General features: G+C 40.3%; 2 protein-coding genes across 2 annotated transcripts; both read left to right on the top strand.

The window, feature by feature from the left end:
- The first annotated feature begins 81185 nt into the window (after nt 1-81185).
- On the top strand, nt 81186-106358 carry LOC136879299 (uncharacterized). The gene is made up of 3 exons (XM_067153120.2): nt 81186-81583; nt 98606-98938; nt 106299-106358. Exons 1-3 carry the CDS (start codon nt 81539-81541, stop codon nt 106356-106358), a joined length of 438 nt encoding a protein of 145 aa, XP_067009221.1. The 5' UTR covers nt 81186-81538.
- Nucleotides 106185-121054, top strand: LOC136878796 (facilitated trehalose transporter Tret1). The gene is made up of 8 exons (XM_067152274.2): nt 106185-106663; nt 109496-109615; nt 111791-111914; nt 112027-112200; nt 112368-112502; nt 112922-113163; nt 118569-118881; nt 119321-121054. Exons 1-8 carry the CDS (start codon nt 106508-106510, stop codon nt 119596-119598), a joined length of 1542 nt encoding a protein of 513 aa, XP_067008375.2. The 5' UTR covers nt 106185-106507; the 3' UTR covers nt 119599-121054.
- The last annotated feature ends 23125 nt before the right edge of the window (nt 121055-144179 follow it).

Below are 144179 nucleotides of genomic sequence, written 5' to 3'. Positions count from 1 at the left end.
ACGTCTGGTCACTCTACTCCCAATACAGTAGTTGGCTGAAAATCAGATAAAAGTATCTTTTACATGAGTCTTTAGTTGAAGTTTGTCTTGTAATATGCACAGCACCTTATCTTGCTCGTACCTTGTCTAGGAGTATTGTCCATTTCAGCCAGTAAAGTTTATCAACATTGGACTCACCTTGAAGCTTTTGTCCCCATGGCACTTGATACAGGCACGAGACCTGTCGGGTTGTTTACTTCGCTTGCTCGTGAATGAGTACAAAAATAGAGCGCATTTTCCCAGACAAAAGAGGCAACGACACGCTAATTCACAGAAAAGAAATCTCTCTTCATGAATGAATAACTGAACATACACCAAGTCATCATCAAAGCCATTCATTGCGGAAGGCTGATTACTATGTTACTGCAGTCACGTTTCTACTGGCAGATTATCATACAATTCGTCCAGAAAAACCTCAACATATTATACCAATAAAACATTTCATTTTTAAGGTTTGGATGTAAATTCATACAATTCTCACCTTCGCTACCATAGATATGGTAAACAAAACTAGTAGTTACCCGGGGTCTTCAACCGCCAAAGACTTTAATATTACTTATCCAACCGCAAGGTATAATGTTGATCATTAATGAACGGCCAATAAAATACGTAATAAAGACATCATTTTAGAATTAAGAAACGAAAAGGAATGCAAAACTCTTTTACAGATGGCGGTGGTGATGATTACTGTTTTAAGAGGAAGTGCAACAACACAAACATCCTCTATTAACAAGAATAGGAGAAAAAATAGAAGAGATCCGACACTTCGAAGAATGAAGGTATCGGCAAAAGAAAGACAAGGGCCACAAAGGCCTCGAGACCTAATATCGCTAGGGACGGAAAAGAACAAAAGTTGACTAGGGGAAGTTGGATAGGATAGATGGAAGTGAGGAAAATGGCACAGGTAAATGGGAAGCAATGCTAGAACTCAGCTAAGAGCCCCGTGGTCATTACCCCAGGTTTAAATATAAACACCAGTAACCCCACTACACTCTCTAAAGTCAACATTACCATTTTTATAAGGATGCATTTTTCGTGAAAGATCTACCTGAAAAAGATCTTTCAAGAACATTTTCAACCACACGCTCGCACATACTTCCAAATTTATATTCATGGCAGTGACTACACCATCATAACTTAATCTGTAGCAGATTTTAAACAATGTACTTACAGTTTCATCCGGTGAAGCTTTGTGATAGTACAGTCATGGTTTTCAGAAAAATACACTGGGACTAACTATTTGTTTTTACTTAAAAAGCCTAATCTAAACTAATCAGCAAAATTTAACTGGTATTTTACCGTCGTTGAAGTTTTATAGTTTCACTCGCATACTGAGTGTGCGTGCATCAACGATAAACGAGAGAAAATATTTGTCACGACGTATAACACACGTTATATTCATGAAGAATGGCACAGAACTCGCGAAACCTTCACCTATAATCCAAGAGGAACACTACAAAACTTCACTATATACGACCATCACAGACAACCAAATACAAAATTGTTTTACTTCGCGCTTAACTCTGTATTCATGCCGGGCAATCGAAATATTTTTCTGCAGCTATCGGAACACAAACTCTACAAGTGCCATCAATAAATTGCTCGAAAAACTGTATACATGCCAAAACCCAAAACTAAAATATATTCTTCTATATTACAATTGATTTCATATACCGGCTCTATTTTTATTAGCAAGACGATATGTGCAAGTGGGTACCTATACTGTTAAGATGTTGATATTTTTCTAGTGTGTGGCGCTGAAGACTTCGAGTGTCAAGTATTAAAACTAACACCCCTCAGCTAAGCTAGCTGGCCTGTTGCCGTAAAATGCTGTCGGGAGAGGGGCACAGCTCCGCCTCGAGGAAGCTTCAGGTGCATAAATCACGCCGGCAAGGAAACCCAGCTCGCTGGAGAAGCTGAACTGCGGTAGTGCGAACGGATTGCCGAGAGAGCTGCACTTGGCTTGACTTAGATGTTCGCAATTTTTTAAACATTATAAAAAGCGTTCTAAGGAATAATTAGTAAATGTTAATACAAAGTTGGGGATTAGTGCACGCCACTGCGTGGTCACTAAACCACGCTTCCAAGTTAAGAGCCGCTGTGACCCTTGTAGTTGCCTCTTACGCCAGGCAGGGAATACTGTGGATGTTATTCTACCACCCCGAGCCAGAGGAGGAAAACCATGGTACATACGACCGAAGCAAGTAATCCACATATTAAACTAATCATTCCATAATTATTCATGGAATTGAGGTTAATTTTCTGAAGAATGGTTTGCGAAAGGCATCGTTTTACAGTGGAATTAACAAAGAAAGAAGAATTCATAACTATAATGCAGGATTGAAGCAAGTAAGCTGAACATTTTTGGTACAATTAGCTTAACTTCGCACCGACAAAGATGGGTCTTATGGCGACGATGGGATAGGAAAGGCCTTCGAGTTGGAAGGAAGCGGCCGTGGCCTTGATTAAGGTACAGCTCCAGCATTTGTCTGGTGTGAAAATGGGAAACCACGGAAAACCATCTTCAGGGTTGCCGACAGTGGGGCTCGAACCCACAATCTTCCGGATGTAAGCTCACAGCTGCACGACGCTAACCGCACGGCCAACTCGCCCGGTAAATCGTCAAGAGGTTTGGACATTCTCTCATAGATGTCACTGCTAAAAAACTATGATCATGCACCCTGGTGCGAAGTGAAAGAACTTTTGATTTGAAGAAGTTTTGTATTCATAAACTTTTTTACTAAATGATGCTCATTTATTTTTGGGTTGGCAATATTTATTTTTTTCTTTCCGCCAGTTTTGGATCTAGCCAATCCCAAATTTCTGTAATTAATTTTCTACCAATCGCCATCTTCTTCGATTTTGAGTGTAACTTTGAAACTGTCCAATAAAACTGAGAGGGTGTGGCTGGTTTATTCGTGAAACGTCTCGAACTTTCCCCGAGGGTTTATAAACTGCGGATTTTCTCGTCTCTTGGCCAATTGATAGTCATCTGAACTAGTGTGTGTGTCAAGCAATTCGTCCGGCAATAATTCTGATTGGCAGCCTTCACTTTCACTTGACTTCGCACGCTCAATCGCTTTACATAACCGCTGCACGCAGACAGGTTCGAACACACAGTCTGTTAATAAACACGACGACTGTCCCTTGGTTCAACTCTAGAGAAGTCCGTCGCTCATACAGTCATTTCACGCGGTCAGTCCACATAGTTAACTACTTAACACTGCCACCTAAGCAGCGGTGACATTCCACACATTGACTCCACGTCGACACACACACGCGCGCGCGTGATTACTCTACGGCAGTATAGCTCTCCGAACTTACAAAAGACGTTTCGGAGTGCGGTCGGAATGAGAACATTGTACTTACGCCTTCCAGAAGGTCTACGTGAACGAGACGAAGAAAACAACCGAGGGGAGAGGTCGTCACTATGCCCTCCGGTAGGGAGCTCCCAGCTGACCCACTAGTTTCTTCCAGGAAATACCGCAAGGGGCTACTGACAGAGGGCTGCCACATAACACTGTAGTTGGAACAGCCTCACAAAATTAATTTGGCCTGAAACCGTACCACTCAATTAAAAGCTTTCCAGTCTTCATTTCCCATCTGACCTGCACGGTCTACAGAAATCTGGCGAGGTAACAAAGTGTTTTTGCCGCGTTAATTGGGGCTGTAATGACTGTGCAGATCTCGCAGGGTGTGTTTACATTGTGTGGTGGACCAGCAGATGCCAGACCTAGACTGTGTCGATGTAAAACCAGAACCAAAACTCGCAGTGTAAAGTGTGATGGCTACTTGGGCCTCTCCAGGGAAAACAACTGTTATAAAATGTTTCGTACCACATAAATGACCTGCTAGAAACTAATTACCGAGCTCGATAGCTGGAGTCGCTTAAGTGCGGCCAGTATCCAGTATTCGGGAGATAGGTGGTTCGAATCCCACTGTCGGCAGCCCTGAAGATGGTTTTCCGTGGTTTCCCATTTTCACACCAGGCAAATGCTGGGGCTGTACCTTAATTAAGGCCACGGCCGCTTCCTTCCCAGTCCTAGCCCTTTCCGTCCCATCGTCGCCATAAGACCTATCTGTGTCGGTGCGACGTAAAGCCAATAGCAAAAAAAAAAAAAAAAAAAATTAAATGGAACACCTGAATGATTTTTAAAAATATAACGTTCTCTGATTAGGATGACAGTTGTTAGCAGTGTAATTTGCTGACGTTGTTTGGTATTCCCCTTCCAACTAATTAATTAATTCAGTATTTTTAAAAAACTCCTTTTTAATGGACTATTTAAAATGATCTCTTCCATTTCTTGGAAGATATTCCCTGAAAGGAGCAGTTGATAAAACCATTAAAAAACAGAAGAATTGTGTAAAATGAAAGAAAGAAAGAAAGAAAGAAAGAAAGAAAGAAAGAAAGAAAGAAAGAAAGAAAGAAAGAGAATTACATATAGTTTTTGTTTCAACCTGGCTCACCTTGGGACGTTCTATTGACTAAAGAATTTGCACAAAACTACGCATTAAACATTGTAGGTCATCCTCTTCATTCGAACCATTCCTTTATGTAACTGTTCGCTAACAAATGGCGGATTAGATCTACCAGCTGTAATCCGCAGTGCGCGCGTCTCATTGCCAGTATGAATACATGACAACTTGACGTCAAAGATCAATCATCTGTTGACGACAGTGGTTACAATGACATAATGACTGAGCGGCAAGCAACTCAACATTACCACTAAAAGGTTTCGTTCAGCACGCCGAACACAGACACCAGAATTAATGCACATTGTCTGAGATCTACAGGACGTACGCACCAATACAATTAACGTAGCTATCCGTGACAAAGAAACGTGCTTTATCAAGGACAACGTTTATAATCAATTTAGGAAAGGACAGAAGAACACCCAGCCGTTGTTTTACCGGTTTTAACCCTGACCAGTGACGTCTTGGGAGCAATAGCCCCAATTTGTTGAGAATATGTAAATATACTATGTCAAAGAAGTGAGAAACTAACTTATGAAGACTTGTACGGGCCGTAAAAGCATCAATCTAAACAACTGAATGAACTTTATTGCCACACCTTTCCAAACCGGCCTTCGAGCTGCACTCAGCATACAACATTATTATTATTATTATTATTATTATTATTATTATTATTATTATTATTATTATTATTATTATTATTATCTGCCTCTGTGGTGTAGTGGTTAGTGTGATTAGCTACCACTCCCGGAGGCCCGGGTTCGATTCCCGGCTCTGCCACGAAGTTGAAAAGTGGTAAGAGGGCTGGAACGGAGTCCAGTCAGTCTCGGGAGGTCAACTGAGTAGAGAGGGGGAGGGGCGGGTCGATTCCTTCCTCAACCATCCTCGAAGTGTTTTTCCACGGTTTCCCACTTCTCCTCCAGGCAAATGCCGGAATAGTACCTAACTTAATACCACGGCCGCTTCCTTCCCTATCCCTTCCAATCTTCCCATCCCCAGCAACAAGGCTCCTGTTCAACATAGTAGGTAAGGCCGACGTGGGCGAGTTACTGGTCCTCCTCCCGAGTTGTACCCCTCCGACGCAAAGTGTAACCCTCCAGGACACTGCCTTTTAGGCGGTAGTGGTAAGATCGCTCACTGAGTCACAGGGAAAACCAACCCTGGAGGGTAAACGTATTAAAGAATTATTATCATTATTATTATTATTATTATTATTAAATGCCAAACGACCGGGCGAGTTGGCCGTGCGTGTAGAGGCGCGCGGCTGTGAGCTTGCATCCGGGAGATAGTAGGTTCGAATCCCACTATCGGCAGCCCTGAAAATGGTTTTCCGTGGTTTCCCATTTTCACACCAGGCAAATGCTGGGGCTGTACCTTAATTAAGGCCACGGCCGCTTCCTTCCAACTCCTAAGCCTTTCCTATCCCATCGTCGCCATAAGACCTATCTGTGTCGGTGCGACGTAAAGCCCCTAGCAAAATAAATAAATAAATAAATAAATAAATGCCAAACGATCATTGAACAACACTGTTTGTATCTGTTCTCGTAATTATTATGTTATTAGTTTGATGCTGCTCTAACTTCTTTTACGGTTTCCGGAGACGCCGAGGTGTCGAAACATTTGTCCCAAATGGATCCGAATCCGGAATAATTCGGACCAAAAGAGAGCTCGCCTTAGATTAGTACAAATTATTTGAATGACTCAAGGACGCAGGCGTATCTAAACTTCAAGTACCACTGGATGAGCTGGTATCAAACCCGTCAACTTGGGCTCAAGAAGTCAGTGTTGTAAAATGTGAACGAATTAGCCCTTTTTCCTTTTCTGAGGGTACAAAGTGAGTTGGCTGCGCGGTTCGAACCGTGAAATTATTAGCTTACATTAGAGATATGCTAAGTTTGAACCCTAATGTCGGCAGCTCTAAAGATTGTTTTTCAGTGATTTCCCATTTTCACATCAGGCACATTAATAAGGGAAAGTATCTTATCGTTTCTATGTCGGCACGACGTAAAACCAATATTAGTATAATATTTTTCATTAATCAGCATACAGGCTTTCACTGAATTACACTGGCATATTTTGTTTGTAAAATGCCAAGAGTTTTTAGCTTTGAGGATTAATTCTTGACGAAATACTCCCTTGGAGTGAACAGGTGCAAGCGATTTGCAACCAGCTATTGGCGTCCCTAATAGATTGAAATACAAACTAACACATTATTAAAGAGTACTTATGAAGATATTTTTCAAAGTCATAAATGATACATATTTGGGCACTTTGTAGTAAAGACCCTTTTCAGACTGGAAATTCTGCACAGAAGAGCATTAAAATTATTCTTTAAGCTAACTACAATGACGCCAACAACTCATCCATATACTGTAAACATTGAAATATTCTTGAGGGTTTACGTCAAAAAGCGACAGCTATAAATTAAGAAATAATTTGCTCCTTTCCAATATTGTATATGTGAGAAATTGTGGCCTTCACTCATACAATAACAGAGCTAGGCTACTAATACAATTTACATAGATTTAATTAACTCAATATGGCAGCAACTCCATATGGCATTACTCTGTAAACGAGTATTAACTCACTTCCTGATGATGATGATGATGATGGTTGTTGTTTAAAGGGGCCTAACATCTAGGTCATCGGCCCCTAATGGTACGAAATGAGACGAAATGGAATGACAAATTAAAAGTCCAAAATCCTCCACGAAACTAACTCACTTCCTGAACATATTCAGCTGGCCGTTTCATTTTCTGTAATAAAACACAAACTTATAAACCATTTTCATAAGATGCTATGAATATATTTGTTCCCTTAACTCTGCAACTTGTATACGATAAATTTATTGCATCCCTATAATGTGTATAATTTCTGTTGTACTTCCTTTTAAAACATCAGTTTGCTTAAGATACTCTGACAATATCTCTGTTATCTTTTAATTCCGCTACTTGTATATCGGAAATGTATTGTATGACACCCAGCTCAGGCGCCATTTATGGAATAAATAAATAAATAAATAAATAAATAAATAAATAAATAAATAAATAAATAAATAAATAAATAAATAAATAAATAAATAAATAGTTCCGAAGATGGCAGTTCGCTCTCAAGGACATCTTTTATTTTCCTCTGATGAAATAAAAATCAGAACAAAAGAAAGCTTACCTCGAATCAATACAAATAATACAAATGAGTCACCGAATTAAACTAGCTGACCTTGAAAAAGAAATGGGCTTCAGCAAGTGCGAAGTTCATGGTCGAACTTGGCAGGAGGGTAAACTCAATGCGCATCAAGCAAGTGCCTGATGGGAATGACTCAATGTTCCATTCAACAATGATAGATTACCGTACATGGAAAGTGTCTGGTACATTCACAACTACAACACAAACCTGCCTTAAGACAAGGACATCAATCTTGCTTAAACTATTGACAGCAGTGAATGGTCACCTCGAAACTAACATGCTTCAGAAGGATAGCGGTAAATGCATTCCATGTCTCACCATAATGCAGGCAAGGTCTGAGGATGGATAGGAAGTTGAAGAAAGAGTCACGTAGAGAACTAATCCGCATGATTTAATACGCTGCAGTGGTCATAATCTAACCTTGAATTACAGAAACTAAATTCGCGTAACATTTGTATGCAGATTCTTTGAAAGTTGTTTCATAACGATCTACAGTACATTTCTATAATATTGTGCTGGTATGTGAACTTCATCATTTCATCTGTCTTTTTACCTGCCATGTGTTTTAATGCTGAAAACAGTTCTTAGCAGACAAAGCAGGGGTCTATATACTACGAAAAACGTAAAATTTAACAATGCCCTCAATTGTGCCGAAAGTTAAAGAGCTAAAGGGCCCAGAAGGGTTTCAAATTTTGAGTCTTGCATAGCTAAATGCAGTTCCGGAAAAACAGTCTAAAATCGCTTGTTTCCTTATTCGTTTTCTTTTTTATTCAAATCCTAACCAAATAAACTTATTTACATAATTCTTTCTGTAATGTGTTCCATTGTTCAGTACTTTCACGCGCTTTTTTTATTTTTTGAAAAATTTCCACACCGAATGTACTTATAAGGGCTTAAGTGAAACTCTGCATTGACTCACATTAGCGCTCGTAGTGGTGAGTAAGTCAAACAATGCATTGACTCACATTAGCGCTCGTAGTGGCAGAACAATACAAACTGCTAATCTAATAGATCGGATAAAGATAATTAAGAAAAGGATTGCAATTTTTGGGAAACAATAAAGAATATATTATCATAATTTATAATATTTTATTTACCCAAAATTCGTAGCTCATATTCCTAGGATGTTTTCAACTTTGAGTTGCTTGACTGAAGGGCCTAAAACTATGGATATTTTCGCCATATTAATATATTCATATATTTTATATGAATTAGGTGATTAGATTACATAAAATTAGATTATAGTTTAGATATAGTACCGCCACGTTCATTATAGTTTATACAGCCTAACGTACACTATGTCCAAAAGTTAAGCATAATCATGAAACGAGGCCATACCGCCTGATAGGAATGTCAGACGGATTGCTGAACAAACGGAAGCTGAATCACACACCATATGTCACATAACTTGTCCAAAACAAAAAAAACAAAAAACAGTGTAGAAAGGTTCTGATAGCTAAGGTACACCTTTGACAACAACTAAGAAAACTTGGCAATGTTTTCCACAACAAAATATGCTGTTATTAGGGTGTATGGTTACCTCTAACGGCCACATACGCTTCGCAGCGACATGGCATGCTCTATCAGATGGTCCAAGAGCTCTTGTGGCAGTCGATCCCATTCCTCCGAAAGGGCAATGCGAAGATCATGGAGGGTCCTTGGTGGAGGCTGACGCGATGCTATTCGCCTGCCCAATGCATCCCAGGCATGTTCTAAAGGATTCAGATCCGCAGACCTCGCTGGCCAGTCCATGCGATGAATGTCTTTTCCAGCCAGAAATTCATCCACCAGAGCAGCGCAGTGCGATCGGGCATTATCGTACATTAAGAGGAAGTCTGGAACAACCGCACCTCTGAAGAGTCGAACATGTGGTTTCAGCACTTCATCCCGGTATCTCCGAGCGTTAACAGTGTTCCTCGGACCACCCATGGAGATGTACAGTTCCGTAAGGCCATTAAACATGATGCTGCTCCACACCATGACGCCACCACCACTGGTCCCGTTCCACGATGTCCCTGTGGTTGTATCGGCTACCCGGTTCTCTCTAGATTAATGTGCGACGGGAATCGTTCTGCAAACTGAAGCGGGATTCATCTATGAAGAGCACATGCCTCCATTCGTTCATGGTCCAGTTTCGATGTTGACGGCTCCACAGTAAACGGGCCCGTCTCTGTGCTGGAGTGAGCGGGACGCACCGCTGGACGTCGGGCAAACAGCCCTGCTGTTCTGAGCCACCGGTACACAGTTTGCCGGGAAATGGTAACCCCTGAGACGGCTGCAAGCTCCGCCGACAATTGTCTTGCAGGTGCACTCCGATTTCGTCGGGTGGTTAAGGTCAGATATCGGTCCTGCTGTGGGGTGGTTACCCTTGGTCGACGTGGTACTGGCCTAAGAGTAATATCTCCTGTGTCTCGAAATCGTCTCCAAAACCTGGAAATGACACTTGTGGCACATTCAAAGATACGGCGATTTCGGTCTGTGTCTGGCCTGCTTCCAGGCGGCCAAGTATTCTACCCTGCAAAACGGGGTCCAAATGGCGTCGTTGTGCCATTATGTTGTTACGTTGACAACGAGGCTACACTCCGCATACTATAACAGGGCAAACACGGCTGAGGGAATATAGGGTGCAGGCACTGGCTGTTTACCTTGCGGTAGTCAAAGCAGGGAACACTCCTTTCCTATACAGAGCGAACAGGTAAGGTTGGTAGGTGCATATGTCGTGCGATTTGCGGTCTATTTCCTGTTGCCCTGCTTACTCGTAACTTATGCTTAACTTTTGGACACTAGTGTAGTTGCCACTGTAATTGAGACACGAAGTCTTGTACTGTGAAATAAATAAATAAATAAATAAATAAATAAATAAATAAATAAATAAATAAATAAATAAATAAATAAATAAATAAATAAATAAATAAATAAATAAATAAATAATTTATACAGGTTGAACCCGAACTCCACCGACAAACTTTCAGGTCGTTCAGGTGTACCTTCTGAGTATATTGGTGTAATGGACCCGTGGTCTCCGGGGCACAATACAAAGTAATTGCATTTCGTTTTGTTTGTTTCCCCAGGTAGCCTTTGTGCCTGTATTGCATTGAAAATAATAAGCGCTAGTTCTTGACAAACGCCGGTGTGCCGGAATTTTGTCTCTCAGGAGTTTTTTAACGTGCCAAAAGGCAGCAATGCCGTGATCATGGTGGTCGACATTTTGAACGATATCTGTAAAGAAACAGTTCTGCATTTCTTACGTATTGTACAGTACACTGACAGAACAGATTCAATACACCATGATAAAAGTCGTCTAAGGGTTTTTGTATCACTTGTGTTTCGTGTTGTACGTTTTGGTTATTAAATACTATAGGCCAGGGCCTCTCAAACGCCCAAAATCTCACGCGTGCAAATCGAGGTGCAAGAGCTCCGTGCACTGTGCATCGGTCCCGCTCGGCTCGGCTCGGACCAAATCTTCGTCTCTGGGCTACTCGGCTAAGCTCGCCTCGGATTTGGAGCGCTGCGGAGCAAGTGGGAAGAGGAAGACAGGGGGAGCGAGCGAGACAGGAGTGGGGAAAGAGAGAGACAGCGCTATTGCTCCAAATCGAGGAGTGGGGGTCTGCACTGTGGTCAACCAAGCGATGTCGTCTTTTGCACCGTGCACAGTGCATGCACCAGGCGCATGCACCCTGAGAGGCCCTGCTATAGGCTTTTGCACAGCAACAAGTATGATTGGGATAACAAACCGAATACATCGTAATTACATTACTATTGTGCAAACTCCGCCTTCACCCTGTCTACACAACGACATACAAGAGACCTGATAAATTGTGTCGTTATAAACAAGTGCCGTTGATATTTATGCTATCAGTCGAGTGAAGTGAAAAATATATGGACTTAAACATAATTAGCATTATTCGAACTGCATGTATTTACTTTTAAACTCTCACACTAAAGTGCAAAATTGAAGTACATATACATCATATATAGTATTAAATTTCACAAAATAATTTTAATTTGTACAATTAAACTAACAAAAGTACACTGTGAACAGTACTCACCACGCTAATTCATTTACTACTACTATTAATAATAATAATAATAATAATAATAATAATAATGTCATTTGTACCTGTTTTTGCAGCTTATCCAATAAATACACACTTACAAAATCATAATGTGCGTCACAATCCCAATGCACCTTCCCTTAGCTTTGTAGAACAAGTTCACAACTCCGATAACTTCCAAAACATCACTCATGTCGGAAAAGACTTTTCTTCTGCTCCTCTCCATGGCCACTATCCTCATTATTCTCCACTTATGCCTGTTGCGCATTATCTTTTCTTTTTTTTTCGATTCAATACGTCACAAGAAAAAATGGTCAAATCTTGTCACTGTTCAACAATACTGAAGGTTAAGCAAGATTTGAAAAGATTCGGCAAGGTCTGATAGCATTTTTATTTAACATGGAGGAAAGGGAAATAGCAGTTGTGCTTCTTGGACTAGCACTAGGATAAATTCTTAAAAATAAGAGAATAGAAACGCGCAACCATATTTTACATGCGGAAAATATTAATGTAATCATCTTCAACATAATTTTTGCAATGTATTTACTGCCATGAAATAATTCGCAGAGGTTACGTTGTATTGCATTTACTCGCATTAATTGAATAAAAATTCTAGCAGTGCAATGGAAATTCGTATCTTATTACATGAAAACATAGTATATATGAATAGAATAACAATAATAATAATAATAATAATAATAATAATAATAATAATAATAATAATAATAATAATAATAATAATAATTGTTACTGGGAGACCCGTGGACCAGCAGAGGTGAAATAAGGTGCCGGGGTGAATGGGTCTAACTACAATGTCCAGAACAAAATTTAAAATTCAAACTGAAGGTTATATTTTTTTTTTTTTAAACTTTAACAACCTTTCACTTAGTGAGATAACAATGACAGTTCAGGTACAAGACTTAGGAAAAATCCAAGATTTCGGAACTTTAACATACTTGGGCTAACAACCCCTAGTTTTACAAATTTTTTGAGCTCTTCATTTGAATTTACAAAGGGCACAAGTTTACACAAGGGCAGAAATCCCTCAATACATGGAGCGCTTGCTCCCAACTCACAATATCAAGCCTCCCAGAGGCACTTTTACAACACAAGAAAAGAGCTGACGTGCTCTCAGTTTTTCAAGCCTATTCAAGGCGATATCAGAAAATTACAAGCATTTGCCATCAAGGCACAACTTACAAATTTGAAACAGGGGTATCTAGTACCCAACCTATTGGGCCGTAGCGGAAAAGAACAGGTTAAGTAAATGGCCCGAAACACAAATTGAATGGAGGTGTGTACTTGCACTCCTAAATATGCATTCTAAAAACCTAAGGGGCACTAGGCCGATGAAACAGGGGCCATTCCCAAACTATGGAGGTGACTCGTATACGAAAGAAAATTTAAGACATTACGGAAAGGAAGAAAACCAGTCACAAAACGTAGTCACCTCAAACCAATATGAAGGGGAGCTCGAGAGGGTACATCACTCTCTATCCCCGATTTACAGTTAAAGTTTTATGAAGTTATTACAAAAGCCGGCAGAAGTTACATTTACAGAAAAGTAGGTTACATAATTAAGGTTTCGGACCTCTCCCTCGGGTTAAACTGCAGAGCTAGCAAGAAATAAAGATGTTAAGTGGCCATTACCTTACTGAAGAACTGCTGCCTGATGAAAGAGGCGCCTCCCGCCTCCTGCTTGGCACACACACACACACGCCAAGTTAGATGACGATTAAATGGCCAAGAGACGTGAAAATCCGCAGTTTATAAACCCTCGGGGAAATTTCGAGACCTTTCATGAATAAACCAGCCATACCCTCTCACTTTATTGGTTAATATCAAAAGTGACACTCAGAATCGAGGAAGAAGCCTGTGATAGGCGGAAAATTAATTGCAGGAATTCATGATTGGCTAAATCCAAAACAGGCGGAAAGAAAAGATCACTATTGCCAACCCCCAAAAAATGAATATAATTTATTGAAAAAAGAACTTAGGAATTCAAAACTTCTTCAAATTAAAGTTCTTCCACTTCGCACCAGAGTGCATGATCCTAGTTTTTTTAGCAGTGACTTCTGTTGAAGAAAGTCCCCACTTCTTGATAAATGGTAAACAAAATACGCAGAATTTCATACAGTACATAATATAATTTCGTGTGGCTATTTCTAGCCGAGTGCAGCCCTTGTACGGCAGACCCTCCGATGAGGGTGGGCGGCATCTGCCATGCGTAGCTAACTGCGTGTTATTGTGGTGGAGGATAGTGTTATATGTGGTGTGTGAGTTGCAGGGATGTTGGGGACAGGACAAATACCCAGCCCCCGGGCCATTGGAATTAACCAATGAAGGTTAAAATCCCCGACCCGACCGGGAATCGAACCCGGGACCCTTTGAACAGAAGGCCAGTACGCTGGCCATTCAGCCAACGAGTCGGACATACAGTACATGAAACTTCAAAATAACATTTCATTAGATTTCCGTAGTGACATCTTCTGAGTAACGGTTTAGGTAGGTGTAGTTTCCAATTCAAGATTTCTCCAGAAGAGGAGTCCTTTTAGGCGCAAGGTTTAAATGTGCGGCATAGAGGCGTACCTCCCGGCACAACAACAACAACAACAACAACAACAACAACAACAACAATAATAATAATAATAATAATAATAATAATAAAATATAATATAATAATAATTGTACCGGGCGGTACACCTCTACTCTGTTTATTTAAAAGTTGCGCCAGTTGAAACTCCTCTTCTGGAGGAAGTCTGAACTTTATCTACACTATTAATCTACTAATTTCTCAGAAGATGTCACTACCTGGAAATTTTTGAGTTTGTGAACTGTGTCATTTTTGATGTGTTTTTGTCTCGCTTGAAGTAAGAAGTGTGAACTTTCTCTTCTAGAGGACACTACTGAAGAATTACAATAGTGCAACCTAGTGCGAAATCAAAGAACTATTTTGTTGAAGAAATTTTTATTTCAAATGTTTGTTCCTTGCTAAATTTCTTTCTGTTATTGTTTAAGTTGGCTGTATACCCCTCTTTTTCCCCTTAGTTTGGATCTAGCCAATCCCGAATTTCTTTAATTAATTTTCCACCAATAATGTGTTTCTTCTTCCTCTATGTAGGGGTTTCTTTTCCCTAGCCAATAAAATTTTGTGGGAGGGTGTTTTCTTTCCCCTAACGCCTAGAATCTTCCGTGAGAGGATATAAACTGCTGATTTTGGGGTCTCCGGGCCACTTCTGTTCCATCTTTCAGTGTATTAAGTACATAGCAGGAGGCGGGGAGCGCCTCTTTCCTCGGCGGCGGTCAACAATAAGGTAATGGCCGATTAATAAATTCTTTCTTTTCTTGCTCAGCAGTTTAACTTTCGGGGCGGGTTCTAAGCGTTCAACCATGTAACCTTTTCCTAAAATGTAAAAACAACTGGTATCTATTCTATTTTAAAACGACATATCGGGATAGAGAGTGCTTAACCCTCTCGAGCTCCCACTCACATCGTCTTAAGGTGAACTTATTTTCTCAACCAATTCTTCCGTAATGTAATGTAAATTGCTATTAAGTCACCTCTGTAGTATGGGATTAGCCCTTGTAATAACGGCCTAGTGCCAAAGTAGGTTTTAAAAAATCAAAGTGTATCAGGAGTGCGGTTAGCCTCCTCTCAAATTGTTATTTTAGAGGTCATGTAATCAACCTCCTTTTCATGTAATAGACCTCAGTAGGTTGGGTATTTTACCCCTGTGAATACGTCCTTAGAGGACAGCTTGAAGGTAGAGTTTGGTGTGGCCTTTGAGAGGCTTAAATTTTAAGAGCGGATCGCTCTTTTGAAAATGGAGTGTCATATGCCTCGTGGAGGCTTTTCTGTGTAATTCGGAGCCAGGGGCTCCTAGGGATGAATGGGGTTTTCTGCCCCTCTGTTAAAACTTGTGTTTGTGGTAAAACTGAGCTGATCGCTGAAGTCAGGGCGTGAAGCCCCAAAACCTGTAAATATTGTAACTCCCCTTGTTTTGCTACATTGTACCTGCCATGTCTGTTATTGCTTTGTTTTTGAAAAGAAAATATAACCTCGTTAAATTTTAAATTAATTTTACATGCACTATAATTTCGTAGCTTGAAACCCATTCACACCCGCACCTTCTTTTACGCATAACTACCGCTAAAACACGGTAACAATAATAATAATAACAATAATAATATTATTATTTTATTATTATTCTTTGGTCGATTAGAACAGGTTCCAATTCACTTTCAAGATTTTTAAAGGCTTCCCAAGCATTGTAAGTGATTTGACAAGTAAACTTGTGAAGTATTGAAAATTCTTGTGAAATCTTGTGAAATCATGAATTTGACAAATATTTGACCGCCTTAGAGGTAGAGAATGAACAATTCACGGTTGGGGCACAGAATAAAGGGATGAACTTCAATTGCCTTGCCTTTGCAGCAGAGGTGAAAGAAGGTGCCGGGGTGAATGGGTCTAACTACAAAATCAAAGTTAATCTAAAACTGTAACAAAGGTTATAGTTTTTCATTTAAAAAAACAAAAACAACAAGTAACAATGTGACAGGTACCAGTAGCAATAAACAAGTCTTAGGAAAGACAAGATTGGTGGTATAAACAGATCTTGGGCTTCAAGCCCTCACTTCACAATTCTTGAGCTACACCCTCAACTTTACAAAGATCACAACTTTACTTAAGGGCAGAAATCCCCTAATACATGGAATCCTTGCTCCAGCAATTACAACATCCGGTCTCCCAGAGGCACTTTTACAACACTAGAAAAAGAGCTAACGTGCTCTCAGTTCTAAGGCCTACTCAAGGCAATATCAGAAAATTACAATTACTTGCCATCAAGGCACAACTAACAAAATTTGAAACAGGGATATCTAGTACCCAACCTATTGAGCCGTAGTAGAAAAGAACAGGTAAAGTAAATGGCCCAAAACACAAACAGAATGGAGGCGCATATCTGCATTCCAAGACATGACGTCTGAAAACCTAAGGGACACTAGTCCGATGAAACAGGGGCTATTCCCAAACAATGGAGGTGACTCGTATAAGAATAATTTAAGACTTTACGGAAAGGAAGAAAACCAGTTACAAAACGTAGTCACCTCAAACCAATATCAAGGGAAGCTCGAGAGGGTACGTCACTCTCTATCCCCGAATTACAGTTGGAGATTTTATGAAATTTTTACATTAGCCGGCAGAATTTACATTTTAGAGAAGTTGGTTATATAGTTAAGTTTTCGGACCTTTCCCTCAGGTTAAACTGCGGAGCTAGCAAAAAAGTAAGATGTTAGATGGCCATTACCTTGTTGAAGAACTGCTGCCTGATGAAACAGGCGCCCCCCGCCTCCTGCTTGACACACACACTAAGTTAGATGACGATAAATTGGCCAAGAGACGTAAAAATCCTCAGTTTATAAACCCTCGGAGAAAGTTCGAGACCTTTCATGAATAATCAAGACACACTCATAGGGTTTTATTGGTCAAATTTAAAAGTGACACTCAGAATCGAACAAGAAATACGGGATTGGTTGGAAATTAATTACAAAATTTAGGGATTGGCTGGATTCAAAACTGGCGGAAAGAAAAGATCAATATTGCCAACCAAAAAATGAATGAACGAAATTTAGTAAAGAAGAAACTTATGAATACAAGACTTCTTTAAATCAAAGTTCATCCACTTCGCACCAGGGTGCATGATCATAATTTTTGAGCAGTGACATCTGTTGAAGAAAGTTCAAACTTCTTGATAAAGGGCTAGCAAAACAAGTAGAAATTCACACAGTACTAGAAACTTCACAATAACAAATTTACGTCAAATTACTGTAGTGACATCTTCTGAGTAAAAGTTTAAGAAAGTCTAGTTTCAAGTTCACTGTTCCTCCCGTAGAGGAGACGCAACATTTAAATGCGCGGCGTTGGGGTGTACCTCTTTGTACAATTATCATATGCAAAGATTGTCATAAATCGAACCTTGTACGGTAATAAACATAAAAACTGTTCACTTTCTTGAGATATTTCTCTTGCACTCTCTTCTTACGCTGCCGTATTATTATTCATTTTATCGTAGAACTCTACGGAGTCCAGTGAATATAGACAGGGATGAGCCTCATACTGAACAATTAACATCCCTTGGTCATGAAGACGAAGCTAGTTTTGTTGTTTTGATTCCCGTTCCCGGCAATCCCAGCATGCCTAGCGCGCACCGTTAATATTCGAATTCCATTGGCCAATTCTGTCAAAGACTTGGCAATTCTTTGGTCGATTAGAACATGTTCTAACATTCACTTTCAAGATTTTTAAAGATTTCCGAAGTATTGCAAGTTATTTTACAAGTAAATTTGTGAAGTACTGAAAATTCTTGTGAAGTCTTGCGAAGTCTTGAATTTGACAAACATCATCCGTGTGCCTCTGCTGTGACCAGCCATCTTTTATTGTTGTATACATTTCATAGTTTCATTGATTTAAAATAGCACAGTCCATTTTTCGCAGCAACTCAGATACGGCAACTGCAGACTATCATGACTATAACCAGCTACCGTGACATTTATTTCTTCAGATGAATTTTTAAATGGGAGAAATCACGATCCAAACTGAGGTTTAAAATGACTTTTTATACGAGGTAGACGCATTATATGTTTGTCGTACTGGGTGATTTATCCGTCGCGGGACCGCTCCACGGGCAGTTGACAGAGTTCTGCAGTTGTCGACTTACCCATCTCATATATATGTATGTATGTATGTATGTATGTATGTATGTTGGGTATTCAACTCGAAGGCTGGTTGGATCCTCAACAGGTTCACCATTAGCTGTCATAGATGGCCTAGGTGTCACTGAAGAGATGTACTAGGGAAATGAGAAGTGAGGTAGTTTCCCGTTGCTTTCCTCACCGAGCCAAAAGTTGCTATTGCACATCAGTCTGCCAAGCCCACTGAAATGCCTGCACCAACCGACCCTATGAGCGACATTTTCACACCATTCATAGCAGGGACTGGCTGCATAAGGAATGACATTACTAGCGCCACTCATACCTCAGCCACTTTCATATTGTCAAAGCCACGGAAGAGACTGAGACAGCTCAATGAAAGTAACAATTTTATTCTAGCCCATACCAGAAGACATAGCGCACTGTAAACACTAGATCTTGCCAGCAATCGTTCCACGCATAAAGACGGCCGGAGAAGTGGGGGGAGGAGGGCAGTATGAGTTTAACTCTAGGAATCGGCGCACGTGTTATTGTGTTCATTAGGTGACAGTATATTAATTAAGTTAATATGGCTCAATTTAGGTATCCTATTCCCCAAAAAGTATTTATTTACGAATCGTACGTCCGTACAGAATCGGCTCGTACAGAGATAGTTTCAAGATAGCTGATTTCAACTTGCAAGTCGAAGTTCGATTTACAGGTTGGTATATCAATTTCCTGAAACGGGAAGTATTTGTGATATAGAGCGTGCACACCCTCGTACAGACTCTCAAAAGAAAGTGTAGATAACATAAATTACTCTACAAAATCACTTCGACGTCTTTCTCACCAAATGGGAATTTCTTGTTCCTTTGTTCGAACGGCTACAAAGTTATGGAAGTTATCTCTTTGATTGAAAAGGGTGAGTATATTCAGACTTTTAAGTGCTTCAGTGTATAATAATAATATATATATTATTATTATTATTATTATTATTATTATTATTATTATTATTATTATTATTATTATTATTATTATTATTATTATTATTATTATTATTATTCCGAGGTATCTGTGGAACAGCAGAGGTGAAAGAATGTGCCGGGGTGAAGGGGTCTAACTTCAAAATCAAAGTTAATTTAAAACTGTAACAAAGGTTATATTTTTTCTCTCTTTTAAAAGAAACAACAAGTAACACGGTACCAGTAACAAAAATATAAGTATAGGAAAGACAAGATTAGTGGTATAAACAGAATTTGGGCTTCAAGCCCTAACTTTACATTTCCTGAGCTCTCAGCTCACACAACACATATTTACCAAAGGGCAGAAATCCCCTCTATACGTGGAGCATTTACTCCCAACTTTTAATATCAAGCCTCTCTGAGGCACTCTTTACCACAAATAAAAGAGCTGACCCGCTCTCAATTTTCTGAGCCTATTAAAGGCCACAACAGACTTTACCATTAACTGCCCTCAAGGCACACTTACAAGGAAACAGGGGTATCTTGTACCCAACCTACTGGGCCTTAGCAGAAAAGAACAGGTTAAGTAAATGGCCCAAAATACAAAGATGAATGGAGGCGTGTACTTGCACTCCTATATGAAACTTCTTAAAACCTAAGAGGCACTAGGTTGATGAAACAGGGGCTATTCCCAAACTATAGAGGTGACTCGTATAAGAAAAATTCTAAGGTATTACAGAAGGGAAGAAAACCAGTTACAAAACGTAGTCACCTCAAACCAATATGAAGGGGAGCTTGAGAGGGTAAAGCACTCTCTATCCCCGAATTGCAGTTACAGATTTAATGAAGTTTTTACATCAAACGGCAAAAATTACATGTCGAAAAGATAGTTTACATTGTAAAGGGATTCGGACCTTTCCCGAGGGTTAAACTGCTGATCCTTCAAGAAATAAAGATGTTAAACGGCCATTACCTTACTGAAGAGCTGCTGCCTGATGAAAGAGGCGCTTCCCGCCTCCTGCTACATGTCCATACACTAGGTTAGATGTTGATGAAGTGGCCGAGAGACAAGAAAATCAGCAGTTTTTATACCCTCGGGGAAAATTCGAGACCTTTCATGAATAAAACAGCCACACCCACTCAATTTTATTGGTCAGTGTATACATTACACTCAGAATCGAAGAAGAAAGACATGATTGGTCAAAAATTAATTACAGAAATTCTGGATTGGTTCAATTGAAAACTGGCGGAAAGAAAAGATTAATACTGCCAACCCACAAATGAATGAACGAAATTTAGTAAAGAGACAACTTATGAATACAAAATTTCTTCAAAAAGGTTCCTTCACTTCGCACCAGTGTGCATGATCATAGTTTTTTAGTAGAGACATCTATAAGAGAATGTCCACACTTCTTGATCAACGGAAAACAAAACAAGTTGAAATCCACACAGTATTGACAACTTCGTAATCATAAAATTTACGGTAGTGACATCTTCTGAGAAACTTATAAGTTGATTCAGTTTTTAAAGTTCAGAGTTTCTCCTGTAGAGGAGGATTAATTGGCGCAAGATTTAAAACTGCGGCGTAGGGGTGTACCGCCCGGTACAATAATAATAACTTATAAGGCAATCACAGCTGCGGACTTTCTGATGATTCCTGTTCACGCCGGTTACCAGCAAGATCTATCCAGCCGTTACGCGTGGAGCTGTCGCAGAATACCGGCTCGGGCGGTATAACAGGTGTGTCAAGGACGCTGGCTACCACCAGAGGGTTGCGGCGTTCACGACAAACGCCTGCTGATGGATGACACACACTACACTGGGTTAGTGTGCTTAGTTGAATAAATGATTTCCCCCTGAAAATAAAATTATGAATGCGTATAAAAATAGGTGATTTTATGTTCTTGTAGAAAGAGAGATGTGTCGGTTTCGCGGTGTAGGAATAGCCCGCCTACCTCTCACCCGGAGGCCCTGCGTTCGATTACGTCCAGGTCGGGAATTTTTACCTGAATCTGACGGCTGGTTCGAGATTCACTCAGGCAACATGATTACAAATGAAGAGCTATCGGACGGTGAGATAGCGGCCCCTGTCTAGAAACCCAAGAATAATGGCCGAGAAGACTCGTTGCGCTGACCACACACCATCTCGTAATCTGAAGGTCTTCCAGCTGAGCAGCGGTCGCTTGGTAGGCCAAGGCCTATCATAGCTGAAGCGCCATACGGCTCGGTTTGGTTTTGAAACGGCTTTTGCTTGTCAGTCATTCGCCCTGTTTCATAAAACTAACTAATAATATTAGCTAATAATATTAGAACTCATAAAAATAATTATTAGTTAACCAAATTCTGTTTCATAAAGATTTACACATGCCTAATAAAATATCTTCACTAATAATATTAGTTCATTAGTCAGCTGATACAAATGGAGGTTAGAATCGGTCTGTTGCATATGTTCTTGGTTTGGGTTTGTTCCTAGCAGTAGGCTAATGCTTGACTACAACCGACTATTAATCCACGTGTTCAAAAGGCTCACTTGATATTTTCGTTGTTGTGACTTCAATACATATGAAAATGGATAAAAGAAATGAAAATAATGTGAGAGAAGAAAATTTCTTTGCGGAAAGTGATTGAGCTAAAGCGTCAACTATTCGCAGCCTTTTGCACACTATAACTCTCCTTGTTCCTTTTACTTTTTTAAAAAAATTCATGTGCTCTTAAAAATCTCTCTTGAGATGGACTAGCAAAATCTTTGTTTACTACCCCTGTTGGTGGGGGCGGTAGAATAACAGCCACGATATCCCCTGCCTGTCGTAAGAGGCGACTAAAAGGGGTCCCAGGGCTCTCAACTTGGGAGCGTGTGTTGGTGAGATGAGTCCTGTCATTGCTTCAACTTACTTCTGCCAGGCTCATTTTCATCTACCCTTCTGACCACCCTTGTTCAACTCTTGTTCTTTTCCGACCCTGACAGTATTAGGTTGCGAGGCCGAGAGTGTCTTTCATTTTCACGCCCTTCTCTTTCTTTAGCCGATACCTTCATTTTTCAAAATGTCGGATCCTTTCCATTTTTCTACCTGATTAGTGTTATTATAGATGATGGTTGCCTAGCTGTAGCCTACTTCCTCTGAAAACAATAATCATCACCAGCATCATCTTGGTTTACTGGTGATATAAGCCAAGATTTTAAAAGATACTTGAAGTGTCCGAGCAGAACTGCACTAGAGAAACACAATGATACTATGTATCACTACCAACCGGTGGAGTGCAATGCGAAGCTGCTATTTTAAGGTTATGTTTCATTCCTTACAGTGGAACGTTCTATTACCTACCAATCCTATCAAGCAAATACTCAAAGTTATGTAATCTAACCTAAATCTCCCATTGTACCGCTATTCATATGTTTGTTACATGTCAGTACAGGCTGTTTTTGACGTAACATTTATTGAACGGTGAATACCTACACTCGTTCCTTATCACTATTTGAATCAGAGTCGACCATTTCAGTGATCTTCATGATTTTATGCCAAATATTAAAATACCGCTCACTTTGGTTTCACTAATAATATTAATTATGAGTCAAAATACATTCATGGAAATACTCCTAAAAATATGCGTAACTTTTATTAGTCATGTTGTCTATGAAACAATTTACTAACATTATTAGGAACATCTACTAATAATTTTGACTCATAAACTAATAACTAATATTATTAACTAATAATTTTATGAAACATAATACTAATATTATTAGTTGATATTACTGGTTTCTTGCTAATAATATTAGTGAAAGATGTTTTATGAAACAGGGCCATTAGCATGGCAGTATACAAGCGAAATTTTAGTCCGCCTCCGTAGCGTAACTGTTAGTGTTATAAGCTGCCGTCCTCGGGGGCCCGGGTTCGATTCCCGGTACTGCCAGAAATATAAGAATGGCAGGAGGGCTGGTATGTGGTTAAAATGGTACATACAGCTCACCTCCAATGGGGGTGTGCCTGAAAAGAGCTCCACCACCTCGGGATGAGGACACGAGTTTACTTTAGCGAAATTTTAAATAATATATTGTAGTTTTAATATAATTTCAGTAGTAAATACTCCATACTCCATTGCATTTGTGCTTTTAAAATATAATTTCATATATCAACTTAATTGCACTTTCAGCTTTGTCAATCTAGGCAACGTCTGACTATGAAGAAAGCAGAATAAAGAGTATTCAAAACACATTTTAAAACTCCACAAATAAATGCTTTAATTTACACTGCAGAAGAACTTTAAATTGACTACCCTAATACTGTAATTCGATGTTTCCAAATTTGCGAGCACCAAATGACAGCTTCGGAGCGACAAGTTAACTTCAGATGAATCGAATAATGATTTATCTTGGATTGTTCTTCATGTCGATCAAAAAGGATTACTTTATAGGCAATGGATTGGAGAATCAACGCAACATTCAACCCATATGAATGAGGGTATTTCTACAAGTTTCAGACATCAGAATCTTTACCAGGCTACGGTCATATTGCTATTTGCTTTACGTCGCACCGACACAGATATGTTTTACGGCGACTATGGGATAGGAAAGGCCTAGGAATTGGAAGGGAGCGGCCGTGGCCTTACTTAGGGTACAGCTCCGGGATTTGTCTGGTGTGAAAATGGGAAACCACGGAAAACCATCTTCAGGGCTGCCGTCAGTGGGGCTCGAACTCCTATCTCCCGATTACTGGATACTGGCCGCACTTAAGCGACTGCAGCTACTGAGCTCGGTAACGGCCATATTGAGACTGACACACAAGGAGATGGATAACTGGGGTGATCACGCCTGGGTACTATTAAGCGAGAGGAAACTGTTCGATAACAAGTTTAAAATATGATCGCACTGGGCCATTCCAGGAACTTGTTTGTTTACGCCCGGTATTCTGTCATCCGTCCGCCTCTGTGGTCTGGTGATAGTGTGATTAGCTGCCACACATGGAGGTCCGGGTTCGATCCCCGGCTCTGCCACGAAAATTGAAAAGTTGTGCGAGGACTGGAACACAGTCCACTCAGCCTGGGGAGGTCAACTGAGTAGAGGGGGTTCCATTCTTGCCTCAGCCATCCTCGAAGTGGTTTTCCGTGGTTTCACACTTCTTCTCCAAGCAAATGCCGGGATGGTACCTAATTTGAGGTAACGGCCGCTTCCTTCCCCCTTCCTTGCCTATCCCTTACAATCTTCCCATCCCCCACAAGACCCCCGTTCAGCATGGCAGGCAAGGCCACCTGGGCGAGGTACTGGTCCTCCTGCCTAGTTGTATCCCGACCAGATGTCTCACGCTTCAGGACACTGCCCTTGAGAGGCGGTGAGATCCCTCGCTGAGTCCAGGGAAAAATCCACCCTGGAGTGTAAATAAATAAATAAATAAATAAATAAATAAATAAATAAATACATACATAAATAAAATTATGTCTTTCGCATCTCTTGCCACATACTGTACCACGCTAAATCTATGACTGCCTAGCTAGTCACCCAGTCAATCCTTGGTGATAGAGTGGTTCCTTTCGCTCTAACATTCTCTGAATTTATTTTTATTGTATTGTTCAGTTATGCATTTTTACGTAGTTTACTTTACCGTAGCGTAATTTATTGTATAGTCTTTAACCCTTTGAACCCCAAGAGTAAAAATAACTTTAATAAACTTCGTATTTGTGCTGTTCTATACTAATTAGTCACATTCAAAGGCATTTTTGCCATTTTCAAAAAAATTCCCTCCTAGACTTGGATATTTGAACATGTTGCTTCAGAGCTACATTGGGGCTCAGTGGTAATTCGAAGACAAAATAAACTGAAAATTTAAATTTTCTACTCTACTTTATTAAGACATTACACAGTACTAGAAACATTACAGTATCATAATTAAGACATTACACAGTACAAGAAACATTAAAATATCATAATAACATGTTTTAGAACACTGGATGATGGGAGAAACGTCACATTACTTTAACAACTTTCCTTTACAAGCACTATCATTCCAGTAACAAATACAATACACAAGTAAGGCCTACGTGGTATGGAACAGAGTGAAGCAATTTTTTTGCTACCTGTTAAGTCATCAGCCCAGAGGCTGGTTGGATCCTCAAACAGCACCACCAAAGGCTATGCAGCTATAGGAAAACCACAAAAACCAATGACGAGGTGTGAGGGAGTTTGCCATTGCTGCAGTTAGGCACAAGTTTACATTACATTTTGCACATACTGCTTGAGTGAGTCCACCTGGGGAAAATTTGCATCTAGCTTTACCAGAGTATCCCGGTCAGTGTTCAGACCCCTCGTACCGAATGTCATCATTTGGGCGGACTGCAAATGTTCGCCTTTTAGTGGGTTCTTTGAGTGCTTCACTGGAGCGACGTTTTGTACCTTTCCCCTGACCTGATCTCGTAAGCGCACTTGTAATATTTGCCTGGAATTTTGCCATCGAATATTGACATTTGTTACATCGTTGAGCCTGATGTCTACGGTACAACCACCATCCATTCATAACGGCAACACTAATACAGCAGTATATAATTCTAGTGTACCACTTCACTGATCTCAAATCAATTCTGTACAATTCCTGTTTTTGTGATGCATTCCACCTCTTACATTTCCCTCCTGGATCAATTGCAGCATAAGCTGATATAAAATTCACTGCTTTTCTGTCATACCATCTTATAAGTGCCACATAACTGTCCTTTTCCACACGCCAGTCGTAGCTGCCTCTTCCAGAGCGTTTTAATTCAGCTTCAGACTTCAGGGGACACTTGCCCATGCTGTCATTCCGTATTGTGCCCACACAGAATAATCCCCTTTCTTTCAGTGCAATGAAGAGAAGAAAACCATTTTTTTTGTTCAGGAAGCTCATTTGTGAAAGCCACAATTATGCTTGACGAATTACGGCTGTTTCATCTTCTGAGTCCTCAAAATCTGACAGTCTATTTCAGAATTCCATCTGATAACTGTTGAAGAATACCAAGAAGGTCCTTTTCATTCCTTATTTGTGTTGGTTTCATCTTGGCTATTGGAATAAAACAAGTATAAAATGGAATTACAATCCGGTTGGTAAAAGTTAGGTTAGAATGATTTGTTTATACTTAACCCCAATGTAGCTTGAGAGCAACACCATTTTCTAATCAGACATATTCACTAGCTATCATACATATTCCAGTTTATCATGGTACATAATCTTACAACAGTACATTAAGTTGACAAATACACTAATATAAAAAGTTAACTCACCATTGATTGTTCTGAAACGTGATTTTGTAACACTGGCGGTACTAGATCACAGCCAGCTGATTCACTTCACATACTAAACACACACACTGCCACCTAGATCAGTGTTGTAAGTGGCATCTGTAGTCATTTTTTGAAAAAGCACACATGTAGCTTCATGGCAACAATGGGGTTGAAGGGACCAGTCTAAATAAAAACTGGTGAGGTGTCCTTGAAATACACGTTGCTTAGAAGCAACACTGGTAGCGAAAGGGTTAATGGAAGACACAAATCTTCCCTAAAATTCATCTTGTCCTGTTGGTAATGTGAGATTCATGTGATACAGGTCCACTAGCGTGCCTACTGCTCATTCCACTGTTATCTATACACGGCGACAAACCAATGCAAGTGCCACCTCGACCAAGTACAATCGTATTTTGAATAAGTAATATCAGTAATTACTTGGATCTAAGATTTTGGCAAATGTCCCCAGACGGAAGTGAGCGTGCAAGGAGTATATCGTCGTTGAGCCTCGAAATTCCTCTATGTGACAATGTTCAGAGGAGAAATACTGACCTGCAGCACATGTATCATTTAGAACGAAAATTCGTTGATATAATTCAAGCAATATTGAACCTTAGATGACAGAACCTTTCTGGTCAGAGTTGTAAGCTGAAATATTATCATTAGACCCCCGGATTTTTATACAAAAGTAGGTTATAATGCAAACTAATTTGGTTGTTAGGATGCGTAGTCTAGACCGCTCCTCTGTAATGTAGTGAGAGTAACATACATTCCAGGGGTTCCGATCTGGCGAAGCCACTAAGGTCTATGCAAAACTCGTAACACAACCGTTGTGCAGATTAGCCTATACTTGTTACCCGCTTTAGTAAGTTTGCATTCTACCCTATTACTGCATAACAATCCGAGCTCTAATTATCATACATCAGTTTTTCTGGACGCAACGACGATATCAAAAATCATGTGAATAACCAGCCTTATTATATCTGCAGAAATCATCGTGGTCCAGGACAGAAGCACTCCAATCTGGGTTCCTGTACTTATCGTACAGAGTTCGACTGTGTAAAACGAGGAACTTGCTGACACTTTCATCCAGTCTGGGTCATCTTTTCAAGTCCGGAATGTCTTCTCCAACACAACACAGCACACTCACAGAGCTGTTCTTTTCACTTAAGCGCTGCAGCTTCCATCTATCGTCATGTCCGAGTGCCGTGCTTTCACTTCCGCAAAGACGACACGAATCTCCTAAAACTTCTGTTCCTTCCAACGGAAAGTTCCACTCGTTCTCTTTCTACGTGTGAATTCCATTACGTGCCAACATATACAATGCAATATGTTAAATTACAACTTCAGGAAACGGATCCTTTGTTTGCTAATCAATCAGAATTATGCACAAAGTTCCCAATGTTGGTCGATTAATAATATGATTCGCTACCGTACACAGAAATTTCAACGTGCAAGAAATACACAATGAAGAAGAATTCTCTTTCATCCTCCTGTTCACGATATCAATTTTTTAAATCTCAGAGCTAATCAAATACAGAAAAATAGCAAAACTAAACGGGCCTAGAACAGATCCCTGAAGAACACTTGTGACAATCAGATATTTCATAACAACGCACTTAGCGGTAGCTGTCGACTTTCCTATGTGCCACGTACTGTTAAACGAGAGTTTTAGGGCCGTTATATTATGTCAATTATTAATATTTTCTTTGGACTATACGGACATTCAGGCTTGCGTACTTTTAATTCATGAATAAACCCATACAGCAACTAAAGCTTCAGTGGTAACTTTTGAAGTGCACTGGCTGTTACCACGGGGTCCTGGTTTTGAAATAGGAGGCTATCTCAGCACTTCCCTAACATGAAAATATCATAATGAAGTAATTTGTCTTTATTTTACGCTTTAAGCAAGGGGAGAGTCATAAAACCAATGCCTATTGAGATGCAGTAATAGCATACCAGGCAAATTGTTTTCTGAGAACTTAGAATAGTGCCATCAGAGTTAGAACTTAAGATGGATGAAAATTAGGATGTAGTAAGACCACATTATAATCCAATTAATAATAAATGATTTTAAACCGAGGTCGATAGCTGCAGTCGCTTAAGTGCGGCCAGTATCCAGTAATCGGGAGATAGTGGGTTCGAACCCCACTGTCGGCAGCCCTGAAGATGGCCTTCCGTGGTTTCCCATTTTTACACCAGGCAAATGCCGGGGCTGTACCTTAATTAAGGCCACGGCCGCTTCCTTCCAATTCCTAGGCCTTTCCTATCCCATCGTGGCCACAAGACATATCTGTGTCGGTGCGAGACGTAAAGCAAATAGCAAAAAAATATCAAAAAAATGTTTTAAAAAAGAGGAATACAACTGTTTATATTTTGTCAATATACAGGAAGATGCAGAGAAAAATAGAATGGATAATCATGATGATTTGGATTTTCTTTTTGCTACTTGCTTTATGTCGCACCGACACAGATAGGTCTTATGTCGACGATGGGACAGGAAAGGGCTAGGAGTGGGAAGGAAGCGGCCCTGGCCTTAATTAAGGTACAGCCCCAGCATTTGCCTGGTGTGAAGATGGGAAACCACGGAAAACCATGTTCAGGGCTGCCGACAGTGGGGTACGAACCTGATGATTTGGAATAACTGAATATGTATTTCTATAGATGATGAGGCTAAAGGGGGAGGTGATTATGGGTTGTGATATAGACTGGTGTCTAGAAACTTACGCTTCAAGTATTGGACCCCATACACTATAGAAAACGACTGCATACTGATGACAGTTTGAGAGAGTCATCGGATAATCACTCCCACCTTTCAGGCACCAGTCTCGGACAAGTCGCGCTTGCTCTTCAGCAGACACGCGACTGCTGTAAGGCGGGTGATCCATTTAAGACCCCTGTGAAAACTGTGACGACAGTACACTTGTTGCATTGGCAGCGTGTTGACGTACGTTAACGTGAAATATAAGCACACTTCGCGACACTTTTTCCGGTCAAGGCACCTTCTTTGCACAAGAATTGAATCATGCCACGTTGTATTAGTATAGCCGTAACTGTAAAACACAAATGCTGTTTCAACTTTTTGCTCTACTCAGCGGAAGCGTGTGTCAGACTAACTACGTTCTGAGATGTTACTACAAACACCAACCATGCAATGTTGCCACCTCTTGGTTATCCCGTCGAGTATTTGCAAGGCTGCCAAATATATCTAGTAGAATATATCTTGTACAATCTGATCTTAGTTCAAAGTGCTTTCAAAGTTCATGTAATTATTCACCATTATTACCCATAGTTCATTTTGATAATTTACTTAAGGGTATTTGCAGGCGTGACATGAATTAAATCTAAATAAACAAGTAATTAGTTGAAGTTTTTTTTGATGGCACGTAACCCTAGTCACAGGATATCCAGTTTAACGTGGAATCCGAACCAAAGGAACATAACTTATGTCAAATACCCCACATACAATGGCCGGGATATGAATGACATATCACACCGGACAGAAAATTTGAAACAAGTATGTAAATTTCACGATAGCCAAGACGATAATTCCATAGGAAATCTACGAAGAGAGATAAATCTAACACAAACCCTATTGCAGCCTGTCTCAGGAACTTCCGATACGTATTCTCCGAAGTTAGCTGATAAAGGTGAAGCTCTAATAACACAGTGAGTTTGCAGAAGCGATGCAGTGATTTAAAAATAAAATAAAATAGTTAAAAGGCAAAATTGTTCTCACGTAGTGCAGAGTTTAGGCTAACGCTGTCGTAAGGGATCGAAATCTAAGTGGACTAGGAACTATCTTATTCATAAACTGAAAGAAGAAGGATCAGGCCACGCTGATAAGACTTGTCCGAGTAGTGAGGATGGTGATAATGTTAACAGATTTTTTTCCTTTTGTTAGTGGTTTAACGTCGCACAAACTCACTGAAGGTTTTTGGCGATGTATGGATAGGAAAGGGTTAGTTACTTATTGGGAAGAAAGCGGCCGTGACCTCAATTAAGGTACAGTCTGGTGAAAATGGTAAACCACGGAAAACCATGGAGTTCGAACCCACTATTTTCCGTATGCAAGCTCACAGATGCGCGCTCCTAACCGCACGGCCAGCTCGCTTCCTTTATTATTCCTTGTTAATCTATCTTATGTATCATATGTTTTTTCTGATTAAAATATAAGATTTAGTTGAAAGAAAATACGGTTCATGTTTTACTGTTGGGATAAGGAAATCCTCGTATTCCCTAACATTTTAGTGATTGAATGGAATCTCGGTGTAATAAAAAATAAGTGAATAAATAAATTATTATTAACGATTAAAAGTAATATAAATAATTAATGAAAACAGTCTTTATCAGTATAAATATTCATTGAACAATACGCCTGCGTTAAAAATTTCAGATCTCTGCGTGTCGTAGACTTGCCTGGGAATCGCACACATACACACAAACACTTCCGGATATTACGGACTGAATGTGGCTCTTCGTGTCTGGGACCGAAAATGACTTCCTACACCATGGACTTAAAATAGCTCCTTGACTTGTATTACCTATCTCATGTTCGTTGTCTAGTGACAGTGAACCTATTTAATCTTGGTGGCAGCACGTTGGATTGTCATATCCCTACACACGTTTACCAACGGCTTTTTGTTCATAACTCACCAACGAAAGCGACAAAGAAAAATCCGGCTTCGAGGTGCATTCGTGCCCCCTTCCATCTACCTGTGTTCAAAATGTCAGATCTCTGCGTGGCATAGATTCGGCTGGGCATCGTGCACACAGACAGACAGACAGACAGACAGACAGACAGACAGACAGACAGACAGACAGACAGACAGACAGACAGACAGACAGACACTTCCTTTTATTATTATAGATTACAAATGCAAGTATATTAATAATAATAATAATAATAATAATAATAATAATAATAAAGGGTTCGTTCAGTTCACATCTTTTTGAAAGGTGTTCGCGAGAAGAAAAAGTCTGGGAACCACTGCGACTGTACAGTAGAACAATATCCCTCTATGCGGATGGTTATGTGAGACTAGGTATTGTCATAGATCAGCCGAGCTTCGCGTCCTTATTATCACTTCTTTTACTTCATTACATTTACTTACTTTACTGAATTCTGGTTGTTTTCTCCTTGTTACTCTCTGTCTTACTTACGTAAACATACTTGTTGTTGTTGTTGTTGTTGTTTTTGTTGAAAGAGGCTTAACATCTATATCATTGACCAAAGGAAAACTTCCCTATAGTTATCAAAGTTCTTCACGTCCAATGTTTTTCTAACTTCGTTCAAAATGCTCGCAGGCTTAACACGCTAAATGACGTAACATGTTATGAAAATGAACATCGAAGCAAATATCACGTTTCTGATTCGTTCGTGCCAGATTAAAAAAGCCAAAGTCATCTCCGTAGCGGCCATGAAGGTCATTGGAGTAGTGGAAGGTAAAGGCTTCCATTATTCACAACCTTAGTACCAAATGGGATAGAGTAGTTAGCCCTATGCCCATATTCCTCTTCTTCCAGGAATTAAACTATAATTACTCATTTCTGATGCAGGCCGAATGAACATCAATGTCACATACCTCTCTAGACGTTTCTTGACGACGAATCAAAATCATATCCTTACAGGGGAACCGAGTATGTCTTCAGCGTGTCTGATGGGCAGATCATGCTTTCCAGATTACAGTAGACATTTTTTCTTCCTTATTTCGATGTGGGCCACTATGGATCGCGGAATAACAACTTTAGCATATTGGATTTACCTTCATCTTCCTCCAGCGGCTATGATGTTCCGCCAGTATTCCTTCATTCGCTTACTTGTTTCCTTTCTTCTTTCGAAAATACCACCATTGCAGGTTTCCTTCCAACTTCCTCTTGGAAATACTTGAAATCTGATACATTTTTTCTGAACCTGCTTCGATCATGAACACTTCCTGTCTAATGCCCAATTTCTCCATATTCTTATAGCTTTTGGCGAGTCATCCGGGAATAATCTATTTCCTCCTCAAGATGGGTTAGAATCTATCGCGTGAGCATTTCTTCCTGAGGATATGTCCATAAAACTGGACTCGTCTCTTTCTCAACGATTCCACAATTCCTCACGTTTCCTTGTATAATTCACTGTTTAGTCTGAATCCCCGTTGTCCATAAACATATGTAGATTCCTCAAAACATTTCTTTTCTTGTTTTCCAAGTTGCTCTAGCAATCTTTTGCTGGCTAGGCCCATAGTGTCAGCGGACTACCGCACAAAGCTTATATTTTAATAAGCACGTTATAATGTTTTACAGTATAATACTGAGCAATAACGAATCACTAATGTCGGCCATCACATATTCATTGCTGCGACTATGACGTACTTGGACACCCCTGCTTTCCAGTAAGAGTAGGACGTAGGGAACTAAAGAAAAGGAAGACGTCGTTATTTACCAATACTTAACTACTCACTTAGCCATACCACTCTGCAAGCAAGACCTGTTCGTGGAATACTGATGAGCAGGCTTAAACGAACCTTGCAGAAGAAACAGCTCCACGACACATTCTTTTCAAAACACGGATATAGCGGATTTCTATCTCTACTGATGGTCGAAAGTTTCGGAGAGAAATCTGCAATGGCTATTAAATGACCTAAGTTATCGCTTGTATCATATTCATTACAATTTCGAATCTCTTCTTCAGAACTGTCTTCAGAACAGCCTTAGTCCTATCCCTGTAACTACTTTGAAGTAAGAATTCATTCTACCATCAATTCTCACTGCAGTCTAATTGTCAGCATAAATGCTTAACATATTCCTTCCCGAGATATACAAAACATAAGCATGACTGTCTATTCCACTCGTAGCATTTTTAATTACTTGACGCACACTGTAACGCCAGTCCTGAAACTGCACTGACTTTCATTCAATTTCCCCTTCATCATTTTCTCAAAAGCCTATGAACACCTTATCTGGTTACTAACCAGAGAAATACTCCAATAGTTCTTACAATCTTTTCTGTCTCTCTGCTTATAGATTGGTGCGATTACTGCCTTTATCCAACAAGAAAGTGTTTGAAACTAACAAAATTGAATTAAATGTAACCAGGTTTCCTCAATGCTTAATTCAGTACAGCCTGCCAAGAATTCTCACAAAGAATCAGAACAACATTAATAATAACAGCAGCAAAAGGAGGTTATGACAATAAGAAAGAGATAACATAATTAAATGCAAATTAATTCACGAATTCCTTTCCTTTACCAACAGAGAATACATTCTTTCTTCTCATAGTGATTTACTATGATGTCAAGAAAATATGTGAGAATCAGACCTTGCATTGAATGTAAATGAACGAAATGGCGCAATAAAAGATTTAAAGAGAACAATTTTTACTCCAAGCAAGACAAACAATTATGATATTTACCATCATGACCTGCCTGCTGTCATTTTTTGATGGATACAGTACTTTTGCATCCATCTCTTGACACAGGCCTGAGTAAAGTGTAGGTTCCACCAAAGTCCCAGTCAACATCCATGGCTGTGACAATATGGAAGTTGCTGGGGTATGCGTAGTGCTGAGTAATGACATTCAAGCATGACTAGTGCATCTGACTGTTATGAAAGGTGCTGCTCATAGGGTCAGTCGTGCTGCATTAGTACTTTCTGACCCAGTGAGGAAAGTAATGGCAAACTACCTCACTCCTCATCCTGCCTAGTACGCCTCATTTTGGTGCTGCCATTGGTTTTTGGGGTTTCCTTATAACCGCATAACCTTTGGTGGTGCTATTTTAGGATCCAACCAGCCTCTGGGCTGATGACCTAACAGACAGACCATCATGACAGAGAAAATGTTTGCACAGCCACTCCCGTGGAAAAGGACGCACTCATCCAACGTCAGACACATATCAAACCTATTCCTATGATAGATTAAACAGAATTTAAAAATGGTCCGAATTCAATCTTACTGTTGAAGTATAGGCGCCATTAGGACTCTGCATGAAGAGATCTAACATTTTGTCAGCAATTATAGTGCAAAACGGTTCCCTAAGGAACAGTTTGTTTCCAAGATATATCGCTAAAACTTGTCATACCAACTTGGAGAATGTTAAGAATCAGGAAGGCTGTGACTGAGGGAGAGAGATAAAACGAGATCTTGCTATATTATATTACCGCAGTATTTTGCAGTGAACCTCCATGCCTTGATAGCGGACCAAGTGTGTGTCTGTTTTTGTTTTGTCTTTTGCTTAACCTATCCATGTTCCTTGTTAAAAGCATTTAAGATAGACTCGCACTCGTCACCAGTGTACGGTCCTCAAATTGAAGCGGAGTTAATTCTGTATGGATTGTACTTGGTTACTGCGGAAAGTAAAGAAAGAGCGAGAGCGTGAGTGGGCGCCGTGAATCATACACGAATAGAGTATTATTCGATAAATATTTAAGTTGGTCGGAACATGTCACAAAAATTTGTCAAAGAGTATTCTACTCATTACATTCTGCAAAAAGGATCAGGGACTTCCTTCCAAGAAACACAAGAAAATTATTAGTACAGAGTCTAATATTTCCAATATTTGACTACGGATATGTAGTTTATAATAGTATGAGCAAAACACTTTCATGTCGACTACAGCGAGCCTACAATGCTTGTGCCCGATTCGTATTAAATATCCCAATCCAAATTCATATCAGCCCTTTCCTCTCTCAGCTGTCGTGGCTAAGATTGACTGAACGACGTAAATACCACGTTGTTTCTCTTCTCCACAGTTTTCTGCAAACAAACAAACCAGACTATCTTAGAACAGACTTTAAATACCTCTCCCCTTCCGATAGAGCTCCCTCAAGGTCATCCACACGTTCCCTCTTGTCCATTCCCATTTGCCACAGTAACTCGTACAACAACTCATTCATACCTGCTACCATACGTTCCTGGAACTCAATCCCAGCTGAAATTAGAGGCATAGGCAATCCGAAGTTATTTAAAAGGAAATGTTTAATGTGGTACACAAATATGTAAAAAGTAGATTTTACTAACGTAAGAATTTAATAATTAGCTCTTAATTATCAATAAGGATACAAAATTATAGAGGTTAAGTAAATTAATTTTAGTGATTTGTAGAAATATATGTAAAAATGATTTTATGTACATTATTCTGTAAATTGTATAAAGCTGTTGTATAATATGGTTTGGCATAATAGCAGGCTTCATAGCCTGAGCCCCGCCATATAAGAAAGGCAATAAACTAAACTAAACTAAACTAAACTAGAGTATATGTCACTGTTCCTGAATTATATGGTGGAGCTTCCTCCATTTTGTGGCCTATTTTATTCGTTCAAAGTAAGCACATCAAACTTCAACCCAAAAAAGTATACACTAAAACGCAGAAAAACATTATTTACGCAAAAAAGCAATACTTTCTTGGAAATTGTTCGAGTTACGAGGAAAATCCACAAAAGCCTTTTTCTGGCAAATATAATTTTAAGTGCACCTGTTCTGCTGCAGTGTTTAATAGGACTAAACATTCAGACAGGCAGCTTACTCACTTTTAACGGACCCAGGCGTACGTTTTCCTCCGACTTGCTTCACATTTTCGTTCACTACATGGCCTCGCTTAAAAAATAGTGTGATAATGAAACACAGGAAAACACAATTTTCTGTAATCATATTAGAATTGCAAAGAAAATGCTCACAAACTTTTTTCTAGGAAATCGAATTTTAAGTACACTCGCCGACTCAATTATTTAGTATATTTTCCAATGATTTGCTGAACAGTTTATTTCTGTACGGTATTACACATGTAATTAAATTTGTTCCAAATAGTGAAGTCATCTGTGGTGTAGTGGTTAGTATGATTAGCTGCCACCCCCGCAGGCCTGGGTTCGATTCCCGGCTCTGCCACGGAATTTGAAAAAGTGGTAAGAGGGCTGGAACGGGGTCCACTCAGCCTCGGGAGGTCTGAGTAGAGGGGGGTTCGATTCCCTCCTCAGCCATCCTAGAAGTGGTTTTCCGTGGTTTTTCACTTCTCTCCCAGGCAAATGCAAGAATGGTACCTAACTTCAGGCCACGGCCGCTTCCTTCCCTCTTCCTTGTATATTCCTTCCAATCTTCCCATCCCCACACAAGGCCCCTGTTCAGCATAGCAGGTGAGGCCGCCTGGGCGAGGTACTAGTCCTCCTCCCCAGTTGTATCCAACGAACCAAAGTCTCATGCTCCAGGACACTGCCCTTGAGGCGGTAGAAGAATAAAATAACAAAAATTAATAATGTTTATAGTTCAACGTCCAGTCCACTTATCCAATCAAGGCTCGATGGAGTAGCACTGAAAGATTCACTCTGATCACCCAGGTAAGCTCTCAATTTGCACTCCACGACGATATGTCGGATGGTTTTGTTCGGTGCTCCACAATCAGAGTATGGGCCCGACTGCTTACCCCATTTGTGCCAGTTGTATATAGATACTCCGTGTGCTAGGCTGAGTAGCTCAGCGGTAGAGCGCTGGCCTTCCGAACCCATCGTGGCAGGTTCGATAGGCCTACTGGCTCAGTCCGGTGGTAACAGAATGTGTTCAAATAAGTCAGCCTCGAACCGGTAAAATAAAAATTCTGGCACCTCGGCGTCTCCGAAAACCATAAAAATGTTTTTTTTTTGCTAGTTGCTTTACGTCGCACCGACACAGATAGGTCTTGTGGCGACGATGGGACAGGGAAGGGCTAGGAGTGGGAAGGAAGCGGCCGTGGCCTTAATTAAGGTACAGCCCCAGATTTGCCTGGTGTGAAAATGGGAAACCACGGAAAACCATTTTCAGGGCTGCGGACAGTGGGGTTCGAACCTACTATCTCCCTAATACTGGATACTGGCCGCACTTAAGCGACTGCAGCTATCGAGCTCGGTCCATAAAAATGTACTTAGGGGAACGTAAAATAAACGCCATTTTTATTCGTACTCATGTCCTGTTCTGATGAAATTGAGACGGTGTCCAGACATTTGCCGTCACCACATCACGGACAGTTGCGGTCACTGAGATGTGTTTGTGCCCGGGTGGTGTCGGCCAAGATGCGAGAGGTATCTGCCTCCGGAGAAGTGCGGTCATCACTCTAGTCGACCAAAATATCGCGTGTACTCGAGTTTGGAGATTGTTTATGAAATAACCAATAGGCTTATAGAAAATCCAATGACACCACCACGTTCCTAGTTTCATTTCACGTTGGATCGTGCAGGTTTGGAATGTGTAATTTATGCACTCCGAGAAAGTGAAAAAAAAAAAAAGAACACCTTGACGCAAGTGAATAAAGCCTGCCATACTTGCACGCGATACTACGAGAGAGCAGTGCATGCGACGATCCAACGAGCAGCGCTGCGGACACACCAATAACCACGTTATCAGCCGTGGAACGTTGCAAGCTACGCAACAGTTTGCCACCGACAGAGCCAGTGGCAGCTATACTGAAATTCAACTCAAGAGCTTAAGAAAAGTATCCTTCCGCACGTGAGCACGGCCCCAGTTCCCCCTTCCCGTCTCCGTTCTCCACCTCCGCCACAACCAGTTTATTATTAACGCCGTGCGTCCATCTGACAAGTACAGTACTTCATCCTGAAATAGTGAAGCATCAAACGAAATCACCTCCTTTCACATAGCTGTACTTTGATTACGTACCATACCTATTTATTCCTTTATTGACCATGCAAAACCTACAGATTACTGACGAATACCGAGGAAAGAGAAGCAAGGTTTATTCTTATTTCATAATGCAATTTGTGCGAGGCACATGGAAACTTACAACATAAGCATACGATTCCGCTCTCGTGCAACGACTGTCAGTGGCAGTTTCTCACAGTTAAAATAAAAAAGCTGAAAAACCCATCCGTGAGTGGGACTGCAAAATACAAGGCTTCCAGGAATGTTGTAAATTTTGTAGTCTCGTCATTCGGAAGGTAAAAACGAACTCATGATCCTCTCATGACAACATTTCTGCAGGTAGAGTGCGGTTACGAATATAAAGTAAAGTACACATTATTATTATTATTATATTATTATTATTATTATTATTATTATTATTATTATTATTATTATTATTATTATTATTATTATTATTATCGAATACGCCAAGGATCCTATTCGCATACCGTGTTAAGGCCCTTCCTGTTTTATTTACGGCGAGTGCTGAGCTGACACATCGATCTTTCGCTGGAGACTTGGATTTTCCGTGGAGTTTAAATTCCAAGCGAGCGGCGTAAACATTGTACACAGAAACACCGATCAGCTGCGCGGTCTTTTTCACGTCTTCCACAATCCACAGCGGATTCTAATCTCGTAGGTTACTGTAAACGTTTAAAACAATTTGGTTTAGATTTTCTACTTAATTTTTCTCCATTTTTGTTAGCTTTAAAGTATTTCACAGGGGACTCAAGCGTCACAGCATCACACACGTCTTGCTCACAGCTGGCAGCCATTATGAATACTGAACACGCTGTTGCAGCCAGTACTGCCAACAGTTTTCTTGGATTGCACATTGCACATATTATGCGAATTTATCAGCAGTGGAATGAACTCGAACAAAGCTTCCTAAGTACACAGTGCAATAAGATATCAATATCATATTAAATAATTATTATTTTGCTACATACACCACTGAGAACAATAACTATTCATAGCCATCTACGTATGAAATTTAAGAGTTGGCAACGAACCCGAATAACATACAACCTGTGGTATATTTTCCATATTTATACAGGGCAAAAAATTTGAATTCGTCAAGTCAGTTCACCAGAATATCTAACCAAACTGACTTCAGAAACAAGTAACAAACCTAGGGAACTATCTGGCGCTGCGGAAGCCATTTCACCAACCAGAAGACTGACTAACATCAAAGGGACCGCTAAGTATATAGTTTGCCGTGGCATACGGAGCTTCGTCTGTGTCCGCAACATTGTTAGCATGCCGCGACAGCGCGTACGTGAACGTTTGTGCAACTGACGGAGTTTGAGCGACGGCGTATTGTCATGCCCAGGGACACGAACCTACATCAAGTAGCAGTGCATAAGTAATACACAGTGATTACTTTGGTAACTCAATCCATTGACCGTGCTGTCTGAGCAGCCATGTGTTGGGATGATAAAGAATGAAAGTTAAAAACAGAATTGTGTGAGGTCTTACGAGTAAGTCGATACGGACAAATCTAAATAGTCACGTCCTGTCGTCTGGAGATGGCAAGAAAAGGGGGTAGTTTGAAGGATCCCATTCTTAAAATTAATAGGCGACCCAACTAAGTGAAACGGGATGCAGAGTCATGTTTACGATGACAAGTATTAGAAATGGGGGAGTTATTTTATGAGCATAGGGTTAAGGGCGAGAAGTCAAGTTCATGTTAATAAATATTGCCACGTGCATAGTGTGGAATTTGTGATACATGGGGGAGGTGGTAGCACCAATGGTAAGCCAGTAAGGCTTTATCTAAGAGGAGGGGAGACCCTCATATCATATTGCTAGTCCCTTTAAATACATATGTAATTATTGCATTAGTCTTCGCCTTGGGAGCCTTGCCTTCCGCTCACGTTAGGGAATCGCGATCGATTCTCCAAGCGGTCTCGCTACTTAGAATATTTCTTAGTAGATCAGGTTGAACGGTGGTACTAACATTTGGTATTCATCATTCATACTTTGATTCTCGACTTAAGCCCTAGTTCTTCTGGGTTTTATCGTAGTTGGCAACTTAAAGCTGAGGAATCTCTGTGAGACTCCACGATACTCTGTTTTTACATCGCATTAGCATTTCAGTGGTATTCTGATGCTTTAGAGTCCAGTTGCATTTACTTGGAGTAGCCGTTCTGAGGAAGGCTAGTTCCAGTACGTCACACTAAGTGACCGACTTCAATTGTGCGTGTATATTCTATGTACATCATCTGTCAATATACGCACATAAATAGGAAATCATATGAGTTTCAACTCTTAACAACCAACTTACCTAACGCCTATAAATTACCATCTTATATCCCTTTCGTTTTTTAGTACTGTTGTTAGCCATCAGGTGATTCCACTCACCGCTCGGCATCTCACCTGTTGGCCGGGATACCACAGTATAGTGGGTCTACGGGAGGCCGGGTGGTAGTACCGCAGAACTGCGCAACATCTGGGGCGAGAGATTTCCACAGTGCATCGATGTAGTCGCCACGTAGATCTAGTCATGCTAATCAAGTGGATATTGCCTTAAATGAGACCTGCATATTAATTACAGGATGTTTGAGATCTACACCACTTGATAAAGTTTATTGTCTAGCAGGAATCCCACCTCCAGATATTCGCCGTGAGTGTGCATCCAGACTGGAGAAATCTAAAACACTGAACCTGACGACCCATACTTTATATGGGTACCAACCAGGAACCCAACGGCTCAAGTCAAGGAAAAGCTTTCTCCATACAACCGAAAGCCTCACTGAACCACCATCGAAATTCAGAGTGTATTCATGGCGTTCCAGATTCAGGCACCTTGCAGAATGGATGACGCCTTCCGAAAGACTTCCTTCAGGTCACGAGCAGAGCTCAACAACATGGAAGACGGTCACCAGGTTGAGTTCAGGAGTTGGAAGATCAAAGACCAACATGATAAAGTGGGGTTTTGTCTATGTGAATGTGGTGAAGAACAGACAATGAGCCATCTTCTTGTTTGTAACTTGTGTCCAACTACTTGCTCTCTCCAGAATGTGATCGACGCTACCAAGGAAGCACGTGAATTAGCCGCATATTGGTCACGCCACATTTAATTAAATTTGTATTTATGTAGAGCTTAATCACATCGTTACCTGACATCATCAGAAATAATTAATGGTTATAGTACCAGATTTGTTATTGTCATGATATTATTGTAAGATATAATGTATGTTTCTGACACGATTAAATAAACCAGAAGGTGCACATGCCCATCGGCCTGGGTACGGACAGCGGCGGCGCACAGATTCACGCCAAGACCGTCGCAATTTACGAAATGCCGTATTGGATCGCTCCGCGACTTCACAACAAATTAAGGACACTGTTGCTCCGGAGGTATCAGCGAGGACAATTCGCAACAGTCTCCATGAAGCAGGGCTACGATCCTGCGTGCCGTCAGGGCGTTTTCCGCTCACGGCCCAACATCGTGCAGCCCGCCTCCAGTGGTGTCGCGACAGGCGCTTATGGAAGGACGAATGGAGACGTGTCGTCTTCATTGACGAGAGTCGCATCTGCCTCGGTGCCAATGATGGTCGTACGCGTGTGCAGCGTCGTGCAGGTGAGCGCCAATGTCTGGAGTGTATACGAAAGAGGCACTCAGGGCCAACACCTGGCATCATGGTGTGGGGAACCATATCCTACACTGGCCGTTCACCTCTGGTGATCGTTGAGGGAACGTTGAACAGTGCACGATATATCGTTCAACCCGTCGTGCTACCGTTTATGCACCAATAAGGCGATGTGCTTTTCCAACAAGATAGTCCACGTCCACATGTATCACGTGCTCTCCAAGGTGTACATCAACTACCCTGACCAGAAAGATCCCCAAATCTGTCCCCCATAGAGCATGTTTGGGACCGCATGAAACGTCATTCAGCGCCATCTGCACGACTGGCAGGACATCTTGCCCAGCTGAGGTACCAGGTGGAAATTGCGTGGCAGGCCATTCCGCAAGACTACAATCATCACCTCTACAACAGTCTCCATGGGACAATTACAGCCTGCATTGCTGCAATAGGAGGCTATACACGGTACTTGCGTGACACAGCGCACGCCCTGTAAACTGTACTCAGATGCGTATGGCTCTGTCGTGGTGATCATGTTGTGTTGTAGACGACCTCAAGAGTGTGTCAATAAAATTTTCCTCTGCTGGGTCGGCGAATTCATGGTGCCCTTTCTTCATTTTTCCGGAGTGTATTTTAATTTCTTTATCGCAGGTGAAACGCAAAAGGTGTCCGTTTTTAAACGTGTTTCAACCATGCGTAAACTTTAAGACATTGTTTCTTAAAACACAACATTATACAATTTATACACAAAGTATAAAACATCCCAGTGAATAACGTATTAAATGCTGGATTCGATCATAAACGAAATATTTCTTCATCTCTTGTCCGCAGCCGTCCTTTACACTTGTTCTTCTTCAGACACACCCATGTGACGATGCCATGTTGACTTTCCCTATACTTTCTGTACATAACACCGTTATAATGAGCATGACGATTTGCCTTATTAGTAACTGTCAATTCCAATACAACTCACAACAGTGAATACTTACATCATGAAGTTTCGATAGAGAATGGTGTTCGTGGCTGAAGGTATCATGCGCGAAGAATAGTGTTCTCGAAGTGAGCGAGCAGGAGCCCAGGCAGGTTAGCGGGGATACCCGGAGATTAGGCTAATGAGGCCATGGTAAATCTCCTGTGACTGCTGGAGAATTTATGTGACTAGACAAAAGTGTATTTCAGTGACCGCAAATCCCCTTGATCGGAAATATCCGGCATTGAGACTTCCACACATGCCGTTCATGACCCTTGGGTTTTTGTGCGGCAACCTGTACAAGGCAATACAGCACATAGAACGATACGATTCAACTTGGACGAAGAACGTATTAATAGTAATCTTCAGTCAGAAAACAAGCGAGAGTTGTGTCGAAGCTAACGTCACTGGTCTTCTGGGCGTTGTATACGTCGCGTGGATCTTGAATGAATGCAGTGTCAAGATCTAAAAATCATATTTTGGAATATAGGGCTCGAAAATTTCGGAATATTATTTATTCTCATTTAGGCTACAAGTTTCTTTACGTCGCACCGACACAGATAGGTCTTATGGCAACGATGGGACAGGAAAGGGCTAGGATTGGAAGAAAGCGGTCGTGGCCTTAATTAAGGTTCAGCCCAGCATTTTCCTGGTGTGAAAATGTGAAACCACGGAAAACCATCTTCAGGGCTGCCGAAAGTGGAGTTCGAACCCACTATCACCCCAATGCAAGCTCACAACTACGTGACCCAAACGACGCGGCCACTTGCTCGGTCAATTTCGGAAGATGTTTACAAATACATCGATTTTTATTATTTTACTGGCAATTAAAACTATACACTTAACACAGAGCGATGTAATTGACAACAAGCAAAGCCAAACGCATAGGCGTAACGAATATGATGTGGGCCCGACTGCAGGAAACAAAATTGACCCCCTCAAAGAAATTTTATAAAATCTATCAATAAAAAAAACCACAGCAGATAAAAGACTAACTTTAATACAGTCTGTCCACTTAATAATGTATATACAAATGACTTACTGTTATAGAACTAAATAATCTATTAATAGATTTGAATCTCAAATAAATGTATGTTTCCATCTTTTGTCTTCAAATTTTTTAAACTTTGCTGCATTCACATTAGAGTCTCAAAAAGAAAACCACCGGACGAGTTGGCCGTGCGGTTAGGAGCGCGCAGGTGTGAGCTCGCATCCAGGAGATAGTGGGTTCGAACCCCATTGTCGGCAGCCCTGCAGATGGTTTTCGGTGGTTTCCCATTTTCACCCAGGCAAATGCTGGGGCTGTACCTTAATTAAGGCCACGGCCGATTCCTTCCCATTCCTAGGCCTTTCCTCCCATCGTCACCATAAGACCTATCTGTGTCGGTGCGATGTAAAGCAACTAGCAAAAAAAAAAAAAAAAACTGGACCATGCGGTGTACTTTCTCTGGGATGCAAAGCTATTGCCGATTTCAATGACATCAGTGGATGTCACATTCGATGGTGAGGAGGCTGAGTTCGCTGAGTCTGTCTTGCTCATGCCATTTCGCAGGTAGTTCTTTGTAAGTCTGTTTCGAAAATGATCGTTTTGCGGATGAAACAGTAACAGGAATAATTAGGTCTAAAGTACGATATTTTGGCACACATTTTCGCTGGAATTTCCTATAATAATTTGGCGCAGGTCTTTTTTGAGAGAACGTGCCACTCGTGTTATGACAGACGGCTATGCTAGACACAACACAATAACTGCAGCAAGATGCAATCACTTGACAATTACTCTACTTATAAATCATAAAAACACAAGTTTTCGGCCCATTCTACAACAACATCACGACGTTACCTTTCCCTTGTAAAGTGGCATTCGGGTAAAATTACGTTTTGTTCTTTTTTCCTCTGAGGAATTCTGCACGCCCCCTAAGCCCCGGCCCGCCTGCGTTGCAGACTCTAACGTTACGCAACTGGTCTAACGAATACTATACTAGACTTAACTAAAGTTGAAGTCTGACAGGTAAGGTCGGAGGGAGGAGCACTGCACGTGCCATTTCACGATGTTGCCACATTCCAGCATTCCTTTCTACATGCTCTTACCCCTCGCTTCCGGCTCACTTGTTCCCAAGGCCCCACACCGTTGGCTGCGCAGTAGCGTGTGACTGGGGAAGAGCTGTCCATGCGCGTATCGCCATGTTGCGGGCACTCCACAGCTCGCCGAGGAGATCGTAGTATGGAATTCATGCATTAACTTCAATTACGCACGAATGAAAACACCTCACGACAGGTTATTTTTATTCCTGCGATACAGGATAACACGATAAGTAAAGATGTTCATTAGATACATCCAAAATAAAAAGTTAAAAAGGTGCCGCTTTAGAAAACAGAAGATTCGTACGGAAATGTTGCATTCCAAACATCAGGGAAACTTAGCTACTCTCAGGTCCTAATTCATTAATAATAAAGGCACAGCCTACACCGACTAACGTGAACACACGCAATAAATATACAAGAATCAAGACGGTAATAACACGGAAATGATACTTATGCATACAAACTGAACACATTTGCATTGTTATTGAACAAATCTCCACAAATCATTTGGATAGCTGGCCTATAAATAACAGACGCAATAAAACAACATCTAGAAAACTGGATAAGAAGACTTCAAAATACACCACTATACCTACGTAGATAAACACATATCTTAAATTTAGAGAACATACTCCAAAAACATTGCATACCAGTACATTGAATTAATAATCTTCAAGAAAGAATATGTAGCTCACATTAGGCCTACTATAATGACCATGTTTTTAACTGATTTGTTTGCATATTCGAAATAGACACATGTAATTAAATCCTAGACTCGGCAGTTAAGCTCTCATGAAAATACCAAGACATTTTCAAATCACAGCAGTTTACAACTTCAGTATGATTTACAGATCATGGGGAGAAAAACAATCTTTCACCTGTGACATAGGAGACTGGAGTACATCAATAATCCGTCAATTCTTTCAATATTTACAGTATTAACTAACGGTTGTATCAAAAGCAAGAATCTGTGATATTGTCAAAAAGAAAACCTGTGAAATAGAATGTTTTCTATGAAAGTTACATGGCAGATCTTTTCTTTCTGATGAGTAATCACAGCAAGTTATTATTTGGTACTATGAACAGATTGTTGAAAAGGTACATGACTGCAGAAATCTGTAAATAAACAACAACAACAACAAAAAAAAAGTCCAGTGTTTACCACAAGTAACTTTACTTGCTTTACTAATTACCACCTGAATGACATTTTTATTTGTTATTATTTCCAGGATATGAAATAGTATATCAGGATGAGTATACCTTAATTATGATTTCTATATGGTTTGGAAAATAGCTATCTAAAATCTACTGAGATATACCGAGATTTTTACATGTTTTGTGGGGCTTTCTGAACTAAAATAATTGTGCTCAGATGAAATGCACTGTGTAACAGCACTGACTGAACTGCTATATGGACTGGCATCTATGCTGTTATTCTGTTGATTTGTCCCTCCAAAATCGAACTTCCTTTTTAAAACCCTATGGGGAGCCTTGTCAGTCTGAAAAAATAAAAATATATAGGCCTATTGGGTCTACCATAAGCAAAGCCCTATCATTGATAAAAAAAATTTAAAAATGAAGTAATACAATATCTAATCCAAATTACTTGACCTACAAGTACCTTTTTTAAACGATTTGGAAAGTCAAACAGTGTTGGCACTGCATCATCTTTCAGAATTGTGTTCTCTTCAGATTGCCAAAAGCTTGCTTCTGTGAAGTGAATTGAACATAGTCTCTGGGAATAAGTTGGGGCCAACTTGTCTCTTTTTACAGCAACAAGCCACTTCGACAGAAGTTCAGGCTTATTCAATGGAAAACTGGAAGCAATATGTCTAAAAGCATTAGCCATGTGTTCGAAATAAAAGAAATGTATATATTTCTATCTCCTCCTCTTTTTCTCAACCATTCCTGGTACAATGACAGAACATTCTCCCATTGATTTATCACAAAATATTTTTCTGCTTCATAAATAGAACCTCATGTGATATATTTCAGAACAGAGTCGTGGAGCCAGCAATCGTTCACATTTCACTAAATTATTTTACATTTTGAAAATATTCTTCCTGAAATAAAACACATTACACTAGTGCTACTCTACCTCATAATTCTAAATGTATCTAATAATGAAAAGAATACCTAACTTAGTTTCAGTTTCTCTGAATTAAATATATTTTTACCAGTTGGTTAATTTAAGAGAGGAAAAATATATCATTTAGGATGCAAAATTCCCTCTCTTACAATTCACATCTTGAATACCAATATTAGGCCTACTGATTTTATCAACTCAAACTGAAAGGAGATTTTCTGAGCACAAATTAAAATTGAAAATGTGTTCTACCTTTTCTATTACAGGAACATTATGATTCACATAAGGAAGAAGATAAAGGAGCTTGAATATTAAGCACATATGAATATAACAGTTAAACAGGTAGATTGATTAGTGTTTACTAGTGCAAAGTAGGAGTCAGGCTAGTCAAACTTCTCTGGAATGGCATATTTAACAATTCTTTTATTATAAAGGAGATTTGAAAACATGGATAATGGTATCAGTAAAACATTTTTCTGATAATTGTTAATAATTTGAAGTAATAATTTGACCTAAAAATAGATGGGTTTACCAACCTTTATCAATCATATTTTTCGGATTCTAGGCCTGTGTTCATCGAAATTTTAATACGGGTACACAGTCTGTAAGAACAAAATGTGCGCTTTTTCTGAATAGCTGATTAGTTCTTAAGAATTGCCCTAACGAAATGAAAAACGCCAAGAAGAAGAAGAAGCCTAAATATTGAGAATGCCACGTCCATACATCACTGAATCCACCAATCTGTATCCCATTCTTGATTATGGTAATTTTATAACATTTCAATTTTTACTCACTTGTGAAGAGAAATACCAGATCCTTCCTGATACCGACTGTGCAATTGAAAGCTGCACAAAGAGGTCACCATCGTGAATAGTTCTCCACTCCGCACTTACGGCTCAACTTAGGCCTACTCTCCTTTAATATCGCCGATCAATGTAAGCTCGCACTTATCACTAAAATAGTTGCCAATACTATAAATTATCACTTTATCACATAACACAATCACATGTCCGCTAACCGATAGGAATCACCATGAAAAATACACAAGAAACTGTAAACATCACCACGTGTTAACATTACATTCAAAACTGAAGTTCCCGCAACATGGCGATGCGCGAAGATATTCAATTTTCCGCATAGCACCAGCGCGCTCTGTGAGTCTAGATAAGTAATATTAAAGTCTTTGCTTGTTCCCTCCTTCATTCTGACCGCTGTGATCTGTTGTAGACTACCTGGCCAGGCGGTGTCGTCCCATTTGCGATCACTCTTATACAAACAATCAGGTTCTTATCCGTGACAGCGACAGGTTTGGCAACTTCCAGCAAGACGAGCTGCCCTGAAGTTTTATCTCCATGGCAACCGCAGTCGCCCCACCCTCGTTTCCATGGCAACCACACAGCCACTCCCTTTATCCCGCCTCGGCAGGCAGTAAACGGATCTCCCTCTAAGAACTGTCAGACACTAACTCTTATTATTAGCAGTATAGATAGGACACATACAGAAGGTACCCCATCATTGATGATGATGGTGGTGATGATGCTGCTTGTTGTTTAAAGTGGCCTAACATCTAGGTCATCGGCCCTTAATGGTACGAAATGAGACGAATGGAGTGACAATTTAAAATTCCAAAACTTGATGATGAAGAATGAATGGATGCATTTAAAACAATCAGCAGACCCAACTCACAATACTGAAATTTAAAAATAACTAGCAGTTTCCCGCTGGCTCCGCCCGCAATGTACAATGTATGGTGTTGTTCGTTACTACCCTCACGGATGTATTTGCAAAGTTCCGACTTAATGAAATAAAGCACATGATCTGCTGCGGTAATAGAATGTAATATTGTGTCAAGAAAACACTTGAAAATACATTACACAAAGAAATTGAACTAAACGTTCCTTGGAACAACACTACGCGCCGAAGTATTAAAAAGTCCTTCAAAGATCTTCGTCATGGAGACAAATGTACTCATAACTATTCTCATAATCAACCAATGTAAGTAGTTACTACCTCAAAAGAAAGCGCTTGACCACTGAGCGTTTTTAGACCAAAACGAACTGCGTATCTCAATTAGACCGAAAGATATGATTGGTTCAATGAGAAAAAATGTTGAAGAAATGAGACGTCAATGTGCACTCATAACTTTGCTCAGAATGAACCAATTTGAATAGTTAAGACCTGAAATGAAAGAACCTGATCCACTGAGTGTTCTTAGGCCAAAACGAACTCCGTACCTCAATTAGAACCAAAGATATGATTGCTTCAAAGATACAAAAAATTGAAAAAATGAAATAATTTGAGGAAGGTGGAAGTTAAGTGATTTATAGTACCTGATGACAAATTTGTGCATGAATACCTTTAAAACAAAAATGAAGGAAATCGACCGGATAGAATGGCCGGACTGACTGACTTTAGTTTTCATAATTTTTTTTTAATATATAGATTCCAAAATCAATCCAATGACTAGAATTCAAGAAGACGACGATGAACAATGATTATAAACTTAAAAACAATCAGTGGATGCGACCCGCAATGCCTCTCCGTCCCAGAAACTAACTTAAAACAATGGCATATACTGACCAAGGGGCTGCACCCAAAGCACAATCCTGAATCGATGATGTTTGTTGTCTAAAGGGGTCCAAAATCCAAGTCAACAGCCCTCATAATGGTACTTGTCGCTAGTAAAGTAGAACCATGGCATTTCTCATGTAGCGATACTAATCACATGTATGAAATGAAATGGCGTATGGCTTTTAGTCCCGGAAGTGTCCGAGGACATGTTCGGCTCGCCAGGTGCAGGTCTTTCAATTTGACTCCCGTAGGCGACCTGCGCGTCGTGATGAAGATGAAATGATGATGACGAAACAAACACCCAGCCCTCGTGCCAGCGAAATTAACCAATGATGTTTAAAATTCTCGACCCTACCGGGAATCGAACCCGGGACCCCTGTGGCCAAAGGCCAGCACGCTAACCATTTAGCCATGGAGCCGGACAATCACACGTAACGTAGACTCACGGTGTTCCTCACATTGTGGTACTACTTATAGGTAATGTACTACGCACAGGTAACGCAGACCTATGGTGTTTCTCACATAATGGCCCCACTCAAAGGTAATAGCAAACCCATGGTGTTCTTCACATAGCGGTACTAATCACAGGGACCGTATTATCCCATGGTATTCCTCACAAAATGATACTAATCGCAAGAACAGTCGACTCATGGTGTTCCTCGCGTGATGGTTCTAATCACAGGCAATCTCATGGTTCAAAACTCAGCATCCCTTGGTCGCCCCTTTTAGTCGCCTCTTACGACAACCAGGGGATAACATGGGTGTATTCTTTGTGTCCCCCACCCAAAGGAGGTGCCCATTCATTGACCATGGTCTGATATTCGAGTCATAGAGCATTAACTGCTTATGATAATCACATTCCCCGTATAAAAAGAGGTATTCACTATGGATTCGTTCTTGCTTTCTTTGTCTCGCCTTTAGACATCTCACTACGAATGAGATGTTACTATTAAGAGATCTGAGGTTGTCGAAACCTCGCCACGGGGATGGGTCAAAGAGCAAGGTGATCTACCAATAGAGAACCAAGGTTAGCTCTTTATGTTATCAGATTCGTCTCAGCACTGTCTACAAGTCAGCTTCCTGAATAGCGAATAAGAGGAATGGCCTCATACACTTGTCATAAAGTAATAACTTACACGTATGGGAACAATTCAAGAAAGGTTCGGCTTCACTTCCTAGATTAACAAATGTTTGGTGGAGCTGTCCTGCTCTCAGCAAGGTCAGCACAAGACAGGAGGCCCCAATGGGTTCGAATACAAGGTGTGACACTACTTCCACTAATCAGTGTCACTTGCGATCAGTTCTACACCAGAGTTGGATGTAACAATCGCAAAATGGAAACTTTCGTTCAAACTGCCCCCTCCCCAAAATAATTTTAACGTGCAATAAAATTTTTCCGGTCTACTAATCCATGGTTCTCTTCGTTGGGGAAGGTTCCATCGTCGTTAATCCAGTTTACTTCAGGGCCGATCTAAGTAGCACAGTAGGTTAATCGCTGACCTACCGTTCCCAAGACTGCGCGTAATACAAGGGGTAAGGTCATCGTCATCGTTTTGCCGTTTCCTTTCCTTTCCTGGGTCGTGAGGACGATCGGCAATTACGTTATAACATTCGAAATCAAAATAATTACTGGATATAAACAGGTGTGAGAGCCTCCGTGGCTCAGGTGGCAGCGCCTCGGCCTCTCACCGCTGGGTTCCGTAGTGAAAATCCCGGTCACTCCATGTGAGATTTGTGCTGTACAAAGCGGAGGCGGGACAGGTTTTTCTCCGGGTTTTCCCTGTCATCTATCATTCCAGCAACACACTCAAATATCAATTTCATTTCATCTGTCTGTTATTAATCAATGCCCCAGAAGAGTGCGACAGGCATCATCGGCAACCGGCATAGTTCTTATCCTCGCCGCTAAATGGGAGCTTCATTCAGTTCCATTCCTGACCCGGTCGAATGACTGGAAACAGGTTGTGGATTTTCATGTTAAAATAGGTGTGTAGTGGTAAGAAAACATCCCATTCGGTCACTACACCAGGCACGACTACTGGACTTAAAGCACAAACACGACAGAGATAACTAAAGACAACAAGATACCTATATAGAAAAATTTCCTTTAGTTGCTTTGTCTTGATGGATGCAGTAGCCTACTTTTTCCTGTCTCTTGATACAGGCCAGGTCAGCGATTGCAGAGTGGGCTTTGGCCTCTGGTTCGCCCTGGTTATGATTTATAAGAATTAATGAAGAGAATTTCCGTTAAGTGTAAGTTAACTTTTGTGTTGAAAATATACTTTGTGTGCTGTATGTGTGAGGGTGTCCAGGGGACCAATGCTATAGGTGGCCACGGCTAGTCCGAGGTTCAACGGCTCTGCAATCCGACCGACCAACCGAGCAGAGGAGTGGCCACCGGCATTCGGTAGACGGAAACGGGCTGGTTCCTACCATCGGCTGTCCTGAGAATTTTCCGTGGTTTTCCATTCTCTTGCACGAAGGCGAATGTCGGGACGGTTTGTAGTATAGGCCACGGCCGCCAAACCCTCCACCTTTTCCGAACATCTCCTTCACCGTATTACAACTCCCTGGCCTGAGAGACGGAGTTACCGTCTAGGAGGCCCGCCTCCCCCTTCAGGGACGGAATTAAAACGTTTTAGTAGTAGTGATACAGGCCAGAGTAAATTGTAGCTTCCACTGAAGTCCAAGTGTCATTTATGACTGTGACAGCGTGGAAGCTGCTGGGGGTATGGGTGGTGACGAGGAGAGCACGACGGAAGTTTGGCTCAGAACAAGACGATCTCTCCCCGTTCATTTCTCTAAGTAACAATACTCACTTGCCACATAGTAAAACCCGGATTATAACGCCACTTTTAACCCTGGAGAGGGCGCGTCACGGTCTTTTCGACCGGGTTCAGATATAAATATTTAGAGTTCTTAACGTAGCGGGCCGCTAGCTTCCATCCCCTCAGTACTTTACATTGCACTCGTCTACTATCAGTGTGCGTAAACAATTCACCCCTCATGCTCCTCGGTTTCAGCCTAAGTGCATTGCTTGACGGACCCGGTCTAAAACTCCTGGCGCGCCCCGTGACTTATGCGTGATTATGAGTTAAGTTTTACTTTATTTTTTCAGCTAATATACCAAGAATGAGTCCGTTTTGTTTTATTTTCGTGTAAAATGATGCCTTCGTATAAAGTGAAGTCCAACGCATCATGGACAGAAACAGGGAAAGAGAAATTGAAAGGCATCTAAAGAGCATTACTCAGTTTCACGCACAAGTAACCGTTGGCCAATGATTTTGTTTTTTTACTCTCTTGAACATTACTAGAATTAATTCGTATATTATTTACAAGCATACGAAAGGTAACTCTAACATTCAAAGGCGTAATTATTTGAAAGAACTATACAAACAACTATGCGTGAGATATTTGCAAGAACGTTATTCAAACTCTCTCAACGGGGCTAAAAAAGGAACGTTCGCTAAATGTGAGGGTTGTCTGAACAAGAGCAGCCCTCCACAGCTCCACAAGAACTAGAAGGTCCTGGAAGATGCGCCTACTGCAACAGAGAAACCACGACTAGATGCCGTGTATGCCAGTGACATCTCTATAAAGAACACTCAGCAGTGTGTTCGGTGCAGTATGGAAAGTCAAGAATCTAGTGATGACGCAGAATGAACGTCAATTGTTTAACATCCGATTTTTGTATTGTCGAAATACCTTTGAACATTATTTACATGTTCATGCAAAACTATTTACTAGTTCTGTAATATTAAAAATAGTTTTTGCTTAATTTGTGCTATTTTTTCATGACCCGGTCTAAAACACCGTGCGCGCCTCCTCACTAGATTAATTTCTACGCGCCCTCTCCAGGGTTAACAGCGGTCGGCGTTCTCTCACAAGAAGATTCTGGCATCTGAACCGAATTAGAAGGCCCAGGCTGAGGATCGTCTACTTATTCGCCACTACTCCACAGCTGAAAGCAGTGGCTAACTACCTCACTCCTTGTCTTGCTTAGTAGGCCTCAATCAGACGCCGCCATCGGTTATAACGGTTTCCTATAATTGCGTAATTTAGAGAGGTGATTTGAGGATACAACCAGACAACCTAATAGACACGACACGAAATTACATTATTATTATTATTATTATTATTATTATTATTATTATTATTATTATTATTATTAGCCTATTTTCTTACACGTTGCTTTACGTCGCACCGACACAGATAGGTCTTATGGCGACGATGAGGTAGGAAAGGTCTAGGAGTGGGAAGGAAGTGGCCGTTGCTTTAATTAAAGTACAGTCCCAGCATTTGCGTAGTATGAAAATGGGAACCCACGGAAAAACATCTTCAGGGCTGCCGACAGTGGGGTTCGAACCCACTGTCTCTCGAATACTGGACACAGGCCGGACTTAAGGAAATGATTCGGACAGATATTCTTCTGGTGAGTAACAATCGAAGGACTGCTGGTAAGAGAACACTACAAACGTCTACCTATCCTTTTAAAAACACGACCTCACGGAGCGAGCCGCGCGGTTCGGGCTGTGTAGCTGTCAGCTTGCATTCGGGAGATGGAGGATTCGAAATCCATTATATTTGACAAGTGACTGTCCTTTTCCCAGCAAATCATTCAGTTGAGCTTGGCTGCAATATGTCGTTGTCCACGTTGAAACCCGATCGATAAAAAGCAGATTACTAAGGTAATGCAGTAAATTTGTATGAAGATTAACGTGCCTTGATATCATAGATCACTACATGAATGCATGCAACAGGTGTCGAAAGAATCTGGAAGACTCGACAGACTTCAGTGTTGTGATCGTTACTGACATCCAAGGACGCATGACCTGGCCAAGTGCCACTGCCCCGCCAAAATCATACCTGTTGGAGGCCTCAGGTTAACGATCTGCGGTATGTGCAAACATACTAGCTCGCTAAAGCCCTGACCTGTCTGCCTCACCCATGAATTAACGAGAGTAAATGAAATGGTTTTCCGGGGTGCATCCAATATACTTGCAATCACACCTTTCTCAAGGTTGTAATTGTATTAGGGCCTAGTACAAACCTCGGTTCAAACTGATTTCAAATACACGCACCAAAATAAGCCTGTGTAGATTCTTTATCACTTCCCGTTGTCCAAACAGAACTAGGTTGAGAAATTTTGGTTTACATCTTACCCGTCTCTCCTCATCCATAATTCATTTTAGCCCAGTTCAGTTCGTAATCAACAGGTGGCGGATAATGATGATATTAAACATCACGTAAAATGATCAATAAAATGTCCTTAAGTATGAATAAATAAATAAATAAATAAATAAATAAATAAATAAATAAATATGACTAAAATATCTTACCAAACTGAACTCTGGCGACAGTGTAACAAAGGTTTTACAAGTAATATATCCCCTTTCTATTTACTGCACAGCTCTTGTTTCTACAGAAATAATTATTTCCTAATTTACTTGGTCGGCGGTTGCAGGGTGGGTTTCGGCTGGTTCGACGGCTCTCCACTCCGACCGACCAACCGAGCAGAGGAGGGGTGGCCGCGGCTCTACGCCTCTGCATTCAGGAGACAAAGAGGGGCTGGTCCCCACCATCGGCTGCCCTGAGAATAGTTTTCCGTGGTTTTCCATTCTCCTGCACTAAGGCGAATGCCGCGACAGTTCCTAGTATAGGGCAAGGCCGCCCACCCCCTCACCTTCTCCGCACATCTCTTTCAACGTAACAAATCTCCTGGCCTGAGAGACGGCGTCACCGTCTAGGAGGCCCGCCTCCCCCTTCAGGGGAGGAATGAAAACATTTTAGTAGTAGTCCTAATTTACTTGGAAGTGTATATGAGAAATTTTGGTTTTTATCTTAGCCATCTCTGGATGTAGTACTTTGCCCCCCCCTCCCCCCCCCCCCCCGGAAAACCTGGGAACACTCGCTGTTCTTCGCACTCGTTACAAAGTTCAGATGTTTTGTTTCATTTTCTCGTTTAATGTGCTGTTGTACAACAAACTTCCTTTCCGCATTCACCTCAACATTGCACAATTAACAATATAAAACACGCCCATCTGTTGTAAATACGTCTTTCCCAAATTCACTAGCTGAATTAAAAGTCCAGTTCGAGATGCCGGGAAAGTGGCTGCGAGGTTTGGGTCACGTAATTATCAGCTTGTCTTCGGGAGATAGTGAGTTCGAACCCCACAGTCGGAACCCCCTGCAGATGGGTTTTCCGTGGTTTCCCATTTTCACACCAGGCTGTATGATAATTAAGGCCATGGTCGCTTCGTTCCCACTCCTAGCCCTTTCCCTACCCCTCGTCGCCATGGCACCTATCTGTGTCTGTGGGAAGTAAAGCAAATTGTAAAAAAACAAAAAAACACCACACTTTTTGATGTTTTCACTTTTGGCATTTTCCTTTCACAGAATTACTTGGGAGGATAATTCTGTACTGAACCGGAAAATTACAGCCTAACACTGCTATTTCCAAACCTTTCTCGTTTCCATTTGTTCTTGGCACTGATGTACGCGGGGGTGAATGACTGGCTGTAGGGGCGGGGGCGAAGGCTGGTGCATTTCTTGTGCTAGACACGCTTTAGGAAATACTTTCTCCTAATGATCAGAGTTTTGCGTTGTGTTCCTGCACACCACAAGTATAAATTATTTCCTTACCCTTTCTTAGTCACTAACAATTGCTGTCGGTTTGCTTGGTCATGAAATCACCAAAGATATTTAGCAATTACCTATTTTTTCTCCATTACGTCTATGGCCTCTTGTAAATTCATAATGGATACGATCCCCAATACGCACAAATTTAGGTTGTGGCAGTTTCTTGATATTCACATGACCAATTAATGTCCCATCATCTTCATCTGGTCTGAATATTCAAACAACAAATGCATACCTGCATTCATTGATTTTCTGCTATCTTGCTACTTCAAATTTCACCAAAACTAAATCTGACTTTACCCACTAAATGACCCAGAATTGCCCCAAAAAATCCTACAATTGCCCCGAATATGAAAAGCATAATTTCTTACTTAATATTGATCTTATAAATTCATGGTTTTAGAGGCAATTTTTGCAATGATTTCTTTAAATTTGGATTTAAAGAAATAAATTGTATCTACAAGAGATTTTTCTAATATTACATATATTTCTAACCAGGAAGCAAATTTTTAATGCTGAAAATAAGTGTTAGTTTTTCATGATTTTTGCTGCACATAAAATGGTCATTTCTGATCATTTAATTGCCATTCAATGAACTCAAAACAATCTGTTGCCGCTAATCAAGCTTACAGATAATTTACTCGTAAGGAGCTATGATGATATCCCGCTTGTATCCCAACATTTTGCTGTCCCATATTTGCCGCAGTTGACCCTAAACATTCTTCAATATGCCATACATTGATCTAAATTCGTCTAGAAAGTTGAAATGAAGGCTGCTTATTCCAAATAGGCACAACATGCAAATTAATACAAATAAAAACGTTATATGTTATACCGCAGAATCAATTTCTCCAAAATGAATTTCTATACTACTGAGCAACGTCCTAATGCAAAGGGAAAAACTATTACATTTCAACATCCTAGTAATCAAGCACTTCCCTGGTCTTCTTTTCTAGTAAGTAAACTCGTGTCCTCGTCCCGAGATGGCGCATCTCTTTTCAGACACACCCCCAATGGAGATGAGCTGTATGCACCACATACGTACCAGGCCCCCTGCCAATTTTACATTTCTCGCAGTATAGGGAATCGAACCCCCGAGGACGGCAGCTAATAGCACTAACCGTTACGCTACAGAGGCGAACCTTTTGTTAGTGACAGCATAATTTGGCAAAACTCCTTGGATGATTGGTCAGTGTACTAGCCTTTCGTTCACAGAGCCCCAGGTTCCACTCCTGAGTTCGGCCATATTAAATTTTTCCTTTCCGATAAACTAATTTTCACCGCTACGGATCATGTTCAAGCAATCTTCAAGAATGAACACGCTTCTCTCATTCTGAAACATCTCTGCCACTACAGCACGTCACAAGAAACGAACTGTTATGGGCTATGGCACACACCCTCTTGCCCCCTGCTTTAAAACTGTACTGAACAGTTTATTTAAACTTCTAACAAAGATCAGTGGGCTTCCTTCCTAATTGGGAGTTTAATAGTTATGCCCTCCTCGGTCGTTTACTCACGAAGACACGGGACGTAGACCTTAAACTCTCGCAACAAAAATGTAAAAATGTCTTTCTTATCTTTTCAAGAATTTGGTAAGGACTTGTCAGACATAAGTCATTCTCATGCATTTTATGCTTCTCCGAATCTTGCTGAGAAGTGGTTCTTCGAAAGAGGTTAGACAAAGAAAATGCCTGGTCGGTAGTCGGGGAGAGGTGCGGTCTTCAAATAGACAAAAAAATACATTATCCTTTACAGGATTTTATCTCGGTTTCTTTAATAATCAGTCTCTAACAGGGGTGGTCTTTCAGACAGGTTTTACTGTATTTCTTCTTTCTCTAACCGGTTTCCACTTTTTAAAATTCATTTCTGTTTTTCGTTTGCACTTCATTTTTTTCAGCACACTTTTTCTTTTTCATGGCGCTGGTGTAACTGTTCTGAACACGGCACAGCATAGGTTAATTTATCGTCTACAGGATAACCCAATTACAGATGATGCAACAGGTAAATAGGTAACTGCAATAAAAGAAACTGTACAGATAAATACAAATGTACACATACGTACAAATATATATATCTTCACATATTTTCTACAGATATGATACATACTGCACACCATTCACATAATAAAATGAAAATGAAAACCTACAACCTGTTTTCCAGTCAATGACCGGGTCAGGGATGTAATGAATGAAGCAGATATAGACTATTAGTACGATGGGGTCGCCACTCCCAAAGCATTCACATAATAATTTACACATAACTCTACCCCCTGAGAAGGGCTTACGTATTGCAGTAGAAGGGTGATGAAAAATGTCAAGTGACCCTTCCAGCTGATTTATAGTACTAAGGGTTGGCATAAAGCAAGAATTCTGATGTGCAACCGTCCTAAATTTGGACACGTGGAATGTGAATTTCTGCCGTGTTAGCCTGCTTGGAACTTGAAGCGGAATCAACCCCAATATAGTTCGGCTTTTGGTCACGGGGGTCCTGGGTTCAATTTCCGGCAGGGTCGGGAATTTTAACCATCATTGGTTAATTTCGCTGGCACGGGGGCTGGGTGTATGTGTCGTTCTCATCATCATTTCATCCTCATCAAGACGCGTAGGTCGCCTACGGGAGTCAAATCAAAAGACTTGCACCTGGCGAGCCGAAGTCCTCGGACACATCCCGGCACTAAAAACCATACGCCATTTCATTTCATTTCATTTCAACCCCTATACAGCTGGACAGTCCACTTTTCTCTTCAAGCATTTAAAGCTTGTCCAATAAGAGAAGGGTTTTGACATCTGAGCGCTGCAATCGCCTCGTCAGCTGTTATTTATCCACGCATTTCCATGAGATTCCGTTGTTTTCCGTCGAGAAGCGAAAATACCTTTCAGATATCGATAATTCGAGTTATAGAAGTATACTCGTATTTTTCAAATTTCTTTTTCTTTTTTAATAACCTTCGTACATGCCACGGCACTAGCCCTATAAAATCCGGTAGAGAGTGTGCGTGTGTGCTTGAGGTTTACGAAATCTAGTTTGAATAAAATGAACTGCACCCCATCCAATTTCTTTAATCTAGCCTTGTCCTTGACTTCGGCTACTCGTTCAACTCTGACATTACGGTAATAATAGTACCGAATTAAAGTCTTTACGCAAGTAAGGATCGCATGATACACTGATTGCATAAGTGTACTAGTTAAAGTGTGCGGCTAGTCTGGTTGGCAGCTACAGCCTATTGTTGTTAAGCGACAAGCTTGTCAGTAATGGAAATTTCCACTCTGCTCTACTGCACATGTATAAGAAAGAAGTGTTTACATTTAAGTCAGGTACGAAACAAAACAAAAAGGACTGTTATTCTTTCTATACAATGGCAACGCCCGTGCTATCACTCTCCGTAATAGGCTTTTAATCAATTTATAACTGCTCTAAGGATAAAAAGAGAACGGATGTGTCTATAAATGCACACTAAAAATAACAATTTCTGAACTCTTGCTGTAAACAGCGGAGTTGCCATCTTCTAATGTTATGAGCTTGGAGGCTGTAAATCATACCGACGCTCTGTAGAATTTTTCTTTCCATTGATGAATTAACATTCACTCATTCTGCTCCTAACTTTTCTTCTTCTTTTTTTTTTTTTTTTTTTTTTTGCTATTTTGCTTTACGTCGCACCGACACAGATAGGTCTTATGGCGACGATGGGACAGGAAAGGCCTAGGAATGGGAAGGAAGCGGCCGCGGTCTAAATTAAGGTACAGCCCCAGCATTTGCCTGGTGTGAAAATGGGAAACCACGGAAAACCATCTTCAGGGGTGCCGGCAGTGGGATTCGAACCCACTATCTCCCAGATGCAAGCTCACAGCTGCGCGCGCCTAACTAATGTCATCTATACAGTACTGCATTCTCTTAAGTACGAGAATTTCTAATACACACTAACTACCAGCTTAGCCCGATTTGGGTTCGATTCGTCAAAGGAAGACGAGAAATTTAGAAAAGAGGCCTCCACTTCTGAACAGATAACTAAATAAACAAATAATTAAATAAATAAATGAAAAGGTCTACATAATTAAGCGAAGGCATTTTAAACTGGTCCTATATAGGCTGCCTGCCTGACAATTTCTACATTCTATTTTACGTTACAGGATAAACAGAAAAACTTAGAGCTGTATTTAGCGACGTATTCATTATTAACAACAACTATAATAATAATAATAATAATAATAATAATAATAATAATAATAATAATAATAATAATAATAATAATCTTTTTTCCCCTTTCGTATTCCAAAACATGTCATGTTCTTTGAGTATACTGATTTTTATTCCTATACCGCACGAGAGGGGAAAATAACGTATAGCCTAAACGGAGGAACGGCTGTAAATCTCGCATGTGCGTTGCACTATTCAATGAATACATGTGATTATTCTTTTCCTTCTTCTTCTTCTCCTTCTTATTATTAATATTATTGGTTTTACGTCCCGTTAACTACCTTCATGGTTTTCATAGCCGCCGAAGTGGCGTAATTTTGTTCGCAAGAGTTGTTTTACGAGCCGGTAAATCTACGGACATGAGGTTGGCGTTTGTCATCAAAATGTGTAAACAGGGAAAACCATATTCAGAGATAGATATATATATATATATAATATTTCTGTCTGTACTTTTTGAATATTCATGTGATACTTGGTTTTTATATACCAGACAGGACAAATAACAGCCTATATAACAGCCGATGGTAGGGTTCAAACTCACCATCTTCAGAATGAAACTTTACAGGTACACTCCGAGCTGCGCACCACTGTAAATTCAGATTCGTCCCTTAAGTGGTCATTTGAGAAACCCTACACGTTTTTAAAAGAATGTTTTTTGGAGTAAAAACGTGGACAACCCCTGTCATAAGTTAGAGTTAACTCGCTAACTAAAATCCGTGTTCTTTGACATGGATCTTTTCTGCACACTATTTAAAAACTTCCAAAGGTTTTGGAAATAGCCTGATCTAGCCGCTTCTGTAAGTTCTTTACCTCAATCTACGCAGCCTTCCAGCAGCGTTGTCAACTGTAGCAGAATTTTGCTGCGCAAAGCAGAATTGGAGTTCAGGAGCGGAGAGCAGACTGCGCGAACCAGAATATTAAAACGTGACAGAAACAACTATTGAATAACATTCTTTCAATCTCTATTCTTCTCTTTACATTTTCGAGAGTAAATGCTCCTCTCAGTTTGAATCTTGTTCTTAACAATTCAACTTTATCAGTCTGTCAGTGAATTATTCCGCGAGCTGAAACCATTGTAGCACAGGCTACAAATTAATCTTTTCTTTTCCTTTCGTATTCCAAAAAATGTCATGTTCTTTGAGTATACTGATTTTTTTTTCATATACCGCACGAGGGGAAAATAACGTATAAAGGTAGGAAGGAACGACTGTATCTCGCATGTGCGTTGCACTATTCAATGAATACGCGTGATTATTCTTTCCCATATAGCATTTAGAGGCAAATATGCATAAAGGTACCGTACGTGAATTCATGAGATAGATATATGTATATAATATTTCTGTCTGTACTTTTTGAATATTAATGTGATACTTGGTTTTTATATACTAGACAGGACAAATAACAGCCTATATAAGGTTCAGTTTATATTTTGTCCGTCTGTTTGTTACAGCATCACAGGAAAACAGACAGAGGGATTTTCACCAAATTTGTTGGTTAAGTTTCGGAAAAAGGCGGTTTGGATCTTAGCTATAATCAAAAATATTCAGCAGGAGAGGGCTTCAGAGGGGTTCTAGAACATAAAACTCGTTGTACCTCTCTTGTATTTGGTTTTACAGGGAAAATTTCTCAAACAAGTTGATTTAGAATATAACTTACAAACTTTAATAATAATAATAATAATAATAATAATAATAATAATAATAATAATAATAACGTTATTTGTTTACGTCCCACTAACTACTTTCACGGTCTTCGGAGACTCCGAGGTGCCGGAATTTAGTCCCGCAGGAGTTCTTTTACGTGCCAGTAAATCTACCGACACGAGGCTGTCGTATTTGAGCACCTTCAAATACCACCGGACTGAGCCAGGATCGAACCTGCCAAGTTGGGGTTAGAAGGCCAGCGCCTTAACCGTCTGAGCCACTCAGCCCGGCACTTACAAACTTTATTGCTCTAAAAAAATTCCCATATAATGAAAAATAAGGGCAATCTCAGTGGCGGTCGTCTGAAAGTTTAAGTTGAAGAGCCTGGCTGGCCGGCTGTGTTTACATTCCTTGTCCGCGTAGTGCCAGAATTTCTCCAACTCGAGACACCGAGTTGTCAACTTTCCGTTCTAACTATAAAGCCACTGAAAGCGAGCAGTGGGACTGGACAGAACTGCATGCAGCTGCGCAACACTGGAGAACTGACAAGCGAGCCGGCTTCAAGGACCAAGGGGGATGTTTTCATTCCCCTCCCCGAAGGGGAGGGGCGGGCCACCTAGAAGGTAACGCCTTCTCTCTGGCCAGGAGATTCGGCGGGGTTTGGGGATTTAATAGGTTAGATGAGAGAGGGGGGGGGGTGCTTTTAATTTAGTGATGTGGGGGATTGGCCTCTTGGCTAAGGGTGTAGCATCTGCTCTCGTGCTTTTTATTGGTTCTTATTACATTAGTTACAATGGTTTACATATATTGGATGATTACAGATTTGCAAGTTTACAAGTTACACAGATTTTAATTAAGAGTATTATTGTTGGTTTGGAGAAGGTGAATCGTTTGTTGGTAGAAGGAGGTGATGTTGACGAGGGAAGTGAGTAGTAGGACGAGAAGGTTAGAGCTAGCAGGTGGGCTGCGATGGTGGGGGAGGCGGGGTTGGTTCCGGGGTGGGTTGGTGTTAGGGCGGGTGGGTGGTTGAGGGTTAGAGCGAGAGGGTTCCACCCGGTGTTGTTTTCCAAAGAGCTGGATCCCTTGCTGTATTAGTCTTTGTGCATCTTCGGGCTGATGGAGAAGGAGCCGCACCATGTAGGTGGGCCCGGCCGTGTTGTGGATCCTGGCTGCTTTCTTCAGGTTGAGTCCCGATCGTTGAAGTTCCTGTGTGATGATTTCCTGGGGGATGGCTGGATTGATTCCTCTAATAACGCAACTGGCGATGGACTGAGACGCTGGTGGTGGTGTCGGCGGAGTTGCTTCGTTGGACTCGGGAGCTGGTGGTGGTGTTTCTCTTCTAGTTTCCATGGTGACGCTGGTGGCGTCTTCTTCTTCGGGCTGTAGGTTTACTGGATCAGGCTGCTTGGTGGGTTGAGGGGACATCATTATGGGCGAGGAGTGTGTCATCACTGTGGAAGTTATGGGAGTGGTGGGGTGGAGGGGAGAGGTAGCAATGGTGGTGGTGGTAGTTGTAGTGGTGTGCGGATAGGTCAACGGATGACGTGGAGGGGTGTATGGAGGTGGTGGCCGTGGTGATGGAGGTTGGATTTGTTGGGGTGGCTGGGCTCCCGGGTTCGGTCCGAAGTCATTTTCCATGTAGGCTGGGCATGGTTCTGCGTAGTGCGGTCTTCCATTTATGTAGATGCCCCATCTTATGGCATTTTGGACAGCTTCTTCTGTGGCAAGTTGGATCAGGACTCGGTCGGTGGGTACAAAATCCACCAGTATTCGGCTTAGGTTTAATACTGGTACTCCTTTGTTTTTGAGGTACCCGAATAAGGTAGCGTCGGTGAAGGAGCGATCTACGCCAGGAATTATGCAGTTGGGCATGTTGGGGGTAGGCCGACTTCCAGTTTGGTGTCTTGGCCTGATTATGTTTTGTTGTCACGGCTAGGGTACGAATTGGAGACTGGAGTGTTCCCTAGCCGTAGTAAAAAGTGACATAGATCGGTTTCCGAGATTGGAAGAGCGATGCGGCTTCAAGACTGGCACTCTTTATATGTACTCCACGTGGACTGTCACTGACACGCTATTGGTCACAGAAGAGGCGACTGTAGATAGTCATAAATATGGGTACTGTAGGGGAGTGGTGGTAATGAAAATGGCGTATGGCTTTTAGTGCCATAATGCTAACCATTTAGCCATAGAGCCGGACATTTCATTACCACCACTCCCCGACAGTACCCATATTTATGACCATTACAACTGGGCAAAAAAGGGAAAATGGGAAAGGATCCAACACTTCAAAAAATGAAGGTATCGGCCAAAGAAAGAGAAGGACTGTGAAGGACATGAAAATGAAAGACTCCGTAGGCCTCGGAAACATAATACATTCGGAGTCGGAAAAGAACAAGAGTGTACCAAGTGAGTTCGGATAGGATAGATGGAAGTGAGGAACCTGGCACAAGTAAGTGGAAGCCAGGACTCAGCTAAGGACCCCGTGAGTACTGCTTAACGTTTCAGTTGTCGGACATTAACGAGGAAATTGAGAGAACTATAGCTAGGGATCACCCTCTCCTCTTTTGATAGTGGGAGTGGAAAGGCATTCCCTGACTATAGTCGTAATATTGAAAGAAACGATCTGATAGCTAGTGCAGAGAGGGTCAGTTTGCTGCTTGCCTGGCGGGACAGAAGGTAGTAGGGGTATGGTAGCCATGGAAACGTGGGTGGATCCACTGCGGTCGCCATGGAGACGTGCCTGCTGTTCGCGTGGAGTTGCCGAACCTTTCACTTCTCAGTTAGATCTTGAGGCACGCTACAACAGAATACAGCAGTCTGAACGAACACGAGAGCGAGAAGGAGAAAGGAATCTAGGATTGTGGCAACACCGCGCAACGGCACTACAGCAGGCCTGCGTTAGCTGTTAGACTGTTTCTTTTAATATTACCACCTTCTGGTCAACTTGCTATTAAAATGACCATGCTACCTTAACCGCATCTCTATTAGCTTCTCAGTGACCTTGAAACTTCCTCGCACATACTCGTTCCTTACTTGGTCTTTCAGTGAGATTCCTCCTGACCGATGCGGCATTCTGTCGGCATCTCTGCAGTGAGGACATTTTTGTGCATGCATTTTCTTAACTGACCAGCATTCACTGCTATAAAGCATGGTTGCCCGAACAGCAGCTTTGTACACAGTACTTTATCCTTGGTTCTTACGACCATTCTTCTATCACCCAGCACATCACTAAGAATGCGCCAAGTTGTATTTATTCTACACCTGCTGCATTAAGGCCCATTCTACACGGGCTGTTTTAACGCCACAGTGTGGCCGCTAGTAAACCGCGCCTTCAAACATTCCCTGGCTATAATGATGGAAACTTTCCTTTTCGTCTACACGAGTGTTTTCACGACGGGCTTCGTTGGCGTTTAGGCTGATTCTCCACGAGCAGGTAAAACGCCGCTGTTCGCCCGCTACAAACCCGCTTGCGGAACAGAACTATGGGGTATTAAACAGCTACAGGAGGTGGTAACGCCTTCGAAGGCGTTGCAACTGCTGGCGATATGAACGCGAACCGATCTCTACGAGGAAGTAACAGACCGCAGAACAGCGTCCGCACTGTATCTGTCATATGCTGGTGCAATACTCTTCCTCATAACAGTATCATATTTTGCAATATTATCATTATCACTCACAAAATAAAGTTGTTCATCGAATGAAGAAACTGACATTCTATAGAACTGAAAAAGCTTGTCTCGATAAATTCTATGTTTACCTAACATGGGATGATGTTGAAAGGCCATTAGATAACATGGGGTGAGCCCATCAATGTCTCTTTTCAAGAAATGTTTCTTCACGAATTTCTTCACCCAAAATAGATCCTGCAATACACCCGATCTGCCCAGAGTCCATTTTGAAAGTGACCTGCTCAATAACAGGGTTTTAACTGTTCGCGTGGAATAGCGAGTGTTTTGGTCGCCGTTTACAATCGCGATTTGCGGTCACGTGTAGTTTGCAAATTTTGCGAGCGGCAGCAGGCGGCCAAACAGCGACGTTTTAACAGCACGTATAGAATGGGTCTAACACTGAAAAGTATTTTGCTAGTTGCTTTACTCGCACCGACACAGATAGGTCTTATGGCGACGATGGGACAGGGAAGGGCTAGGAGTGGGAAGGAAGCGGCCGTGGCCTTAATTAAGGTACAGCCCCAGCATTTGCCTGGTGTGAAAATGGGAAACCACGGAAAACCATTTTCAGGGCTGCCGACAGTGGGGTTCGAACCTACCATCTCCCGAATACTGGATACTGGCCGCACTTAAGCGACTGCAGCTATCGAGCTCGGTCTGAAAAGTATTGACCTTAGGTAAAAAGTCTACATATGGACTTCTCTTAATTTTTCTCCATCTATCGTTCATCAGCTGTCGCTATAGTTGATGGAGTGGAGTACTGAAGATGCATGTCTTATATTAAGTCATTCAACTTAAGCGGAGACCACTCTGTTCAAAGGCATTCTTCAACTCTTCGAGATTCTATCGAAGCTCTGGTGCGATTTCTGCTATTAAGACAATGTAATTTGTATTAAGAAAATAAGGATGACGTGGAATAGCTGTCACTTAGTGTTTGGCAAGAAATTCAAGGACCGGTAGAAGAGTGTGTGGTCGTGCATTGTCATGCAAAAAAGAACCATTGTCTACAAGCTCAGGACCACGTATCCATGAAGTGCATGGCCCATGACGGAATACACTTAACAGAATAAAACTATGACGTAACGATTCCTGAAATGTTCAGCTCAAGCTACTCGTATGTCTTCCTTTCTGCGTTCCTTATGCATGAATTTATTGGTATCCCTGATAGCTCAAAAGAAGTATTCATGTCTTGCTGACTCAATCAGGTCAGAGGAGGCAGGTTGTTAGCCTCTCCTTGGGGGTACCGTGTTGCCGAGTTGAACTTTTCTCCGAATAGAAGAACATTGTTTTTTTTTTTTTTTTTTTCTAGTTGCTTTACGTCGCACCGACACAGATAGGTCTTATGGCGATGGCGACGATGGGATGGGAAAGGCCTAGGAGTTGGAAGGAAGCGGCCGTGGCCTTAATTAAGGTACAGCCCCAGCATTTGCCTGGTGTGAAAATGGGAAACCACGGAAAACCATCTTCAGGGCTGCCGACAGTGGGGCTCGAACCCACGATCTCCCGGATGCAAGCTCACAGTCGCGCGCCTCTACACTCACGGCCAACTCGCCCGGTACACACAATTTTGTTTTCATTTGATTGTGTTATTGTTCAGTTTGATGCCGTGAGGTATTATTTATTCTTTGTTCATTTTGATATCTTCTCTCCGAGTAGGAGAATAAGCCTTGTATTGATCTGATTGTGTTATTGTTTAGTTTTTACATAAGGGAAATAACATCTAAAATTGAGCAGGCCAGGAAACAATTCATTACCATGCAGAAATTATTTGTAAGTCTGCAGCTACGAAACCGCATGATCCGCTGATAGATATTGCCTATTCTCCTATATGAACGTGAAAGCTGGACCCTCGATTCAAACACTGAAAAACGTATAGATGTCTTTGAAATATATCTGTATCGCAATCACTTCCGCGTACCTTGGATATTGAAAAATTCAAATATCGAGGTCCTTCATCAGAAGACAAAGCAAAAAGAACTCTCGCTTATTATAAGACAAAGGAAAACACAATACTTAAGACATGTTATGAGGGGCGAGCGGTATCAATTATTACACACAATTATTGAAGAAAAGATACAAGGTAAACGGACCGTTGGTAGACGGACAAATTCATGGCTAAAACATTCGAAGATGGCACAGATGTACATCACAAGAAGAAGAAGAAGAAGAAGAAGAAGGGAAAGAGTTCAAGAAAGCTAAATTTAGCTTCATTTCTTATTTTAAAATGTTGGAAGTATGGAATATTCCAAACGACTATAAGATAATGGCGTATGGCCTCCGAAGAAGTCTGCCGCAGGTCTTTCGAGCTGACACCCACGGGCGACCTGCGGTCTGTGAGGATGGGGTCCTATTTAGGATGAAATCTAACGTCGAAGACGGCACAAAGACGCAGTCCCCGAGACAGAGGAAATAACCAATGAAGGTTAAAACCCCGAGCCGGCCGGGATTCGAATCGGGATCCCTTGGACCAAAGGTCAGCATGTTAATCAGTTAGCCACGGAGCCCGACTCCAATATGACAGACCGAAGAATTTTTTTTAAAAAAACCTATATTATATCAGAGACTAGCACGTAAACATCTAAAAATGACAACGTATCTTCTAAATTAAATTTATTGAAATGCTGACATGTAAAGACATAATTTAATAGTGTTGTGGATGGAAATGATGCATTTTTACCACATATACACTGACTGACAGAGCAAATGCAACACCAAGAAGGAGTGGTCAGAACTTTATGCCAATTGCAGGGTAGACTGACGTCACTGAGGTATGCTCATGATGTGAAATGCGCCGCTGTGCTGCGCACGTAGCGAACGATAAATGGGACACGGCGTTGGCGAATGGCCCACTTCGTACGTGATTTCTCAGCCGACAGTCATTGTAGAACGTGTTGTCGTGTGCCACAGGACACGTGTATAGCTAAGAATGCCAGGCCGCCGTCAACGGAGGCATTTCCAGCAGACAGACGACTTTACGAGGGGTATGGTGATCGGGCTGAGAAGGGCAGGTTGGTCGCTTCGTCAAATCGCAGCCGATACCCATAGGGATGTGTCCACGGTGCAGCGCCTGTGGCGAAGATGGTTGGCGCAGGGACATGTGGCACGTGCGAGGGGCGAGGGGTCCAGGCGCAGCCCGAGTGACGTCAGCACGCGAGGATCGGCGCATCCGCCGCCAAGCGGTGGCAGCCCCGCACGCCACGTCAACCGCCATTCTTCAGCATGTGCAAGACACCCTGGCTGTTCCAATATCGACCAGAACAATTTCCCGTCGATTGGTTGAAGGAGGCCTGCACTCCCGGTGTCCGCTCAGAAGACTACCATTGACTCTACAGCATAGACGTGCACGCCTGGCATGGTGCCGGGCTGGAGCGACTTGGATGAGGGAATGGCGGAACGTCGTGTTCTCCGATGAGTCACGCTTCTGTTTTGTCAGTGATAGTCACGCAGACGAGTGTGGCGTCGGCGTGGAGAAAGGTCAAATCCGGCAGTAACTGTGGAGCGCCCTACCGCTAGACAACGCGGCATCATGGTTTGGGGCGCTATTGCGTATGATTCCTCGTCGCCTCTATTGCGTATTCAAGGCACGTTAAATGCCCACCGCTACGTGCAGCATGTGCTGCGGCCGGTGGCACTCCCGTACCTTCAGGGGCTGCCCAATGCTCTGTTTCAGCAGGATAATGCCCGCCCACACACTGCTCGCATCTCCCAACAGGCTCTACGAGGTGTACAGATGCTTCCGTGGCCAGCGTACTCTCCGGATCTCTCACCAATCGAACACGTGTGGGATCTCATTGGACGCCGTTTGCAAACTCTGACCCAGCCTCGTACGGACGACCAACTGTGGCAAACGGTTGACAGAGAATGGAGAACCATCCCTCAGGACACCATCCGCACTCTTATTGACTCTGTACCTCGACGTGTTTCTGCGTGCATCGCCGCTCGCGGTGGTCCTACATCCTACTGAGTCGATGCCGTGCGCATTGTGTAACCTGCATATCGGTTTGAAATAAACATCAATTATTCATCCGTACCGTCTCTGTTTTTTCCCCAACTTTCATCCCTTTCGAACCACTCCTCCTTGGTGTTGCATTGTCACTGTCAGTCAGTGTATTTGCTTGTAATGTTAATCTGAATCCCGAAAGTTCCATACAAATCTCATAATGATGTGAGTATGCAGCAATCCTCAATTTTACCTGTTGACCCGGTAAATAGTTCTCGACAGAAATCTCTCTCACTATATGTGGTGGAAAATAATGTCTTTGAAAACAGCCCAGTGCTGGAAATTCCCCCGTCTTTCAAAAAGGACTTATTTATAATAATACTAATACCGGGCGAGTTAGCCGTGCGGTTAGGGGCGCGCAGCTGTCAGTTTGCATCCGGGAGATAGTGGGTTCGAACCCACTGTCGGCAGACCTGAAGATGATTTTCCGTGGTTTCCCATTTTCACACCAGGCAAACCTTAATTAAGGCCACGGCCGCTTCCTTCCCACTCCTAGGCTTTTACTGTCCCATCGTTGCCATGAGACCTATCTATGTCGGTATGACGTAAATCAGCTTGTAAAATAATAACAACAGCAATAATAATAATAATAATAATAATAATAATAATAATAATAATAATAATAATAATAATAATAATAATAATAGCTTTAAATCTCGCTAACTACGTTTACGGTTTTCAGAGAAACCAAGGAGCAGGAATTTTGTCCCGTAAAAGTTCTTTCACGTGCCGGTAAATCTACCTCAAGGATCTGTGCTCTCCCCAGTGCTGTTACATTTATATATTGCAGATATACTTTACAGTACATCACGGCAATTTGCTTATGCTTACGATCTTGCAATAGTTACTCAACAATCGACTGTAGATGAGACTGAAAACAATTCTGAATAGAGACCCTGACATTTTGTGTGAGTACTTTGATAAGTGGTGTCTAATTCCAAGCACCAGTAAAACAGAAACTTGTTTCCTCCATCTAAATAACAGACAAGCAAACATTAACTTGAAGGTATCACTCAATAACTCTCCTCTGCCGCATAATCGCAACCCCAAGTACCTTGGAGTAACTCTTGATCGGACACTATCACTCATGAAACATTTAATGAATAGCGCCGCTAATCTCACGGCAAGGAAAAAAAAAAGTCATTCAAAAACTTGCGGGATCTTCATAGGGAGCCTTGGCATGCACTCTTCTGCCGTCAGCAATGGAGATGGTATATTCTTCAGCTAAGTAGTGTTCTTCTGTTTGGCTGAATAACCCATGTGTTAAGAATACTGACACAGTCCTGAACCAGTCAATGCGCATTGTCAGCGGTACAGTCAAATCTACTCCACCACCTCCAAAAATGCGAAGACTAAATAATCTGGTTCGTGAGTTTAGGAAAATATGAACGAACCCAGCTCTCCCCATCGATGAAAACCTGGCTGTTAGTTTGGACGTCTGAAATCAAGATCTCCTTCAGTTCAACCTGCCAGGAAACTCATCAAGAGGTCCGATACTGGACTTTGTGAGTGGCAACTCGAGTAGAACATCATAGCTCCAATTGAGTGGCGGCCTTATTTCGTGCTCGGCATTCACCGGCTGGCTATAATCTCCCAAGAAAAACCTGGGTTGCCCTCAGTAGAGTTCGCACCGACCATTGGACGGTGTAGCTCATTGCTACATAAATGGTGTTTGGGATCCTGCCCTGAGTGAGACTGCTGTGAGGAAAAGCAGAACATCCAGCATATTGCTACTGAATGCCCAAGGAAATCATGCCTGGGGCCAGTGGAAGATTTATGTGGGCTACTAATGAGACTATTCGGTGGCTGGACAATTTAGATTTAAATTTATGAACTCTCCATGAGTTTGGTTGATTTAGTGTTTTTGCTTACTCCTTTATTATGTCTTTTATATTTGTATGTAACTTAAAACACTGTGTACTAACCATAAGCTAAATAAATAAATAAATAAATAAATAAATAAATAAATAAATAAATAAATAAATAAATAATCTACCTGCATAAGACAGGCGTATATGAACACCTTCAAATCCCATTGGATAGAGTCGGAATTGAACCCGCCAACTTACGCACAGAACGCCAGCGCTTTGCCGTCAAGAGTCCGGCTAGGTCTGTCTCATGCTGAACTGTGGATGCCACCCTCCAGTACTGTGGCCAGTAATAGCTCATGTCCTAAAATATGGCCTGCCCAAGGGTGTCGTCTCGTTTAAATCGTGTTCTACTATTTGCTTTACGTCGCACCGACACGGATTGGTCTTATAGCGACAATGGGATAAGAAAGGCTTATGAATGGGAAGGAAGTGGCCGTGGCCTTAATTAAGGTACAGTCCCAGCATTTGCCTGATGTGAAAATGGGAAACCACAGAAAACCATTTTCAGGGCTGCCGACAGTGGGGTTCGAACCAACTATCTTCCGGATGCAATCTCAAAGATGCGCGCTCCTAACCACACGGCCAACTCGCCCGATAAAATCGTGTTCCGGAGACTGTATAAGCTACTTCTCCAATCCCCCGAAGGATCTCTTTCATTAGTCATTCTGTTTATCCATAATATTCTGAGCATCACAAGATAACACTACAAATGAAAAGCCTCTATTCTCGTCCCCTGTTGGAACCAAGGGTCAATGTTTTACTGCCATGGAGTAGTGCACCAGACGGTGGTCTTGGGGAGGTGCTGCCTTAATCTCTAGCTAATGTTGCTCTTTGGGAAGAGTGTTTCTGTACTGAAGCCAGCTTGACCAGGTTGATTCTGCTTACAAAATCTTTCTTACAACGTCTATCGGATGATATCTTGATTTCAAGATAGGTAAACTCCTCGACGTTTACCATCCACAAGCATGTCGGTTTCATCCCGTGCCTGCTCATCACAAGGATTTTGGTCTTGTCCATGTTAACAGTTATATTGTATCTGTTACATACAACTGATCGTACTAGTGGGTAGGATAGAGAGACATGCTCGGAAGAGATGATCCTGAAGACAGGATCTGTCTGCCACCTGGGCGACAGTCCTCAATGCAGATCAGTGGTAAATGAAGGAACCTCCGAGACTGGATTAATGTCCACGATACGGCACCTCTGACATGGAAAACACAAAATAGGAAATATTACTTCATGATGGTCACCGTCCATCTGAGACGATACGGCACCAAAAGCAGAAGAAGAAATGTTACTGCAAGAGACTACTAAATTGCTCAGGATGAATATTAATCTCTCTTCACGTTCCTGCCGTAACGCAGGGAAATTGCTACAGAATTATACATCCACAACGTCATTTCCTAGGGATGCACCATTCAGTCCCATTGAGTAGTCTACGTGCACTGTTAAGTACAATATACGATAGGATCCAAGAAATGTCTTTATGGGTAGGCAACTTTCGAGAAAAATGGAGGAATACTGACAACATATAGCTAGAATAAGAACTCTCGTTAGGACAAACTGTTGCGTGTACAAGGAGTTGCCGTTTAAGCGAAAGAATAGTGACAGACCCGAAGAATCTAGAGCAGGGCCTCTCAAATGCCCAAAATCTCACGCGTGCAAACTGAGGCGCAGAGTTCCTGTCCATAGCGTTGTTTCGGGGCGCCTCGGCTAAGCTCGGCTCAACTCGCCTCGGATTAGGAGCGCTACGGAGCAAGTGAGGAAGAGGGAGACAGGCGTGGAGAAAGAGCGAGACAGCGCTATTGCTCCAAATCGAGTAGTGGGGGTCTGCACTCTGGTCAACCAAGCGAAGTCGTCTTTTGCACCGTGCACCCTGCAATGCACTGGTGCATGCACCCTGAGAAGCCCTGACCTAGAGCGTGCTTGTGGAGTCCCAAGTCAGATCGTTCAGGACACTACACGTGAACGTGAATTGATGGCTTACCGAGGTTCCTAGAATGACTTACCTTCTAGCAACTCCAAAAGCTCTAAACTGATCAACAAGCTACCACAGTTTCTTCAGAGATGGTCTTATGTATTGTATGTACTTACTCATTATCTACATTACTATTTTCTACCGTGTATTTTAGTGTAGACTTACCATGTGTATGTGCTCGGTGAAAGAGATTTCGATTCTCCGATAGGCCGGGGATATTTGTTTGGTTGTAATTCCCCCTCAGAAACATAATCGTCATCCTGTTAGACCTTCGAGAGTAAAAGAAGAGTCTAAAATAACGCATAGGCAGCCTAGATGGCGCTAGATTAAAATAACAGCACACAACAGCTTAAGATTTATTATTATTATTATTATTATTATTATTATTATCAGTAGTAGTAATATTAGTATATCCATTTATCGCTAATAATAATAATATATGACATTTTGTATGCTACCATAACATTTACTACCGTATAATACCTGACGCTATAGTTAGTGAAACCGAAGTCGCCATAACAAAGTTTTCCTGTACTTGGACCTAAAGACTTTTACGCCTGAGTTTTTCTTTTTTTTAGATTTTGCTTTACGTCGCACCGACACAGATAGGTCTTATGGCGATGATGGGATAGGAGAGCGCTAGGAGTGGAAAGGAAGCGGCCGTGGCCTTAATTACAGTACAGCCCCAGCATTAGCCTGGTATGAAAATGGGAAACCAGGGAAAACCATATTCAAGGCTGCCAACAATGGAGTTCGAACCCACTATCTCCCGGATGCAAGCTCACAGCTGCGCGCTCCTAACCGCAGGGCCAACTCGCCCGGTCGCTGCCTGACATTAGAGTGCATAAGTGAAGTAATAAATGTTATAAAATAAAGCGTTGGGGCTTGTCAACAGTGACAGATGGAGAGAACAAGGAATTTCTCTGAACGCCAACCCCGAGTTATGAATATTCAAATCAAATTCAGCTACTTCGGTTCTTAGAAAATTCCAGTCCAAAGTGATGTCTGAAATGACGTTACACTCGAGGTAGATATACTTAATAACGAAAATCCACTTTCTTTACAAGGAAGAATTTGCTACCACACAATACCTGGATGTTTCGACTTGGTGTCACTGAAACCGATGTCGCCATAACAAAGTTCCTCTGCATTTGGACCCACGTCCCACCCACGTATTGTTATTTCGAGAGTGTCAAGGTCGCGGCTGTCTGCCCACACCCCACCCAATGTGGTGGTGTTGGTGTTGTTGGTCCAGCAGCAGTGGGCGCACCCCCTGAGGCGCTAGTGATGCTAGTCAGAACTGATTAAAACAGGGGATCACGACCAGATAGTGAGGTGGAGATCAGACAGGTAGTAATTAAAATCTACTGTTTAATTACACTCTCTGTCTAGGCGAGAAAAGAGTGATTTACGAAAACGTTACGTTGTGTAACCATACCGCTATATCCTACGTACCATACTGGACAGCCAAAGTAGTAACATCTAATTCTTAGGTGATTAATAATACTGGTCAACGGTATGAGAAGTCTCTAGATCTAGCTCCTTGGCTGAAAAGTCAACTAGTGGACTTTGGTTAAAAAAGAGCCCTGAGTTTGATTCCGGACAGGGTCGAAGATTTAAACCACGTTTAGTTCAAGGACTGCTTGTTTGTGGTCGTCTTCCTTTACACACAACACACCACACTACAAAGAAACACTAAAACAAGTAGTTGTGAATACCTCCCTTCAAAAGGCGTTGGAATCAAGAAGGGTATCCGGCCGTAAAACACGGCTTAAAATACGTTAATGCCCATTAATACCAACGCCGGAACCGAGAAAGAAGACCACGGAAGATGAAGAAGAAGAACAAGAAGAAGCAGACATGGAGTTCGTTCCCTCGGTTGAATGAGGCTCGGAGTACTGAGTTCTATTACCGACAGTTGGCGTCAGTTAAAGGCACCTCGCCGTAAATTGGACCAAGACCGCATGTGTGACACAGGTGGTTATTATTATTATTATTATTATTATTATTATTATTATTATTATTATTATTATTATTATTATTATTTACAATCTGCTTTACGTCGCAGCGAAACAGGTAGGTCTTATGGCGACGATGGGATAGGAAAGGCTAGGAGTGGGAAAGAAGCTTTTTTTTTTTGCTAGTGGCTTTACGTCGCACCGAAACAGATAGGTCTTATGGCGACGATGGGATAGGAAAGGCCTAAGAGTTGGAAGGAAGGGGTCGTGCCCTTAATTGGGGTACAGCCCGAGCATTTGCCTGGTATGAAAATGGGAAACCACGGGAAAACATCTTTAGGGCTGCCGACAGTGGGATTCGAACTCACTATCTTCCGGATGCAAGCGCATAGCCGCGCGCCCCTAACCGCTCAGCCAACTTGCCCGGTGGGGAAGGAAGCGACCGTGGTCTTAATTAAGATACAGACCCAGGATTTGCTTGATGAGAAAATGGGAAACACGGAAAGCCACCTTCAGGGCTGCCGACAGTGGGATTCGAACCCACTATCTCCCAAATGCAAGCTGATAGTTACGTGACCCAAACCGCGCGTTCACTTGCTCGGTGATTGCTGTTTTAAGAGGAAGCGCAACTGGGCAACCATTCGAATCAGAAGAAGAAGAAAAAAGAAAGGTCCGATTCTTCGAAGAGTGAAAGTATCGGCAAAATGAAATGAAATGGTGTATGGCTTTTAGTGCCGGGAGTGTCCGAGGACATGTTCGGCTCGCCAGATGCAGGTCTTTTTGATTTGACGCCCGTAGGCGACCCGAGCGTCGTGATGAGGATGAAATGATGATGAAGACAATACATACACCCAGCCTTTGCGTTAGCGAAATTAACCAATCATGATTAAAATCCCCTCCCCTGCCGGGAATCGAACCCGGGACTCCTCTGACCAAAGGCCAGCACGCTAACCATTTAGCCATGGAGCCGGACATCGGCAAAAGAAAGCTAAGGACCACGAAGGGAGCGAAAATGAAAAGACTTCCTAGGCCTCGCAAATCAAATAGTATAGGGGTCAGGAAAAAAAACGAATTGGCCAAGGGAGGTCGGACAGGAAAGATGAAAACAAGAACGCCGGCACAAGTAAATGGAAACAATGCCAGACTGAGCTAGGACCCCGTGATCGCTTGTAACCTGAGAACTCATGTGACCCCCGTTCAGTCGCCTCTTACGGCAGGCAAAGGATACTGTATTCTACCATCCCCAGCCACAGGGAGGCATATGCGACACACATCGCACCAGCGACCCTACCAGAGAAAAGGAAAACAAGAAAGTACGGTATGGCTCTCTAGACTAAATTCACCCGGAAATGCATACCGTGCAAGTTCAACGCGCTCCGAAGCACTGACTGCACACATCAGTAGCTGCAGCTCAGGTGTGTAGAACAACTCCAGTCATTACCAGACATGGCGGCTACAGTTCGGGTGTCTAAACTGAGTTATTTCAGTTCATCATTTGGAGGAGAACATTATTTTTGTGTAAAAAAAAAGTTCGTGTCATCGTCCCGAGGTGGTGCAGCTCATTTTAGCCACAACCCCAATGGAGCTGACCTGCATGTAGGCCTACTATTTTAACCACATTCCAGCTCTTCTTCCATTCTTAAATTTCTAACAGTACCAGGAATCGAATCCGGGCCTCCGAAGACAGCATCTAATCGCGCTAACCGTTACGCTATGGAGGCGGACATTTTTTCTATGATGTTATAATACAATCGCACTAAAAAGAGGCTTAAAATTATAATAATAATGTTATGAGTTTTACGTTCCACAAACTACTTTCGCAGTTTCAAGAGACGCAAGGCGCCGGAATTTCATCATCACGAAGGAGTTATTTTTCGTGCCGGTAAATCGACCATCTCAGCCCGGATGCCAATTTCTATGTTCTCTACGCACGGTTCTCATGCATTTCAAAGACAGCCATGACAGTAGACCAACTGGCAAAGCAAAGCATTACAGAAGGCCAGTTCCAAACACTACCCCTACCATACACGGACTTCCAAAGCCACATCAAGGAACAGGCTTACAAAGAATGGTCAAATTACTGGGCAACAACTCAACTCATCAAAGGGCAAGCATTACGCCGCTATCCAGAGACACATCCCACAGACACCATGGTTCAATCTACTATCTTTAACTCGCCGCCATATCATGTCAATTATCAGAATGAGACTTGGATATGTATCTTAACCCCAGTTATCTATTCAGACTCAAAGTTATAGACTCCCCAAATTGTCCCTCTGACCCCAATCAAGAAGCAGACCTCAACCATACAACTTTAGGATGCACTAGATACAAATCACCAGTAACCAATTTATATCAAACGCTTATACAACTCAAAGTTCTACTTCCCACTTCCGTTTTGTCGTTGTTGAGCAGCCATGACATCCGTATATATCAAGCAATAGCGAAATTTTTAAGTGAAATCAATTTAACATTGTGATACGTTTGTTCTATAGTCTGTATGTTTTCATCCGACCCACGCTCCTGTACCCTGGCTTTCTATCACCAATTAGTCACAATGACATGAAAGGTCCCATGCTGTAAAGATGTTGCTCTTTGACCTTCTTGTTTCTTAAATGTACAGTATGGTCTTACGGACCAAATGCCAAAATGTTTATTTAAAAAAAGACAGCCATTTCGAAACATGGCTTTATTAGCGTTAAACGCGATAAGAAGAGAGATTTCTTGTCCAGTACCGCATGCAATACTTGAAAAATGATACGGGATTAGGTAAATACTATATAACATACCTACCACCTTTCAGAATATCGTGGGCTTGACAGCGTACTAGCACTGTTACTAGTTTCTCACCAAGGCAGTTGCGGTTCGAATCTCGGCCGTCGGGCTGAGTGGCTCAGGCAGTAGAGTGCTGACCTTCCAAGCCCAAGTTGGCATGTTCGATCTCGACTAGGGGGAGGCACTGTCTCGCAAATTGTCTTTGGTAGCACGCTTTGTGTGCTGCAAGTGTGCCCTCAAGGTTTTATTATACAAAATATTAGGGCGCAATGGCCAGTCAATCTCGAAATAAAACGCTCCAATGTATACATATTAAGAAGTAGCTGAAGCGATGCCGGTCAGCCTTCATGAACACGACGTTTCGGGTTCGATTCTCCATTCATGCATTTTTCTTTACCCGAATAGTTATCTCATGAATTATATTCAGCAGTCTTTAAAAAAATCTCAAACGCTTATTTTTGAAATTCATAAAGATTTCACAAAACTTCAATATCGAACACTGTTTTCCAAATATAGGTTTAAATTGAAATATTTATGTGGTATTGTATACAGAATATTCACACGAAAGGAAATGCGTACAGTTCTCTACACACGCTGCATGTAAATACTTTAATTTAAAAAAATTGGAAAATAATATTTAATTTGGGGGGGGGGGGAATATTGATGTAAGTTTAGAATAAACAGTTGAAAATGTTGAAGGAAAGAATGTTGCATAAAATTGATGAAGTAATTATTCGGTTAAAGGAAAAATTGAATGGATGAAGAAACGTCGTGCTTGTGAAGCTAGAACGCTACTGCCACAGCCTAATCGACAAGTTGAGAGTGAAAAAAAAAAACTCACACTTTTTAATATGTAAACTGCTATGAATACGTTAGAGGGTTTTGTTTGGAGACTGGCTGGCCAATGCGCCCTAATATTTGAATAAATAATACCCTAAGGGTAAATACCACCACACGAAGATTGCTCTCAAAATCAATTTCCCATGTAGTGCCTTCCCTAGTCAGTCCGCTAGTACTCGTGTCGGTACTCGGCAGATCTACTGGCACGTAAATGAACTCATGCGGGACAACATTCCAGCACCTTGGTGTGTCCAAAAATCGCAAAATTGGCTAGTGGGAAGTAAAACCAATTACAGAGTTGTATCATTGTTATAATCCAGACCCTAGAAAGCGAGGAAGTATAAAAACTAAAAGACATATTTCTATGGTTCGGGTGGCTGGAGGCTATGCCCAGCCAATCTATGTAGGCCTATATAAAAATGAATGTTTGTTTGTATGTCTCGAATGGACTCAAAAACTACAGCAGCGATCTGCCTGAAAATTTCACAATTTTTTCTTATTACTCCTGGGAGGGTTTAGGAAGTGATTTGAACGAAATCTGATGGGTAGTTCGGCATAGGGAGTGAGAAGGGTGGGGGGGAAAAAATAGGGGAAGGTAAGTAAACCGCATGACAAGTATGATCAGTGGGTTGCCTAACCAACAGTATGTAAAGACAATCGTGTGTTTCTTAAAACTCATATTCTTCTTCTTCTTCTATATATGGTATATAAAAATGAAAGGTCCAAGGTCAGTCCCCATGGCATAGGGGGTGAGAAGGCGTGAAGAAAGAAAATGTAGAAAATAACAGGTATTACGGATGAATGTATGCGTATGTTTCAGCATAGCTCTCAACCAAACTAGATACTGTACCAATATAACTTACCATCTGGAAAAATTACTGTAGGGGCAAGAAACCCCTAGCATCACCAAAAGGGTCAAATATAAAACCCCGAAAAATGACCGATATCAGTGGCGAATTCATAGTCTTTGGGGTAGCTGAGATGAACCGAGACACTCTGGATGCAGTTTGAGCCAAAGTTCATTCCCAATCGGGATTGGGGTTAAAAGGGGTGAAAAGAATGTCCAAAATGACTGAGATCATTGATGTATGTGTGCACGTTCCAGCATAGCTCTCAGCCAAACATGATACTCATATGACTTACTGTTAGGGAAAGAAAACTGTAGGGTAGGACACCCCTACGGGCGGGGGTGGAAAGGGGGTGAAATATTAAAATAATAGAAAACGACCAATATTAAAAGTAAAAACGATGTGTGTTAATAAATACAGTTTTTCTTTTGCATTTGATTAACCGGTTTAGAAACATCTAACGCGGCTGAATTAATAAACGCGGGCGAAGCCGTGGGCACCCGCTAGTCTCGAAATAAAACGCTCCATCCATGCACTTTTTCTTTACCCAACTAGTTAATTCATGAATTATATTCAGCAGCCTTTAAAAAAATCTTAAGTGCTCATTTTTGAACTTCATAAATATTCTTCGAAAGAACTACAAGCTTGCCGCAACAAGATTTTACGGGAACATCACTACAGTCATTCACCAAGAAAGCCTTGCTGTATACGATTACATCAGGTGATAACGAACTCAGATAATCTTACTTGCTGTATCTACGTCCCTTCAGAATCTTGACATAAGACTTTAGAATAGCATGACGGTAGTTTTGTAAAGTAGCCTTACTGTGAGAAATTACATTCCTCCACTACCGTAAATACTGACCTAATTCTAAACCTAATGAGAGCTAGTACCCACTGATGAAACATGCACATCGTAACAAAATGTACTGACTCTATTACGCACTTGCCTCTTGTAAAACGAAGTTCAGTCTTTGAAATTGAGACCGAGGTAGATTATGAGTACCTGCGCGCTCATACATTGGACAGCCAATCACAGCTACTAACCTCCCACCACCAAGCCAGACAAGCCCCCAACACCGAGCCCCCAGCAGACAGCCAATCAGGGCCTCCATACATTTCTAAATCCAACGGATATAAAGGCAAGAGACCGCAAAAAGTTTTGCATAGTCTTAAAAAAGTCGTCAAGTGAGTTCAATAGTTCGCCTCAAGCACAAAGTATAAAAGCGGGAATAAAACTAGTGACAGGATTATTCTGCAATAGTTCCGCGTTGAATCAACTGTTCTACATTTGTTATCAGTGTTTATTATTTTGGATACGTGTCGCTTCTCACCATAAACAAATACACGTGTGCGTGCATTCAACTTTTCGTTGGACTGTGTTGTAATACACTGTCGCTGTATTAACAACGAACTGTGATTAACTTCTGTGATCAAACTCTAGACTGTGGTGTTAAAACCTAACAGAGCGAAGATTGATCAGTATTATTCAGTTATTTGAAGGTGTGAAGTTAAGAAAAAGAGACAGCCACAATGCCAGCAAGCACTCACAAGTGGGCTGCAAGGACGAAATGCCTGGTGAGTACTATTGTTTATAACTGGATTACTATCCAACAGCTGTTTCGGAGATGCAAGGATACCAATAGCATGAATGAAATTCTGCCACAACACTACTGAGCATTATGGGAATAATTTAGACATGCCTATTTTATAGATAATGAATCTTATCTACATTAGTCACAGTTCGCCTCACACCACGTTCAGTAAATTCAGTATACTCTTAGGACACAATCAGTTCCACTTAAGTGATGGCATACAACTAACATAATTTTCGTTTTTTTCCACTGACAGCGACAACTTAATTCAACGCAGAGGTCAGAGAAATCGTCTGTCGTAGTAATTCCATGCCTAGTAATGCATCTAGAAAGAAAACGTGTCATTTCCTCCACATTTCCTTGATTTTTAAATCAATATAGATAATTATTTCCCAAAATAAATAAATGTCGATGATTTATTTCCGTATGACAGCAATTAAAACACATTTCAGCAAAGTAACTTGCGTAACATTACGCAAGATTGTCGGTAGACTTCATACTTAAGAAAACTTTTAAAAGTTTATATTATATTATATTATATTAATTGAATATAATTCTTACATGTACTTCCCTTTTGTTTCATTTATCGGACGACAGAATTAGTCGCGCTGACCACGCATCATCTTCAGGTTGAGCAACAGTCCCTTGGTAGCCCAAGGCCGTTCAGGGCTGTAGCGCTATGGGGGTTATTCGTGTTTGTTTTGTTTCACTTATGTTCGACTAGCTTTACGTAGGAGTGACAATTACTATTAAAGTAATTTCTAGGCAAAGATATGTCCATATGTCGACAAAAATATGATTTCCATTATTGTTATTAATGGTTCATAATGTCATTAAGTGTAGGTTTACAGTTCAACTTTTCAGACAGCTACAAACTTAAACTAGACGACAAAAACCAATGGACCTATCATGATAACATGATAACACGATACGCTTAGGATTACAATTCAACTCTTCAAACAGCTACATACTTAAACTAGACGGTAAATACTAATGGAACTAGCATTTCTTCTTCTTCTTCTTCTTCTTCTTCTATTATTATTATTATTATTATTATTATTATTATTATTATTATTATTATTATTATTGAAATGGAAATCCACAGCCTGTTTCCAGTCATTCGACTGGGTCAGGAATGAATGAAGCCCCATCTAGCGGCAAGGATAGCAATTGTACCGGCTGCAGAAACCTGTCGCACTCCTCTGGGGCAATGATTAACGAATGGCAGATGAAATGAAATTATATTGGAGAGTGTTGCTGGAATGAAAGATGACAGGGAAAACCGGAGTACCCGGAGAAAAATCTGTCCCACCTCCACTTTGCCCAGCACCGGGATTTGAAGTGACCGACACTTGAACCACGGAATCCAGCAGTGAGAGGCCAGCGCGCTGCCGCCTGAGCCACGGAGGCTATTATTATTATTATTATTATTATTATTATTATTATTATTATTATTATTATTATTATTATTATTATTATTATTCCATCTGCAGCAAGGGACCCGGGGAAATTTTGTTATAAAAATCATATTGTATTTGCAGATATAAAAAGGCAATAAATGTGTTATTTTTCTAAGCCAGCGTACATTCCTGTAAGCTTGGAGAATATATTATCAAAGTGTAGAAATTCGCATCATGTTTACAACATTCTATATTCACCATTCAGCATTCAGTTACGCTATTTTAGAGTGAATGTAATTTATAACAAGAATTTCTAAGTGTGAAAGCGTGGTAATTTTCATTATGATTTAGATTCCAAGTTAACATCTCCTGGTATAATACTTTAGAAAACAAATAGCAACATCATAGACAGACACATACAAAAAAAAAAAAAAAAAGAAAAAAAAGAGGTACCGTATAATAAGTGTTGGAGGGAAATGCCAACTTCCTCTTGGTCATCTTTTCATACTGTCAGTTACCAAAATATAGTCGAGATCATGAAATGGTTTTTATTTATTTATTTATTTATTTATTTATTTATTTATTTATTTATTTATTTGTTCATTTAGGGATTGCCATCTTTCCGTAAAAGAGTTATGATAAGATTTTCTTATACAGAACAGAAATTACCACAAGATGTAATATATTATACATGTTCTGTTAAATAAAGTAAACATCTCATTTTCCAGACCAAAACAAACGTTACGAAATATATTTTAGACATAACAATCACTTGATTTTTCAGTTATTAATAATTCAGATGTCCGATGGCAGCTTAGCATGAGCACACGTGGCGCATTCTCCTGGTTACCTTGCACAGCTCGTTTACAGAATATTATGCAGGAATCCATCATTAAAAAAAACTGAAAAAAACTCAACCAACTGAGACTTGCTGCCGGTCTAGTTTACCTCACAATAAATACTGTCCTTCGAGATCTGAACGAAAGTCGAACTATATGACGAACTTCCGTGAACTTTTCAAGGCAATCATCTTTTACGAGCAGTGCAGATATGTTTCTTAGCTTAAGACACACGGAAGGAAAAGTGGATGAAAGATAAAGAAAGGAAAAATTAAAAACACCTCTTTAACCATTAATTCAATATCACGTATCCTATGGATACTGCTCATACTCAACATACCAAGCATCATAAAAAAATTCGCTAGTCCCTGCTGTCGGATGACTATTGAATTACAGTGATTGTGTCCGAATCCTTGCTTGTAGAGAGCATGGATTTTTTAAAATAGAAAGATGGAGGTGGTGGGTAAGAGGAGAAAAAAATACTCACGAGACTGCTGAATACTGCCATGTTCCGAGTCCGAGCTACTCAACTTACGCCTGTGGTAAGGGCAACGAAGGCAGATGAAAGATTTAAACTTTTATCATTCAGACCTGTACTAGCCTTGAACACTGTTCACAGTAATATGTTCTTTTTGTCATTGTCTATTATTATCGAAAGAGGGAATGGTAGTCTTATCTTTTAGCATTGGGAATATCATGGGTAAAAAAGAACGAATTCCCTAAACCTGTTCTCAGTCGTGATAAGAACTTCATTTGGGAAAATTATCAGTAGGCCTATACGTTGAAGTGTATCGCTGATAATAGAATCCCCGATTCACTGACGGGCGAAGCACTAACCGAATAGAGGAAAACACCTAGAGGAACGTTAGTTAACATTTTGTTCCTCCAACAAGGCCCTTGAAAAACACATTAAACGACAGAACGTGTTAATCCAGGTATAATGAATGAATGAATGAAAAATGTATCGTCAATGATGATACAATTACCGTGTTTTTGTAACGCATTTTCGATGTAAAACATCAGGATGATATGAAAGCTAGAAAAGTCTCCATATACAGTATTAATATGCTGGTCTGTTCGACTCTTACGCAGTTAGGGAAAACCCCAAAGAACTAACTAGACTTTCTTAATAATAATAATAATAATAATAATAATAATAATAATAATAATAATGCCTTACCGAAAATACTAAGATACATCACTATGAAACGGTTCTGAAGCAAGCAGTTACGTATGCATCCAAAACCCTATTCCTAAATGCCAATGAAGGACTCCTCGAAGAATTGGAGAAAAAGGAGCGCAGAATAATTAAGGGAAATCATGGGATCCAACTACAAGAATGACAACCACCAAAAAAGATCCAATAACGAAGTCTATAACAAAATAGAGAAAATTACAGACACGATCCGCAAAAGACGGGCACGATTTTACTTTCACCTCAAACGAATGGCCGGAAACAGGGTGACCAAAGAGATCTTTCACTTACTTGATTCAAAACCTAAAAACACGATGCCTTGGTTTAGACACACCAAAGCAGATCTTCAAATGCTACAGATCAAACCAGAAGATGCAACTGACAGAGGTATTTTCCAAAAAAAGATAGTGACGAACGGGCTAAGCCGAGACGAACAACCGAAAAGGTGTCCCTTGGACCGAGGAACGCAAGGAGGCCCACTTAGAAAGAATGACGGAATTCTGTGCTCAAAAGAAAGCAAAGTTCACTGCCAAATGTAAACTTAACGAGGTCCTCGATGTCCCCAGCGAATAAATAATAACAATAACAGCAATAATAATAATAATAATAATAATAATAATAATAATAATAATAATAATTTTATAGATTTATCAAGAAAAATCCACTAGGGCACTTCGGAAAAGATTGTAAGAAAATCCTCACAAAGAACACTAACCAAAAACAAAAACAAAAAATAACAGAAAGAACAGCAAGCATAACTGCAATGTATTCCAATTGAACTACTTACTGACAATCAATCAATCAATCAATACTGATCTGCATTTAGGGCAGTCGCCCAGGTGGCAGATTCCCTATCTCTTGTTTTCCTAGCTTTTTCCTAAATGATTTCAAAGAAATTGGAAATTTATTGAACATCTCCCTTGATAAGTTATTCCAATCCCTAACTCCCTTTCCTATAAATGAATATTTGCCCCAGTTTGTCCTCTTGAATTCCAACTTTATCTTCATATTTTGACCTACTCCATTTGTCTAAGATTCCACGACTATTTTTGAAGATGTGAACATAGAATTACAGTACAAGGTGTGAGAACAGAGAGATTATAATCTTCCCAGAACTGAAGCGGAATACGGAAGGTAAGCCAAGAAAACACGACAGGTAGGAACTGGGCCAAGAGCATTTCCATATTACAGGAAGCCAACTTGTTCCGCATGAATACCTTATTTATTTCAGTGTTCATTCTCGAAGAAAACTACAATTCGTTCTACGTGCATAAACTTCTTTTTTGCTAGTGGCTTTACGTCGCACCGACACAGATAGGTCTTATGACGACGTTGGGATAGGAAAGGCCTAGGAGGTGGAAGGAAGCAGCCGTGGCCTTAATTAAGGTACACCCCCAACATTTGCCTGGTGTGAAAATGGGAAACGAAGAAAAACCATCTTCAGGACTGTCGACAGTGGGATTCGAACCCACTATCTCCTGGATGCAAGCTCACAGCCGCGCGCCCCTAACCGCACGGCCAACTCGCCCGGTACGTGCATAAACTTAACAGCTATTAAATGAAGATACGTAAGAAGAGGAATTAACTGTTAGATGTAAAAGGAATGTCCGGAACCATTCACGCGTTTGAACAAACAGTAATTATTACATAGTGTTTATATCTCCAATGGTATATATTTATCACCTTCCACCCCACACCCCCACATATATTTTTACCCATTCATGAAAAAAGCAGGCCCAGCATTAGGAAGTTCGATTAATGCCGCGTGTTCTCTGCAGAGCCCACTGAATGAATATAGCTCACGGTGCTACCTACCGTTCTCGTTATGAACTAGCAAACAGTTTCATTACTCCGCCATCTCTTGATTGATACTGAAACTAAATGAGTACCAATGATAAGCACGCCTTTTCATTTTAATCTGAAATGCAGAGGAGGAAAATATTTACGTAACTTGCTTCAAACCAAAGTAGCCTTTACTTTTACACAGGACTTAAGTTATGGAATTCGATGCTTCATTGCTCCCTGTATTTAAATGAAATACATTCATAGACGGGTAGAATGGAGACTTTCCGGGACTGATATTTAAACAACTAGCAAGTCAAGCCGTTAAGTGATTAAGCTCAGGCGGTGAGAACATCGAAACAGGAATCGACGGTTCGAATCTTGGCACTGAAATAAAATCATAGGTTATTTGGCGAATTAACAAAAGAAGAGGGATGTTTTTTTTTAGTATCATTGAAGCAGTCTATATAAAAACCTCATAAATTTGCTGTTGTGTTGATGTCTGTTTATTAACATAGTTAGCTTTTCTAATGAGTAAAGCAAAATAGTTCAATTGAAAAAAAAGAAGAAATTGTGTAATTTCCGGGGTATTAAAATAACACACAAACGGCACACGGTGGAAGATCTGAACTGTAATGAGATGAGCATTCAAGTACATATAATAGTCGCATTTCTCCTGTTGTCTCTTAACTTGGTTCACTTATGTAAACAGAATACTTAGTATACCACAGTCAGACGGGAAAGTAAGGGTTTAAATCTTCAATGTTCAAATTTTCAAACAAAACTTCTGGTAAGCCAGAATATGGGATTAGTAATACATATCAACCAAAATGGGAATGAATATTGAATTTTCACGACCGCATTGTACGTAACAGATAGAAAGTCGATTTCGATCAAAATGGGAATACTTATTTTTGCATTATGCTTTCATTTCTCACCTTGAAGAGGTATGGCGGGCCACTTAGACTGTGACGCCCCTCCCTCTAGCCAAGAGATGGTGATTTGAGGTGCGGTGAAGGATGAGAAGTGTTAGGTTGTGACCTATGAGTAGGAATCTCCCAGCATTTGCCTGGAAGTGAGAATGGGAAACCACAGAAAACCATTCTCAGCACAGCCGACGGTGGGTTTCAATCAACTCGCCTCCCGAATGCTGAGCTTGACTCCTACAGTCACACAGCTCGGTGGAATACGTATTTTCTTTGTTCGCAGCACACTGGATTAATTTATCCAACTCTACACGAGTGCCTACCCTCGTGAAGATGATCACAAAAAAGGAAAAGGGAGAAAAGGCAATCTGTTTTTTTTAAACTTTTGTTCATGCTTTGATACTTCTTACCATACTATAATCTTATTATTATCGAATTCAGATAACACAGTAATGTTATTAACAACGCGGGGAGAAAAAAGACCCTAAACGTTTCTGTAAGCGTGATCTTCAGTTTCATAATTTCCACTCACACCAGACGCGAACTCTTGAAAGTCAACACAAGCTATTATCACGTTTTCTAACACGATTTTTTCTTCCTCTCTGTTAAGACACACAGTACCACTAAACTCATATCGATGCTGATAACCACCTGTTCCGAGCTGCTTTCGAATCCTATCCTCGTCGCATATTTAAAAAAGTATACGCCAACATATAATCAATCACAAGGTGATGTGTAAATCTACCAGCTTCACTCTGTTATTAGAAAAACCGACTCGTACACATACTTAACCCTTCTTCATTATATAAAAACGACCAGTCACTCATTAAGAAATGGATTTCTTTTTTCCTAATCTTTTTCCTCAATTATATGGGCTCGGCACTAATGTGGATTAAGTTCAGTTTTACGGCTGGGTGCCCTTCCCGAGGTAAGCTTACCTGGATGGATGTATTCTCTAGTGTTTCTGTGGTGTCTTGTTGTGATGGCGCTGTAAGTAAAGGCGTGTGTTAATACGATCATAAGAATCCAGAGAAATCAAGCAGACGCGGCTAAAATCGCTGACACAGCCGCGAATCGAACCCGGAGCTCTATGAACCGAAGACCACTTCGCTGGCGAAGAGTGGATTGAAAAGAGAAACAGGAATAAATAATAATGCAGATTCGCAACTGCTGAGCTGAACCAAACAGTGTGCAACTCATAATCCAAAAATCACAGGTTCGTTCTCATCCGAAGTAGTCGATATCGGAATGGTGGTGAGAAATGTTCGTGCATTATGCCATATTGGTTGGCACGTGAAGTCTAAGCTTCCATCCAACAAAATTAACTACTTAGCTTCAGAAACTGTCCTGAAGAGTACCGTTTTCGCTGCGAGACGGCAGTGTAAACAGGACAGCCAAAATAACAGCACTTCAGAAGATCTGCAATCCGGTAGCTCCGGGTAGGCCTTACAATTATTATCTCATTTGTTGCCTCAGCGATCTCTGTGCATGGACTAGGTCATTTTTAAAATTTTGCCTCTAAGCAAGGCCGTATCCAGAATATTTTTTCGGAGGGGGTTAGGATTGGGGGTGGGGGTGCTTCCGAAAACAAAAAGTAGAGTAACAAATATTTTATATTTTAAAATAGATTTTACAGAAAAAGTTTGAGTTTTAGAGCAGTATTTTTTTACAACTAATGGGCGAAGTAGAAAGGCAAATTCATAGCGGTCTGGTGGGCAGAACACGCTTTAACAGGTGCGTGCAGTGCGATACAAAAATTTGTTTAAAAATGGAAGTAACAATATGTTTCACTCTAAGCATTAAAAATGTTAGAGGTTCGTTTCATTTTTTAACACAATCTTCTAGCGGGTCGATAACATGAAAATATGTCTATATTTTATTGAAATCGATTTTATGGTGCAAAATGTATTAAGAACATAAAAAATAAGCAATCAGTATATCTCACCAAAATTCATATTTCCATTTATGTTTTCAGTAAATTTGCTAACAATATTCGTAGAGAAATATTTCTAAATGGCACAGATTTAATAGGTTAAATTCACTTGTTTGTTTTGCAAATACTTGTTTTTATAATATTTCTAATTTATTGTAGACTATTTCAAAACCCGTACATGCTGTTTATATTTGTAAAGTTCACTTTCATTTCGGTAGTTTGAACCGGCCCCCTCCCCCCCCCCATGGGTACGGGCTTGCCTCTAAGTAATTGTTGGAATGCCTGGCTCAGTCCGGTGGTATTTGAAGGTGCTCAAATACGACAGCCCCGTGTCGGTAGATTTACTGGCACGTAAAGGAACTCCTGTGGGACTAAATTCCGGCACCTCGGCGTCTCCGAAGACCTTAAAAAGTAGTTAGTGGGACGTAAAGCAAATAACATTATTATTATTAATTGTTGGAATGGAGAATGTGTCACAAACGAACAACAGTTCCCATTCTTAAATGGACTCCATTCCATGGTATCGAGTGAGATCAGTTCAAATGCAGTTGTACCCCGCGAACCAATGTTTAAAGGTAGAATAGATTGCCAACAGAAAACAGTTTAAGAAGGCAGCCGAACTACGCGGGTAAAGAGACTATCAATTGGAAGGCGAATACGATAGCTGTATGGTGTCCTCAAATCACAGATTTTTTTTTTTTTTCTAGGAAGTCCTTGAAAGGTAGCCTTTAGTGGCGTTCTTTTGTTCGCGGTTTGCCTCAGACACTCGTATTATCAGCAAGGTTGACTGATGCACTTGTCACCACATTCAAATATGGTTCAGTGTGCCAAGACAGTGTGGCAGACCGCCAACACAACCACTAGCTTATAGAAGATAAAGCTCACTCAAGATCAGTGTTCAAGATAGATTAATAGATAAAATCGATACCACCCTCAAGCCATTCTTATATACCAGAATTATTTTGTACTAGTGTGCAATTAACAGAGTTTAGGGTTCGACTGGAAATGGATTAAGTCTGGAAAAGGCAGCATCTCACTGTTTTCTTGGAGCTTTATTAGACTTACAGGATATCCAGCAGTAAAACTCTAACCGTCTGTTATGAATACCGATTTAGGCCACGCTGTTACATATAATCTATCTTTAACTGTCAGAAAAAAATATATCTGATAAGAATAATGAAATAATCATCACGCAGAGTGATCAATTGATACTTCTTCTTAGTCTTTTCCCTAATTTATTTTGGTCGGCATTTGGTGTGGATTTAGGCCAACTTTACGGCCGGATGCCCTTCCCGACGCCAACCCACTGTGGTGGTTAGTAGAGTAATATGTTGTGTTTGTGTACAGAAGTTTGTGTAAAGACGAACACAAACACCCAATCTCGAACCCAAGGAATGAACGCAGTTCAAAATCCCTGGCCTAACCGGGAATCGAACCCAGGGTTCTCTCAACCGAACGTCAGTACGCTAACCATTCAGCCAGAGAAGCGGACTGATCAATCCATACTCAAAGAATTACCCTGTTCACTAACGGCTGAACTATTCGGCTTGGTTCGCTAAGGGGCCTACGATCCATTTGCGAAATGTTTGAAAAGAAATACCGCAACACGGGATATGAAGAAGAGATAGGGTCTTATCAAACACCTTCGTTAAGTGTGGTGAACGTGACTCTCGGAAGATTCCAGTGAAAGTTTAACTCGTTCACTACATTCATGATTCGAAATGAACTGTACATTTGTTTTAGAGGATGATAGAAAAAAAATCTACCATGCAAGTCTGGACATATTTCAACTGTTTACACAGCGTTCGGTTGCCTCATTTCTCAAAGCCTGCGTTTCTTTACCTTCAACATTTTTGGTAGTTTATGTCATGCTGTATCACGAAGAAACTTCCATTTCTTTAAAAGTACTTTCTGTAATTTCTTCAAAAAATGATAACTTGCTCGAATGCCACCGTACCTTATCTTCCGAGGAGCGTGGGAAAGTATGTTGCATTATCTAGACTTGAACTACCTCGTATCTCTTCTCCTCTTTCTTACTTTCCTTGCACTGGCTAATTTAAATTTGAATATTTCTTTAAGTCCGCCTCTGTGGTGTAGTGGTTAGTGTGATTAGCTGCCACCCCCGGAGGTACGAGTTCGATTCCCGATTCTGCCACGAAATTTGAGAAGTGGTACGAGGGCTGGAACGGGGTCCACTCAGCCTCGGGAGGTCAATTGTGTAGAGGTGGGTTGGATTCCCACCTCAGCCATCCTGGAAGTGGTTTTCCGTGGTTTACCACTTATCATCCAGGCAAATGCCGGGATGGTACCTAACTTAAGGCCACGGCCGCTTCCTTCTCTCTTTCTCGTCTATCCCTTCCAATCTTCCCATCCCCCCCGCAAGGCCCCTGTTCAGCATAGCAGGTGAGGCCGCCTGGGCGAGGTACTGGTCATCCTCCCCCGTTCATCCCCCGACCCAGAGTCTGAAGCTCCAGGACACTGCCCTTGAGGCGGTAGAAATGGGATCCCTCGCTGAGTCCGAGGGATAAACCGACCCTGGAGGGTAAACTGATAAAGAAGAAGAAGAAGAATATATTTCTTTAAATGTGGCTTATATAAATATGTAAGGTAAGCGGTGCTGCTCAGCTATCAACAGTACAGCTCTCTGACGAACAGGCCCACAAAACCAACATTAATACAAAGTATCGATCAGAGGAAAAACACCGTGTAGAGTAGATCCACTCTAGCGATAAGTACGAGTAAAAGATAAAATAAGCCGACAATATTCCTAGATTTCCACTATAGCTAACAATGTACCTCCTTAATTCTCGTACCTCTCATCTCCAGGGTTTATTGCATTTGAATGGTGTTGATATTATATTCGTTCGGAATACACCGAATAATAATAATAATAATAATAATAATAATAATAATAATAATAATAATAATAATAATAATAATAATAATACATCAGCTTCCGTGTGCAGGCATTAGGCTTCCAGCGGGGCAATTTCGACATTCCGTTTTTCTCTACAAGATGGCAGAGAAACCGGAACTCTTCGGGCGATTTATGATTGAGTTTTAATTAATGTTAACGGGTAAACCCCAAACAACAACTTGCTCTAAAATTTTGAATGAGACAATCTTCTTCCAGGTGCCCAAAATGATCAAGTTAAAGGAGAATTGCTGAAGCCGTCATACCAAAGCACTGGAGTCCTCAACTTCCTTACCCTAACAATTACAAGTTGCTTTACGTCGCACCGACACAGATAGGTCTTATGGCGACGATGGGATAGGAAAGGCCTAGGAGTGGGAAGGAAGAGGCCATGGCCGTAATTAAGGTACAGACCCAGCATTTGCCTGGTGTGAAAATGGGAAAGCACGGAAAACCATCTTCAGGCCTGCCAACAGTGGGGCTCAAACCCACTATCTCCCGGATGCAAGCTCACAGCTGCGCGCCCCTAACCGCACGGCCAACTCGTCCGGTCGTGGCCTTAATTAAGGTACAGCCCAAGCATTTGCTTGGTGTGAAAATGGGAAAACTGTCGGCAGCCCTAAAGATGATTTTCCGTGGTTTCACATTTTCACAGCAGGCAAATGCTGGGGAAGTCCACGATCACTTCCTTTCCACTCCTAGCCTCTTTTTGTTCCATCGGCGCCATAAGACCTATCTTGTCGGTGCGACGTAAAAAAAAAATGTCATCAGTGTCCTCTTCCAAAAAAGAAACGACAAATATGTTGAAGAGTCGCAATCTGGCGAATTACGAGTCAATTTCGTCATTGCTTTTACACTGTCAGAAAGCAGCGAGAAACAGGAATTGAGTTAACCGTGTCGTTGAGATGATGGCCATTTACTGGTTTACGAACCACATGTGGATCTTGACTCGTCCGATTTTACTGTAGTGAAATAATTAAAAAAAAAATTAAAAGAAAAATCTTGTAATTTATAATTATAATTTATAATGGATGAAAAAGAAACCACACGAAATTTTTCAATTCACAGAAAAAATCACAGATACCATCAGAAAGAGACGACTAAAATTCTACGGACACCTACACAGAATGGATAACAACAGGCTGACAAAGAAAATTCTAAATCTAGCTCTAACCTTGAAAATCCGCAACAATTGGTTAGCAGAAATTCATGAAGATCTACAAGAAATGGGTATTGAAGACGAAACCATTCAAGATAGAATGAAATTTAGAAGCTTAGTAAACAAACATAAATTTGCAGAGAAACCAACAAGAAAAAATACAGGCTGGACAGAAACACGCAGAAAGGAACACAGTGAAAAAATGAAGAGATATTGGGAAGAAAAGAAGAAGAAACATTGTGCAAAATAAGTTCAAACGCGCTCCACAGCTGGGCACAACGAATCAAAAAAAAAATTTATAATGATATATAATATTTATTTACTATAGTCTAAAATTACATATAAACCATAATCAGCATTTGTCTAAGAATCAGCAACCGCCACTGAACTCATTTTCTGGCTGTACCTCTATCGACGGTTCTTTCCGAACAACGTGGTGTTTGTTGGTTTTGCGGGTTGCATATCACGTAGTTCGGAGTCTGCCATACATGGACTAAAGCATCACTCTTTAAAAACTGCTATGATTGGGGCAGAATACGCGAAGTGGAGAACACGAAGTCAGCTTACTTCCGGGATAGATCCCTTAAGCTACACGACAGAAAGGCAATGCTAGCTGCTAAAATGAAATAACAAAAATTTCCTAGTCTAAACCCTCAACACTTCAACTTAAACTTCAAGAGAATAATCCTATAATTTGTCGTATAGCTAAGATTTAAAAATTTGGGATAGAGGAGGTTTTCTCTGACCAAATTCAAGCACTGTTGTAGCGCACAGATTCTAAAAAAGCCAAGTATCCCTCGCAACATCACGCTGACCGGACGTGATGCGAACTGTTCTAGTATTTAAGGTCAATACAAGACCTCTGACTCGTGTTAACTGGACTTTCAACTATGATGTTCCAATTATCAGAAACAAACAAAACATTAATGACGTCAGAAAAGATTTATGCATCATTACATCAAATTCCCTAATATAGCACGGATACAAGTGTGTAAAACAAAAGAAACTGTTTCTTTAGAGGTTAATGCTCGAATTTTAACAACTGATGAAACATCACTCACGAAAGTACTAACTTCCAAATATTACAGCTTATATTGTCCACACCGAAGAGCAAGGAAATGACCCGTAGGCCCCTTATACAAAGATTTAAACCTGACAAAAATTCTGATACACCATATTCAACAGATCGCCTAATGTTGACTTAGATTGACTGTCAGTGAGTTTTCTTCGAAATTTTGCTCTTCCACTCCGAAAAAGTAAATTAAAAGTGCGACACTTAGCAATGTTGATATTCCCACTAGACACTAAGCATTCATACATCAATTCAAAAAGACCATGTCACATTGTGTGTTATTCACTAATTTTATCAGTAAGGCATTAAATCAATATTACAATTTCATCCTGTCTTCGTCTGAAATGCTATACATTTCGGTTATCGCTTACGTATAACAGAGCTACGGCTAAAAAAAAATCAAAATTCATCATGGGTTCTTCCTTGATTTCACGCCAAATAAAATCTAGCCTCGGACAGCTTTTTAAATTAAAAAAAAAATTAAAATCTTAACTCTTCCACCACAAAGCTTCCGAGAGATATTCCGTGTCAGAATGACGGTTTAATTGTGTGCTATTTTTAGGAGTGAAATGACAAGAATGTTGTCGAATGGGTTACGTAAATAGATGTATAGAATGATATCCCTAAAACACGACTAACACATGACTTCTGCCACCAACCGTAGCCAGTAGCCACCACGTAGTTGGCCAATAGCTGACAAGGTTGTAGACTAACTGGCCTTTCACATACTGTCTACGTTTACACGAAATGTTAACTTTCTTTCCGGGGTTATAACTAATTTACAAGCTTCAAGGGCAGAGTTGTCCTAACTTCTGGTGCCCAGAATTTTGAAAAATCTGGCATGAGGTTATAACAATGTAATACACCATAAAAAGACGTAGGCTACAATTTTCAGTACAAAGACTGGTGTAAATCTAACGCATTTTCCTAAACACCAAATCGTATACATTAGGTCTGAAACGATTAGGATCCAATTGAATAAAAAAATGGATATTTTAAATTTTCGCGAATTCGCAAAATATAGTTTATAAAATGGAAAAGGAGGAACTAATTTAAAAAAACATACATGTAGGCTTTCAAATTTAGGAGTAATTGATGTAAAACATCGTTGAAGAAAGATCATTATACATTTTCAACAATCAAGAGGTCTATACAGAAAGCATTAAGAGCAACAAGTAGATTTATGTGCCCTGGGAAGAAACTGAAGACAATATGAGCGACACAGAACATTGTTCTAGTGAAATATCGATTGCGAAGACATGTTCTACCACGCGAGCGCACAAAACAGCTGATCGAGAACACCCGCGAATATAGGCGGATGCGGAATGATCGTTCAGTAACTAGGGAAGAAATTTTTAGATGGTAATTGTTGAAATGAGCACTGCATATCTTTAAGTACACCACACTAAGTTTTACATCCTCTTAACACGGTATATAGCAAAAAAAAAAAAAAAACCCATCAGAACTGATCAGAATTTTTAACGAAGCGCGAAGCAAGAAGATAAGATCTCTTCGGCATTTTAGGAATAGACCGTAAGTGTTTAAAAGAAGATCGCAATTTCTTCGGTTAATGTTCACTTAAAATTGGCTAAAAATACCTTAGCTTTATTAGTTAGAACATCTTCTTGCAATAAATGAGAACTTTTCCAGAAGCCAACTAGACGTACATGCACGTGTTATGTTTATTTGTTAGAGTAACATTTTATAAATAATAAAAAAGAAAATAATATAAAAACTGTGCAGACAAATTAAAAGTATTCTCCTCAGAGGTCGATTTAGATGAAAATGAAGGGCTCTTCTAAAACGAAGCGAAAATTACATTTCTATACCCAGGGCCAACGTATGTTAGAGGATAAACGCAAAGAGTCTAGTTTCAGAATATTTTTACTGAATGTCACTTATGTTGATGTACATATAAAGAATAAAAATAGTTTTATCAGTTTTGTATTCGCTCTAAAAACTTAATACTAAAGTTACACAATTTCTTCGCTCAGTTACTCGCTTTGGAATAATTAAATTACTCCAGTACAATTCTAGAAGCAATGAAATACAGTTTAAAACTACTTTTACCGAAAAAAAGTGATGGTATTTAACGCAGAATTTGTTGTCGTGATTTTGTTTAAATCAGACCAAACTAACAGTTCTACAAAGCAATTTTTCACAAACAATACTTTGCGAAGGCATTACGAGGTTTATGGAGCCAGAACAAGCAACTTCGGAGAGCTAATATTGTATACGATTGCCTAAGAGGATTTAACATTACTTTGATGTAAAATAGATGTGAAATAGTTTATACTAACTCAGCTTTGTCCGCGCGTCCTAGTCTCCAACACTTCGGGAAAAAAAATCAAACTTGCTGGATGTACGCCATCCAACGTGTAGGAAATGTGTGGACAAGTTTACTGCAGATAATGTAAAAACTGCTCTAAAAATAGCAAGGCAGTATACAAGCACTATATGTGGAAGGAGGTGGTGAAAGCTATTTAAAGGAGACTGCGAACTGTGTAAGAACATAGGAAGGACGTAACTGTGAATAATTACTATAATAACATTGTGTATTTTGGAGTGAGCTCTAAATTAATAAATCGTATCCTGTCCACTTCTAGTAAAATATATTTGCATTTTAAAAATTGAATAAAATTATGTAGATTTTAATAGGAAAATTAATTCTAAATCCTGTAATACATCCGCCAAAACAAAGTCATATTTTCGTGGTAAATTCTTAAAGATAGGAAGAAAATGCAAATGAACTTACGCAAATGATTTCTAAGTACTCATGGTAGGGCCTAATTTTAATAGGACTAACCGTTTAAGCAGCGAATTCACTTCTAAGGGTTCCAAGCCTACATTTTCTTCTGATTTGCTTCACAATTTATTTCGCTTAAGACACAGTGCGATAGAATACGTACCTGTATGTTATGCCGAGTCATATTCTGAGTGTGAAATTGAATCCCGAAGCACTGAGTCATTCAGACGAGAAAGTTCTACAACCGACCAAATATATGTTTATGGTGCATTTATTATATCAGTAGGGATATATTATTATTATTATTATTATTATTATTATTATTATTATTATTATTATTAAAGAATTTCCAATAAAGAAAAGAAACCCTATTTTATATAGCATATTAGATTTATAGTCAACAACTGGATAAGGTTCACCAGAGGTAAAAAGATTATAATGAAAGCTTGTTAAAAAAGTGAACGAATGTTAGAAAATGAGAATAGCAACATTGTTTTTAAAATAGGATAAAGAGGTTTGAATGTACAATTTGAAGGGATCCATAAAAGCATGAATAATCATCTGAGACACTGATCTTAAATTGCTCAAAGTATGACTTAAATTTACGATGACCGGATAAGCATTTCACATGAAGTCGATGCTGGATTTCGGGAAGTAATATTTCTCTCGCAACAGGCCCTTTCAAGGTTGCGGTTCAGATGTTATGCCACTGGAGAGTTGTGTGTTCCTTAATTTTATGTTCAGGTAACATATTGGAACTCTGTTGCAAGAAACTTGAATCGTAGATTTTGCAGCTTCTTTTGCTAGTAGGTCTGCTTTTTCATTTCCGATTGCCCCTTTGTGTCCACGAACCCAGGAGAGATATAATTACCTTCTAACACTTCAAGTTAATTCGCTAGGTACGTTCGTGGTATTAATATAATAACTTAACAAACTAATATATTTTTCAACCGGTACCGTTATCGGATACCTGTTTACCATTCGACATCGAATAAAGGGAAACAACATATAATAATGGCAATGTCTTCTTTCTTTTCAGGGCTCTTCGGAAGACTCTCTGCTGCAGCAGCTGAGTAGTCGTATTAGCGTGGTATCCAGTGGTTCTTCCAGCTCAAAATACGGCGCCTATACCAATAATATCAACAAACATCGTATTTATAACGGCAACGTCAAGATGACATCTACAACGCAGAAAGAGATGAACATCCTACTTGGTAATGCTACCATATCCGACATGGGTGTAGATCACAAGAAATCAACCACAATGGATTCCCTCACTCCTCTCAACGTTGGTGATCCTCCAAAATTTGAGTTCATGCAACTAGAAGTGGGAGGACCCACAAAGAGGCCTCTACAGTGCTTACCTAAACAGGTAAGTGTTGTTATTTTTCTTATTGGTTCCTATCTTCCAAAATTTAGCAACTACTGCCAGTGTTCGCGGTAGTTCTGCAGTGCCTTGACCGCACCCAGAACGGACCGCTGGAAACTCCACTCCTAGCTGCATGCCAGTGCTGTAATCAAGCTTTCTTTCCCTTACCAAGTGACATCGTAACATCCCGAAATGATTAGTGACTCAATATTACACTTAATTCCATAAACACTATTTAATGAATCGCTGTTCATTATTACATACGTTTAAGATTCTCTTTCTTAATGGAAGAATACAATGGGGTTGTTACACTCCTATCATTCACTATAATAAGAGCAGTTTAGTGAAAAACAATCCAAAGTTCGTAAAATTTACCATTAAATATGTTAATTACTTGTCCAGATGAATATGTTAAGAAGTGTGCATCATAAACGCTCTGTTCTCCAAAGGTATATTTTAACGCCACAGTAAATTTAGCCCGATATTCATCTCTAAAGGCTTTTAATGCTCAAAAGGTAAGCAAACTTGCAGGTTTACATGATTCTTGGTGCCATGATCATAACCATGGGACCTCCAGTTTGACATGGAATCCGTACCACGGTGACGAGGGCAGGGATTCGAACCGCGGCTGCCTTAGTGAAAAGTCAGTGACACTGCCCCACGGTTGTCAAGCCCTTCCCTACTAATAACAGAGTTAATACATTCTCTTTGAATCTCTCACAATGTGTGATTTTGGCCTGTTTAAAGATTTCTACTCGACTTTATTGCCTCTTGTATTCCTGTATCCTCCTCTTTAACGCCGCGCAACGTACCCTGGCCGTGTAGGGAAGAACGACCTTAAACAACCTTCTGTCCGAGTAGATATCAACGAAGATCTTCCACCCGCCTCTTGGCCATGATCATTAAGACGTCAAGTGTCTATGGTCTGACACCGAAGTTAGCCTATTCGAGTCCCGTTGGTGAAAAAAAAAAATCACCAACAGAATGCTGGACCGCGAGAAAGGGGAGGTAGTGGTATACAATTCATAACCAACAGATTACGTGCCAAAAGCCTGGATTCAATTCCAAACCTGTCCGCAGTGTTCATATGGAGCGAAGGCATGACACTGATTCGTCCGTAGGATGGAGACGGTAAGCCTTGAGCAGACGCCTTGGTGTTATGCGACAGGAGTAGTCTACGTGCCGACACCAGGTTTCACCCACTCCCTACATTATTATTATCATTATTATCATCATCATCATCATCATCCCACACCCAGACGCGCAGATCACCCATGGGCATCGAACATAAAGACCTGAATTAGGCAAGTACTAAAACAAAGACATCAGATAAATAAATAATGAACATATTCCTAAAAATATGTTTATATTTACGTCACACTAACTACTTTTACGGTTTTCGGAGACGCCAAGGTGCCGGAATTTAGTCCCGCAGGAGTTCTTTTACGTGTCAGTAAATCTATCGACACGAGGCTGACGTATTTGAGAACCTTCAAATACCACCGGACTGAGCCAGGATCGAGCCTGCCAAGTTGGGGTCAGAAGGCCAGCGCACCAACCGTCTGAGCCACTCAGCCCGGCAAAAAATATGTTTTGTTGGATATTCAGATGTCAGATTGCTGGCAGCTTATCAACTATGGTATATTCACAATCTCTTGGATTTTAAACCTTAAGATGTATGCGTATGTTCAGTTTTCAGGCTGGTTGGATCCTCAACAGCTCCGCCATCAGTTGTCATAGATGGCCTAGGCATCACTCAAGAGGCGTACGACGGAAATAAGGAGTGAGGTAGTTTCCCGTTGCTTTCCTCACCGAGCCAGAAGTTACTATTACACATCAATCTGCCGAGCCCACTGAAATGCATGCATCAACCGACCCTATGAGCAACATTTTCACACATTCGTAGCAGGGACTGGCTGCACAAGGAATGGTATTACTAGCATCGCTCATACCTCAGTCACTTTCATATTGCCAAAGCCAAGGATAAGACTGAGACAGGTCAATGAAAGTAACAAAATTGCTCTAGTTATACCAGAAGACACAGTGCACTGAAAACTCTAGGTCCTGCCAGCAAGGGCAGACAAATATAACCGAATTATAAAGCAAAGCCATCTCCACACAGGCCATGAAGGCCCTTGGAAGAGTGGAAACTTTCACTAACCGTAATCTCAGCACTAAGAGGGGTAGAGCAAAGAGCCCTATGCCCGGCCGCCCTTGCGCCGTAGGAATTAACCCGGCACTCATTTAAGTGAACCTCATAGCAATATGCCTCTCCAGAAGTTAAATAGAAATCTCGTTTCTAAACTTTCCGGTTCCGAACCCACTCCTTCCGAGCGAACCAAATAAACTTTTAAAGTCTCGGCTAGGCAGCCGCAGCAGTTCTTTTAAACTAGGAAACGAGAAAAAATGAATAAGAAAGCCGCGATCCACAGGGCGTCACGGTGATTCTTTGAGATCCAACCACTGCCTTACGGTCTCTTCTTTTCGTACTCGCCAACAGTCAAACAGTGGAGAGGTTCATTGGACGATACTCTACGCGAACAGTACACAGGCAAGCAATTCTACGTCGGATGATATTTAATGCCTCTTACCTCATTGCTTAAGTCAAGAAAGGCAAAAAAGTATTCTCATTTTCATTCAAAAACACGTGTATAATAGGGCATATATATATTTAACCACACTTCCTCATTAGTGATTGCATCATCTATTCATAATTTCTTTAAGAGCAGAACTCATATGGATCTTTTCCGTTACATGAGACCTACAGATGCTCAGCTGACACGCAGAACTCAGCTCACAAAAGCGATCAGCCGTTTAAGACATGATCTTCGTATCGCAACAGCTGTTAAGAGTTTTAAAGGATATGTAGAACAATGCTAAGGAAAACGTGATGATCACGTAGGTACTAATTACCAAGTACCAGACATCCCGTATCAAACAGCAGCTCATTACCCTAGGGCAGTAGGGGAATGGGTCCCTCTGGATAGCCCTACATTAAAAATCTGAATTCTATTTTATTTGTGGGTCTTCATTTCTTAACAAAAACAATAACAACAAGAACAGAATGGTTCAGGAGGCAGATAAGGTAGTGCATGGTTTGAATCCTGCTCATGGCGTCTACTTTTGTTTTGCTGGTTCCCAGTCAGTGCATTGGAGTACCATTTGCCAATCACATCATGGCAACAGTAAGGTTCGGGTCACATCACATTAACAACGGTTCTCGATCCGCGTATCAAAGCAAGTTAAAACTCCCCTATGATGAGAAGACCCGCAAGCCAAGGTCGAGCAGCTGACTCTGAGCGTGAAGTTCCTGGGACATTACCAATTATTCCAGAAATTTACTACGGTGGAATATTATAAGTCTAGGAGCATGGTTCCTAAAACTAAGTCTTAATAAGTCTATAACAGGCTTACATTTCTACCACTGTCCGGCTCCATGTCTAAATGGTTAGCGTTCTGGCCTTTGGCAACATGAGTCCCGGGTTCAATTCCCGGCGGCGTCGGGAATTTTAACCATAATTGGTTAATTTCGCTGGCATGGGGACTGGGTGTATGTGTCTTCATCAACAGTTCATCCTCATCACGACGCGCAGGTCGCCTACGGGGGTCAAATCAAAAACCTGCATCTGGCGAGCAGAACTTGTCCTCGGACACTCCCAGCACTAAAAGCCATACACCATTTCATTTCACTTCTACCACTTATTACTGTTATTATTATCAATTTATATTAATAGGTACTAATACTCATACTAAACAGATTGTTATAGTATCATTAATTTGGATAAGAATCTAATACTCCTTCCTCAGTTTCTGGCTGTCTACTTCCCAATGTAACGGTTATTGCTATTAGCTGCCGTCTTTGGAGGCCCGGGTTCGATTCCTGGTACTACCAGAAATTCAAGATAGACAAATTTGGTATGTGGCTGAAAGGGTATATCCAGCTCATCTCCATTAAGGGTGTGCCTGAGAAGATCTACTTCACCTCGGGACGAAGAGACAAATTTAAAGTTTCTGGTTATCAAAAGGATCCCCGTTTACAGTAAAAGCTCCGCGAACTTACTTCGCAGGAATAATAATAATAATAACAATAATAATATAAACCGTATTTAACGTAGCCTATCAGTCCTACAGACACAGGAAGCACGACATTTTGTCCTGAAAAGGGAATTCTCTGATATGGAGGTCTAGCATTTAAATACACGAAAATAGCAACCGAATGCGCGGAATTCGATCCTGCACAAAAGACGAGCATGTAACCAATTATGTTACTCCTTCGCAGCAGGGGCGTAGGCGGGGGAGGGGTTTACTGAGATTAGCCCCCCCCCCACACTGGAATTTTTACAAAAGAAAATACACAGAAACTGACAATGAACAAGTGAAAGTCGACTCAGTGGGTTGGCTCTTTTAAACATTCAGAGGGACATAATTATAAAGTCAGCAGATCTTTGAATCTATTTTCTTAAGTAGTCTCGAAAGTTGGATTTTACATTGAAATCTGAACATACCATTCGCTGTAAAACTGTTGAGTTTGATCATATTGTTCCTGTTCTGTATTTTAATGTTAGATTTTGTAGTGTAGGCCTACTTCAATCTGAATATCTACATAATCTTATTCTATCAGTGTCGTTATAATGGCATTCGTGCAAGCACTCACCACACACGCACAAGCAACTTCATTATCTCTCCCCCCCCCCCGAATTTCGTCGATCTTGGCTACGCTGCTGCTACTTCGGGACAAAATTCCGACGCTTCTTAAAATCTGTAGGTACCAATTGGAAGGACCTTAAACAAATAACAGTAAACAGTTACTGGATTATCAGTCGGTTTTCACTTTCATCTACTATCACGAGATTTTCACTTCCGAGGGTGCATTTAACCCTGAGGTTCACTCAGCCTACACGAAGGATGAGTACCAGGTTAATTCCTGGGGTCAAAGGCGGCCGGGGTAAAGCTAACCACTGTATCCCGCCAAGCGCCGAGGTTGATGCCTTTACCTTCCATCAATCCAAGGGCCACCATGATTTTAGTTAGCAATAACCTAGTAATTTTTTCATAAACCATTAGAGTGGCGAATAGCTTACCTAACAGCATACATATTTGCTATGTCCTGTAAGTCGCACAGGTCCTATCACCACGATAGGACAGGATAGGGCTACGACAGCGAAGAAAGTGACAGTGGCCTTGTTTAACGTACAGTTCAATAATTAATTTCCTGGTGTAAAAATGAGAAACCACGGAAAACGATCTTCAGGGCTGCCACAGTAGAGTTCGAACCTATCTCCCAAATGCAAGCTAACAGTAACACGCCTCGAACTGCGTAGCCAAATAATACATTTTCTAAATTACAAGAAATGTTGTAACATCTACCCAGCAAATTGAAATGATCTTAAACTTATTCTAATAATTTCAGGGGTCGATAGAACCACCCTGGGGCATAGGGAAGTACTAGGACTGGGAAGATAACGGGGGTGGAGACCCAGCTTAACAGAGGAAAAAAGGCCAATCTTCGTTTGATTTTAAATATGCTACAAATGTTGTTGACAAATGCTGCACATATCCCAGTATTGGCATGCTTCCTGGCAACCAGAAACAACTTCAAGGCGGGTGAATTTTGAACATTTTATTTTAAAATATTATATTTAGAATGTGTCCGCCTCTGTGGTGTAGTGGTTAGCGTGATTAGCTGCCACCCCCGGAGGTCCGGGTTCGATTCCCGGCTCTGCCACGAAATTTGAAAAGTGGTACGAGGGCTGGAACGGGGTCCACTCAGCCTCGGGAGGTCAACTGAGTAGAGGTGGGTTCGATTCCCACCTCAGCCATCCTGGAAGTGTTTTTCCGTGGTTTCCCACTTCTCCTCCAGGCGAATGCCGGGATGGTACCTAACTTAAGGCCACGGCCGCTTCCTTCCCTCTTCCTTGCCTATCCCTTCCAATCTTCCCATCCCTCCACAAGGCCCCTGTTCAGCATAGCAGGTGAGGCCGCCTGGGCGAGGTACTGGTCATACTCCCCAGTTGTATCCCCCGACCAAGAGTCTGAAGCTCCAGGACACTGCCCCTGAGGCGGTAGAGGTGGGATCCCTCGCTAAGTCCGAGAGAAAAACCGAACCTGGAGGGTAAACAGATGATGATGATGATGATGATGATATTTAGAATGTTGACATTACTGAAGTTGCTTCTGGTTGCCAGGAAGTATGCCAAAGTGCAGCATTTGTCAACAACATTTGTATCATATTTAACAATCGAATGAATATTGTCCTTTTTACTTTTTTTCCTCTGTTAAGCTGGGTCTCCACCCTTGGAAAATTGACTATGGCCACGTTATAATAAAACAAGAAGTTATGTAAAATAGATTCGATTCCATCATCTCCTACATGCAAGCTTTCAGCTATACAACCTGTACGCACAGCCAAATCACTCGGTTCCAGAGTTCAGGCCGAGGATTTACAGTTGGATTCTCTTTCAGAAAGAAACATTCTATTCTGCAGACACCAGTATTCGAACATCGGTCGCCGAATTGGAAATCCAACAACCAAGTAACAGTATATCGCAGTGTATTTCAGTTTTTGTAAAATTTAAGAATTCGCTTTACCTCGCACCGGCACAAATAGGTCTTATGGCGACGATGGGATAGGAAAGACGTAGGAGTGGGAAGGAAGCGGCCGTGGTCTTAATTACGGTACAGCCCCAGCATTTGCCTGGTGTGAAAATGGGAAACCATGGAAAACCAGCTTCAGGGCTGCCGACAGTGGGGTTCGAACCCACTGTCCCCAGATGCAAGCTCACAGCTGCGCGCCCCTAACCGCACTGCCAACTCTCCCGGTGGGGTAATTTTCAGGTTGATGAAAACATTTTACATACATCCACCCGAAACATTTAAAGGTCTTTCGGAATTAATTTCCAATCCACTGAATTGAACTATTCATGATGTAAATATGGCAGAATCTAAATTAAACGAATAATATACCAGTGAAAACATTGTCGTAGGCTGAATTACAGCGTCAAGGGGAAAGGAAGGGGAACAATAAGAAGCAGGCGAGAAAGGTCAATTCAAATGAATGAAAGAAGATGCAATTGACAGCTGGTGTAGCGAAGGAAGCGGAAGACGAGGAGGGAGGAGAGGAGAAACAATACAATGAACACGCAATACACATAGTGAAATAGAACTCAAAAGAGGAAGAGAGGGGAACATACGAGTGCATGAGACAGAGAGAGGTTATCAGTGAGATATATAAACAGTCACTAACATATGTTCGTCCTTTACGACCACCGCGGCGGTGTCAAGTTATCGATCATCAAGACTTGGACCCACGCGTCACATACACCCTCTGCTTGTGAAATCTTTCAATAATTCTTTCTGTCAACAGCTTAACAACAACAGCAGAAAAAAGGCTACCACGAGCATTCTTGATAACAAGGCTATATAAGCATTACTTAACTCAATCAGCAAATCAGTTGCTTGAAGGAGACCTTCAAGTGACAACCGAGTAATCTACGCGTGTGTCTGTAAGTGGTTCCGGGCATCTTTTATTGATCTACGAACCGTAGATTTTTCTGCGGACTTTACGACTACTGCATGTGTCTGTTGTACATCAAGAAGTTTTTAAATAGATTGCGTGGAAATCACGATTATAATCCAGAGAAAATGGTGAATATGTTGATGAGAGCTGATACTCACGTGGACCTTCAGGTCCCTGAGGCAGGTCATAAACCCAAATGTACATGGACTCAGGTATGAATACATCAATTTTGACACTTTTTGTTGTTGTGAAATTATACGTGTAACGTTTAGTGAGGGCACAAAGCATGTTTGGAGCCATTTTATCTTTCGCAATAGAATTATCGAATGTTAGTTTCACTTTAATGTTCCATGAAATAACTAATAATATTATTTGCTTTACGTCTCACTAACTACTTTTACGGTTTTCCGAGACGCCGAAGTGCCGGAATTTAGTCCCGCGGGAGTTCCTTTACGTGCCAGTAAATCTACCGACACGAGGCTAACGTACATTGAGCACCTTCAAATACCACTGGACTGAGCCAGGATCGAACCTGCCACGTTGGGGTCAGAAGGCCAGCGCCTCAACCGTGTGAGCCACTCAACCCGGAGTGAGATAACTATTAATAAAGTGATAATTTTACACGAAGAGTACCACACAACTATAAATAATAATACAAAGTTTTAGTCTTCATTATTTTTCAACAGGGAACTTCACTCAAAATGTGCTTAAATTGTAGGTGAATTGGATTGATTTCCTTCCAAATACTATGAAGGACTTTGATCGATACGTGGACAACTTTTATTTACAGAAAATATCTCCGTCAACTTCATTCACTTTTCATTTTGGAGCTGTTTACCAACTCGCGAAATGTCTTAATATTTTGTAGACTAGTATTCAAGGAATAATCTTTTTATAACCGATTAAGAACACCAGTTTAACAAGGCATGCGAACTGCTACGTTTGATACCAGTAACAGGAACATATATTTTCTTAGAAAACCAGATACTCGTACTACTTGAAGAAGCGATGCAATGTTGGGTAACTTCAAGCAAACTAGTGACCTTGTATTATGGACGATTTTACTGTATTTTTAATTTACAAAAGTGATTCCATTATAAATATTTAACTTGTAGCCTGAGCCAAAAATTTACTTCGAAATACAATGAACCATCAAAAGTAGAGTTTAAATAATAGTGTTATTTGCTTTACGTACCACTAACTACTTTTACGGTTTACCCAGACGCCGATGTGCCGGAATTTTGTCCCGCAGGAGTTCTTTTACATGTCAGTAAATCTACCGACACGAGCTGGTGGTGATTATTGTTTTAAAAGGAAGTACAACTGGGCAATCATCCTCTATGTAAGACTAATCAGAGAAAAAAATGGAAGGGATCCGATACTTCGAAAAAATGAAAATATCGGCCAAAGAAAGACAAGGGCCACGGAGGGCGTGAAAATGAAAGACTCGCTATGCCTCGCTAACGTATTACCATCGGGGTCGGAAATGAACACGAGTTGGCCAATAGAGGTCGGATAGGATAGGTGAAAGTGAGGAGTCTGGCACAAGTAAAGTGAAAGCAATGCCAGGACTCAGCCGAGGACCCCATGGTCTCCAACCCACGCTCCCAAGTTGAGAACCCTTAGGGCTCCTTTTAGTCGCCTCTTACGAATGGCAGGGGATACCGTGGGTGTACCGACACGAGGCTGACGTATTTGAGCACCTTCAAATGCCACAGGACTGAGCCGGGATCGAACCTGTCAAGTTGGGGTCAGAGGCCACCACCTCAATCATCTGAGCCACTCAGCCCAGCAAAGTAGAGTTTCTTATTTAACAAATATGTATTGTGAGGCCGTTTGAATATGGCGTTAAGCAAATTAAGAGCCATCACGACAGCATAGGCTGGTATGATTTACACGTGACAGCCGTACTGACCCGTGAGGTTAGGGATTAGCCTCTATGTATCATTATAATCTTAGCAAAATAAGGTCAAGGGTCGGCGACAAACGTCATATTTTGTACGTAATCCGGGATCGCCTGAAATGAAAAAAATACAAGGTTAAAATTAGAAAAGGCCTAGAAGATGTTTTGTCAAGAAAATACGTTTGTTCCTATTTAAGACCTACTGTACTTCGAATTCATTTGCGTGACAAAAGTTTCTCGATAGTTTCGTTGATGTGTAAAACTTGAGCGATAATAAAATCCAAACGCGCAAACTATTTAAGTTCATACTCTTGTAAACGGACTACGTGTATTTTTTAAATCCACTTGCATATTTACAAACAGCAGTCATACCTACAGAAGAAAATGAAAATATCATTTACATGTTTATTTGATTATGTCATATATTATTTTAAGTTACTATTTTGTGATAACACGTTAGTATTCCTCATAAATTTTCGTTAAATTTAGATCGATACAACAATTATCTTTATTCGAAGTAAAGTTATAAGCAGGTAATATTACGAATGTAAGTAAATCTTGGCTCCAATTTTTTGCACAAAATTTCGTAGTTTAGTACAACTTTTCGCATATTGACACGTAACATGAGTGAGAAAACTAAGGAACGGACGGAGACAAATAGATTATAGAAAGTTACGTGATGTTTGTCGCATATTAAATGCATCATTTGTGACAAAAAATGTGGAACTAAAGCTGCTAGTTATGCAGTGTTTATGGTTAGCAGTTCACATAGCAAGAAGTTCAACTTAGACACACTAGTTCAAAGAAACAAATCACACCAAAATGCTCATTTCACCAACAGTTAAAGAGGTATATCATAGATAGCTATGATTCCGAATAATAATAATAATAATAATAATAATAATAATAATAATAATAATAATAGAAACATCACGAGAGGAGGCTATTTTACTGATATATATTTTTCTCGTGGTTGTGTTACTAACGATTACCCACAAAATGAAGGAACTTCTTTGGAGTTCCCTTTGTTCAGGTTTTGTTATTCCGCGAATAGATGTTGTGATACATTATTGACCTGTTTTTAACAACTCCTAAAACGAGAACATGGTTATTTATGTATTTTGAATTCTCTGTGTTTCAGGTATTTGCTTCTGTAGCAGTATCTATAGGCTCAATGGTCGTGGGCTTTTCCTCAGCATACACATCACCAGCCCTAGCATCGATGCGCGAGGAGGGAGTGTTAAACGTTACGATGCAAGAGGTAAGTAAATATTTCGTTGTACTAATTCAGTCTTAACTAAATAATATTTTCACTCCTTACCAACTACTAGAAATTTACTTTCATTCAGGAGTCACCACTAGCTCGTGTAAAATATTCTTCCCTGGGAATATATGTTTATTAAAACAGAAAACAATTTTCCAAAAACTACCAGTGAAATAATCTTAAACAAGATCTTTCACCTGGTCATTAGGCTACACAATAAAGATTATTTTAAGATTGAGAAGTTCATACAGATTTTTTTTTCCAAAAAATGGCAGTGAAATAATCTTAAAGAATATATTTCACCCGTTTATTAGGCTACACAGTAAAGATTATTTTGAGATTGAGAAGTTCATAACTACAAAGTAACAAAAAAAACGTCGACTAAAAACTTTCTGTGCACAACATAAAACACAGCAAGCGAGAAACCCACTCTTTTAATGAATTCAAAGAGCTTAAAAATAGCGCCAGACGTCCTGGAAGTTGGGGACTTTCCGATCCAAACGACGCACATGGTCAATCACGACCAACATTAACTTTGTTTGGCTTCTTGGCCCCATAGCGTCAATCGATGCGACCCTGCCATCAATTCCTATTTACTTGGTATGCAACCCAGCAACGCACACCCAGTCTCGTAATCTGGAACGCGTCACCATCGCTAGGCCAATAAACCGGTCAACTACCAGGTCAAAAAATGCGAACACAAATTTACTTTCGTCAGCCAGGGAGTTAAAATTACGTAAATCATTTATCGATAACGGATAATACACAGCTGTCTCAGTTGTTCGCACTATCGCGCCAGCAGTTTCATACACATAAATGCATCTTAAGTGTGATTTCTATTTATTGTTACAATGCCAATAAGAACCATTATCATAAATTTTGTAAATCAACGTCGAATTGAATGAGCGTGCAGAAAAGGTGTTGCAGCCATACATAACAGCTAATTAGAGGTTAGACATTCAAGTAAGGCAATAGTACTTATTACAGCGTTGATATATGCTTTACACTGACTGGACACTGTTTCAAGGTCGAGGTTGAATGAATAGGAGTCTCTGATCGTATGCCGCATATCAATTGAAGTAATGGAACTGGATTTGAAGAAAGCTATAACATGGTACAGAAATAAAATAAATCTGATAACTTACTTCTACAACATTTTAAAATCACCATTGATAAATCACCATACACTGCAGTAATAATAAAACATTCTCCTCAATTTTTTTCTTCGTTTGCACCCAAAAACGAGAAAATAATATTTAAATTTCCAAAGTAGCAAAGAGCTTAATTACTTTAGTGTGCTTTCTAACTTCAAAAAGTCACAAATGATTCAATAAAATAAAAGTGTATAAAGGGAAAAAATAAAACTTTTATTCCGTGTGCATATCTTTAAATTTTCTTGCAATGAAACTTAGTAATTAATATCCACATTTCCCAGAGGAGACGTTTATTAAAACAGAAATAGTGAAATAAACAAGTTCTTCTTCCTCCTGGATATTACACCCAAAAGATTACAAATATTAACTCAACTAGGTTAAGTATCTGTCAGAGACAGTTTAACATTTGTGGGTCTTTGCTAAAAAATTGTGTTATGAAACATTTATTTTAACTGGCTAGGGGAAAATAGCATTAGGATTTCCCACAAAAAAGAGGGAAAATGGCTCAAATATGAGGGAAAACATAACACTAATTCCTTCCAAGTATCAACTTTCTGAATTTTCCAGGAGACACTGCACATACACTTGTCTAAGTACTTCTGAAGGAATTTCTCAAAACATTTTTAACTAGCTGGTGCTGATATCCATCATCACAGAGATCTGATTGCGGGATGTTCTGGTGTACAATGTATTTTTAAAAAAACAACCAAACATGATAGCAGAAAATTAGACAAAACTGCACAAGAAGTCCAATGTATATTAACAAAACAAAATAATTACATTTTCATCTATAATGGCAAATGTCTCAACACTTTTCCAGTTACAAGCATATATAAATTGATTCTTATTTGTTAAAGAAATAGGCCCAATTTAGAACAAGATACTTTTAAATGTACCATTAAAATCATATTGCATTTGGGACTGTTTAAAATATCAACATTACTGTTCAAAGACATCCTAAATTATAAGCTATTATGAGCTAAACACTTAACAAGGATTCTTCTTCTTTTAAATATAGGAATCTTGGATTGGAAGTCTGATGCCACTTTCTGCATTGGTTGGTGGCATGGCTGGTGGCCCTCTCATTGAGTTGGTGGGTCGGAAAACAACCATCCTCGGGACAGCCATTCCATTTATAATTTGTAAGTGAAACATATTTGACTTCACTGAATTAATGTAACAAAACTGTCAAGATTATATTTATATATTACTATATGTGAAATGAAACTCAAAGGTGTCCTTTTTATTTTCCAGCGTGGCTACTTATAGGACTTGCTCAAAACATTCCAATGATCTATGTTGGCCGAGCTATAGCAGGCTTCTGCGTAGGCATTGCTTCTCTCTGTCTACCAGTTTACATGGGAGAGACTGTTCAAGCTGAAGTACGAGGCATGCTTGGGCTCATCTCGACAACATTTGGAAATCTTGGTAAGGAAAGATATAAATTTGAAATAAACTGAATTCCATCCTATTGGTGTTATTTAATATACCATACCAAGAATATTGAACCAGTCTATTGACTGATGACCCCAACAAAAAACAACCACCATAAAAAAATCAAACTTTATTAAACTCATAAATGTTTTATTTTCCAGGTATTCTAATATGTTTCGTGGTGGGAAAATACATCAACTGGTCCCATCTAGCATTTTTTGGATCACTGATACCTATTCCATTCCTCATCTGTATGTGCTTCATTCCTGAGACTCCAAGATGGTATATATCAAAAGGTAAGCATTTATGTAGTATATTGGAGAAAACTTAGTGTCATAAGGTAGGCTAGGCTTATTGTTGGCCTATTACATGTCTTACTGAACTTCCTTTCTAAATAAAAGAAAGAAAGAAAGAGAAGGAAATCACAGATATGGAACATCAAAATACTGCACATGTTCTATTTAGGAGAAAACATGCCAGGCCAGTAATAAATACAATATTTCTTTTGTATTAACAGCAGAACAATGCTATTCTACCACCCACTTTTCCCCCAGTATAGACTTTTCTTTGCTTAAATTCAAATTACTAAACCAACTTCAAATCTTCTTAAATCCATTTTCATCCTGTATAGTTCTGAAAATGATACATAATACTGTTTATTTTATAATATTGTTTGAAACAGGGAACCTACATAAGCTGTCTTTTGTCTTTCTAGATAAACATAAGGAGGCCCGCAATGCACTCCAGTGGCTCAGAGGAAAGAATACTGATGTAAGTGAAGAACTTGCAGAGATAGAGAAGAACCATATTGAGGCCGAGAAGAACTCTCCCAATTCAATTAAGGAACTCTTCACACAAGGCAACGTCAAACCCATAACGATCTCCATTGGCCTTATGTTCTTCCAGCAGCTCAGTGGTATCAATGCCGTAATCTTCTACACTGTACAGATCTTTGAGGTACGTCGTAAATCATTTCGTATAATAAGCATCTAAGGTGGAGTCAAAATCTTTTGGTTCTTAAGGCAGTATAGACTCTTCTTCACTTCAACTCAAATTACTCTACAACACAGAAGTAGCTGTACTGCTTTTCTTATCTACAGGAGATTATTTCTAGAAATAATTTTATTTTTATAGTTATATCCTCTTGTAAACAAATACCAAAAAAATCCTAATGCTGAAAAGAATATTTAATTAAAATTTAAAAACTGAGATTTTTTCTTTGATCAACACGGAAACGTAGTTGTTAACATTATGAAGAGAAATTTCCACATTCAAAACTAGAGAATTTCCATGATTTAAGACACAGATTTGTAGTTTTTTTTTTTAAGAGCAGCAAATCTGAATATATATCATTTCTCATCACTTACCTTAACATAATATCATAGCAGAGAAAAGAAAATTCTTACCTGAAAATATTTGCTTAATATCAATGGGTTTTGATTCCACTTTGGTTCATTTTGCTGAAATAACTAAGTTATTCCCCATTAGTACAGTAACCTCTGTTGACTACCTGTTTTTGTGATATTAGTAATCATAAAAAATTAGCACATAAATAAAAGCTTGATCAGTTCATTTTGCACTCTCATAAAATTTTCTGGGATCTGGGAACATGATATCGCCCCACATGAATATAACTGTCACTATAATAGTAATAATAATAATAATATCCAACTCCTTGGCTGAATGGTCAGCGTTGAGGCCTTCGGTTCAGAGAGTCCCGGGTTCGATTCTTGGTCGGGTCCGGGATTTTAATCTTGTCTGATTAATTCTTCTGGCTCGGGGATTGGCTGTTTGTGTTTGTCCCAACACTCTCCTCCTGATATTCAGACAACACACTAAGAATCGCCACAAAAACATGCGATAGTGATGACACCCCTCCACATAGAGTTTGCATCAGGAAGGGCATGCGGCCTCAAAACAGGATCAAATACACACGTGCGACACAGTTTGCACCCGCGACCCCACAAGTGTGGGAACAAGCGATATAATAATAATAATAATAATAATAATAATAACAATAATAATAATAATAATGGCATTAATTAGAGCCACCCTGACCGATACAAAATCCAAGGTGAAGTTCCACGGATGTCTCTCGCATTCCTTTGACATCAAAACAGGAGTCCGACAAGGTGATGGGATATCCACGATACTCTTCAACTGTGTTCTTGAAAAGATCATCAGAACCTGGTGGGTGAGATTACAGGAAACCAACTACAGTCCATTGAGAATTGGAACCAAATCCAAGGGGATCGCAACAGACTGCTTAGCATTTGCCGATGATATTGCTGTTCTCTCAAACGACATAGAAACCACTAGAGCTCACGTTGAAATTTTAAAGGAAATTGCCGAACAAACTGGTTTGCAGATATCGTTTGAGAAAACAGCAGTAATGACTAACATCAAAGAGGCTCCACCAAAACTCCATACAAAATACGGGGACATCACCCAAGTAGACAAATTCAAATACCTGGGTGAGATCATCAAGAAAAATGGACTGGACAAAGAAGCACTTCAGGAGCGAGTACACAAACTGGAAATAGCCTACCAAACATCCCGCACAATCTACAACAAAAAATGCCTTTCCCAAAACACCAAGATACGTCCCTATGAAACAGTTCTGAAGCCAGTAGTTCTATATGCAGCCGAAACCCTGTCTCTAAATGCCAACAAAGGACTCCTTGAAGAACTGGAGAAAAGAGAACGCAAAATTGTGAGAGGAATCTTGGGATCAAAGTACAGAAATGGAATCCATCAAAAGATATCCAACAAGGAAGTCTACAGCAAAATAGAGAAAATTACCGACACAATCAGAAAAAGACGGGCACGATTTTATGGTCATCTGAAAAGAATGGACGGAAGAAAATTAACTAAAGAAATCTTTCACTTTTTTGATTCAAACCCCAAAACCACAATTCCCTGGTTTAGAAATACCAAAGAAGACCTGCAAATGCTACATATCTCAGCTGAAGACGCCCTTAACAGAGATCTCTTCCGCAAGAAAATATTGACGAACGGGCTAAACCGAGACGAGCAACCGAAGAGAAGACATGGTGCCCCTTGGACAGAGGAGCGTAAGCAGGCCCACTCACAAAGAATGAGGGAAATTTGGGCTCTAAAGAAGGCCAAGTTCAGTGTCAAATGCAACAAGACTTAACGTGGTCCTTGATGGCCCCAGCGAATTATATAATAATAATAATAATAATAATAATAATAATAATAATAATAATAATAATAATAATAATAATAATGTGCTACGTATTTAATGTTCATCTTACAGGACACTAAAGAGCTGGAGTTTTTTAAAGGGATTATTCAACATGCCAGTGAACCTGCTGACATTAATCTAACTAATCCAATCAGCTATACAGCACTGGACTTTGTAATTGTAAGCATGAGCATAGGAGGTTACCAGCTGTCGATTTGTCAGCAAACTAGAACTCACACAAATTAATGCAAGTTTTGTTCCCCTGAATGAAATGTCAACACCCTGAAACTTGACCAAGTGTCATTATTGAAGCATTTTCAGAGCTCAAGAGATGGAATTTCACTCAGACAGACCTTTCTCCTTCCTTAAGTCTCTAACTTTTGGAACAAAAATCTTATCTTTAAAGCTGGTTATCTCAAATAACAATTGTTGCAGTCTATAATTTAAGGATAAGAGAGATGCTAGTTTACCTATCATTGTGTGCAAAGGATGTTGCTGATATTAGCTTGAGATGGCACAAAGCAGCTCAATGAGTTTCTTTCTGCTCCTCTATTTAGCACAGCATTACATAATCTCTACTGGTCTTACCGAAGCAGAGCATTTTTGGCAGAGACAGAAACTGAATACATGATTTCCTAATAAAAAGAAGAAAATCTCTGACTATACGTCCAAACCAACGGGGTGCAAGGAAAAGTTGTAGCATAATCTTAAAAATGCATGTAAACTAACAAATAAAAGGTGAATAACAAGTGTTTCTGAATAACCATCAACTGGTACTACTGTTGTTTAGGTCATCAGTCCATGGTGTAGCTCTCCTGTGCTAACCTACATCTACTCTAACCTGTTTGATATATTCATACCTTGGTCTACCACTACAGTTCTTACCATCTAGGCTTCCCTCAAAAACTAACTGAAGAAGTCCTGGGTGTCTTAAGATGGGTCCTATCATTCTCTCTTTTCTTCTGGTCAAATTTAGCCAAACAGCTCTCCTCTCACCAGTTCGATTCAGTATCTCTTCATTCACGATTCAATCTACCTATCACACTTTCAGCACTCTTCTGTAACATCACATTTCAAAACCTTCTGTTCCCTTTTTTCTGAGCTAGATATTGACCATGTTTCACTTCCATGCAATCCAATGCTCCAGACAAAAGTCTTCAAAAACATCCTATTCCTATATCAATGTTTGAAGTGAGCAAATTTCTTTTCTTAAGGCGACATTCCAAAGATGAAAAGATATTTTTACCTAATGCATGGATTTTTACGAAACTTTGTGGGAATGTCACCTACATAAAAGTAGAGATTTCACGAACATTTCTTTCATATACAATTAGTAGTTTTCCAAAATAAATTTTTGTTTCTGAAATTTTCAATTCCATTTTTTTCATGAAATTATATAACATGTTAATGTAAATTCATAATTAGGTAGATAATACTTCTTTTAAAAGCACTATGTATCATTTTTTCTCTACATAATTTATATAAGGAGATATATTGTACTAAAGTTTGTGTAATTTTCCGTTCTAAAATTTTCGACTTAAAAATACCTACTACTTAAAAATATTTGCAATCGAAAATTCCATATGCAGGTTTCTTAATATAGCTGTGATACATATACCATACAGCCCGCCTGGTGGCCATGATCGTTAAGGCGCTGAAGTCTAAAAACGGTCTAACACCGAGGTTAGCCGGTTCGAGTCCCGTTGGTCGAAAAAAAATTCACCATCAGAATGTTGGCCGGCAGGGTAGGGGAGGTGGTGGTATACAATTTCTAATCACTAGATTGCGTGCCAAAAGCCTGGATTAAATTCCAAACCTCTCCGCAGTGCTCATATGGAGTGAGGGCATATGACGCTGTTGATGGTGATTCGTCCGTCGGATGGGGACGTTAAGCCTTGAGCAGACCCCTTGGTGCTATTCGAAAAAAATTTCACCATCAGAATGTTCGACAGGAGTAGGCTATGTGCTGGCACCAGGTTTCACCCTCTCCCTACTATCGTATATCACGTCATTCATTTCATCTCTCATTAACTCCTCTGATGAGGTTGACATCAGGAAGGGCATCCGGTCATTAAAAAAAACCGCCACGACAAATTCATCTCACCTCATACCCGACCCCATAGGGAAACGGGACAACGGTTGGACAAACATATACCATACAAATTTTGTTACATTTGGCAGAATATTATGGGAGAAAATGGAATTTAAATGTAAAATTACAATTGGCAAACAAAGCATTATTACAGTGATAAATTGTTTGAATTTGGCAGAATAACTTCGTGACAAGACTCAATCCTTTTGATTTCATTCATTAAAAAATTCCAAAAAGATGACCAAAATATTGATTTTTATCTTCAGAGTGTCGCCTTAAGAAAGGCCTTCTTGCTCGTGCTAGTCCTCCTTCCTTCTGCCATCATTAATTATCCTACTACCTAAGTAACAATATTCATCCATTTTCCTTTAAGATTTCATTTCCTAATTTAATATTTCCTGCATCACCTGACCTTGTTTGACTGCACTTCATTACTTTTGTTTCAGATTTCTTTATTTTCATCCTGTACTCTTTCTCAAAGACTCTCTCCATATCATTCAGCAATTTCTCCAAATCTTCTGCAGACTCAGATAAAAAGGCAATATCATTGGCAAATCTCCGAGTTCCGATTTCCTCCCCTTGGATTGTGATTCCCTTTCCAAATTCCTGGTATTGTGGACAATTTCTCTGCTGTCAGCAATTCATAAAGACACTAGAATTGGTAAAAGAAACAAAGGTACTGGGAAACTCATAGTGTGAATTTACATTTTGATGTCCACAATCCATGGTGGTTAGAGAGCTCAGTTTCTTATCATGGGATAAGCTATTTTTTTCTTTTTTTTTTCTTCTTCCAGTAATTAACTATAAGTTCATAAGAACCCTAGAAGGAGAGGGGATGGTCATGGAAAGTTTGGCAGGTGTCTCACAGACATATGATATCAGTTGAGGGTTAAGAGTACTATACATAATTTAGTTCAAAGAGCACTTTGAAGAGCTGAATATATATATATATATATATATTTTTTTTTTTTAATAAAAAATTTTTTTCTATTTAAAGACTATTTTGTTCTACTGAAACATTAAGCCCCAATTTCTAAATGAGGCATATCTTCCTTCCAACAGGATGCAGGCAGTACAATTGATGGAAATCTCTCAACTATCATAGTTGGTATTGTCAACCTGGGATCCACCTTCTTGGCCACTGCACTGATTGACAGACTAGGCCGCAAACTGCTACTTTACATCTCAGCAGTATCGATGATCATCTCCCTCACTATTCTTGGCATCTTCTTCTATCTTCGTACCTTGGAGGATCCATTCATCGATGTGAGCAGCTACGGTTGGGTGCCTCTGGTTAGTTTTGTGGTCTTTGTGATTGGCTTCTCACTTGGTTATGGACCTGTTCCATGGTTGATGATGGGCGAAATTTTGCCAGGTAAGAACACTTCACATTTACACAAACTTTATTGGGCAAGTAAACTGTAAGGTTATTTGACAACTTTCCTTTGGAATTTACTGAATGTAACTTAAGTTAGATAATTCAAACTACCCATTAGCCTAAGCAAGAATATGATAGAAAGATACTCTGAAGAGTAGAACTAAAAAATTATATATCTATATCTATGATATTTTCAGTTTATATTGGGGATCAAAAAAGAGGCCAGGTTAAACCGAACAGTGGCTTGTTATATGTTCAACAGGATGTATATCTAGGACTCTCTCCACATAAAATTATGTTCTCATTTACAACAGACCAAGTGTAAAGAAATAAACAATAATTTTGAAGTATTTGAGCTAATTAATATTTGCAATTCTTAAATAATGATTAAAAATAATGGTTCTCCTAAACTAGATTTTCAATTTTATGTTTACAGCAAGAATCAGGGGTCCAGCAGCATCACTTGCCACGTCTTTCAATTGGGCATGCACATTCATCGTCACCAAGACTTTTGCCGATCTTCTTGAAACTCTTGGACCACATGGTGCTTTCTGGTTGTTTGGATCAGTATGTTTCATAAGTTTATTCTTCGTCTTCTTCTGTGTACCAGAAACACAAGGCAAGAGTCTTGAAGACATTGAGAAGAGATTCAAAGGACCAGTGAGAAGAATGAGTTCTCTAGCCAACATTAAGCCAATGCCAATGGCTGTTTAACATAAAAGGATAAGAATCCTAGGATTCAAACCTTATCATATTGTATACCGATCAGTTTTTTGATCGAAAACACATGGAGATGATTACGACCACCAAGTTTATAATAAACTCTTTAAAGAAACCAAATAACCTGTGTGGTCGTATTAATTCCGTTCCTTAACTGTGAATTTTATGTATCCTCTAAGAGGATGATTTACACATTCTTGTTATTCCTCACATTATCATTATTTATAAAATAATTCTGTGAAATAACTAAATATTCTTCCTACCTGTAAATAAAATAACATAGCCAAAGTGGACTTAGTTATAACAACAGAGTAGATATGTTATAGCAAAGACCAAAAAAGCTTCCATTATACCAAATGTATTGTATAGTTACATATTTTTATTATTTTTTAAGTTGTTGTTGTTATTATCATTATTATTTTCCTTTTACTTCCAACTAAAGAGAGCTTTAGTAATTTTAGAAGGAAACAGAATAGTGACTGTACAATTGCTCAGAAATAAAAACAGAGTAATTAATTAAAACAATGCTTTAGGTAGTAATGGAATGTAGGTACAGAAGCTTTAGAAGAAGTCTGAAAACACACTGATATTTGCAGAGGTAATTTGCTTTACATGTAACTTTCTGTCGTTTTTCAAAAAGGTGCTTGAGATTCTTTACAGATAAAGTACAAGAAGCTTTGTGTAGATCTATAAGTCAATAAGTGATATTTTAGTATACTTTCTAGAAACCGAGAGTAGACGAATCTCGTATATATTCTATTTATTATATTTAAGAGAGAAAACAATGATGATATTCATCACTATAACTGATACAACTAAGAGTTATATAGAGGCAGGTACATTCCCAGCTGAGACAAAAAGAATTTACATATCTACTGTTTTATTTTTATAGAAATATTATATGTGATGTTTCATAAAGAAAGACATGTTAAATGTGGTAAAGTTAAGATGTGTATGAGAGAAAGAGAGAGAGAGTGTGTGTGCATTAGTGTGTGACTGATATGTGTTTGTAGACACACACATGAGTGTTGGAATGTGCAGAATTTCCTTCCATAAGAGCGATGATTTCATCAACTTTCAGCAGTGGCTTAGTATATGTTTGCCATAGTAGATGGGATGATTTTTAAGGCGTTACAAAAATGAGTTCAACTGTTAATTAGCAAAAATTATACATTAAATCAAACCTAATTAGTCAACACAATATCAATGCATTCAGAATATGGATTGATAATATCATTTAACTAAGCCACTGAACTGAACTAGAATAATATTGTGATATTTTTTTAATACAAGAAACATTCCATCACAAAGGTATCCTTCTGTGAGTTTACAAATTACATTACAACAATCTTGTTGTTAATAACTGATGAGTAGTACCTACTCTCTATGTAACAAAAGAGATATATGCATTATTACAAAAAATGAAATACAATTTATTTTACTAAACTAAGTGCTATTATTTTATTCATATTCTACATAATGTCCTTCCCTATCCATATATTTTGTCATCATACCATAAATTAAGATAAACTCAATGAACCAGCCACTCACACTAAAAATACAAATTAGATTTGAAATAAACTTTCAACTTATTAGGTCGTGTAGAATATATATAGTGCAAACTAGCTGACCTGCCCCGGCTTTGCACGGGTGGCCTTACATATTAAATATCTCCAACACTACGTTACGTGACACACCATTTGCGGCCAACACAAGTTTTCTTTGGAAATAACACGCAACAGGGCCACGTAGAGTTGACCAGGAGAAAAACATTCAACGCTCAGGTCTAGACTTCTAACATGTAGAGTTTAGCCCTGTGCTTTATTAATGGTCATATTAAAACATACTTTTACTGGAAACTGGAACCTTTTAAACTGAAATTGTATGTCGGCGGGTATAATTGGTATTCAAGGGATCAAAACAGTTTCATCAGCTCCACACCCAGTGAGGATCATGCACTGAAGTAGAATGTATTTTTAACAATTTTACTAGCAATCTTGTGCCATTGCATAATTTTGGTATGTTTAGGTTGCACAGTAATATTATAGGGGAACCTACCTTTAAAATCAGTTTTTGGGGGAGGAGTTACAGAATTTAAAAATTCAGTTAGATAATGTACCACCTCTTCTATATCCAGGCCAGTATCAGTGACTAGTAAATTTTAGACGGCACATCAATCCTAGACATTATCAAGTCGTTTACTTTATTGATTTGCTTCTTAGTTGGAGACTCCTGAAACCAACTCTGCATCTTAATAGAAATATTTGAAAGATCTGGGTAAACCTTTTGTATCAAGTCTTGAAGATATGAGAACAAAACACAAAGGTCACTCAAATCAATTTTTCCATTTCTGGTTGGTAGTTTACAATTACCTATTTCAAGTAAAACATCAGCAAAGACCCGACCATGTTGTTTAGATGAGAAAACCCTCATATTGGCTTTTAGTTCCAGTCTGGTTACATTTGGCCAAAGATAAGACCTCCTTAGTGACACGTTGACTTCATCAGCTCATAAGTCTCGCAGTGTTCTATCTAATGCTTCAACAAAGCTTTTATGTGAAATGGAAGCTTCATCCCAAACAATCAACTTGGAATCCCATATTAATTTAGCTATGTTGCTTTGCTCGGGTATGTTACAAATGTTGAATGTTCGTCAGGACAAATCTTAAGTGGGATCTTGAAAGTAGCACGTGCAGTAAAACCACCTTCCAAGAGCGTAGCTGCAATAACAGCATTATTTTGAGTAACAGTGGACTGTGAGGCACTACCCATCTGTTGTCAATGTCATAATGCCGAATGGTAGCGGACTGTCCACTGTGCTCGGATAACCTGTCAATGTGTTACGCTGAAATTATTTGGGAAACAGTTTTGAGAACCTTCTGTCAGTCATACATGGATATTTGGAGTTTAAAGCCCCACAAGGTTCATACATCATATGTCGAACAACACTGGATCGTCTTCTCTTCTTGGAAACTCTGCTGAAATCACACTGTCAATCTGGTCTGGTCTGATTTTATTTTTAAGCCATAGTAGCAAATTAATGTGTGGTAAGCTACGTTTCTGCCATTCGACCGTGTACAGGGTGTCCGAGAAGTCCCTGTACGCCTAGTTTCATATTACAGTGGAGTACTTACATATAAAAACTATGAATCCAGGGAATCTGTATGTGCACCATCATGCCTAACACAGAGTTCTATCCGTCTTCAAGTCCTCATTGACATCTTGCAGAGCATCTCAGGAGTTATGGAACCAAAGGCTTCCTCCACACTTTGGCGCAATTCTTCATTAGTCGTATACCGACGTTGAGCCACATGGGACTTGATTATTCCCCATAATGAGTTGTCTGGCGTGGTAAGGTCCGGGCTTCATAGTGGCCATTTCAACGGGGCTGGAGATGTTGGTGAGTCACGGCCAATCCAGCAGCCTTGAAATTGTTCATCAAAGAACTCGCGCACCTGAATAGCTGAATAGCTCTAACCACACATGACCCATGATTCCCTTGTCTTGAAGCTGAGGTATTAACCAAGATTGTAACATATCCAAATAAGATTTTCCATTCACATACCCATCAAAAAAATACGGTCCGCACAAGTGACATGATGATATCCCGGCCCATACCATAACATAAGGGGGGTTCCTTTCCAACTCTTGCACATAACGAGGATTTTCCTTAGACCAGAAAACCACATTCCTCTTATGTGAACTGCGATATATCGCAAATTCATCAGAAAATAACACTCTTGAGCAAGACACGGCAGTTGGGAATTGTGCCAACAAAGCACGGCAGGCTGCAACTCGTTGCTCCATGTCATTGTCAGATAATTCATTCACATGCATCAGCCTAAATCCTTTCATTTTCAAATCTCTTTTAATGTGGTCATGCATTGTTGACCGCGGTACTTGAAGTTCAGCTGCTCTTTTGCGAATGGATTTCAATGGAGACTGCTCAATTGATTGAGCGACGGCGGCACACGTTTCTTCCCGCGTCTTCTTACATCCACTACGCGGCCTGTCTTTGACACTGCCTGAAGCAAACGCATGTTTCTCCCAATCAAGCAGAGTAGCTTTACGAGGTGGGGGTTTGCCAAAGCGATCTGTAAATGCACTCATTATCACTGTCATTGTTTGCCCTGTATGTGCTCGTTCGTGCACCCACACACGCCACTAATCGCTCCTCAACAGTGCAGCTGTGTCCACTCATGTCCGCCATGACTTAACAACTGAAATGAGACTGACAATAACGCTAGCAGCAGGGATACCAATACCAATAAAACAACTATTGAATACCCCAATTATACAAACTCAATTGTCCATGCCATAATATAATAAAATAATAATATGAAACGTATGAAACTACGGGTACGGGGACTTCTCGGACACCCTGTACATAAAGGAGCATGGTTCACCAAATACGTGAGCTTTATTAATGAGAGCTAATAATTTATGTATTTATAAGTGGAATACCCTATTCACTATGTCACACCTCTCTTGTGGTGTTCCATTGGGACGAAGACTGATTGCCCTTTCAGTCTCTAAACAGTCTTCTCTTTCATCATAGCACGCGTAACCTCTTAGGATTTGCCATGCTGTACCCTACATTAGCACGTCATTGAGTAAAAGGAAACAAAACCAATCTGCATTATACGCAGCGTCAGTGGAAGTGTGGCAAAATAAAGAAATTGGGTGACAGGTCAGAGGTTTTAAACAAAATATATACAACATAAACTATATGAATTAATTTAATTATATACTCATAAATGTTTCTCGATAGACGTTCTATCTATTGGTGAAAACTTGAATAAAATCCGTTCAGTACTTCCCGAGATTAGCAATTTCCAACAGACACAATATATAGACTGAAGAGATGTTAAGTACAGAACAAAAACGGTCAACCAGACACCAGTGGAATCCAAACCCACCACCTCATGATTTCTCATCAGTTGCTCTATCCAAGTGATGATGATAATAATAATAATAATAATAATAATAATAATAATAATAATAATAATAATAATAATAATAATAATGAAAATCCACAGCCTGTTTCAAGCCATTCGACCGGGTCAGGAATGGAATGCATGAAGCCGCTATCTAGCGGCGAGGATAGGAAATGTGCCAGCTGCCGAAGCCTGTCGCACTCCTCTGGGGCAATGATAAATGACTGACAGATGAAATGAAATGATAATAGAGAGTGTTGCTGGAATGAAAGATGACAGGGAAAACTTGAGTACCCGGAAAAAAACCTGTCCTGCCTCCGCTTTGTCCAGCACAAATCTCACATGGAGTAACCGGAATCTGAACCACGGTATCCAGTGGTGAGAGACCGGCGTGCAGCCACCTGAGCCACGGAGGCTATGATGATGATAAGAAGAAGAAGAAGAAGAATAATGTTCATTTTATGTTTCACTAACTACTAGGCCATGTTTGATCTATTGAAAAGGATCTAAGCAACAGGTCTGTCATACAATTTAGATGTCCAAAGGTCTGAGGAGCACCTACTGCAAAAATGAGTAAAGGAAACTACTATGAAACATCCTACAGTGAGGCCTGACAGGAGTCATGAAAAGCTGAGCATCAAAGATTACAATTTCTAGTCCATCCTTCATTTCACCTGATTCACTAACTCCTGATCAAGAAGACATCACCCCAATCATTGCATCTTTCCCCAAGAACAAGGCATAAGGTAAGGATTCCATGCTCGCCAAATTTCTGAAAACGGCTGGTCGCGATTTTATTGTCAAATTGGAAGAACTCTATCAAGATACAGTATATGGGAATCAGAAACAATTCCTAAGGAGTGGCAATCAGCTCTTATACATCCTCTTCATTAAAAAATGGAATAAAGCAAATGTGAACAACTATAGAAACATATCTCTTCATTCAGTTGTCTATAAAATCCTGTCAAAAACACTTTAAATTTGCACTGAACCTATTGTTTCAACTTTGAAATTGACTTTGAAAAGAATAAACTAAGGTGGTTTGGACATGTAAAGAGGATGGAGAAGAATACAATTCCAAGCTGGAGGCAAAGTGCGAGGGCGAGAGAGCAAGAGGAAGACCTAGAACAAGGTGGACTGAATCAGTGAAGAGCAACATAAGACGACGAAATTTAGACTGGGACAAGATCGTGCAAGAGGAATGGTGGAAGGAAATAGAAAGATGGAGAAGTGCCATAAATACCCCGACCCGGCAGGAGCTGGATAAGGGGAAATGATGATGATGATGATATACACAAATGCGTAACGTTTCAACTCATTGGGGACAGAAACTACTACTACTAAATCACTTTTTGTAACGATCCATCAATTGTTCCAGGAATATCATCGTGAATTTCCAATACATTATTGAAAACACTAAAAACACAAACATCAGATAATTCACTGCGAAGGACTTCAGGGCAACATCTCAGTTAACACATTTCACAATTATTTCTTTAGATACGCCCATCCAAGCACCATGGAACCAGCAAACTGCGTCCAAGGACTGTCACACACTGTGTACATTTGAGTGCACTGTTACACTTATCAGCCAAATTACAGGAAGACTCCCTGTCTTAACATTAATGTTTTTAAATGCTCCTGGACAGGCATCACTTCCACTAAGCCGTTACAAAAAACAAAACAAAATAGTTTTGAACCTGTCCGACCTGACATTTAGTCCTCTTATGTTTCTTCCCTAAATGATATCACTTTAGTCCTGGAAATACTAATTTTCATACCACACTTTCTGCACCTGTTTGCAGGCTTTCATCACAATCTCTTATTAACACCAATTTATCAGCATAGGGCAAACTGCTTACTATACTTCCACTGAACTGAATCCTTCCCTGTGACTTTATAACTTCCAGTAAATGATCCATGTAACCTATGAACATCAAAGATGAAAGATTACAGCCTTGTTTAACCCCTGTAAGTACTTTGAATCAACAACTCATTATACCATCAATTCTCACTGCAGCCTAATTATCAACCTAAATGCCTTTGATTGCTTGTAATAACTAACCTTTCATCCAATAATCCCTCGGTATGGCTATCGTATTTTCTATCATATGCTTTCTCTAGATCTATGAAACATAAACTCAACTGTCCATTCCACTTGTAGCATTATTCAATTACTTGGTGCATACTGAAATTCTGGTCCTGACAGCGCTTCTGTGGCCTGAAACTATACTGGTTTTCATCCAACTTACTCTCAACCACTGATCACACCCTTCTTTCCAAAAGGCCAGTGAACACCCCAACCTCAGAATTGTTGCAATTTTTTTTTTTTTTTTTTTTAGAAGGAAGTCATACTTTCCAGTGGCAAGTCAGTTAAATGGAACTTAAAAGCTTTTCAGTGTGTCAAACACATAAATATTACATTATAACATGCTTGTAAAAAAAGAAAAACATACATTATAAAATATTATTAATAGTGTGTGTATTTATTCCTTGCTTAATAATGTGTTATTTTACAAGTAAGTTATAGTGTAATAATTGTATTTAACAGGCATCATTTCCACTAAGCCGTTACAAAAAACAAAACAAAATAGTTTTGAACCTGTCCAAACTGCCATTTAATGACTGTCCCATGTCCAGAGTTGAGGGGTGTTCAATGTACAGAGGATTTTTAACATGTAAATGTATAGGGAATTAAATGGTGCATTCCATATATGTCCAATCAAAAGTGGTATCCAGGATATAGGGGTGTCCAAGGTGAGGGGTTTCAATGTATTAAACTGGGTACTGTATCCAAAGCAGTGATCAACTGCCTTGCATTTGCAAATGACCTCAACATTGCCCACCCATGGGTTGAAATATTACAGGAAGTAGCTGAAGCTGTAGGTCTTCAGATTCTTTTGAAAGACTGAAGTAATGATGTCTGATTGTAATACCACAGCATTTCTCTATATCAACTATAGAAAAATCAAACATTATATTCATTTTAAGCATCTTGGAGAGATAGCTTCCTTTATTGCATCAGAGAAAGAAGCTCTGAAATTTGGACTAAATGCAAGGAAACAGCTTTTCACCCCCATCAATCCCACTTAACAGTCCAGATTGAGTTGTAGCAGGCCAAGTACTGCCACTACTCCACAGTAGTATGTCCTGAAGCCTTATACACTGCTGAGTGCTTGGCAGTGGCGGTGGTAAGGACCCCGCAGACCCCGTGGGGTGGGGGGGCCCATGACTGTTTCTTAATTCAGTAGCTGAAAGTGATTTTACATATTGATAAAACTACAGCACACAACACAATGTTATTTGTATTACAGAGGCTTATTCCAAACTTTGGCCGTCGTCGTGCAGAGCTTCTGTCATCAATAGGAGTACGGTAGTTATTTCTGAAAAAATGTGGGTTTCCCAACCTGTTCCAACAATAGCCATTCCTAGGTGTCACTCGCAACAATCAACGAGGCTTTTGAAGTTATTAGCCAATTCTGAGAACCCAGCGAAGATGCCATAACAAAGAAATCCTCCTTACCTAAACTCTAAATACTGAAATTTAGAGCCTCTTTATACTCTCGGCAGTCAGTGAAGCTAAGTAGGCCTATGATGGATGGTTGAACTGTAAATAGTAGTAAATGATTTGGTTCTAGGAACAAGATTATTTCTTAATACTGTGACGGTCAGCGTGTTTCGGTTACCATCATCAGTTACAGAACTGGATTGAAGTCCCATTTAAGGATTTCATTAGTGTTCAGTTAAATATCATACAGTCATTTTTTAATTATTAATGTTATTGTTGTTGCTATTTCAAGTGATCTCCATTAGTGCAGCGGTTAGTCACTGTCGTTTTACCGATGAAGAGGAAGGTTCGTAGTTGAGTGACCAGAACATTGGTCTTGAGTTTGATTTTCGAAAGAACATAGCTGCAAATGGCAAATTCCTCTCTTGCTCAGGGAATGGATGTTAGTAGGCTATCTGTCATACTTCATCCCTCTTCATCTGCATACATGACAACATCACAGATACACACAATAATGAATATATATGACAGCACAATAAGGCTAAAATCTCCAGACCTATATCAACATTTTTCTAAACCGTAGGTGATGCATGTTTTCTGGTTTCATACTGCCCATACTCTCCACTACTAGCTTGTTTCACCCAGATCACCACTGCTCTCTAAGCAAAGGCATACTGATCTAAAACTTGTAGCCTACTATGTGAACCTCATCTCAATATTTAACTCCCGAGTTCATACACAAAGACGGACTAAGTGATAAAAAGAACTTATCATCTTCAACCCATTTATGTCAGAGTGTTTGTGAGCTGTCTGAGTCTATCAATGCACTTGGGAGACAGTGGATTCAAAACCCACATTGGCTGTCCTGCAAATGCCTTTCTAATGTTCATTATGGGGGAAGTATTGGAACCGGGAACGGTACTCTTACGAGAGCTGCAGATGTTTTCTTTCCGAATTCTTAACAAAATATGAGCTAAAAGAAAAAACTAATAAGAGAATCAGTGCCTTTAAAACATCATGCAAATTATTTATTATTATCGCTGTTACATAGTTCTTGTTCATTGTAATAATATACAACCATGTACTACAAAATAAACTTGTAACTTTCCTTATCAGGAAACGAGGGGCCCAATTTCAGTTACTGTGGGGGTGGGGGTGAATTTCTTAGCGCCGCTACTGACGATGGTCCTCACACACCATAGCGAGATAGAGAGGATTCAAATGAAAGAGAGGAAATTCCTAAGAAATATCCTCGGTCCACATCAAAATCCTGAGGGTGAATATCGCCTGAGGTCAAATGCAGAGCTGTACTCTAAAGTTGAAAAGCTGTCACTTATTATGAGGAAGCGCCATCTTTTGTTTTATGGTCATATGTCTCGAATGCCTGACACTAGAATACCCCGAAAAATTCTTGATCTTCTCATGACTTAGAAATGTACCACTCCATGGACAGTTTCTGTGAAGGAGGATCTGGCTGGTGTCTGTGACACTAGTTCAAAAAGAAGTTGGACGTGGGTACACGGATTAAAGGATCCTCCGGGAAGAGTGAGAAGACGACCTGGTGCAGAGTGTTCCGAAGAGTGAAGAACTGCGTCTGTTTTAAGAGCAATCATTCTTGCTAATTTCATGTCTGTTACTTGTAACTAATGAATAAGATACCTTGAATTGACCCAACTTTCACTAAAAACAGACCGGTGCAAAGACAGTTTCATCCAGGAGCTGACCTCTTTCTTACAGAACGCCGCTGATTGCAAATGCAAGCTCAATAAAGTAGCTTTGCTGCACCTTGATTCAATTTCACTTGCTATACTATGAGGGCTGTTTCTTTTTCAACCTTTGGTGGGCTATAAAAAAAACCACACATTGACATAACAAAATTATTTTATCAGTAAAAGTGTAGTGGTTTTATACTTTTTTTTTCCCCACATAATCACCAAAACGATTTAGGAATTTGTCATATCGTGACACCAGCTTTCCAATGCCCTCTACAAAAAAGTCTGCCACTAGTGAGGTAATATTCGTCTGGACAGCATCCTGCTCCTTAAAGTCCACCAACAAGACACCTTTATGGTCCCAACAAATGGTAGCCATTGTTTTCCTGTTGCTCAGGGTCAGTTTAAACTTCTTTGGCTTGTTTGGAGAAGGATACATCCACTGCTTAGACTATTCTTTGGTTTCTGGAGTGTCATACAGGGCTCAAGTTTCATAGCCAGTAACGATAGACTTTAAAATCTTTTCCCCATCACTATGGGAGCGTGTGAGAAACATTACGGCTGGCATCTGAGTTATAATTGTGTACAGAAAAGACCTTTAAAAATCTGGGATTGCTGCAGAATGTTCACTGATCATAAATCTACATTTGTGGAAGACAAACAAAGAATTTCAGAGGCTGTCCAGACGCACATTACCTCACTGGTGGCAGACTTATTTGCAGAGGGCACCGGAAAGCTGGTGTCATGATATGACAAATGTCTAAACCGTTTTGGTGATTATGTGGAAAAATAAGTATGCAACTACTAAACTTTTAGTGATAAAGATCATGTTGTTATGTCAATGTGTCTGCTTTTTAATAGCCCATGAGATGAAAAAAAAAAAAAAATCATTTGTACCATCCTGGGAGAATACACATCCTAAAAACTAGGAATGTGCTACCTTGTCTAGTATTTTATTTCCGACCTGACATTTAGTCCTCTTATGTTTCTTCCCTAAATGATATCACTTTAGTCCTGGAAATACTAATTTTCATACCACACTTTCTGCACCTGTTTGCAGGCTTTCATCACAATCTCTTATTAACACCAATTTATCAGCATAGGGCAAACTGCTTACTGTACTTCCACTGAACTGAATCCTTCCCTGTGACTTTATAACTTCCAGTAAATGATCCATGTAACCTATGAACATCAAAGATGAAAGATTACAGCCTTGTTTAACCCCTGTAAGTACTTTGAATCAACAACTCATTATACCATCAATTCTCACTGCAGCCTAATTATCAACCTAAATGCCTTTGATTGCTTGTAATAACTAACCTTTCATCCAATAATCCCTCGGTATGGCTATCGTATTTTCTATCATATGCTTTCTCTAGATCTATGAAACATAAACTCAACTGTCCATTCCACTTGTAGCATTATTCAATTACTTGGTGCATACTGAAATTCTGGTCCTGACAGCGCTTCTGTGGCCTGAAACTATACTGGTTTTCATCCAACTTACTCTCAACCACTGATCACACCCTTCTTTCCAAAAGGCCAGTGAACACCCCAACCTCAGAATTGTTGCAATTTTTTTTTTTTTTTTTTAGAAGGAAGTCATACTTTCCAGTGGCAAGTCAGTTAAATGTAACTTAAAAGCTTTTCAGTGTGTCAAACACATAAATATTACACTATAACATGCTTGTAAAAAAAGAAAAACATACATTATAAAATATTATTAATAGTGTGTGTATTTATTCCTTGCTTAATAATGTGTTATTTTACAAGTAAGTTATAGTGTAATAATTGTATTTAACTTTTGTGTTCAACAGACTGAAAAGGTTTTTTGGTGTTTTTTTGCTTTGCTTTACGTTGCACCGACACAGATAGGTCTTATGGTGATGATGGGATAGGAAAGGCCTAGGAGTGGGAAGGAAGTGGCCGTGGCCTTAATTAAGGTACAACCCCAGGATTTGCCTGGTGTGAAAATGGGAAACCATTGAAAACTATCTTCAGGGCTGCCAACAGTCGGGTTCGAACCCACTATCTACCGGATGCATGAAAAGCTTTTAAGTTACATGCAATCCTTTCTGTTCCCTTGATTATAAATAGGTGTAATTACGGCTTTAGTCAAATCAGGAGATACACTATTAACATTCCAAGTTATTCTTATCACTCCATGAAGCCATTTCATCCCTGGCTTCCTACTACCGTATATTTCAAAATTTCAGGTCTAATTTCATCTATTCCTACTGCTTTATAACAATGTAATTTATTTACCATCCTTTCCATTTCCTCAAGTGTAATTCCACTAACAACACTGTTCTCCTCCTCATGAATTCAGTTTTTGTAACTTCAACAGACAGATTTCCTTTTACGTTGAGAAGATTTTCAAACATTCCTTCCATTCGTCCAGTGATTCCCAGGGATCTACTATGAGTCACCTGCTTCATCTAAACACTATTCTCCCCCTCCCCCCCACCTCCCACCACTTCCTCTTTCCAAGATTCCAAGATTCTTTATTGCTGTCCAGAAAGGTTTCCCTCCCACTTCGCCGAGCCTTTTCAGGTTATTACCAAAATATTCTCATGACTTCTCTGATTCCACAATGGCTTATTTTGCTCTGTCTCTTTCATCTATGCCCCCCCCCCCCCCCGATCTTCATCAATTATCATTTGGAGCCATTTTTTATGTGCATTCTTTTTTACTTCATCATTCCACCATGAAGTTTGCTTTTTTTCCATCTTTACACACAGCTAATCCTAGACATTCCCTTGCTGTTTCTACTACAGAATCCCTGCTTACTATTCTTTGGAAATTCTCACTAATCATATCCATGTACTTCTGTATAGTTTCCTCATCCTGGATTCTCTACCCTTATTCGAATGCGGATAGATTTCACTTTCTCTATCCTAGATCTAGTAATTCTTAGTTCACTGCAAATAATACAGTGGCAAAATACCCTGGAATACCTGCACATTCTTAACAGCTTTCATATCTTCCCCATTTACCCATTACCTCAAAACCAATTCTTGCATTGAAAATGCCCATTAGCACTATTCTTTCTATGCTGTTGACCTTGACTATGATGTCGCTCAATGCTTCATAAAATTTGTCAACTTCATCCTCATCTGCACTCCCACATAGTGAATATACTGAGATAGTTTTTGTTCTAATCCCTCCAACGGCTGAATCTACCCACACCATTCACTCATGCATATAACAGAGAGTATGTTGTGTGCAATAGTATTCCTGATGAACATTCCTACCCCACAGTCTGCACTTCCCTTGTTAATGCATGTTAAGAAGACTTTGTAATCTCCTATCTCTTCCTTGTCATCTCCTCTTACCCAAATATCATTAATTCCTAACACATCTTTGCTGATTCAACCAGTTCTACTTTCTTCCATAAGCCCCATTAATACTGACAACTCCCCATCAAATTCCAATTCATTCATTCACCCAGTTGTTTCCAAGAAGTCCCTCACCTGTTAAGTAGAAATGGGACTCATTTACTGTACTTCCGTAAGTCTGCAGCTTGCTTAAAATATTCTGAGCTTGGTAAATTCTGTGAAGTAAGATGCTACCCTACTAATACAGTCCTAGTGAGAAACTTTCCAATTGTTTAGGGATCACTCGTGGATTGTTTATCCAAACTGCGTGTGTACAAGGAGAGCCACAATTCTGAATATGTCCGTGATGCCCAATCCTATCCCACAGCAGTTGGAATTCCAACTGTGAGGACTACTTCCTAGGTCACTCAGCGGTTGCCCATGGTTCACAAACCTGTCTTTTAAAATTCAGAAAACCATTTTCAGGGCTGCCAACAGTGGGGTTTGAACCCACTATCTCCCGAATACTGGATACTGGCCGCACTTAAGCGAATGCAGCTATCAAGCTCGGTGCAAGAGACGAATGCCCATCGAGATCTCCAGTGTAAACCTCTGTCAAGTTGCTGGTTATTCTCTGTGCCGTGTCTGGGCAAGTGAATGATGCAGCAGCTGCCTGATCCATACAGCTCATCCGTCACCATCTCAGCTAGTCTGTGATACACTTCTGTACAGCGTACAGTATAACTGCTTCTTATTCAGCAATAATTGATCGGTTTAGTGCACTATATGACTCTTGAATTAAGCATTGAACAGCTGTTGAACAGTGTGCATATGCTATAGGTTTTTAAATGCAATTTGCACCAAAAGTTTGAAGATTCATGAGGCTGAATTGCAGAGAGTAAACTGGAATATTATCACATGCTACAATGCTTGTCTACACTTACTGTAATGGGACAAGTTTTACTGTTTTTCAATCTGATTATCCATTAATCAAAGCTGACAAGTTTCCTAAAGGCTTATGGGAATTGTGTGATGGTGATGATGCTCTTGTTTACTGACACATGGCAAGCAAGAAGGATGGCAAATCCTTACGGGACTCACCCTGTATAAGGAAATGCAGTCATATACGGGGACAAGTATCTTGCTTTGAGAAGTGAGTGGTGGTAGTGTTATGAGTTTACTAAAGCCAATGAGCGGTTGGGGCGGCCTCACAACTCACTCTTGTTACCATGTGTCTGGTCCACTGAACTTAACAGGCCAGAGATTTGTTTCCAATGATGATGGAAAAACTGCTGCCCGGCGGTGGCCAAAATCTACAACAGAGGTATCTCCAAACAAGCTAGCAGTGCAATGAGACAAATCCCTGAACTAGAGATATGTGGAAAAATAGTCAAAGGTACTTAGAACAATGCCTGTATTTTGATTTCCAATATATTTATTATTGTGATGGGAAAACAAATTTTTTTTTTTTTTAATACGAAACCTTTTCGATTTGGCCTTGTATAAGTCCTCAGGTATGAAGTTCTTTTTAAAGTTCAAAGTATATTCAAACCCCACTTTGATATCCACTGTGTACAACCACATTTTCAACCCCCACCTGCCAAGAGTCTTTATGCTCTACACCCTCTTATTACAGTTGGTTGCTACAACAATCACATCATATTATCTTAGAATATGACTGTATCATAAGATAACACAGTTGAAGAAGAGAGATTCTCTCACAAACCAATCACTGATTCTTTCTGTGAAGGACTGGCCAAATCTTCCACACCACTTTTAAACAAAGGCCATTCTTCCCCTTGCAAACTCTTGGTTCACTTCATGGTTACTAATGGACAGTGTTCCTCAATTTGTTCTTGTGAGTGTGTTTCCGAGTGTGTAGAAAGTATAAACTTGTTATAGTTTGTGTGGGATATCTGATAGGCTATGAATCCCATTGATGATATTAAGTATAGTTTACAGGATAGACTATTCTCTAGGTAGAAAGAAGAAGTTTTTTTACCGGTTGACATGCTATGCCATTCACTACTATGAGATGAATTGAGAAGTTCTTTGGCATTAGAAGTAGCCATCACTGACACAACACCACACATTAATAAGAATGTTATTGGTTTGACAACCCACTACTTACTGTTACAGTTTTTTGGATATGCTGCAATGCCAGAATTCCCCCCCCCCCCCCCCCCCCCCGAGTTCTTTTATGCATCATTAAACCTATAGAAATGAGGTTAGAGTATCTGGTTTCATAGAAGACAGCTAAGGTTTAGAGAAAAGTTAGTGTCACTCCACTTGTATGATTCCAGCAAGATATAGCAGATATTTTAGACTCAGGCACTGCATCACCATTGACCTATCCAAGGCTTTTAGACAGGGTAGATGATGGGAGTACTGACAAAAATGAGGGCTACTGGACTAGACAAAAGAGTGACTGAATTTATGGTTACATTTGTAGAAAACAGAACTTGGAGAACAAGAGTAGGTGAAGCTTTATCTGATCCTGTAATGATTAACACGGGAGTTCCAAAAGGCATTAGTCTTTCCCATAGCAACATATGGTTGTGAAAGCTGGACCATAAGGAAGCAAAACAGGAAGCATACTGATGTACTTAAGATCTGGTTTTGGAGAAGGATACTGCATATCCCTCAAATGCATGGGTCATTCAAAAGATCAAACCAGATCTGTCTCTTGAGGCATTCATTACAAGATTACAGCCGTCATATTTTGGCTACATTATGAAATGCTCTGATTCACTGGAAAAGACTGTTATGCTTGGGAAGGTGGAGGGGTCTTGGAGAGGAGGCCATCCGGCAGTTCGATGCATAGACTCCATCAAATCCAACATAAACATGTCAGTCAAGGATCTGAAGTATATGGTTGAAGATCAAAACATTTGGAGGCAGTCCATCCATGCAGCCGAATTGATGGCACGTGATCATCATCACCACCATCCATAAGCCAGTATTACTGGACTTTTATGTTTTCTTATATATATTGTTATGTGTTGGCGGGGCACATAAATAAATGCCACTACTGATAGCGCTTAACTTGTAAAATTTATTAATGAGCTACTTAATCTTACAAACTAACAAACAGGCATACCAGGACCATGATTTACACAACACAGTACCGGTGCAGAATTCACAATACCCAGTGTTATCTTCCACGCCGCTCGAGCACAACCATTTGCTACATGGCGGCTTGCCCAAGAGACTCAACTCGTGGCTACAGACACACAGAACAACCCTCAGTTGCATGGACAGGACACTCCACAAACTGCCTTACCAAGTTCAAGCTGTAACCATCCACAGCAGCATTGACTCACAGTCAGACTGACTGTACTCAACTCACCGACTGGACTGAACTGAACTATATGGCAAGCCTCACCTGTCTTATATAACTGGGACCGCCCCACCTGAATGCTTCGAGAAGGGAGATGCCTCCAGTCTTCCCAAAAATTAATACTCTCGGCACACCATTCAGATCTTTATATAACACCGGAGGCCTCCAATGAAAAGGATCAGGGTAATGGAGGCAGCAACGGTGGGAGCGCTGACCAATGCGCGACTGGCTCTCCTCTCACTGGTGCCAGCAGTTACAAAAAGGCCAGGCTTTACTTGGTGACATGCGTTCGATTACAGCTGGCTAGTTTTCCCACCTTCCCGTAGCTGCACACTGAAGTAGTGGACACAGTGGCTTTCCATCCCAAACTAACTAATACAAGTGAAGAACTGGATGCAGATGATGTTATACTGTATATAGGTAGAGTAATAAATAGTTACAGGATTGTGAGCGAATGTAAAACGACCTCGACAAAGTTGTGAGATGGACAGTAGACAATGGTATGGTGGTAAATGGGGTGAAAGGAGAGGTTGAAAGTTTCACCAAAAGGAAAAGTTCTCTCATTTTTAATTACTGTGCTGAGGGGGTGGAAGTACCTCATAGGGACAGCTTTAAGTACCAAAGTGTTAAGAAAAGAAAGGATCGTCATTGGGGAAATCACATTAATATTTATATAGATATGAGGGTATTTGAGGGTTGTAGGAAGGATGTAAAGGAGAGGGCATATATATGAGTCACTGGTAATACACCAATTAAGGTATGATTCGAGAAGTAGAAAAGATACAAAGGAGTGCAGCAAAATTTGTTCTGGGTGATTTCCGAGAAAAGACTGGTGTTATGAAAATGTTGTGAACTTCGGACTAGGAAGACATGGGTGTAAGGAAACGAATTGCTTGACTAAGTGGTATGTGATATAGATGTTGATTCCCATAGGGAGCCTGAAATATTTTCCCGAATGAGTAAATTTATAATACCAATATAAATGGTCCGTTATTGAACATTATAAATTTTCCAGCTAACTCATTCCTGGTTGCCAGCGTTTCGCCCCAGTGTGCTAAGTTGGGCTCATCGGTTGGTAAATAGCACACCCACCAAGACGCATGTATAATGTCCAATAACGGACCATTTATATTGGTATTATAAGCGGTATGTTCCGAGCTGTCAGTGGAGAGATGGCATAGAATGACATTGCTAGACTAATAAGCTCAAATTGAGTTTTAAAAGTAGGCAAGATCACAATATGAAGATAAAGATTTTTTTTTTTTTTTTTTTTTTTTTGCAAGTTGCTTTACGTCGCACCAACACAGATAGGTCTTATGGGGATGATGGGATACGAAAGGGTTAGGAGTGAGAAGGAAGCAGCTGTGGCCTTAATTAAGGTACACGCCAGCAATTGCCTGGTGTGAAAATGGGAAACCATGGAAAACCATCTTCAGGGCTGCCAACAGAGGCCCACTATCTCTCAAATGCAAGCTCACAGCTGCACGTCCTTAACCGCACGGCCAACTCATTCGGTTAAGTTGGAATTCAAGAGGACCAGTGCGGCAAAATTTCATTTATACGAATAGGAATTGTAGACTGAAATAATTTACCAAGGGAGATGTTTGGTAAATTTCTAACTTCTTTGAAATCATTTAAGAAAAGACTAGGTAAACAATGATATGGATTCTACCACCTGAGTAACAGCCCTAAATGCAGACCAGTTGTGAATAACTGATAGATGATTGATTATTTTACAAAAATGCAAATAATTTAAAAAAAAATTAAATTCTAAATGAATAGAATTGTCCATATTGCCAAAACAATTAAAACACTTACTTAACAGCTGCAAAACTAAACAAATATGATATCTAGTGTAGTCATCGTAATAAAGCAAGTAACCAACTACCTTGCTACTACTACTACTACTACTACTAAAATGTTTTCATTCCTCCCCTGAAGGGGAAGGTGAGGGGGTTGGCGGCCGTGGTCTATACTAGGAACTGTCCCGGCATTTACCATAGTGCAGGTGAATGAAAAACCACGGAAAAACATTCTCAGCACAGCCGACAGTTGGGTCCAGCCGTGAGGTCCACCCCTATCCCGTCTTCCGAATGCAGAGGCATAGAGCCACGGTAGAGCCGCGGCCACCCCTCCTCTGCTCGGTTGGCCGGTCAGAGTGCAGAGCAGTTGGACTACGGACCAGCCGTTTTACTTATGGCCGAGACCCTCTCTGCATCTACCTTGCTTCCCATTCCCCGTACCCAATAATCAGTTTTCATTCTCTTCAAGGAAGTAGGTATATGAGACTCAAAACTCAAAAACATACTCCATTCTCAAATGCTGAGTCTGATGCCATTTTTGAAGAAAAATAAACCTGCCTTCCTTCAATGAGCAGGTCGAAATTTAGTGGAAAATCTAAACTTGTTTCAAACTGCAACCATTTCAGGTTTAAATCATCTGCAAAGGTGAAATCATGTAACTTCAAGGTTGCCCAAGCACAAGGCACCAAAAGCTAACCTATGACACTGCCGTGGCCTTAATTAAGGTACAGGCCCAGCATTTGCCTGGTGTGAAAATGGGAAACCACGGAAAGCCATCTTCAGAGCTGCCGACAGTATCTTACGGATGCAAGCTCACAGCTGTGCACCCCTAACCGAACGGCCAACTCGCCTGGTAGTAGTATGGTCTGGCTCGGAACAAGACATTCTTCCCCCCCCCATCTCCTTCTCCAGGCAACACCAATGCCACACAGTAAAACCCGGATTATAAAGCTACTATGTTGCTACTTTAAGAGCAGTCGGCATTCTTGGAGATGATTCACCGTGGATTCGGACTGAAAATGGCACAAAGGATGTCTCGGAAAAAAATCATCAATAAAATCCTTATTTTTTAAAATGTAGTAATGAATTGCATGGAGGGATTCTGCATTACAATCTATAACTGTAACAGACTCCACACTAACCAGAACTTCAAGGGACGAGTGGATGGGTGGTTTAGAAATATTGTGCCTGTCAATTCACAGAAATAATGGTATGTGAACAATTGGTCAAGGTTTTGCGTACACAGGGAAAACTCTCTATGGGCGGGGGCAGTAGAATAATACCCACGGTATCCCCTGCCTGTTGTACGAGGCGACTAAAAGGGGCCCCTGGGACTTTCAACTCTCAACGTGGGTTGGTGACCACAAGGCCCCAAGCTGAGTCCTGGCACTGCTTGTGCCAGGCTCCTCACTTTCATCTATCCTATCCAACCTCCCTTGGTCAACTCTTGTTCTTTTCTGACCCCGACTGTATTACATATGGAAGCCTAGGGCGTCTTTCAGTTTCATGCCCTTGCTTTGCTTTGGCCAATACCTTCATTTTTCAAAGTGTCAGATCCCTTCCATTTTTTCTTCTCTGATTAGTGTTATACAGAGGATGGCTGTCTAGTTATACTTCCTATTAAAACAATAATCACTGCCTCTACCACACAGGTGAAAGTTAAGATTACATCTCCCCATCCCTTCAATAACTTAAACTCGTTTACCTGCACCCACGCTTATACAACAAGTGACTGGGTTGGATTTTAGCTTTTGTCAGGCAATATCCTAGTGAAGTGTTGAGTTTGGTGCAGGTGCTGTATTATCATAAAAAAGAAAAGCATATTCTGTGAACGATAAATTGAACATAATCGATCATGTGAATATTGGAATGTTGAATGTGTGCATCTTAGGTAAAAGTGTTTTTCATAAAATTGTGTTCTCTTGTAGTCTACCATTTTTTCCCAATCTTCTATCACCCTATAGATCATTTTTCCATATACCGCGGTTAAGCCATAACACAGGGTAAAGCACGTCCTCTGACAACCGCACTGAATCAAGCTTTCACTGTTCTCATCTAACATACTGGTAATAACTACTGCTTGACAAGTATGAGACAGACTGAAAAGCAGCAGACAGAGTGAACTGACTGAAGGAAACCCCACCCCTATACACTGCACAATGATTATCTGGGAAAATGGTTCCAGTCATTCTGTAAAATATACAATGTAAAATATACAATAACAAGATGACCGATGAAGTCAGTGCAGTATACTGTATAATGAGTTACATGATAGGACCTGTCTGTTTTTATTCAAAGTTATTGAGAATAATAGACTTTTTGTGATTTTTCTCAGAATCAGCTGTTGGCAAAACATTCAATGCAGTAAATAAATATGAGCCCCAAATTTCTGGTATTGTACATCTGTTACACAGTACTCTAGTTACAATACTACCCATAGAATACAACAGAAACTGCATCAGGCATGAATACCACGGTATACGATTGCTCAATTCATACGTTTTCACTACCCGCGTATTCACCTTTCATGACTGGGAAGCCATGGGAAAACCCCAACCAGATCCGGGGAACGATCGGCTTACTTATAAACATTGGAAGACTGTCAATCCTGCCTGTACGATAATTTGCTAGGTTAGAATATTATAGGTTATGGTTATAGTTCAATAACTGCATAATATATCCTGATTTTTTTTTTTCTTCGAAGAGGAGGAGGCTGTGGAGGGGGGGGGGGGAGGGAGTTCCGAATGCAATGTGGGAAGCTTCACAATATTTAAATACCGTAGTTAACGCCCGTGGCCATCAAGTCATATTATAGCTATCTATTTGACACAATATTCAGGTACCAAAAAGTAACTCAATTAGTACCTACTCTGTTGTGCAAGCGCATTTTAATTAGGGCTGGTTGATGAATTAACACGCTCTAAATTTAAATGAAGTGCTACGAAGTTAAGCGGGAGATACGAATGTTCAAAACAGCACTGAAGGGAACTAACTTACGAACATACTGTGAAGAGCAACAATAACAATGGGGGACAGAGGGCGGGGGGTTGCTCTATTTTGAAACATTTAAAAAATAATTATTAGAATTCAAAGACGTCGACAGTCAACAGGTGAGCCATTCAACTCTAGAAGGCTGTGGACTTTCAACAAACCTCAACATGCATATAGAGCGCTCGAATTTCTCAAGTGTAGAAAATTGACTTACCCATCACTTGGACTCGGCATATAGCACAGGTGTCACACTCTACATCCCAGCTCCACATAGCAACAGCATTCCACTTTTTCAACGTAAACATTTTCTCGGGTTTTTGAGTTTCTGCATCGCCGCGATCACCAGTATCCAAGTCGTCAGCCATGATGACAAATGAACCACCTCGTGTTCAGAGAAGCCAACTTAGATTTCACTCCTTTCTCAAGGTAAACACCTGGCGTGCACAAACTCACACGTCACACATGACTTAAGTCTAATGCACACGGGGATAGTTTGCTGGAGTCAAGAATTCTTGAAACCTCTAAACTTGAAGCCAATCCTTTTAATCAGACGGGGAAAGCGCATGCTATCTTTAGAAGAGTGCGTAAACTTTAGTGGTTTAATTATGTACGGTATTTCAGTAAACTATCCCTGTGTGAATTAGGCTTTAGCCGCGTAAAGTACAGTAATCGATTTCAAGTCTTCAGCAACATTTAATTTAAAATTAAGAAATAGTATAAAACAACACAGGTTACTATTCGTCGCCTTGAATAAGGAAATAGAAACATTCCATTTTCATGGGATTTCCCGCAGATTTCTGCATGCAGTTTTACTTCTTACAAAAATTTAACATAATGGAAAGTAGGGTTGATATTTTTATTACGGATGGCCATCGTTATCTTCTGTATTTCTTGCTGAAAACTGTCGGTTCAATGTGTATTGGTAGGTAGGATCGTAGCCAGAGGCGGGGGGGGGGGGGAGTCTCTGCTGGGGATTAGAAACCCCTCCATGGAAAAAAAAAAGAAAAAAAAAAGAATTTAAACATAAACTGCAAATAAACTAAATAAACATTGAGAGACATAATTGTAGCACCAACAGATCTGTAATTCACTTATATTAGTGTCCTTGTAATGATAAGTCATACATGCACCTTCATTGTGTTCTGCCATCATTTTGTAACTATAACTCCCCACATCGGCCGATCTTGGCTACGCTACTGTCGGTAGGGCAAGTGTTAGCCCAATGTAAGTTCCCCGAGTTATACAGTGTGGTTTCATTGTTTAAGGTTTCAAGTCCTCTTCTCTCCAAACTGTGAAAAAAAAAAAAAAAAAAAAAAAAAAAAAAAAAAAAAAAAATGAAAATAGACATGTATAATTTCTGACCTCTAATGACCACACACACACACACAACAAAATTCTGTCATGCCATTCAGCAATAGTAACTCGCTGTTTCTTGCCAGAACCCTCGTTACAAACATGCGGTTACTCTTACTGTACCTTTTCTGTTGCACTGTTTATGACTATATAGGCGCGAACTTCTTAAACTTTTGGGGATGCAGGATTGTGCTCTAAAATTAAATGTCATTGACATATTTAGTACAACTGGTGGTTCATGGTGTGGGTTACTGTAGTCACATCTTAGTTTGTGAACTATGGGCTACAGCTGAGTGGTCTAGTAAGTGGTCCTAAGAGTTGGGGTACCAGTTGCTATGGCAGAGTAGTAGGCACCTCGGACATATTCCTAGTCATGGCTCTTGTATTCAGGCGTCTTGGACTATACAATCTACCAGTGGTCTTTAACCCGTTACAGAAGAGATTCTCCCTGGGATTGAGCGTAAGTAGGGTAGCATCCTACTTCACAAGATTTTTACGTAGAATGCTCAGAACATTTTAAGACAGCGAAGGACGTGTGGGAGTAACGGAGTCCCACTTCCATTTGACAGGCGAGGGCCTTCTTGGAAACAACTTTGCAAACAAGATGGCAATTGATGGGAAACTATCAGTATTAATGAAGATGGGGAGTATAAGTAGATAATGAAAAGGAACAAACACGTGCAATTCAAGTCATATATAGGACAGGAACAGTGAGGGGAACGCAGCAGGAGAACCACGATGATGGGCCGGCGTGGGAAGGAGGAGAAATGGAAATGGAAGGAAAACACCAGCGGAGAGGGACGTCCTCCGCATCTTCATGGGCTGCGTCTGGAGATGGGATTGGCCCTTTCCCCATCGGCCTGAGTTTTTCTATATCCATTTCTTTTCAGCCCCAATGTATTTTTTTCTGCTACTCATCTTCGTCAGGAGGATGGGAATTCTCCTTTTTGAGTTATCTTGAGCTCCTATCCTTTTACCATCTATGTTCAGCTTTATCTTTGAGTTTTTTACTCTTGCCTTTGCTTATCTGGTTTTCTAGCTGTCTCTGTGGATCAGTGGTAGAGTGTCGGCTTCCGGATCCCAAGATAGGTAGTCGAATTTTTGAAGGGCAGATAAAAGTTCATTTGACACTCCATGTCATACGATGTCGCTGTGTAAAAGATCTCTGGTTCCATATTTGGTGTTCACCTGACAAAATTCATTCAGTCTCAGCCTTAGACGCCCAAGAGAGTTTCGGTTTACTCTGTCTAGACCTAGAGTAAAATGGAACGTCGAAATTGACGAACAGACAGCCAGATGGCGTCAAATTGAAATGTTTGCACCTGGTAGCTGAGACCATTATTATTATTATTATTATTTTTATTATTATTATTATTATTATTATTATTATTATTATTATTATTATTATTATTATTATTATTGTACCGGCTGGTACACCTCTACACCGCACATTTGAATTTTCCGCCTTAAAGTACTCCTCTACTGGAGAAACACTGAACTTAAAACTGGACCTACTTAAACCTTTCCTCTGAAGATGTCACTGTGTGAATTTCAACGTGTTTTTGTTTCTATTTATCAAGAAGTTTGGACATTCTCTCATAGATGTCTCTACTAAA

Source organism: Anabrus simplex, chromosome 8, assembly GCF_040414725.1.
Source record: "Anabrus simplex isolate iqAnaSimp1 chromosome 8, ASM4041472v1, whole genome shotgun sequence".
NCBI classification, from domain to species: domain Eukaryota; kingdom Metazoa; phylum Arthropoda; class Insecta; order Orthoptera; family Tettigoniidae; genus Anabrus; species Anabrus simplex.
Note: the sequence above shows the minus strand (reverse complement) of the source record. Positions and strands in the feature narration are given on the sequence as shown.

Excerpts from the sequence above, each read along its gene's own strand:
- LOC136879299 (XM_067153120.2), top strand. The coding sequence starts at position 81,539 with ATGCCAGCAAGCACTCACAAGTGGGCTGCAAGGACGAAATGCCTG. Across the intron at positions 81,584-98,605 it reads CTGCAAGGACGAAATGCCTG|GGCTCTTCGGAAGACTCTCT; the intron begins GTGAGTACTATT and ends CTTTCTTTTCAG. Across the intron at positions 98,939-106,298 it reads TACAGTGCTTACCTAAACAG|CTTAACAACAACAGCAGAAA; the intron begins GTAAGTGTTGTT and ends TTCTGTCAACAG.
- LOC136878796 (XM_067152274.2), top strand. The coding sequence starts at position 106,508 with ATGTGTCTGTTGTACATCAAGAAGTTTTTAAATAGATTGCGTGGAAAT. Across the intron at positions 111,915-112,026 it reads AGCCATTCCATTTATAATTT|CGTGGCTACTTATAGGACTT; the intron begins GTAAGTGAAACA and ends TTTATTTTCCAG. Across the intron at positions 112,503-112,921 it reads AAGATGGTATATATCAAAAG|ATAAACATAAGGAGGCCCGC; the intron begins GTAAGCATTTAT and ends TTGTCTTTCTAG.